At 45.2% G+C, this 139,304-nt stretch overlaps 2 protein-coding genes and 1 non-coding gene across 3 annotated transcripts; all 3 read left to right on the forward strand.

The window, feature by feature from the left end:
* Positions 1-29,813: 29,813 nt before the first annotated feature.
* Positions 29,814-45,719, forward strand: Epcam (epithelial cell adhesion molecule). The gene is made up of 9 exons (XM_075955519.1): positions 29,814-30,003; positions 33,331-33,438; positions 33,928-34,168; positions 35,872-35,937; positions 36,996-37,059; positions 38,634-38,735; positions 40,287-40,490; positions 44,943-44,987; positions 45,283-45,719. Exons 1-9 carry the CDS (start codon positions 29,928-29,930, stop codon positions 45,322-45,324), a joined length of 948 nt encoding a protein of 315 aa, XP_075811634.1. The 5' UTR covers positions 29,814-29,927; the 3' UTR covers positions 45,325-45,719.
* Positions 45,720-51,149: 5,430 nt separating this feature from the next.
* Msh2 (mutS homolog 2) lies at positions 51,150-108,340 on the forward strand. Its single transcript, XM_075955100.1, has 16 exons — positions 51,150-51,433; positions 57,405-57,559; positions 59,943-60,221; positions 63,485-63,631; positions 68,567-68,716; positions 69,697-69,830; positions 74,011-74,210; positions 83,130-83,239; positions 93,436-93,559; positions 94,574-94,724; positions 95,922-96,019; positions 99,359-99,604; positions 100,718-100,922; positions 101,758-102,005; positions 103,276-103,451; positions 107,948-108,340. The coding sequence occupies exons 1-16, from the start codon at positions 51,223-51,225 to the stop codon at positions 108,113-108,115; spliced, it is 2,802 nt and encodes a 933-aa protein (XP_075811215.1). The 5' UTR covers positions 51,150-51,222; the 3' UTR covers positions 108,116-108,340.
* Positions 86,826-86,932, forward strand: LOC142839614 (U6 spliceosomal RNA). Its single transcript, XR_012908788.1, has one exon. It is a non-coding gene; the product is annotated as a U6 spliceosomal RNA (small nuclear RNA).
* Positions 108,341-139,304: the final 30,964 nt, after the last annotated feature.

The following is a 139,304-nucleotide window of genomic DNA, read 5'->3' on the forward strand; positions in this document are numbered from 1 at the left end:
CTGTACCCAGAGAACAACAACACACCTGGCCAGGTTTGGTAGGCAGGCCTCTGCCAACCACTGTTTCTGTCTAGCTCACTCGCGGTGACCTCACTCTAGTGTCCGGTCCCAGACTCCCACGAAGCCTTCGCTTCACCTCAGCAGCGCCGAGTGTACACTGGGCTGACCTCCATGGAGTTTACCTCAGCTCTGTTTCAGGTTTTTTCTTTCCACAGGCGTGGGGCCCAAGGCCATGATACCTCACTTTGCTGGTGTAGATCATACCCTTGACCTAGAACCTTCTGGTTCCACCCACTCCTTCCAGCCTCTCCCCGTGTTTTTCTCAGGGACTTGAATGGGCTCCATTGAGCTGCACTGCATGCTGGGAAGGCTCACGTCAGACTTTATTGTGTGTCCCTGCTGTAAACTTCTCAGTGTGATATTTATGTGAGCACAGACTCTCAACAGGAACTCCAAGCCATTTATGGACGTCTCTGTCTCTTTTAGCTTCCACGGGAACCCTGAAGGTAGACGAGGTTTATCATCCTGTAAAAGAGCAAGCTGAAGGGAACTTCCAGGCCTTCTCTGTAGAAGAAATAACCCGTCCCATCCGGTTTTTCCTTGTGGCCATTTACCTGTGTTGATGTGGGCCATTTTAGTTTGACAATCCTGAGACCCTTACAAGGAAACTGCACTCTGCAGTTAAGACAATCCTGAGTCAGACAGTGAGTGTGAGGCCAGCCTGGTCTACATTGAGACCCTGTTCCACATCACCAAGAGAGAGAGGTTTTGAATGTTCAGACCACAAAGGATTATCTGAGATGGGAGTTATGCTAAATGGCCTGATTTGATCAATACCTGATTTCAGTTTGTTTGCTTGTTTGTTTTAGTGTTGTTTGTTTGTTTGTTTAAATACTGTTTCCTGTAGACCAGGCTGACCTTGAACTCACCAAGGAATTGAAGTTGGTCCTTGAACTCCTGATTCTCCTGTCTGTGGCTTATGCCACTGTCACCTGACTACCGTTGTACACAAGAACTAAAATGTCACGATGTGCTCCGTTCTGTGTCAGGCTTTGAAGAACAGCTGCACTGAGTTCTGTTCCCAGCACCCAGGTGGGGCAATTCACAACCACCTGTAACTCTAACTCCAGGGGATCCAGTTCCTTTGTTAGCTACCGATACTCATGTAAGCAAACACGCCTGCGTGTACAGTAAGTAAAATTATTATAAGTATAATATATAAGTAAAAGGTAGCGGTATCTTACACCTTGCACTCAGGAGGCAGAGACAGAGATAAGAGGATCTCTGTGAGTTTGAGGCCAGTCTGGTCTACAAATCAAGTTCTAGGACAGCCAGAGCTGTTACACAGAGAAACCCTGTCTTAAGAAACAAAGTAAGGAGCTGGAAGGATGGCTCAGGAGTTCAAAGCCCTGGCTGCTCTTCCGGAGGCTCTGAGTTCAATGCCCAGCAACAACGTGGTGGCTCACAACCATCTATAGTGTGTGTGTGTGTGTGTGTGTGTGGTGTGTGTGGTGTGGTGTGCTGACCAGGTGTGGTGTGCTGACCAGGTGTGGTGGCACACACAAGGAAGACAAATCTCTGTTTGAGGCCAGCCTGGCAGCCTGGTCTACACATTGAGTTCCAGGATAGCCAGGACTGTTACACAGAGAAAACGTGTCTGGAAAAACAAAACCAAACCAAAAGAAGTAACCTCCTTTCACAGGAGGTAGCCATACTGCAGACTCATGACTGGTCAAGGTGCTGAGACCAAGTGACTATCGAGTAGGAAGTCCTATATTAGCCCTCCAAGGCTCAGGGAACAGGACAAAGGAGTGAAGGGAAAGAATTGGGGAGCTGAAGCCCGAGGTGGAGCATGGTAGACCGCTGTCTTCCCCTGCCACCTGGCCACTCTCCAACTCAGAGCCTGTGATTGGTTACTTGCTCCAGACCAACGGGAAACAGAGCCCCGCAGGCATCCTGCTGCGGGGCGGGGCAGGGAGGGGCGCTGAGACTACCACTCATCCTGAGGATCTGGGGGAGGGAGAGATATTTTCTTCAGTGATGAGGTCATGGGTAAAGTGACCATGCTCAGATAAATAAACTGTCCTCATCCATGCTCCTATGAGTCACCCTGATGAAACTCATTGAGCTTTGGGACACACACACATCAAAGAGTGATTAGCTAGGAGGGTGGGAAGAGGGCTTCATGGAGGGAGAATATGATCAAAATTTTATATGTCTATAAAAATGTCAATGAAATTGTCATTATAAAAATATAAAATAAACAGATAAAAATATTTTAAAAATCTTCCTTTTTCCAGATGTCCCCAGTCTTTACCAGGTTGAAGAAATGTCACGGTCACTGAAGTGAGGGGCTGGCAGGCATCATGTTGACAGAATGGATCCGCTCAGGATCTGGCCAAGGAGAAAGCAGAGGACACAGCTGACCGCACTGGCTTTCTCACAGATCTCAGTAACTTAGTCAAAGGACTGAATTTTAAAGGCATTGATCCAGCCCCATGTGAGGCTAGCCTTGCTCTCCGGGGAAGCCAGAGATGAGTCAGCTGCCCTCTGCCTGGGAGGAACCCTTTCGATGGAGATTCACCTGTGCCAGGTGTAATCGGTCAGAAATTAGCCAAGATGGGAGCAGCAGGCTGTGAGGGTTCAGAATCAGGAGGGTGATTCATTCCACCTGGGGAAAGCATCTCCTCCAGTCACTTCCCTGCGGAGGCGACATCTCACTAAGCAATGTCTGGCCAGAGTCCTTGCCTGAGAGGGCAGCATTATGTGTCATGTCATGGAGAGACAAACAGAGAAGACACCTACCTACCCAGGAGTGGTGGGGACGAGGGGTTCAAAGAGTGTTCTGCTGGCAGTGAGTTAGTGCTGTCTCCTAGGGAGGTCGTGGTGGCACAGGCCTTTAATCCCAGCACTCTGGAGGCAGGGGCTGGTGGATCTCTGAGAGTTTGAGGCCAGCAGTCTACAAAGCGAGTTTCAGGTTGTTACACAGAGAAACTCTGTCTCAAAAGAAAAAAAATTATTTTTATTTTATGTATATTGGTATAATGCCTGTATTTAGTCTATGTAGTACATGTGAAATATTCTCAGAGGCCAGAGGAGGGTGTGGGGTTTCCTGGAACTGGAACCACAGATGGCTGTTAGCTACTATGTGGGTGCTGGGAATGGAATCTGGGTCCTCTGGAAGAACAGCCAGTGGCCTTAATGGTTGAATCATCTCTCCAGCGCCCTCAACTACATTTTGTTAAATGGCTGGGGGAAGGCCTTTGTCTAACACTTTCAAAATATTGCTAGCATATCTAAGCTGTACCTACATCACTAAAAGCATCAACGACAACCACTAAACACAAAACACACCTATTGGCCCCATTTGGGCCTTTCTGAGGCGTGGCCCACAGTAAAGAGAAGTGACCCCAGGAGGAGGCCTTGTAAATCTTGAGAGTAGAGTTGACTCACGCAGGGAACTTTTGTGTCCAGAATGTGGTATAGGGGAAGAGCACTGGCTGCGGTGGGCACAGTCCTGTTGACTCTTCCCGGGAGAAGGAACATGGCTACAGCAAGTATAACGCAGACTCAGTGAGGCCTGGGGCCTCAAAGGAGACCTCATCTCCCCAGTTCCAAGAACTACAAGGAAACAGGGCTAAACTCCATAGAAACTGACATCACTTCCTCATTTTGTCCTGGTCACTAGACTAACGCCAATCAGCGCCACTACCCAGTGTGGAGAAATTCCTGGAGCAAACTTCTCTGGGGAAGAACTTCTCAATCGAGGGACATTTGGAGACATTTTCTATTGTGCCTGAGTCCAAGGATCCCCAAGAACCTGACCACAGAGCCACACTTCCAAATGCAAAAGCAAGGTTTCGTTTATTAAGTACGGGCTAGCACGGGTCCTCTGCCTCCCAGTCTGACACAGCAGACGAAGGGAAAAGGACCCTATCTACTATTGTAAGGGGTTATACAAAACAAAAAAACACAAAGTAGTCACAAGGTTACAGTCTCAAAATACAAAATTACTTATCCTATATCACCATTGTCTAAAAGTGACGTAAAGCTCGGCTGTTAGTCCTGATAGGCTATTAGTATCTAAGAAGGATAGCATAGCCCCCCTGGTTATGTCCTGTGCTCCAGACATCTGCTAACCCTGTGCTAACTGCAGGGGCAAATGTGGTTAATCAGGTACCTACAAGGACGTTTGAAGCAAGCAGATATAAACAGATGTTGTTTGAGTACCCTGGTGGGTCACTTTGACCAGGGCAAGCACAGTTTCTTGGGAATGTTTATGACTTTGCTGGACCGCATTCTGCCCCCTAGTTATTCCCTGTCTAAAATGGAGTTCTTTTTCAAAATGGAGTTTGTTGTGCTCCTTCATTTCCCACCACACATAAGCCAGAAGGCTGGCAGCATGGCTCAGAAGGTCAAAGCATGTATTGCGCTGCCTGATGTGATCTAAATTCAAGGCAAGAAATGACTCCCACTGGCCTCTGGCCTCACACACGCCGTGGCATGTGTGTACACACCCACAAACAGACATAAGTAAATAAACAAACAAAAAATAAATTTATACTTTAAAAAAAGCATAGGGCTGGAAATATGGCTCAGTAGTTAAGAACACTGGCTGCTCTTCCAGAGGACTTGGGTTTGATTCCTAGCACCCACATGCAGCTCACAACTGTCTGTAGCCCCAGTTCCAGGGACTCTAACTCCAAAGCACGTAAAATTAAGTTAAATAATAATAATAGTAATAATAATAATAATAAAAGATGTAGTGGGTGATAGTCAAGAATCTTAAAAATATCCTACAATACTCTCCTAAAGAAAGTCAGGCTGGGGCTGGTGAGATGGCTCAGGGGTTAAGAGCACTGACTGCTCCTCCAGAGAACCCAGGTTCAATTCCCAGCACCCACATGGCAGCTCTTCTGTCTGTAATTCCAGTTCTAGAGAATCTGACATCGGCATGAAATAAAGTTAAAAAAAAAAAAAAAGTCAGGCTGGAGAGTTGACTCGGTGGTTAGGAGCACTGGCTGCTCTTCCAGAAGTCCTGAGTTCAATTCCCAGCAACCACATGGTGGCTCACAATTATCTGTAATGAGATGATCTGGTGCCCTCTTCTAGCCTGCATGTTTACCTGTAGGCAGAACACTGTATACATAATAAATAAATAAAATCTTAAAAAAAGAAGTCCCCAGAGTTTGCTCCTGGGAACGCACCCATGTGAAGGTGGAAGAAGACAATGGGAGGTCTACAAGGAACACATGAGAGTAACAGGCAGGTGTCGTGGGCCTAAGATCCAGCACTTGGCGGGGCAGAGGACAAGGAGTTCACGGTTGTCAGCTGTAGTTTGAGCTCCAGACCAACCTGGATTATGTGAAAACCGACCTCAAGAAAAAAAGAAGAAGCAATAAAACAATTTGATGGTGAACTTGGGACTGCACTATCAGACTAGGGGGCCAGCCGTCGGCTGTTCCAAGCTCCAGTCTAGATTTTTCCATCCCCTTTCTCATACAGCTTTGCCACCCACCACACCTCCCTGCACATTCCCTGCACAGAGACTGCTCTCCATGGGACCAAACCCCAAATGATTGATTGATTTGACTTCTGCAGGTGGGGAGGAACCCACACCCTCACACAGGCCAGGCCAGTGCTCTGCCACCAGGCTATACTCCCGGGGGTGGGGGTGGGGGGGTGGGATTCAATGAAGCAGAGTTGGAAGAGGTTTTTTTTTGTTTTGTTTTTTTGAGACAGGGTTTCTCTGTGGCTTTGGAGCCTGTCCTGGAACTCGCTCAGTAGACCAGGCTGGTCTTGAACTCACAGAGATCCGCCTGCCTCTGCCTCCCAAGTGCTGGGATTAAAGGCGTGCGCCAACACCGCCGGGCTCACAGCCTACTTTAGAGAACGTTGTTTGAAGCGCTTTGGCCTGCATGTATAACCAACACACTACCTGGCATGACCGGTACCTGCTGAGGCTAGAAGAGGGGTCAGATGCCCTGGAACCAGAGTTACAGACAGTTATGGGCTGCCATGTGGGTAGTGGAAACTGAACCCAGGTCCTTTGGAAGAGCGGCCAGTGCTCTGAATCGCGGAGCCATCTCTCCAGCCCTGCACCGTCTTTCTCAGGTTGTTCTATGTAGGGGAGAATTTAGTCTTAGGCTGCCTGACCTCACCGGTCATGTTCAGGGTCTGAGATGTATATTTTGAATATTTTACCAAGTGTTTCGGCCTCCCTCCGGCCTACGCAGAAGATGGTTTTCTAAGTCTCAACCCTCCCTACCTCATCCCCAGACCCACGACTTTAGAAACAGCATATTACAGCCACTTACTTCTTCCAGACAAAAAATAACCCATAACTGTGGTCCACTCTGAGCCTGGGCCACATCACCAGTGTGGAGGTCACAGGACATCAGGACATCCTACGGGAGCCAGTTCTTACCTTCCACCGTGTATGTGTCTTCCAGGGATCTAACACTGAGCTGTCAGACTCAGCAGCAACTACCTCAACCCTCTGGGCCTTGTCACCACCCGCCCTACCGAGACAGTCGGCCTGCAATTTCACCGGAGGCAAACATCTCAGGAAAAACAAAAAAAAAACAAACAAAAAAAAAAAAAAAAACACTTTTGTTTCAGCAGGGAGACGGTGGCACAGGCCTTTAATCACAGCACTCGGGACAGAGGAAGGTGAATCTCAGTGAGTTCGATGCAGAAGGAAGGGGATGCTACCAGCGCTGGCTTGAGGCTTTTCCTACCAACACTAAGCGGTGTGCGCTCTTTCAACATCTGGGGCCCATACTATAAGAGTGCGAGCTTTAGAAAGAACTGGACAAAAATCGCTTTCCCGAGTCAAACCTTCGTAGCTTAGCGCTGCTTTTTAAAAAAGTTTTCACTGACCTTAAAGCCACAGAGAGCTAAGAAACTGGTGTCTGGAGATAGAGGGAAGAAAATTCCAGGGCTGCGATTACGCAGCCACATTAGCAACCAAAACAAAGGGGAATTCCTGGTCCCCAACACCCAGGAACCGCCGCACCCCCACCCCCGCGTGTCACGTGATCATCCCGGAGCCTTCCTCCCAGACAAAGACTAGTGAGGAGACTTGGGAACAAAGAGCGAGCGAGGGCTGTAGAAACTAGACCTGGCAAGGAAGTTGTCACCCTATCTGAGTTGTCTTCGTGTTTTACCTTACCCAAAGAATATTAAAAATTAACTCGAGCTGAAAAAAGGCTGAGCCGCTGCACCTGCCCACCAGCCCTCTTAGAGGAGGGGGCTTCCCCGCCCGCCCAAGCCCCGCGACCAGAGCCTCCTTTGGGGTGTCGCCTCCCGTCTCTGGAGCGGTCTGGACTAAATTCCTCTCCGCCTCTGTCTTCAACATTAATATATTTGGAGAACTACATTGCCCTATGACAAATGGTTGTCACCAACGGAAACCTTGGAAAAGATATTTGATGTTGTTTAGGAAAATGCGAGATTTGAAAACTGGACGAGAATCAGGGCCCGCCCCCAGCAGAGACACACAGGGAGGCAGGCAGTGAGTGAATAGTAATGAATCAGGACCTGCTTTCCTTACTGAGACCCGTGTCCTCCATTACCTCTAACTTCACATCTACGATTTCCATATCTAGAATATCTGTGGCTGTCATAATACAGTTCTGTACTTCGAAATGGATGCAATTTATGAATACAATCTGTTGAGCAGACTGTGAATTTAAATTTTTCAGAAAGGAATAAAAACTCATTTCTACAATTCAGTGTTGTGTTTAATCTGCCTTGTCATTTCTTTTCTTTCTTTCTCTCTCCTCTCTCTCTCTCTCTCTCTCTCTCTCTCTCTCTCTCTCTTTCTTTCTTTCTCTTGGCTTTTCAAGGCAGAGTTACCGGGCTGGCCTTGAACTCACAGAGATCCACCTGCCTCTGGCTCTGCTGGGATTAAAGAAAGGCTTGCACCACCACCGCCCAGCTTATTGTTGTTATTTATTTATTTATTTAAGATTTCTGTCTCTTCCCCTCCACCGCCTCCCATTTCCCTCCCCCTTATTGTTGTTTTCTTTTGCGATGGGATCTTACTGTGCAGCTCTGGCTGTCCTGGAACTCACTTTGCAACCAGCCTGGCTTTGGACTCATAGAGGTCCTCCGGCCTTGGCACCCCAGTGTTGATATTAAAACCATGCACCATCACACCCACACCTACCCTAGACAGAGTTTCCTTGTGTAGCACTGGAACTTGCTCTGTAGACCAGGCTGGCCTCGAACTCACAGAGCTCCTCCTGCCTCTGCCTCCTGAGTGCTGGGATAAAAGGTGTGCGCCATCACCCAGTCCCATAGGCAGTCTTCCTAGGGTGCTAGCCCATATGCAACACCAGGCCCACAGCTCCTCTACCTCCTAACAGAATTCCTCAAGTTTCCAAGGTCTGGGCCACACACCCACCAGGTAAAGGAGGTCAGCATCTACTACAAGGTACCCACAGAGTCAGGCTCTGAGGGAACCAGAGTCAGGCCTGGCCTAGAATCAGTCCTCCTGGCTTCCCGTACGTCCTTGCTTCCATGAGTCAGGCTGTCTTTCCTGGCTGCCAGTGTGATGATCTACAGTGACCAGGCTAAACAGAAGCAACACCTGCTGCTTTCCACGAATTCCCCCAATGTTGTGATTCTACACAGTCCCGACAAGTTCGACAATCTCTGCTCACCATAGCCCCTCTTCTCCACTAATATTGCAGAAGCCAGAAGCCCGCAGCCATGTGGGCAATGCATAGCTCTGTAAGTGGGAACCCCAGCAGGCCGTTGCTTCCCCGCACGCCCCACGTGCTAAAACATTCAGGACTGAGATACCTCAGCTTCTCCCACACAGAATCCTGTTCCTCCTGTTTCCTTCCTCCCTGGACCACATCTGGCCACTTCTCCTTTTACCTCACTTCACGAACTTCCTTGGGCTTCCCTTCTCATCTTGGGCTTACACCCCTAGAGCGTTACCCTGCCCATCCGCTTCCCTGGAGGCAGCCTTGGTGCTGGAGAGAACCCCAGACCTGAAGACGAAGCCAATGACCGCATGCCTCCTCAGTGTTGGTTGGCCTGGTTGGACAGGCTCACCAAGGGTTATTCGGTATCTAGAACAAAGAATCCACTGTGACTTTGCTATTTCCTGTGATTATAGCCCAGATACCTGAAGTTACATGGTAATTTGCAGGTCGTCAACCAATGAAAAAAGTTTTGTTTTGTTTTAAGATGGCCTCACTCTGTAGCTGAGAATTTACTATGCTGACAACCCTACTTCAGCCTGCTTGAGCAGACTAGCGTGTGCTGCTATGTTCAGCAAGACACAAATAATTACTATCTGGTGGAAATAGAAGCTATGTTTCTACTGTTCTATAGGACACTGGCCATTTTTGTAACTATTTTTATTTTTTGGTTTTTCGAGACAGGTTTTCTCTGTGTAACAACCGTAGCTGTCCTGGAATTAGCTTTATAGACCAGGCTGGCCTTGAATTCACTGAGATCCACCTGTCTCTGCCTCCCAAGTATTGGAATTAAAGGCATACGCCACCACCACCTGGCCATATTTAACATTTTTGTTTGTTTAGGTTTTTGGTTTTTGTTTTTTGAGACAGGGTTTCTCTGGAGCTTGTCCTGGAACTCATTTAGTAGATCAGGCTGGCCTTGAACTCATGGAGATCCACCTGTCTCTGCCTCCTGAGTACTGGGACTAAAGGCTCACCTGCCAATTTTCATTGCACAGAGTCTGAATGTTGAAGAAGTCAGATCGTTGCTTTCTGGCAACACCAAATGAGAGCAAGGGTAAATTAGAACCGAAATGTGAGGAGCGCTGCAGGACTCCCTGAGAGTAGCACGCACCCCTGTGTCCAACAGACACCTTAGCATCCCAAATGCAATGTCATGTGCCTCCCTAGGCTTGTGCTGGCGTTTCTTATACTTTTGTTTGTTTGTGAAAAGTTTTTACATCTCAATAAACCACTCCGCCAACGCAATAATCCAAATCAGACCAAATCAAACCAAATTAGAAGAGTCCCGGGTTTAATGGATACTTGAGCTTCCAGGTGGCATTCCAGACCTCAGAGAAGAGACAGGAAGGAAGACCAGAAAAACCACGTGTTTGTTCTCTGGGGGCAGTTTAAATACCCTGTGGGAGTGGTCTTGAGCTTCTCTGGGAAGGGGTCATCATTTGGCGGGCTTTCTCAGAGGTGGAGTCTGGACTGAGGCAACTCTCAGGGCTAAGGGCTTGGAATGGAACTTCCCACCTAAACATTCCAGACTCTTTGTTATAAGGATGTTAGGGGCTGAGGTGATACTTCCAACCAAACAGTTTGTTTTTGGCTTTTCGAGACAGGCTTTCTCTGTAGCTTTGGAGCCTGTACTGGAATTAGCTCTTGTAGACCAGGCTGGCCTTGAACTCACAGAGATCTGCCTGCCTCTGCCCCGAGCGCAGGGATTAAAGGCCTGCACCACCACTGCCTAGCGAGCAGTGAGCTTTCATTACTCAGGTGTACTGAGTGATTACAAACTTGGGAATCAGTTAAAATAATTTAAAAGACTGTTATTGAATAAGGGGGCTGCATAATTAGAGTTTTTTGGGAGGAGAGATTTATTTAATGTGTGTGCGTGTGCATGTGTGCACTTGCGCATGGTCAGAGGACATCCTGTGGGAGTCGGCTCTCTCATTTCACCACATGGGTTCCAGGAATCAAGCTCAGGATGACAGCCTTGACAATGAGCACCTCTGCCCTCTGAGCATCTCACCAGCCCCATAATTATGATTATTAGGTAAGGAAATTTTGCTTACTTGTAGTAGCAGATATCATACAAATTACACACTAACACCACCACCATCCCCAGTCAGCTTTCCTCAGTGTTTGTGTATTTAATGTGGTCCAAGATAATCCTGCCTTGTCCAGTGTGGCCAGAGAAGCTAACATCCTGGGTGTTGAGAAGTAGGGCTTCCCCGTTGGAGCGCTGGGAAGCCACTGCTTTGGGAAGGGAGCCAGCACATTCCCCTCTGGTCACCGTGCCAAGCGTGAGGTGCTCTGCCCATGAGGAAGAGTAGGGTAGGGCCCAGTGAGGTGTCCTAGACACCTGACCAAATATGACTTTGTCTTGCACCCATCACTCCCCTATCGTCCCTCTGCTCCACCTTCATGGTGTCCAAACCCCGCTTCTGCCTCTTCCCAGCCCTCATTTCAGTGTGTCATTGTTCATCGTATCTGCTGAGCTGGCAAGAGCAGAGCTTTGTGTGGGGTTGTTTTGCTTTGTTCTTTGTTTACTGTATCTGTGGGGCTTGTGGAGGGGTTCCTTTGGGATTTATTGATTATTAAATTTTATGTGTACGAGTGTTTTGCGCGTGCATGTAGAGGGGGGAAAGCACACACTGCACTAATGCCTGGTGTCTGTGGAGGCCACAATAGGCATTAGATCCTCTGAAACTGAATTCCTGGTGCTTGTGAGCCTCCGTTTGGAACTGGGGACTGAATACAGGCCCTCTACAAGAATAACAAAGAAGCTGGGCGGTGGTGGCGCACGCCTTTAATCCCAGCACTCGAGAGGCAGAGGCAGGCGGATCTCTGTGAGTTCGAGACCAGCCTGGTCTACAGAGCTAGTTCCAGGACAGGCTCCAAAGCCACAGAGAAACCCTGTCTCGAAAAAACCAAAAAAAAAAAAAAAAAACAAAACAAAACAACAACAACAACAAAAAACCTCTTAATCCATGAGCCATCTTTTCAGCTCCTGTTTTCTGTTTCTGTTGTCGAGACAAGACCTAAATAGTTCATCCCGCCCTCTAACTCACTGTGTAACTCCTTCCTCTTCTTGCCTCAGCCTCCAAAGTACTGGGATTTATTGGCATGTGCCACACCCAGGTAAGAAGTACTCCTCCTCCTCCCTGCTCTCCTCCTCCCCAACCCCCACCCTCACGCCCCTCCCACCTGAGACAAGGTTTCTTTTTCTCTGTGTAGCAGAGTCTTGACTGTCCTGGAACTCACTCTGTAGACCAGGCTGGCCTCAAATTCTTAGAGATCCACCTGCCTCTACCTCCCAAGTGCTGGGATTGAAGGTGTGTACCACCACCTGACTAAGGCTACAGGCTTTTCCACCATATCTTGCCTGATTATTTGTGGGAGGTTTTTTTCCCCCTACATTTATTTTTATTTCTGTGTATGAGTGTGTGTCTGAAGGAGTGTATACTACATGTGGGGGGCTCATGGGTCCTAGAAGAGGATATCAACTTTCTTCTCTTTTAAGGTACATACATGCTTGAAACATCAGCCACAAATCTATTCTACTGTATCTAGCTATCTAGTTATATTTAAGATTTTTTTTTTGGAGTCTGTCCTGGAACTCATAGAGATCCACCTGTCCAGGCTGGCCTCGAACTCACAGGCCGCCATGCCTGGCTCAGATAGAATGTCTTTCATGCCAGTATCTGTGTCTCTGTGTAGTTCAAGGGCCTCAGACTCACTCTCATCTCCAAGCCACGCTCCTCCCGTCCTTACTCCCTGTCCTCCTGAGTGGGACAATTGACAGTGTCAGCAGATCAGGGAAGTGGGAGTCATCCCAAATCTCCTCTCTAAGCTCCTAACAACTCTCAAACCTGGTCCCTGTTTCCATGGCCATCTCCACACCGTGTTAGCTCAGGTCCAGTGAGCTTTCTCTTCCCCTAAGTCAGTCTTCCATATTAATACCGAAGGAATTTCTCCACACATCTGAATGAATACCCGTCTCTCCCCAGGTGAGTCATCAGGAGATAACAGCCAAGCTCCTGATCATCTGCCCTTTACCCTGGGCCACATCTCCCTTCTTCGGACACTGTAATAATCTAGCCATGTTTAGCCACTTTCAGTTTCCCGAACTTGTCATAGAGTTTACCTATCGTCTGGTTTTTGTTTGTTTGTTTTTGTTTTTTCTTTTTTGAGACAGAATATTGCTGTATGGTGGAGTCTGGTTTCTAACTTGAGATCTGTGGTGAATTGCTTGTGACTAGCTCCATGGTTGATCTTAGGAGTGATTGGGCCAAGGCTGGTGGGTCACACCCGTAATTAACAGTGAAGCCGAAGGAAACAGGCCAGCCCGGGTTACCTAGCGAGACCTTGCTTAAAAAGCAAACAAACAATAAAGAGATGACTTGGATAAGTCAAAAAGCTTGATCAAGAAATGTAGCTTTTGTGCCTGGCACAATGGTGCATTCCTTTAATCCCAGCACTCTGAGACAGAGGCAGGAGGATCTCTGTGAGTTCAAGGCCAGCTTGTTCTACACAGTGTGTTCCAGGACAACCAAAGATGTGTAGAGACCCTGTCTCAACTTCCCTGCATGTATAAACCCAAAAATTATGTTTTGTTTTGTTTAAGACAAGGTCTTTTGCTGTGCCTGATGTGCCTGTTGCCTGCTGTGCCTGAGCCTGTGCCTGCTGTGCCTGCTGTGCCTGTGCCTGACTGCTCTTCCAGAGGACACTGCTTCAGGTCCCATCACCCACATGGCGGCTCATAGCTTTCTGTAGCTCCAGTTTGAGGGATCTGATACCTCACCTGGCCTCACCTGGCCTCTCCTGTCAGGCACACAAGTGGTGCACCGACAAACCCCCAGGAAAATACCCATATGTATAAAAAATAAAAAACAAATCTTTTTTTCTAGCTTTTAAAATATATAGAATGAATCTATAAACGCAGCAATTCAGAGTTTGGGAACGGTTTTTGCATTGTTAAAGTTAAAACCTTTGCCGGGCAGTGGTGGCACACATCTTTAATCCCAGCACTTGGGAGGCAGAGGCAGGCCGATCTCTGTGAGTTCGAGGCTAGCCTGGTCTACAGAGCAAGTTCCAGAACAGGCTTCAAAGCTACATAGAGAAGCCCTGTCTTGAAAACAAAACAAACAAACAACAAAAATTAAAACCTTTGCTTTTTTTTTAAAAAAAAAAAGATTATTTATTATATATACAATGTTCTGCCTGTATGTCAGACCAGACCTCATTACAGATGGTTGTGAGCCAAACGTGGTTGCTGGGAATTGAACTCAGGACCTCTAGAAGAGCAGCCAGTGTTCTTAACCTCTAAGCCTTTCCTCCAGTCCCCCGAATATTTCTTTTTTTTTAAATATTTATTTATTTATTACACACACAATATTCTGTCTGTGTGTATGCCTGCAGGCCAGAAGAGGGCATCAGACCTCATTACAGATGGCTGTGAGCCACCATGTGGTTGCTGGGAATTGAACTCAGGACCTTTGGAAGAGTAGGCAATTCTCTTAACCACTGAGCCATCTCTCCAGCCCCCCCCCCCCGGATATTTCTTTACAGTGTGTGAAAATATGTCGCTGTGACTCACTTAATAAAAAGCTGAATGGCTAACAGCTAGTCAGGATTTCTGGGTCAGAGAGAATGCTGGGAAGAAGGTAGAGAAGTCAGGAAACACAAAGCAAGCAGGATGGGCACTATGGAGATGAGGTAGTAGAGCCACAAGGCAGAAGTGGGTTAATGTAAATTATAAGAGCGCCTGGTGGTGGAGTGCACACCTTTAATCCCAGCACTCAGGAGGGAGGTGAAGGCAGGAGGATCTCTGTCAGTTCAAGGCCAGCCTGGTCTCTAGTTCCAGGACAGGCTACAAAGCTACAGAGAAACCCTGTCTCAAGAAACAAATAAATAGGGTTGGAGAGATGGCTCAGTGGTTAAGAGCATTGCCTGCTCTTCCAAAGGTCCTGAGTTCAATTCCCAGCAACCACATGGTGGCTCACAACCATCTGTAATGAAGCCTGCAGGAAGAATACTGTATGCATAATAAACAAATAAATATTAAAAAATTCCTATAAAAAAAAAGAAACAAATAAATAGTTCGAGGCCAGCCTGGTCTACAAGAGCTAGTTCCAGGACAGGCACCAAAGCTACAGAGATACCCTGTCTCGAAAAACCAAAAAAAACAAAAAAACAAATAAATAAACAAACAAAAAAGAGCTAGTTAAAACTAGACTAAGCTATCAGTTGAGCTTTCAAAATTAACAGTAAGTCTTTGTGTGACTTTTTGAGAACTGGTGGCCCAGAGTTTGGAACATGAAGGCAGGAGGAATCAAGGTCAGCCCCAACAGCACAGTAGTTTTAGACTCTATCTTTTTTTTTAAAAAAATGGGGACTGGGAGTTTTTGAGAGATGACTCGGTGATTTAAAGCCCTTGTTGCTCTGCAGAGGACCTGGGCTCAGTTCCCAGCACCCGCATGTTGGATGGCAACCATTTGTAATTCCAGTCTGAGAGGATCCAACCTGATTTGTAAAGCACATACATACAAGGCAGCAAAGCATGCATTACATAAAGCAAAATACATAAACCTAAAATTAGCACATTCTCATTATATGTAATTACGCTATTGTATAATAAAACATCAGAACTTGGGTAATTTTATTTTAGCATTATTTTTGCTGCCTCTGGGGATGGATCCCAAGGTCATTAGCACACTAAGTGGACACTCTACTACCTCTGGGGATAGATCCCAAGGTCATTAGCACACTAAGTGGACACTCTACTATAGTGAGCTGGACAGAATTGCCATTACAAGATGGCGCCGACATCCTGTCTTGTTGGAAATAAACAACTCCATATTTGGCTATGCCTTTGAGAGCTGCATGTCCCCCACTTCCCGCATGCGTGGTGGGTGAGGATCCTTGAGCCTATCCCAATGCGGTCTGATGTCAGCTGTTGGTGGCAGCCAATCACAGGGCGACCCATGTGCCAATTCCCTATTTAAGCAGCTGCCTCAGTGCCCTTCTCCCCTTCGCTTCATGCTCTCCCTGCCCTTCCCTTCCTGCCCTTAGCTTCCTGCCCTTCCCTTCCTGCCCCTCGTTTCCTGCCCCTCTCGCTTCCTGCTTCCCATCAATCAAGGGCACTCCAGTAAAGCGTGATCTGAGTAGAATCCTGGTGTGGTGGTTGTTCTTTCTCGCCGGTCGAGAAGTCCGCTGCACTCTACTACCTCTGGGGAGTGCATTTCTCAAACCTTTAAATGATTTTTTTACGTTTATTTATTTGTGTGTGTGTCTGTGTGTGCGTGTGTGCTCACCTGTGTGTGATTCACAAATACACACATTTATTTGTGAATACCTTCAGAAGCCAGAAAAGGCTATTGGTCCCTCTGGAGTTACAGGCGGTTGTGAGCCATCCAACCTAAGTGCTGGGAAACCGAATCCGTTCCTCTGCAAGAGCAGCAAGCCCTCCTAATCTCTGACCCATCTCTCCAGTTCTATTTTAGATTATATTATATTTAATTTACAGATTTCCTATTTTGAATACCCAGTTAGTTACACCTATCAGACTGCATTACTTTTATATTTAGTAGAAATTTCTCATCCAGAAAGCAAATAACTTTCTGTCTCTCTTTTCCAGCACTGGAGATTGACATTAGGGTTTGGCAGAAGCTGGGCAAGGCTCTTACCACTGAGCTATGTTCCTAGTCCGTGTCTAGATTTTCTGGAAAATGATTTTGTCAATTGAGGTGGAGTTAGTATCAGAACATAGCATGATATCAATGACTTTTTAATGTAACCCTGCTGTGTGTGGTGGAGCATACCTGCAATCCCAGCATTTGGGAGGCTGAGGCAGGACTGGGAGTTTGAGCCCCACTGGGACTGCATAGTGACACCATAGCGAAACCAAAATAAATAAGATAAAAATAACCCTCTGGGGGATGTATGTGTCACTCAGTGAGAACACTCACCTAGCATGCGCACACCCCGGGTTCCATCTCCAACACCACAAAAATAAAGAAATAAATCAGCAAATATACAGTCCGTGTTTTCTAACACAATGACATGAATTATCTCTCTCTTTCCGGCAGTATGAAGGTCCCTTTATCAAGACAAACAACCAGTCACAAAGTCCTGCTGGGATCGATCTTCTTATTTAATTTACAAACATTTTCCAAGCCTTGACTACTGAGACATCAATATAGGGTTGACAAGAGTATTAACTTAGTCAACACACACACGCCGGCCATGACTGCACAAGTTACTGAAGTGCTGTGCTCCTAGGCACAGATCGCTAGAAGTTACTAAACAGATGAATAGAAACTTAGAACAGTAACGATGATGTTTAATCATTAGCCAAAGTACTTTTCCAGCTGAAATGTTTGTTCATTGGCCGGTTGTGGACACTTTCAAAAAATAATTATTCTCTTTGGTGCTCAGAGGTGATGTGTAGTCAGCCGAACTTTGGAGCTCTGAAAGAACCGTTGTTAACTTCCTCTGAACGCTCCTCTGGGAATTGGTTCACAGACTGGTGTCTTCTGAAAGAACTCTGAGTTGGGCCATCGTATTATTGCTCTTAATAGATACATAGCTCTTTCTCTTCTTTTTGACATTGTCTCACGTATTGTATCCCAGGCTGGCCTTGACTTTCTGAGCCTCCTGCTGTCGTCTCTTCAATCTGGGGTTACAGACAGGTAATCCTACTCCACACCGTTTGTGGTCATTTCTTTTAAACCCTCTTGAGGGAAGGAGGGAAGAGTGCTGGCTCAACGGCTAAAGTGCTCACTGCCAAGTCTGATGGCTTAAGTTTGATTCCTGGAACTCACACGGTAGAGGGACAGAACTGTCTCTCAGAAGATGCCCTCTGATTGTGCTGTGGTGTGTGTACACGCGCGTGTGCGCACACACAGAGAGAGGCATGCACACACAATAAAAAGTGTAAACATTTGGGGGGCTTTTGTTTGTTTGTTTTGTTTCTTTTGAGACAGGGTTTCTCTGTAGCTTTGGAACTCACTCTGTAGACCAGGCTGGCCTCAAACTCACAGAGAACTCAAACTTCCTGAGTGTTGGTATTAAAGGCGTGTGCCACCACTGCCCAGCTTAATTTTGTGACAAATTTCTATCAGGGATTTCAGGACAAGGATTGTGTCCAGGGAAAGAGTCAGACAAAGTTGACCCCACTTCAGGGACGGTGACCACTTCCAGTATCTATGTCAGGTGATTCACAATTGCTTGTCTGAAGAAAGAAGATGAATCGTGTGGGAACTGATTGAAAAGGCCACTGAGTGCTGGGGCCCATACACAGACACACCCATGTCTGTCTGTTCCAGGAGGAGAGCAGCCATGTTAACAACAGGCCTTGTGTTTTTCTGAGAAGGCAAAAGTCAGCAGCATAATCCCAGCACTCGGGAGGCAGAGGCAGGCGGATCTCTGGGAGTTCGAGGCCAGCCTGGTCTACAAGAGCCAGGACAGGCTCCAAAGCTACAGAGAAACCCTGTCTCGAAAAACTAAAAAAAAAAAAAGTCAGCAGCAACAACGGAAGGGAGTGAGCTGGTGACAGCCACCAGGCAGAATCCTGTGTCCTCCCACAACACTTAGCAGGAAGCAGACAGGGAAGGTTCCTATGGTTACAAGGTTTATTATTCTTTATTGCTTTCATTCTGACTTTTTTTTTATAAGAGGTAAGCAAAGTCCAACTGTTTTATAGCCAGGAAGTCAGAGAGGCTGATACTGATGGGTGGTTAGGAAGAGTAAAGGCTCTAGAGAAAGCTGAGCGCTGATCCACAAGCTCGTAGATTCTGCTGTAGGTTAGGGGCTGGTGCGGATCAGACGCACAAATGTGTCTCTCTCTCTCTCTCTAACAGCTGACTACCAAGACACAGGTTTCTGGATTGGCAGCAGCGAGGTCACATGGGCTTGTGCCTGTAGGCTTTAGAGTCCACAGACCTAGGACCAGGCCTTGTCCCCATACCAAATAAAATAGCTTTGAAACCAGTTTTCTTACGTCATTGGGAATAAGTGGTGAGTGTTCACATTCTGAAGACCGAGGTAGGGAGGGAAGGAGAACGCCATGAGAACATACCGAACACCTTCTCCTCCCGATTTAGGAATACTCCTCTGAGTGGATTTAGGAATACTCCTCTGAGTGGATTTAGGAATACTCCTCTGAGTGGATTTAGGAATACTCCTATGAGTGGATTTAGGAATACTCCTCTGAGTGGATTTAGGAATACTCCTCTGAGTGGATTTAGGAATACTCCTCTGAGTGGATTTAGGAATACTCCTATGAGAAGATACCGAACACTTTCTCCTCCCGATTTAGGAATACTCCTCTGAGTGGATTTAGGAATACTCCTCTGAGTGGATTTAGGAATACTCCTATGAGAACATACCTAACACTTTCTCCTCCCGATTTAGGAATACTCCTCTGAGTGGATTTAGGAATACTCCTCTGAGTGGATTTAGGAATACTCCTCTGAGTGGATTTAGGAATACTCCTATGAGAACATACCTAACACTTTCTCCTCCCGATTTAGGAATACTCCTCTGAGTGGATTTAGGAATACTCCTATGAGAACATACCTAACACTTTCTCCTCCCGATTTAGGAATACTCCTCTGAGTGGATTTAGGAATACTCCTCTGAGTGGATTTAGGAATACTCCTCTGAGTGGATTTAGGAATACTCCTATGAGAACATACCTAACACTTTCTCCTCCCGATTTAGGAATACTCCTCTGAGTGGATTTAGGAATACTCCTCTGAGTGGATTTAGGAATACTCCTCTGAGTGGATTTAGGAATACTCCTATGAGTGGATTTAGGAATACTCCTCTGAGTGGATTTAGGAATACTCCTCTGAGTGGATTTAGGAATACTCCTCTGAGTGGATTTAGGAATACTCCTCTGAGTGGATTTAGGAATACTCCTATGAGTGGATTTAGGAATACTCCTCTGAGTGGATTTAGGAATACTCCTCTGAGTGGATTTAGGAATACTCCTCTGAGTGGATTTAGGAATACTCCTATGAGAACATACCTAACACTTTCTCCTCCCGATTTAGGAACACTCCTCTGAGTGGACCCGCTGCTTAGAAAGATTTCTGACCAGTAGCCAATGAGGCCCTGAAAATCCAGGGTCAGGGGATCTTTTTATTTTATTTATTTACTTTCATGCAGTGTCCTGGAACTGGAGCTACAGGCCATTGTGGGGTGCTCAACGTCAGAGCTGCTTAGCATGGGTGGCCATGTGGGTAACAGGTCCTCAGGAGGAACAGTGCATGCTCTCAACTGCTGAAACATCTCTCCCACTCTGGGAAACTTTTTTTCCTTTTAATTAACTTTTAGCACATTTATTTTAATTATTGGTGTGTGTGTGTGTGTGTGCACGCGCTCGCGCGCGGCTGTGCTATTGTGTGTGCCTATGGAGGTCAGAGTGCAGCTTGTGAGATCAGTTCTCTCTTCTACCAGAAGGGTCCCAGAAATTGAACTCATGTCTCAAGCTTGGTGGCAATGGCCTTCACCTGCTAAGTCATCTCATTGCTCCCAAGGGCATGAGAATCTTTGAGAAAATCTGTAATAAAGGAAAGGAGTATGTCTCACTAAGAATTGTAATTATTTGGGATTGGAGAGATGGCTCAGTAGTTAAGAGCACTGGCTGCTCTTCCAGAGGACCCAGGTTCAGTTCCCAGCACCCACCTACAAATCATCTGTAACTCCAGTTCCAGGGGATCCAACATTCTCTTCTGTACACTCACGGTACTCAGACTTACAGACCCGCAAAACACCCATGCACATAAAATAAAAATAAAAAAATTTTAGTAAAAAGAAGAATTATAATGGTCTAGAACTAGATAGCGGCCTGACTGATACCAGTTCTGTCTGTTTTGTGCACTGGGGTCTGGCCACTGAAGCAACAAACTCCTTAAGAAATGTTTAAAGACAAGAATACCATCTTATTGAACCCCAGTCCCCACAGAACTGCCTAATTGCCATTAAAATGGAAGCATTTCAAATAAAGGCACAGATCTATAATCCCAGAACTCAAGCAGCAGAGGTAGGAGGTGTAAGACAGAGAGGTCAGTACTGCCAAAAAAAAATTCGGCAGGGCCTGGTGGTTCATACTTATAATGTGGTGATACACGGCAGTATGGGGAAGGAACGTAGAACCTGGTAGGGTCACTTCAAGGTTGAGACCAACCTGGCCTATATAGCTAGTCCCTAGCCAGGCTGAACTCTTTAGAGTAAGACCCTCTCAGAAATCAAACAAGACTTCTCTCCAGACTCCCAGAAGTCCTTTCTTCTAACAAGCACACCTGCACTCTTGGTGTCTTTCTCCTCTTCTCTCTCTAATTCTCTCTATTCTTTCCTTTCCTAAGGACTACCCATCAGGAGCCAGGGTAGTGACAGACAGGCAGACTCCCAGGGACATGCCAAGTGCACATATTCTGAAAGAGTGATGTTTGTATGTGGTTATCGGGACTATGACATACAACTCTGGCCTCCTGAGGAACACTGCAAACTCAGTTTGTGATGTTTATACTTTTTCTTAACTTATTTACTTTTGTTTTATGTGCATTGGTATTTTGCTTACATGTATGTTTGTGTGAGGAGTTACAGACAGTTGGGAGCTGCCATGTGGGCTTGGGAATTGAACCCGCATCCTCTGGGAGAACAGCCTGTGCTCTTAACCACTGAGCCATCTCTCCAGCCCTGTAATGTTTATGCTTAACAAACATCTTGGTTTATAGGGACAGCTCAAGAATTGGGGCAGATTATTCTAGAAAGGACAGTCATCTAATCATGCGTTTTATTTCTCGTCTCCTTATTATGGCTTGCAAACAGGCAATGCATTAGCTCTCAACCAGCTTCATGAGAAACCACAGAGGCACAGTTCTTTGCTGCTATGTGGCTACTGAGAGGGGCAACTTCCTTGTAGTTCCCTGTAAATGCATGGCAGCGATGCCATTAAACATGAAAACTACCCAGTCTGAAGAGTGTCAGGTTCCCTCAGGGCGTGCGCTGTAAATGACCCTTCATAAAGACCCACCCTCTCCAATCCTGATAAGCCAAAGGTGAAGGTCCAGTTCTGTTCCGCACTCTCATTTCCTTCTGTCTAAGTCAGAGCGCTCTCTGGAACCAACTGTGTGACTTGGTGCCCACGGAGGTGGGAAACGGTTGTCAGGTCTCCTAGGCCCAGAGTTAGGCATGGTTGCGATCCACCATGTGGGCCTTAGGAAGTTGGGTCCTCTGGAAGAGCAAGGGCCCTTAGCTGGTTATGCAGCCTCTCCCTTTCTGTCCCCGCGCCCGTCCTCCACTCTTTTTTTTTTTTTGACAGTCTTATTATGTAGCTCAGAGAAGCCTCAGACTCCATCCTTCTCACTCAGCCTCGATCTGCCAGGCTGACAGCAAATCCTTTTTACAGTGTTGAAGAGTTAAATTTTACACCAAGTAGATAATTCTTTGTTTTGTTATTTTGAAACAGGATCTTACTATGTAGCCTAGGCTGGCCCAAAACTCACAGCGGTTCACCTGTCTCTGCCTCCTGAAGTGCTTGCTCTGCCACATCTAGTTTCAAAAAATCATTCCCTTTTTATTTGTTTGATTTTTTTTTTGTTTGTTTGTTTGAGACAGGGTTCATTATGTAGCTCTGGCTGTCCTAGGACTCTATGTAGACCAGGCTGATCTTGAACTCACAGAGATCCTGCCTTGGCCTTCTGAGTGAATGCTGGGATTAAAGGTGTGCGCAACCACGCCCAGCTCTAATCATTCTTAATGATCACGTGTGACTCAACCTTTCTAGCTCACTAAGGTGAGCCATCACCAGCTGCCTTCCCAGTACCAGATGCTCTCAGCAGGCTTGCCTGACTCTCCGTAGGTAGAAGCCACCATCCCAGTATTCTGCAGCAGAGATTCCAACCTTCAAAATTCCCCCAGTTGAAGTAGATTTCCCATCCCCCTCCAACAACCCTGCATGCTAGTCCCACGGTGCCATATTCCCTCTTGCTCTAGCTATTCCCTGAAGGGTCTTCTAGTTATCCAATACCAGTTCTGCATACTTAATCTGTTTCTTCCTCTAAACCCATAGAAGTCCTTTCTGTTCCTCTCCCAGACTCCCTCTGAGGCCTTGGTAACTCCAGATCTGTCACCACCACCCTTGCACAGCCTACTGCTTGTTGCTCTGACACCACAGGCACCACAATCCAGAGGCTTGCTTTTTCTTCCCCACGCTCCTCTGTCTTTTCTTCCTCCTTTTTGAGATATGCTCTAGCCGCGGATCCTAAACTGGCCTTGAACTCACAATCCTCCTGCCTCAGTCTCCTAAATGTGGATTATAATTGTGTCACCATTTCCAGCTACAGAAGAATGCCTGCTTGTCACCTCTACCAATGCTCATGCCGAAGGGGCGCCCTGTCTCTAAGAGGTCTCAGATTGCTGCTGTCTCTACAAAACCTCAGACTGTATGCTCAGACTGTGTGCTCAGGCTGTGTGCTCAGACTGTATGCTCAGACTGTGTGCTCAGGCTGTGTGCTCAGACTGTATGCTCAGACTGTGTGCTCAGGCTGTGTGCTCAGACTGTATGCTCAGACTGTATGCTCAGGTTGAATTCTCAGACTGTATGCTCAGACTGTGTGTTAAGACTGTATGCTCAGACTGTGTAATCAGACTGAATTCTCAGACTGTATACTCAGACTGAATGCTTAGACTGAATTCTCAGACTGTATACTCAGGCTGAATTCTCAGACTGTATGCTCAGACTGTGTGCTCAGACTGTATGCTCAGACTGAATTCTCAGACTGTATGCTCAGACTGAATTCTCAGATTGTATGCTCAGACGGAATTCTCAGACTGTATGCTCAGACTGAATTCTCAGACTGATTGCTCAGACTGTGTGCTCAGACTGTATGCTCAGACTGTGTGCTCAGACTGTATGCTCAGACTGAATTCTCAGACTGTATGCTCAGACTGAATTCTCAGACTGTATGCTCAGACGGAATTCTCAGAATGTATGCTCAGACTGAATTCTCAGACTGATTGCTCAGACTGAATTCTCAGACTGATTGCTCAGACTGCATCTGAGCTCCTGTCTCCTCCATTTTATACTCCTTTCTCGTTCAGCCATTTCCCTCCTGTCTCCATCTCCCTAGAGCTGGGATTAAAGGCGTGGGATCCCAAGTGCTTGGATCACCTTTGTGTAAACTCTGTTTCTCTTTTATACAGATTGAACCTCATGTAGCCCAGGGTGGTCTTAAACTCACAAAGATCCACGTGCCTTTTTCTCCCAGCATCTGCCTTTTTCTCCCAAGTGCTGAGATTAAAGGTGTTTGCCACCACTACCTGGCCTCTATGGCTAACTAGTAGCTTAGCTCTCCATTCTGATCTTCAGGCTAGTTTTATTTGTTAGATTACAAACAAAATATTATGATCCATTATTACATCAATCCACTCATGAGAAAACATGAGATAGACCCTAGTTGAGAAATAGTATTTCAAACACCTGACCAGCACCCATGTGGGATTCCCCCCTTTATGCTATGAATATGTTTTATTACCATTGGTTAATAAAGAAGCTACTTTGGCCTATAGCAGGGCAGAATATAGCCAGGCTGGAAGAGACATATATAGAGAGTAGGCAGAGTCAGAGAGATGCCATGTAGCTGCTGAAGGAGACAGATGCCAGACCCTTACCAATAAGCTACAGCCTCATGCTAATACACAGATAAATAGGAATGGGTTAATTTAAGATATAAAAGTTAGTTAATAAGAAGCCTGAGCTAATAGGCCAAGCAGTGCTGTAATTAATATAGTTTCCGTGTGATTATTCAGGTCTGAGCAGTTGGAAAATGAGAGAGCAGCTGCCAACTACACAGCACTGTTCAAAAACAAAAGCTCAGGAAGGGATGGAAAAAGACCGAGAGCTAGACATCCATGGACTGGAGGAGATTACGGTGATATACACGCTAATACACGATGCCTGTAAAGAGCTTGCCTAGCATGTGCCAAGCCCTGGGTTCCCTCTCTAGCAGTCCCGAGTCACAGTAGGAGGCAAGGTGGTTCATGCTTCTAATGCCAACAATTAGGAGGCTGAGGTAGGAAGGTTGCCAGGAGTTGAGTTCAACCTGGTACAGTGAGACCCCTCATTAAAACAAAACTAAACGAATGCCTTTAATCCCAGCACTCCAGAGGTAGCGGCAGGCAGATTTCTGTGAGTTCAAGGCCAGCCTAGTCTACAAAGTGAGTTTCAGGACAGTCAGAGAAACACTGTTTTGAAAAAAAATCCACCAACCAACCAACTCCCCCAAAATTACCGAGGTCAGGTGCAGTGATATTTTGTTTGTGTTCTAACAAATAAAGTTTGCCTGAAGATCAGAGTGCAGAGCTAAGACACTAGAGGCCAGGCAGTGGTGGCACTCGGGAGAAAAAGTCAGACATATCTCTATTAGTTCAACACCACCCTGCGCTACACAAAATCGATTCAGTCTCAAAGAGAAATGGAGCCAGGTGGTAGTGGCTCACATCTTTAATGCCAGTACTTGGGAAGTGAATTCAAGCAGAAGCTCAAGGACACTTTTATTAGAGTTTAAAAGAAAAAATACCCCAGGGCAGGCAAGCTATAAATCTTGGCAGCTTTCCGTGGAGGAGTTGGAGGAGAGAAATGGAAAAAGCCAGCATAGGGGTCAGCTGCATGGAAGTTGGCAGCACAAGGTGTGGAAAATAAGGAAGTCCCAGGTCTCATGAAAAGCATACTTAGGCTCAGACCAGCAACAGAAAGAGAAAAAGAAAAAATTACACCGTTGACCCAGCAGAACCTCATGGCGACTTGGCTAGTAAGGACTGGACTAGGGAAAGGGAATTCTGGGAAGTAAAATACAATATCTCATCAAAGGACTAAATATTCCACCTCTCTATTTAGCCATACTTAAGGTGAACCCCCGCTTCCTAAAGGTGATCTCTTGGCCAGGCAATTGGCCCAGCACAATTGGAACGGTAGGTCTCTACCCAGATCACTGATTCTCTTGACCAGAAGTTCCCCTAAAAAGGCCTTTATTGTTACTTTAATGTGGGGAAAGGGGGAAAAAATAGTTTAAAAAAAAAGTTGGGGAAGTCTAAATAAAATCTATAGTTTAGTAAGTAACACTGCACCAACACTAACGTCTTAGTTTCGATAAAGCTGCATGGTTTTGTAAGATGTCAACAATGAGAAATGAAGGGGGCTGGAGAGATGGCTCAGTGGTTAAGAGCATTGCCTGCTCTTCCAAAGGTACTGAGTTCAATTCCCAGCAACCACATGGTGGCTCACAACCATCTGTAATGAGGTCTGGTGCCCTCTTCTGGCCTGCAGACATACACACAGACAGAATATTGTATACATAATAAATTAATAAATAAATATTTTTAAAAAAAAACAATGAGAAATGAAAACTTTCAGTTGTCTGTCTGTATCACTTCTGGTTATGGAAACAACTTCATCCCTCCTCATGCCCACACTGTTTCCTCTGCTGCTAAATACTTTAGTAGAAAGGGAATCATGCAAGGCACTGTGACACATGCTTGTATCCCAGTACCCGGGAGGAAGGGGAGGAGGGCTACATAGTGAATTTGAGTGCAGTCCCCATACATAAGACACTTCCTTGGGGCTGGGCAGATGGCTCAGCGCTTAAGAGCACAGAAGACCCAGGTTCAGTTCCCAGCACCCACAACTGTCTGTAACTCTAGTTCCAGAGGATCTGATGCTCTCTTTTGGCCTTTGTGGGCATTGCATACATGTGGTGTACAGACATGCATGCAGGAAAAACACCCATACACATAAAAATAAAAATAAATAAAATAGTAAAAAAAAAAGTAAGATATTGTTTCACAAAACAAACAGCAACAACAAAAAGCAAGCTGTCACCCGTTCAATCCTTTCTCATACATCAGTGGCAAAGTGGAGGACTCACCACATAACCCTTCATGGGAAGTGGATGTCTCTGCCTTTTGCTTGTTTGTTTTTGAGACAGGGTCCCCCCGGGTAGTCCAGGTTGTCCTGGAGCTTAATGTGTAGATCAGGCTGGCCACAAATTCAGAGACTCACCGGCCTCTGCCTCCTGGGTGCTGGGATTAAAGACCTGTGCCATCTTGCCCAGTTTTGTTTTCTCTTTTGAGTCTCAGATAGCCCAGGCTGGGCTCCAACATCATAACTAGGGTTTGCAGACCTGTGCCACCAAGCCCAGGCTGTGAAACGCTGGAGGCCAAACCCAGGGTTTCAAATGCAGAGCTTCAAGCACGCTAGACCAGTTACCTTCCTAAGTGATGCTCATCCCCAGAGGGCTAGGAATGTGTTCAGCTTCTTCTGAGTTGTGAGTTGAAATTCTCCTTGAAATGCTATAAAGAATATTGCATACAAAATTTTATCCGTGCTCTATGTAGAGATATCTAGTCTAATACTTTCCGTAAAACCTTTTTTTTTCCTCCCCATTTTAGTGGGGAGAACCACTGTACTGGTGAAGCTTCACCCCAACCCCAAGTATTCATATACCCAGAGTCTGGAATGTTCTCCTGGAAGCTCCACCCCAAGCCTCCTCCCCATCTCTCTGCAAACCCTGTTGCACCTCAGAAAGCCCGCCAAATGATGAACCCTCCCGCAGAGATGCTCAAGACCACGCCCACAGTGTATTTAAACTGTACTCCAAAAAACAGACAGGTCTTCCGTTTTTGACTCCTCTCTGGAGGATTGTCAAATCATCCCGGAGTGTTGTATCCATTAAACCTGGGCTCTTTCTAATTCGGTTTGATTTGATCTGATTTGGATTGTTGCGTCGGTGGAGAGGCTTATCGGGGTACAGAAACTTTTCAGTACATGGATCAAAGGGATTATCTGTGTCCTACCTGGTGGTCTCAGGGCCTGAATTTAGGTCATCAGGTCTCAGTGAGGAACTAGGAGTTAGAAGATCTTTGAAACACAGACATTTAGGGAGGGGCCACAAATAGAGGTAAAGATGGCAAACTTCCGGCTTTTTCCTCACTTTCCTGATCTGAGACAAAAGCCAGGCAGCCAGCCGAGGCCTGGCCTCCTTTTCGTCCCGCCAGTAGGCCCCCCTGCTGGCGGACCGGTTTGACGAGTTCTAGACAGGGCTCTGGACAGTTTGCCCCAAAGTTGTGAGCCTATCAACCTCACCGTCTTTGTTCAAACTGACCAACCCCAAATTAGGGGACGAGGACCTCCCCCAAAGACCCTTACAACCCAGCCCCGGAGAAGTAGGACTTTGGACTTTCCAGTTTCCCTCGACTTTGCGGATGCTCTTTCTTTCTGTGTTCTCTCTCTCTCTCTCTCTCTCTCTCTCTCTCTCTCTCTCTCTCTCTCTCTCTCTCTCTCTCCTCTTCCCTGTGGTGTCTCTCTCGAGATATTTTCTGCCTTTAAAATCTTTAATTGGCAGAGAAAAATGAAGCCGATCAAGACACCTAGGAGCAAGTTTTTAATCCACTGAGCCATCCTGCCTGCCCCCAAGGCATTCTCATTCTGGAAGAGATTGCTCACAGGAGGCTAAGGATGGTGTACACCTGTGCTCCCAGCACTTGAGAAGTGGATGCAGGAGCATCAAAAGCTGAGGTTATCCTTAGCCGCATAGTAAGCTGCCTCAGGACTATATATACTCCTGTCACGAAAACAACAGCCTTTACTCCTAGCAGAGGCAAACGGATTGCCGGCCGAGGAAGGACAGCCAGGGCTGGCCACAAAGAGACCCTATCTCAAAAAAAATGAGGTGGGGCGGGGTGGGGCTGAGAGAGATGGTTGCACTCAGTTTCACAGCCATCTGTAACTCCAGTTCCAGAGGATCTCTGATGTGTTCTGACCCCTGTGGGCACTGGGCACACAGGTGATGCACATAGATCCTTGCAGGAAAATCACTCATACACACACAAAAAGTTAATAAATCTACACATTTCCAATTCTATTTTATTAGAAAAGAAATTTGAATTTTGAGAATGATTTTAGGACTATATTTGGGTATGAAATCCCACAAATATATTCGTGTTTTAAAAGTTATGTATTTTGGTATGCCTATGTGCTTGCCTGAGGGTAACTGCGTGCAGTGCCAGCCCAGCAGAGGTCAGAAAAGGGCAGCCAGTCCCCTGGAAAGAGGATACAGATGGCTGTGAGCCATTATATGGGCACTGAGTAGCACACTCGGGTCTTGTGCAAGATTCTAGGCATTCACTCTCCCAAATGAGACACATCTTCAGTTCACATATTAGCACTTCAATAGTTAATAAACGCGTCAGGTCATCACAATTATTTTAAGGCTGTAAAAAAGAGTCTTAAAATGTTTTTGACTTCATTTCCAATTAAATAAACTGTCCTTTGTTTCTAAGACGTCCCCTAAATTTTCGAAAAAAAAAATGGTTTTATCAGCACTGTTCTTTTTCATATGTATAGGAGACCATGACTCTGAAAAAGAGCAAGGAGGGTTATATGGTAGGGCTCGAGGGAGGGACAAGAAGGGGGAAATGACGTAATCCTACCATAATTTCAAACCATAAAAGAAATAATTTTAAATGTATAATAATAAAAACTGAAGCACTTTGGTTTCAAGAACGTATCGGGCTGAAGAGAGATGGCTGGAGAGATGGCTAGGCGGTTAAGAGCACTTTTGCTCTAGCAGATGACCCCGTTCTACTCCAGGTACTCCCAAGGTGGCTCGCAGCCACCCTTAACTCCAGTTCCTGGAGATGCTGAGCCCTCATCTGACTTCCGCGGGCACCAGGTAAGCACGTGGTGAGCATACGTGTGGACAAAACACTCGTACACATAACATAAACTTTGAAAGAGTTTGAATAAGTCCTGGAAAGTAAACTTCCAGGCGTAGCACAAGGACAAGGCGGTGTTCGTTGTTACTGTCTTTCGGTCCGGGAAGCTCTCGGTTTGACTTGCTATCTCTTTCGGCTTCACGTCCAGTCTCGTCATCCCGTCCGCGACATCCGGTCCTTCCAGGGTATCCAGGCTTGTCCCCGCCTCGCGTCCCACGCTGCAGCGCCGGGGCGGCTCACACCTGGGGAGGGGGGCGGGGAGTGGGGAGGGTGACTCACCGCGGGGCGGGGCCCGGGGGCAGCAAGGCCGCAGGTGGCTCCCCGCCCCGCCGCGCGCCCAGAGCGCTCAGTCCCTCGGCCGCTGCGCAGCGCGTCTGTCCGTCCCCGGAGCCGCTCCGTGCCGCAGCCCCCGCGAGTCCCCGCCGCTCCGCGCGCAGCATGGCGCCCCCCCAGGCCCGAGCCTTCGGGCTCCTGCTCGCGGTGGTCACGGCGACGCTGGCCGCGGCTCAGCAAGGTAATTGTGAGGCGGGGAGCTGCAGCGGAGGTGTGGGGGTCCTGTCGGGCCGGGGATGGGGAGGGGACCTCCGGGTGGCCCCGACACCCGACGGCGCGGGCCCGACCTACGCTCGGAGGAGGCAGAGCTGCGGGGTACCAGGTGGGGACATGGGACCTGGGGTCAGGATGACGGAGCGGCCACCGGTGGCCCGGGGTCTAGCGGCTCCAACTTGGGGTTCCAGGTCCCAAAGCGCGGGCCTTTGTCGCTGCGACCCGCCGATTCTCCCTCCTTCCTCCCGTACCTGCGGCGGTGCCCGGATGTGGGCCCCGGGAGGGGACAGGTAGCTCCCCAGAGGCCGCTATGCACCTGCGCGTCGGAGGCGGGCCTGCTGGGACTTACCTGCCGGAGGTGTGTTTTTCCTTTTCTAAGAACCATGACTAATGTTTATTGTAGGAAGGATAGATATAAACTGTAAGGATCTTTTTAAAAATCCAAAATCTTTCCACTCTTAAGAATTCCCTCGTTAAAAATTGTGCATATTCGTGGTTTCGGAATACAAGTAGATTTATATCGTGATCCAGCATTCATAAAGGAAGTTTTCCACTTCCTTTTGTCTTTTATTTTGTGTGTGTGTGTGTGTGCGTGTATGCGCGCATGGAGTCAGACAACTTGGGAGCCAGTTCCTTCCACCACGTCGGTCCTAGGGCCCAAATTCAGTTGGTCATGGGCCTTTATCTCCTGAGCTTCCGCGTTGCCCTCGCTTTCTTTATTCCTTATGAACTGTACTTAAACTGTGAGTGGACGTTCTGTAGAGAGAAGGACATGGCGTTTGATCCTAGTTGTTCTTACTATAGAGCTGACCGTGACTTATGATTTATTTCTAAAATGGTGTCTGGAAACGGAGACAATTGAACAAAGCGCGCTGGAAAGAATTCTTCCTTTGGTTTCTTCCTAGTTTTTAAATTAAATATAGTTTAGCTTTGTTTCCTGAAAAGGCTTTCGTTCTCTACCAACAGAGGTGGCCTATATTCACTAATTACACTTTAAGTAACACAGTTTGATCAATTTATATTTTTCTAACTTCAATCTGGGACTAAATTGTAGATTGAGGACTGGACTGTAGAGTACTGGCTTGGCAGACCCTGGGCTTGATCCCTAACACCCCACAAGCCAGGTGTGTGTGTACCTGTAACCCCCTAGCACTTGAGAAGGGGGAACAGGAGGGTCAGCAAGTTCAAGGTCATCTTTAGCCTGGCAAGGTGATGGGGTCTAGCCTGGGCTATAGGAGACCCTGTTTAATAAAGAAAAAGATTGAATAGAAACCTATTGGGCCCCAAGGCAGGCTTTCCTTAAGAAAACTGGGTAAGAGAGAAATAAGAGGGGAGGGTCCATAGATCTCAGACTTGGAACTGAAAAGTTAAAGGAACGACCCGGGTGTAAGGAAAGGAAGCTTGGCGGTGGTGGTGCACGCCTTTAATCCCCAGCACTCAGGAGGCAGAGGCAGGCGGATCTCTGTGAGTTTGAGACCAGCCTGGTCTACAAGAGCTAGTTCCAGGACAGGCTCCAAAACCACAGAGAAACCCTGTCTCGAAAAACCAAAAAAAAAAAAAAAAAAAAAAAAAGGAAAGGACGTTTCAGTCCTAAACCCAGCACTTGGGAAGCTGAGGAGGCCAGAGGGCAGTAGTGAGCCTGGGCGGTAGAATTAGACTCTTCCAGAACGGGAGGGTATTGCTGAAAGAGGAAGGAAAAAAAATTTTTTTTTTTTTTAGACGACAGAGCCATTAAAATGACTCAGTGAGTAAAGTTACTCCTGAGTTAAATCCCCAGGACCCACAGGTAGAAGGGGAGAACAGACTCCCCACGTCAGCCTGACTTCCACATTGAACTGTGGCGTGTGTGTGTATGTGTGTGTGTGTGTGCGTGTGTGTGCGCACACAAAATATATAGCTAAATGCATAAAGCAAATAGGTAAACGTTAGCTTTAAAAAAAAAACAAAAGCCTTGGATTGCAAAGGCAAAGCTGATAAGATCTTTAGAGCGCTGTATTTAAAGCTTTGTTTATGGCTTATGGCTGGGCCAGTGGTAAAGGCAAGCCTAGCAAGGGTTGAAGAAGGCCAGCCAGGACTGCATAGTCAGGAACAAATGACCAGCTGTAGTGGTACATGGGTGTGATGTGATCCCAGTCCTTAGGAGGCTGAAGCAGGATGCTTGTGAACTTGAGGCTAGCCTGGGTTTCCTAAGCAAGACTCTGCCTCAGAAATAAAATAATTAAAAAATAAAAAGAAATCCAACAACAACAAACTTGTCCATGGGTAGTAACCTCTCTTCCTAGCACTCAGGAGTCCGAGGGTATTATAGTTTGGGGACAGTGAATGAAGGTGCGTGGATCAGCCTGCAGACCAGACTTGGATCCCCAGAACCCTAGAGTTCTTCTCTAGAAGTTTATCCTTTGACCTCTGTAATATACCACAGGATGCCCCTGTTCCAAAGTTAATAATTGTAATACATTTAAAGGAGAGAATCTTGGGTTTGACCTGGGCTATCTCAACAAAAATGAAATACAGGCCAAGGGTGTAGTTCATTGGGAGGGGTTAAGTTAGTATGAATGGGGCCCCGGGCTTTATCCTCCGTACCGCCCCAAATTATTCCTCCCTTGGGGCTCCTCCCAGTCTGGGGAGTTCTTGGTCATATTTCCTTAATATATTTTTGTTTGTTTGTTTGTTTCTCAAGACAGGCTTTCTCTGTGTAGCCCAGGCTGCCCTGGAATTTGCTCTGTAGACCATGCTGACCTCGAACTCAAAGAGATCTGCCTGCCTCTGCCTCCCAAGTACTGGAATTAAAGGCGTGCAAGCCCCCCCTTAATAAACCTTAATTCATGCTGCTCCCCCCAAAAAACCCAACATACAGAAAAAGTGGAAGTGGGAATACGCAGGTTAGACGTTCTAGCGGCACAGACTGGGAAGCGTAGACACGCAAGCACTAAGAGTTTAACTGTCGTCTCCACCACGTGGGCTTAGAGGTTGATCTTGGCTCATCAGGCTTGGTGGCAGGCACTGTTAACAGAGAGCCATCTCCTCACCACCCCCAGGCCAGCCTCTTCCTCCTCCTCTTGTCCGTTTGCTTGTTTGGAGATGGGGTTTCTCTGTGTAGCCCTGGCTGTCCTGAAACTTGTTCTGTAGACCAGGTTGGCCTCAAACTCAGAGATCCTCCTGCCTCTGCCTCCCGAGTGCTGAACTGAAGGTGTGCTCACACCTGGCCCAGACCCACTTCCTAGAGCCATGATTGATTGACTGAATGAGTTGAGGGCTGTAGCTACATTTTAAACTAAATTTTTACATTTTCTAGAATGTGTCTGTGACAACTACAAGCTGGGGACAGGCTGCGTTTTGAATGAAAGAGGGGAATGCCAGTGTAAGTCCCTTGGCACATCGAATACTGTCCTGTGCTCCACATGTGAGTAAAAGATTCTTATTGCCTGGACATTTAATCTTGATAATACTTTCTAAATTGAGGCACCTTAAAGTTTTTTGTTTTGTTTTGTTTTTAAACATTTATTTATTATGTATACAGTGTTCTGCCTGCATATGTCCCTGCAGGCCAGAAGAGGGCACCAGGTCTCATTACAGGTGGTTGAGCCATCATGTGTTTGCTGGGAATTGAACTCAGGACCTCTAGAAGAGCACTCATGTGCTTTTCACTGCTAAGCTTTCTCTCCAGCCCTTGAGTTGAGTTTTACTGGCTCTGATCCAGCTGTGTTATTTTGTAGAAATTATCCAACTCACGGTTCTTATTTCCAGCAAGTAAATTTGAGTGTGGGAAAGTGGAAGGGATCGTGAAGTAATCTTTGGCCTGGGATTATGACATTAAATTAAAATGTTTTCCCCATGTGCATACGAAATCGTAGTTACTTTTCAGTTCAATGTTGTTACGTTTTCTTTTCAGTGGCATCCAAATGTTTGGTGATGAAGGCGGAAATGGCTCACAGCAAGTCTGGGAGGAGGCTGAAACCTGAGGGGGCGATCCAGAACAACGACGGCATCTACGATCCCGACTGTGACGAGCAGGGGCTTTTTAAAGCCAAGCAGTGCAATGGCACCTCCACGTGCTGGTGCGTGAACACTGCAGGGGTCCGGAGAACCGACAAAGACACGGAAATAACGTGTTCCGAGCGAGTGAGGACCTAGTGAGTGTTCCTTCTTGTTGCTGTTTTCATGCTGTTCACATTTGCTTGCTTAAATCTAGGTTTGAATATGAAATAAGATTGTGTGGTTTGGAATTTTAAAAAAAAGCTAGGAAAAGCTGGCATGGTCACAAACACCTGTAAGCCCTGCGCTCTGGAGGTGGGGCAGGAGAATGAAGAATTCAGGGCTAGCCTTGTCTACACAGTGAGTTTGCGGCTAATCTGGGCGAGCTGAGATCCTCTCTAAAACATAACAAGAAAGGGGGAAAGGGTATCAAGGGATAAGTGTGACTATCCTGTCCCATTCCTCCTAAAACTGGTGCCACCAGTTTTGAGTTGAGTTTTATTGGCCCTAATCCAATTGTGCTAATTTTATTGGCGCTAGACCAACCGTGTTATTTTGTGGAAATCACCTGGTGCCTGAAGCTTATCTTGGGCAGTAATTAAGTGTGAGAAAATGGAAGGACGCATGAAATAATCTTTGGAGTGATGTGACTTTAAGGTTTTCCCTAATGCACATGAAACGGCAGCTGTCTTCAGTCTGACGTTGTTTCCAGAACCGGTTTATGAATTCCCTCTGTATAGGTGGCTCTAGGTTTATGAATTCCCTCTGTATAGGTGGCTCTAGGTTTATGAATTCCCTCTGTATAGGTGGCTCTAGGTTTATGAATTCCCTCTGTATAGGTGGCTCTAGGTTCATGAATTCCCTCTGTATAGGTGGCTCTAGGTTTTACAGAGATGGTAACGTACTGATGCCGTTTGCCATTCAACCTCTGTCCCGCATTTTGAAGTTGAATTAGTGTTAAGTGAATATAAATGACTTAAACTGTATTTACTCATTTATTGTGTTTTAAAAATGAGCTGTTTGGGCGGGAGACAGAAGTGGTAGAAAAGCTGGAGGTCAACCCCTAGCGTGGTGAGGGGATAGGAGAGAGGCCAATGAAAACAAACGGAACCCACTCAAGCTTGCTTAAGCAAAAAAGATTACTGGAAGGGACAAGCAACTGGAAAGGCAGCAGGCCCAAAGTCTGCACTTTGTCTCTTCCGACTTCTGAAACCTTGTGTTCAATTGTTTCTCTCTGTCTGTTTCTGTGCTCTCTCTTTCTCTCCTCCCCATCCCCCACCACCCTCCTTCATCTCTTTCTGATATGGTTTCATGTTAGAATCTTGGCTTGCCTCGAATCTGGATCATTTCTTGCCTCTGCCTCCACAGTGCCGGCTGGCACCACCATGCCCATCCGTTTTGTCTTTTCTCTGGAACAGGGCCAGCATGGCCAGCTTAGCCTTGACTTCAGTTGACCTCACATCTAGTCATTGTCACCAGCAGGTCAATATTAGAAAAGGTGTTACTTGCTGGATGGTGGTGGCACACACCTTTAATCCCCCCATTTGTGAGGCAGAGGCAGGCAGATCTCTGTGAGCTCGAGGCCAGCCTGGTCCACAGAGCGAGTTCCAGGACAGGCCTCAAAGCTACAGAGAAAGAAACCGTATCTTGAAACCAGCCTTCCCTCGCCCCTGCACCCCCCCCCCCCCCCAAAGAAAAGAAAAGAAAGGGTGGTTCCTTCTGGGTGTGTTTTCTGTAAAGAGTGTGTGAAGTATATTTACCACACTTTATTTGTTCTGTTAGCTTTAATTCTATTTTGGGATTTAAATATTTGCCTCTTTGGAAAACAGCATAAAAGACTGTCAACCATTTTGTCTTACAGCTGGATCATCATTGAACTAAAACACAAAGAAAGAGAAAACCCTTATAACCTTCAGAGTCTGAAGACGTAAGTACTTACATATACACGAGTGTATTTATGCACCTGGGCGGTAATTACATACATAGTGCATATGATGCCCCTTGACAGAAAACCACGTAAGTGACATTGTGTCTTTCTCAGTACTCATATCAGGAAATCATGATGTCCTTTGTTCTTTTACAAGCCGTGTCTGCCAGATTTCTCCATTGTGAAGTTCAGACTGACACTCAGCAAGCAGCTCTAGCAACGGCTGGTGCTGGCGCAAACCACTTACCACTATGATAGTTGGAAAATGATATTAAAATTATACAGCCTAGCCACTGTTGCTCACCTTTCATCCCAGAGGCAGGGACAATCAGTTTAAAGCCAGCCTGGTCTATATAGCAAGTTCCAGGTCAGCCAGGAATACACAGTGAGATCATCTCTTTTTTTTTTTTTTTAAATATTTTTATGGTTTATTTAACTTTTATTTTATGTGCATTGGTATGAAGTGTTAGATCTTCTGGAACTGGATCTTTAGACAGTTGTGAGCTGCCATGTGGGTGCTGGGAATTGAACCCAGGTCCTCTGGAAGAGCAGTCAGTGCTCTTAACCACTGAGCCATCTCTCCAGCCCCGTGAGATCATCTCTTAAAAAAAATAATAGTAATAATAACAGTCCTTTGATGTGGGATGTCCTTCTGTATATGTGTTGCTAATATTGTTGAGGAATAAAGCTATTTGGGCCAACGGCTTAGCAGAGTAAAGCCAGGAGAGAAAACTGAACAGAGATGTATAGAGAGAGTAGGCAGAGTCAGGGAGACACCATGTAGCTGCCCAAGAAGCAAGAGGTAACAAACTGCAAGTCTTGTGGTAAAATACAACAGAGTAGACATGGGTTAATTTAAGGTGTAAGAGCTAGTTAGAAATATGTATGAACCATTGGCCAAACAGTGTTGGAATTAATGTGTGATTATTCCGGTATGGGCGGCCAAGAAACCAAAGCAAAGTCTCCCTTTACAGTTCTTGTCTATCTGCCTAAAAAGTAGAGGTTCTATTATGTGTTACAATTTCTTTTCCCCAAAGAAACTTTTAAATTATTTGCAGTGCACTTCAGGATACGTTCTCATCTCGATACAAACTGCATCCAACATTTATCAAGAATATTCTGGTAAGTTTGTTTGGTTGGTTTTGTTTCTTGGTTAATAAGTTAGCTTTAGCAGCAAGTTGGTAGGTATGGGTATAAACAGCAGCCACGGATCCCCCCTCCCAACAGCCTTTTGCTATCCTGGAAATCAGAGATCCTCCTGCCTGTGCCTCTGAGTGCTGTTGAAGGCGTGCGCCACCCCCTGAGACAGCCAGTGATTTTCAGTGGTAGCTAAATGGATTTTAGCAACAGTTTAAATCCTGGGCACTTAATATGGAACCCAAGTTGCCTTCCTTCCATAGACTTTGATCTTCCTAAAGGTCCTGAGTTCAATTCCCAGCAACCACATGATGGCTCACAACCATCTGGAATGAGGTCTGGTGCCCTCTTCTGGCCTGCAGACACACACACAGACAGAATATTGTATACATAATAAATAAATGAATATAAAAAAAAAATCCTTGATTACATAGACTTTGAAAGCCTCAACTGCCCCTGAGAACCTGTACTGTCTCAACTATGCCTGACGTATACTGTCCTTATCCCGGAGGGCCTCTCTGTGACTGACTGCCTCAGCACATACTGCCATGGACTGTCCTTACCCAGTGTCTTGCTTTCCTGTTGCTCTGATAAAATGTCCTGAACAAAGCAAGTTAGGGAGAAAAGGTTTATTTTACATGTGTGCATGTTTTGCCTGTATGTGTGTATGTATGTGTACCACGTGCGCCATGTGTTTGCCCAGTATCCCAGGAGTTCAGAAAAGGAGGTGGTGTTATACAGATGGTTAGTAGCTAGGAAGAACAACAAGTGCTATTAGCTGCTGAGCCATGTCTCCAGCCCCCAAAGAGTTTATTTCAGCGGGGAAGTCAGTGCAGGAGGAACGTAAGCAGCCAGCCCTGTCCACAGTCAAGAGCAGAGAGAATGAATACATACACGCCTTGACCACCTCTTTCCCTTTCTTTTCATTCAGTCCAGGCTGCAGCCCATGCCATGATGCAGCCCACGGTCAGTGTGGGCTACACCACCTCAGTTGACATAATGAAGATAATCCCCACAGACTAGCCTACAGTCAACCCGATCTAGACAGTCCCTCATTGAGATGGTCTTCTCAAGTGCCTCAATGTTTGTTCTAGTTGACAATGACAGCTAACCACCCTACCAGTTAGCCCTTTCCTTAACTCTTAAAAAAAAATGTTTGTGGGCTGGAGAGATGGCTCAGAGATTGAGAGAGCATTGCCTGTTCTTCCAAACGTCCTGAGTTCAATTCCCAGCAACCACATGGTGGCTCACAACCATCTGTAATGAGGTCTGGTGCCCTCTTTTGGCCTGCAGGCATACACACAGACAGAATATTGTATACATAGTAAATAAATATATTTTTTTAAATTGTTTGTATTGCTATTTTAGTCTCTTAAGATAGATTGGAACACCTCTCAAAGATTTTTTTTAAATTTCCAGTGATACATTTAATTATTCACCAATGAAAAGAGCTCCTGTGGGAATAGATTATGGAAGATCAAATTCTAAATATTCTGACTGTTGACCAAAATTTTCATATATTTTAATTATATTAATTTATATTTTTTTACTCCTCCCAGTATGAGAATAATGTTATCACTATCGATCTGATGCAAAACTCTTCTCAGAAAACTCAAGATGATGTGGACATAGCTGATGTGGCTTACTATTTTGAAAAAGATGTAAGTATAAACTATGTTTATGACTGATTGTTGCTGCTTTTTAATATTTATTATTTTTTTATTATACATACAGTGTTCTGTCTGCATGTGTGCCTGCAGGCCAGAAGAGGGCACCAGATCTCTTTACAGATGGTTGTGAGTCACACCATGTGGTTGCTGGGAATTGAACTCAGGATCTCTGGAAGAGCAGCCAGTGCTCTTAATCGCTGAGCCATCTCTCCAGTATTTGTTTGTTTGTTTTGAGACAGGCCTCTCTCTATAGCCCTGGGTGTCCTGAAACTAAAGGTATATATAGACTAGGCTATCCTTTGTAGTCACAGAGATCTGCTGGCCTCTGCCTCCCGAGTGTTGGGGTTAAAGACATACACACCATGTCTGGTGTTTGTTCCTTTTTGAGACAGGCTCTCATACAGTCCAGGCTGCTGAGCTCTGTGTAGCTGGCTTTGGACTCTTTATCCTCCTGCTTCCGTGTCCTAAGTACTGGGCCCTATTAAAGAATAAAGAGAAGTAGCCATTCGTGAAAGGAGGTGATGTGAAATTTGCTTTCCAGAAATGAGCTTTGCAAGGCGAGGGGCCATGCAGTCATGGGGCTGTGACTGGGCTATGAGGTGGGAGTGTTAGGAGGGACAGGGCATGATTCCGGAATCCACTTTGTAGAAACGTTTGGTGTTAGGTGGGGCTGGAGAGATGGCTTGGCAGTTAGGAGCATGCACTGCTCTCCAGAGGACCTGCGTTTGATCCCCAGCAAGCATATCAGGCAGCTGTCAACTGAAACTAAATTAAAAATAAAAATAAACCTAAAGCAAATGTAAAATAAAAGAATAGAGATCTACCCTGGATGGCATGGCATGGGGAGCAGGCCGACTCAAGAGCCAGAGAGAACCCTTTTATAACTCTCCTAGGGACTGGGGAGTCCAGTCTGGGAGGGTGGCATCTGAGTGGTTTGTTAGGAACAGCAGTGATACGGAAGATGTCAGTCACCGGTTTAAAAACATTTATGTAAAAGCCAGAGGTGACAGTGCACACTATATCCTGGCACTTAGGATCCTAGCACTCTGGAGGTTGAGGCAGAAGGACTAAGGTCAAGGCCAACTATTTATAAGCATATGTTTTTATTTATTGTGGGTTTTCTTATTGTTCCTTTTAGTGTGTGTGAGACAGAATCTTACAGCAGCCCGGGTTGACCTAGAATTCATGGCAGAGGGTAGACCTCCTGCTTCAGCCTCCCAAGACAAATGAAGGACATAATACCGTAGTGGGAGTCATTACAGTCAGATGTTTCTTTGAGGTTTACTTTAGAATGGGTGGGCCTGGGAGGTGAAGCCACAGAAGAAGGAACGTTGTTGCTATGGGTGGGACCAGGCTTCGTTTGCACTTTAGTGCATGACACTCCTGCAGCAAAGAAATAAGTGCTTCAACATTTCACTGGCTCCGGGGTCTCCTCAACTGGAAAGCTTCTTAGCGGTTTTCCTCTGGCACATAACTGGCATGTGATCATTGGTGCCCACGGCTGCTTCTTGTAAACATTTTCCATTGTTTCCTCTGTTGTAGGTGAAAGGGGAATCCTTGTTCCAATCTTCTAAGAAAATGGACCTGAGAGTCAATGGAGAACAGCTTGATCTGGACCCTGGCCAGACCCAGATTTACTATGTTGATGAGAAGGCCCCCGAGTTTTCAATGCAGGGTCTCACGGCCGGCATCATCGCTGTCATTGTGGTGGTGGCGTTAGCAATCATCGCGGGGGTGGTTGTGCTGGTGAGTACAGAACCAGTCAGGGCTCGCTGAAGGGTTGTTCTTACGGGTGAGCGCCAAGGACTACAGCCATGTCTGCTGGGCAGCGCCATTCACGCCTTTAATCCCAGCACTAGGGAGGAGAGACAGGCGGATCTCTGTGATCTACAGAGATCTACAGCCTGGTCTATAGAGCGAGTTCTAGGACAGGCAGAACAGAGAAACCCTGTCTCGGAAAACCAAAAAAGGAAAAAAAAAACTATCCACGTTTGAAAATGTTAGTGAAGGACTGTACTGCATCTCTGGTTCTTTTTTTACACAATAGCCAGTTTCTATAGTCAGAAAGGGTTACTCATAAGAATAAACCACCTCATGGCCTGGTTCCAGGGCCTTCAAGCAGCAGGTAGCCTTGAGTCCTCTGCAAGGAATTGGGCGCTCCTGCCAGAACACAGTAGAGAACTCCCAAATGTTCAGAGCCGGTCAACACAACACTTGATTTTGGTTTTGGTGGTGTTGGAGCGCTGAGCTCAGGCTGCAAGTATTCCGGGCTATCACTATACCACTGAGCTATGCCTGACCCCAAAACAACACAAAAATCAAGAGTAGTACATGTAGCAGTGATTCTAAATAAATAGCAAATCTGCACTGGGTACGTGGCCATAATCCCAGCATTGGGAGGTGGAAGCAGGAGTATTAGGGGTCCAAAGAAGGAGCTCTATCCCAGGGCTTTAAGGGTGTTTGGCATCAATATATCAGAATTCAGAAATCAATCTGAGTGGGGTATGATGACATAGTTGTGTGTTACAAGCTCTTGAGAAGCTGAGGCAGGAGGACCAAGACTTTAAGGCCAGGGCCTGGAGAGATGATGGATCAGTGGTTAAGAACACTTGTTCTTGAAGACGACCTGGATTTAGTTCCCAGAACCCAAGTTCACAACCATCTGTAACTCATTTTCAAAGGATCTGACTGATGCCTTCTGGCCTTTGTAGGTACCAGGTACTAAAGGTACTAGGTACCACGCACACAAGTACATAGAATAAAATAAGTAAAAATCCCAGGTGGGGGAGAGCATTAAGGCCAGCCACAGTTGCATAGCAAGATCTTATCTTAAAAATCTCTACTGCCTCTGGGCAGTGGTAGAGCACACCTTTAATTCCAGCACTTGGGAGGCAGAGGCAGGTGGATCTCTGTGAGTTTGAGGCTAGCCTGCTCTACAAATAAGTTTCAGGACAGCCAGGTGTGTTACACAGAGAACCCCTGTCTCGAAGCTCCACTGCCCCCAGATAAAGAAAAAGAGGGGGCTGGAGAGATGACTCCATGCTTAAGAGCACTCACTGGCTATGAGAGATCGTCCTGAGTTCGCGGTGACTCACAGTCATTCGCAATGAGATCTGGCTCTCTCTTCTAGCCTGCAGGCAAACATGCAGGCAGAAGACTGCATACATAATAAATAAATAAATAAATCTTTTTTTTTTTCTAAGAAAAAGCAAGATTTGAAGGTGAATGACATTTTGATTTTAATTTTTTTTTTTTTTTTTTTTTTTTTTTGGTTTTTCGAGACAGGGTTTCTCTGTGGCTTTGGAGCCTGTCCTGGCACTAGCTCTTGTAGACCAGGCTGGTCTCGAACTCACAGAGATCCGCCTGCCTCTGCCTCCCAAGTGCTGGGATTAAAGGCGTGCGCCACCACCGCCCGGCGACATTTTGATTTTAGTTCAGTATTGTTACCACACTTGTTCCCATCTGATAAAAAGAAACATTGAATTTCTCTTTTACCCTCTGGGGGCTGCCTATGTTACCCACATGTATGGACAGGCATGTGAGGGCATGGGAACATGAAAAGAGTTGGGCAATGCACTTCTGTTCAAACGTGAATTCCAGATGAATTACCGGATAGAATGGAAAAGATAACATTAAATTAGTAGAAGGAATGTTGATATTTTGCAGTAAAAGAAACCATGTAATGCAAGAAACTTAAAATCCATAAAAGGATATACTAATACTTATTTGAGAATTAGATTTTAGGGCCTCATATGGTAGGCAAGTGCTTTACCACTGAGCTCTCTCAGCACCTCCAGTTGTCTTTTTTCCTTTTCTGTCGACGGGACAAAACACACGACCAAGGCAACTCACAAAATGAAGAGTATATTGGGTGCTCCTGCTCAGAGTTCCAGAGACCATCAGGTGGGGAGCGTGGCGGCAGGCAGGCAGGCAAACAGGTAGGCGTAGCTGAGAACTTACGTCTGCTCCACAATCACAAGGCAGAGAGACGGTGTGGACACACCTAATCCTTCCCAGCCAGCCAGCTCCACCAACTTTGGACCACACATTCAAGCATGAGCCTCTAGGAGCTGTCCTCATTCAAACCTCGCATCCGCCTTTTCTTTTTCAAACTCTAGCCCTGGTCAGCCTCAAACTCTAATCTTAAGCCTCAGCCTTCCAAGAGCTGGAATTACAGGTATGAGTCATAACACACCTAGCTTTTTCTTTGTGTATTTTTATTTCAGGGTTTGTTTGTTTTCTAGCAGTGCAAACAGATTTAACAAAAAGGGTTCCAGGGGGAGAAATACCTTTATTTATGTGTTTGCTTATTTATGTTATTTTTTTATATGTATGTGTGTGGTATGCTTGGGTGTATGTGTTCACATGTGTGGTGTGACATTTGTGTGCAAATGCCTATGCCCTGGTGTGTGAGTGCATATGGAGGCCCAGATTAATGCTGGGAATCTAGGTTGGCGTTGAATTCCTAGGTTTGGTTGATCATCCCACTTTCCTGGGACTGTAGGAATGTTCCTCTATGCTCAACTAAAATTAAATATTTTAACATCTTGGGCTGGGCTTAGTGGCTCATGCCTAAAGTCCTGATCCTCAGGAGGCTGAGGTAGGAGGATTTGAGAGTGAAGTTGGTTTAGGCATCTACCAAAAGGAAAAAAAAAATCACATTTTCCAGGACAGGCTCCAAAGCCACAGAGAAACCCTGTCTAGAAAAAACCAAGAAAAAAAAATCACATTTTCATGGTAAAGATATTGAAAAGTAAAAAAGTAGAAATAGCTGGCCATGGTGGCACTCTGGAGACCGAGGCAGGTGGATCTCTGAACGCCAGGACAGTCAGAGCTACACAAGAAACCCTGTCTCGAAAAATCCACAACAAAAATAGAAATAAGCCAGGAAAATATTTATGACACATAAAATAAAATGGATATATGCTTAACAAGTAAAGAATTCTTACAAGTTGATGAGGAAACCTACAAAAATGGCAACCGGGCTGGCAGTGGTAGAGCATTCGTGCTCAGGCCTGGGGACAGTTTAATCCTGATCTCACAAGGTGGCCAATGAGAACTGACTCCTGAGGGTTGTTCTTGTGCCTCCACACACAGAATGGAAATAAATGCAACAAAGCTAGACATGGTGGCATATACCTATTCCAGCAAGGGGGCTGAGGCAGGAGAATTATGAAGTCAAGGTTCTAGGCTATGTCTTAGAGCCTTGTCTTAAAACAACAACCTCCTCCCTTTCATTAAAAATTGGTAATAGTTAGGGATAGTTTAAAGACGAGGAACTCAGTTGGCAAATAAACACACAGAACAGACAGAAATGGAAACCAAAGTAGAAGTTCAATAAAGAAGCTTCACTGAGCGTGGTAGCACACACTTTCAGTCTCAGCGCTCGCTCGAGGAGGCATCAGAGTTTGAGGTCATCCTGGTCTCCATAGTGAGTTCTAGGCCAGCCAGGGCTACATAATGAGACCCTGTTTCAGAAGAACCAAGCAGCCAACCAAAAACCAAGAAGCACATTCAGGGTTATATATTATGTTATCTGTAACAATCTAGAAGCAACCTGAGCTTATTATCTGGAGAATGGTTAGGTAAATGCATACATGAGACATTTTATATGCGCTCAGTTAAAAGCTTTTGCTCCAGAAGGGTACTTATGTTATTGATATAGCTCTTCAAAGAATTGGTTCTGAGCCGGGCGATGGTGGCGCACGCCTTTAATCCCAGCACTCGGGAGGCAAAGGCAGGCGGATCTCTGTGAGTTCGAGACCAGCCTGGTCTATAGAGCTAGTTCCAGGACAGGCTCCAAAGCCACAGAGAAACCCTGTCTCGAAAAACAAAAACAGGGCTGGAGAGATGGCTCAGTGGTTAAGAGCATTGCCTGCTCTTCCAAAGGTTCTGAGTTCAATTCCCAGCCACCACATGGTGGCTCACAACCATCTGTAATGAGGTCTGGTGCCCTCTTCTGGCCTGCAGACATACACACAGACAGAATATTGTACACATAATAAATAAATAAATATTTAAAAAAAGAAAAACAAAAACAAAAAACAAAAAAAAAGAATTGGTTCTGTATGATCAGTTTTTAGACACCCTGCCCCAAACTTGTACACATGTGTTTATATGGGTTCAAAGCACAGAAGTTCATTTTGGCCACTTCTGTCTGAGTAGTAGTTTCTAAAGCACTAAATGTTTTTCTTTCAGATCATTACTACGAGGAAGAAATCAGCAAAATATGAGAAGGCTGAGGTAAGCGGAGAACGGGATGTGCTGAATGTCTGTCTTGCAGTAGTCACCACCTCTTCCTAATACTTTAAAAAAAAATGGACGGTGGTGTCCCACACTTTTAATCCTAGTATTTGGGAGGCAGAGGCAAGTGGATGTCTGAGTTCGAGGCCAGCCTGGTCTACACAGCAAGTTCCCAGACAGCCAGGTCTAGGTCTACAGAGGGAAACCCTCGAGGGAGCGGGGTGATGAGCAGAACTTTTCTGAATGGAGAATTGGAAGTTACATTTTCTTGCATGCTCCTCCCTTTCTGTTGCAGATAAAGGAGATGGGTGAGATCCATAGAGAACTCAATGCCTAACTGCTCTGCTCTGAGACTGGAACTACCAGAAGGAGAACTGGCAAAAGAACTCAGACGTGGGACAAGACGAAGACCTTTAAAGGGTTACTGTCCTGTTAGTTAACACCACGTCTTTGTAATAGTGAAATTTATACTCACAAACACAAGCAGCTTGACATTGGCATTACCAATCTTGAAATTAGACAGATGTCTTATACATGCAGGCCAGTGTGGAGCTCAGAACTTAGCCTGCATAGTTAAAATAATTTATGCTTAATATTGAGCGTGTGTGTCACAGACATTCCACGGGAGAATATGATGACCAGTCTCATTTTCTGATTTAAGCTGCCTTTCTATATACCTGAGTCTTGTACATAATAAACTTTTTTTAATGAAATAAAACATTTTAAAACTGAGTTCTAAGTTTTGAGTCAAATTTCCTAGCATATGCATATATTAGATAATAAAATTTAAAATTCTCTGTGCTAAGTGGCACAAACCTCTAATTCTTGCTCTTGGGAGGTAGATCCTAGAGGATTAGGGTTTGCGGGGTATCCTTCGCTACATATCCAGTTAGGGACTGACTGGCCTTGGCTATCTGAGACCCTATCTGAAAGAAATAAAAATCAAAACATGAACTCTGATGATGTGTTGTGGCTCATGCCTAAATCTCAATACTTGGGAGACTAAGGCATGATTGTGGTTTTGAGGCCAGCTCAGGCTATGCAGACATACAGAGTTCCAGGCTACACAGTGAGACCCTGACCGTCAGTAACATTCCTAGAGCTGAGGTATCGGGTTCAGTGATGGTAGATGCTTAGCACGTGAGAGGCCCTGGGTTCGATCTGCTCTTGAATGTGTGCACACAGAAAATGAGCCAGGCTGCAGCAGTGATCACTGCTGACCACTCTGGTTACCATCACCGTGATGGACTTGAGCCAAATTGGACCTTTCCTTCTGTAAGATGTTTTGTTGGGTCTTTTTGTTATAGCAATGGGAAGGGTGACTAAGACTCGTGCTTTTCAGTGCTTCGGAGAAAAAGATCAGAATACTGCTACTTAGCATGTGAAAATGATAGAAAACATAAGCAAAGCTTTTTGGAACACGACTGCAGCGGTTCAGCAACAGCCACAGAGCCAGTGGTACCCGCTGAAGTACTGGGAGAAAGCTACAGGAAGTGTCCCACTTTGAAAGCCACAGGCAGCCTTCAGGCATGGTCCTGCTTTGATGCCAGCTCTGGGAAACAGAAACATGCATCCCTGAAAGTGTGAGGCCAGCCCGGCCGTGAGAGAGCTACCTTTCTCCATCGATCCTTTCTAAAATAATAATAATTAGTTAATTAATTAAATGGCATTCTATAAAATTGCACTAGCAGGTGTATTGGAGAAGCTGCTGGCTGTGAGAGCTAGAAAAGCCACACACCAGTAGGAGCTGGATGATGGACCTGCAGCAGGGCATCTGTCTGAACAAGGAACAACCCTTTTTCCCTTGCTGAGCCTCTCTAGTGCCCTCTGTTGACATAGCTCCATGTTTACCTGCACAAACCTGGCCAAAAGGGCGAATTTGGAATTGGTACATTATTTAACAATATGGCTCTTCCTGAGTTAATTCCCAGCAACCACATGCTGGCTCACAACCGTCTGTAACAAGATCTGGCGCCCTCTTGAGGAAGAGACCTGATCAGCTGTCCTCATCAACTTAGACCATGAAACCCAATAAGAACAGGTGTGGGCCATTTGCTCTTGGCTGGTTGGTTTTTCTTTGTTTTCTTTTTCTTTTGGTAAATATTTATTTATTTATTATGTATACAATATTTTGTCTGCATGTATGCCTGCTGTCCAGAAGAGGGCACCAGACCTCATTACAGATGGCTGTGAGCCACCATGTGGTTGCTGGGAATTGAACTCAGGACCTTTGGAAGAGCAGGCAATGGTCTTAACCTCTGAGCCATTTTTCCAGCCCGCTGGTTGGTTTTTCTTTCTGAGTAGCCCAGACTGTCCTCGAACTAACACCCCTGCCTCAGCCTCTAGAGTGCTGCACATTTAGGGTGCTCTTAACCCGCATCTGTAACCTCCCAGCCCCCAGTTGTTTGAGAAGGTGGTTTGAGAGTTTTCTCCTGCTCCATTCTTGGGTTCTCCATTCTTGGGTTCAGCTGAATGCCATTCATTCAAGTTTAGGAAAATCCTTATAAACCTAGCTGCTGCACAATGGAATTCCCCCCAGGCAGGTGGGAAATTGCCACACCCAAGGTGGAGTAAACAATGGCCCTATAGCTAACCACCAGGTGAGGCAGAGGGAGCACTGGAACAAACAGGATGTTTAGCTGGCTGGCCAGAAACTGTCCTCAAGATGAACCCCGGGAGCAGGGGTAGACCCATGGGCCCTACAGGCTGGGATTCAAGGTTAGCTTAGGCTATACCTATATATTGAGTCTGAGGCTAGCCAAGTTCTTCATTTTATATCTACTAACATCTATCAGAAATGGTAATAAGTCCCTGAACAAACAGCAACTTTAATCTCAATACACGGGAGGCAGAGACAGGCAGACTCTGTGAGTTCGAGGCCAGCCTGATCTACAGAGCAAGCTCCATGACAGGCTGCAAAGCTACACAGAGAAACCCTGTCCTAAAAAATTTTTTTTAAAAAAAGAAAAAAGAAGGAAAGAAGACTAGAAGACTAATTACTTGTAGGGAAACGGAGTAGGCCTTCCTGTGAAGGCATTTGGACTGAGGATTCATGGATGACCAGAAGCTTCCATAAGAAAGGCCAGGAGAGGACAGCTCTAGAGCTTGTCAAGTGGCAGGGGAAGCTAAGCTCATGGCCTCGGATGGGGGTTGGGGAAAGAGGCAAGCTTATTGTCAAGCTCCAGGAAATGTGGCTGGGGAGGGAGTCTGCAGTTAGATCATCTTCGCTTCTGTGTTTTCCAATGTATATGGAGCCTAGTAGTGCCTAAATTCAGCCGGCTGTCAGAAACACACTGGGAAAGGGTCAGGCGCGGCGGCTCATGCCTGTAATCCCACTGCTAGGACGGTGGAGGCAGAAGGATCAAAACTCTACCATCATTCTCAGCTATACACTGAGCTTGAGGTCATCCTTGTAAGGAGTCAGGCCATAGAGTTCAGCAGGTAGACCGTACCACCTGCAAAAACAAAAACAAAGACCTAATCCATCCAAGTCTGGAGTTCTGGGAAAATCTGTAAATGTACTAACCTTGCTTTTTGACTTCTGTAGTTCCACCTCTTCCTAACTGCTCTTGTTAACTGAAGCATGTCAAGCCAGGACACGGTTTTTGTGCTTAAAAGCACACCCTGAGAAAGGCTCAGCTACACTGGGATCCTGAACACCCAGTGTAGTCAACAGTTAGCTAATAAAGACTTTCTATTGGCTTAAACCCATGTCAAGTAGTCTTCTCTGGTGGCTACCCCATACCAGGAATTCAGGTTGTCAGGCTTGGTGCAAGAAACTTTACCCAGAGCTGTTTCAATGGCCCTCAGGAAGTTTGACAGTAACAGAACAAAGCAAGTTATAAATCAAAGCATTTTTCCAATGTATTGGTTAAACATCAAATAGGCAAGTTACAGCAGGGGGCGGCGGGCCTTAGATCTTCTCGGATGACAGTTTTAGTCTTGAGTCAGTAGAAACTAAGGGGTCTGTACATTTTACAAAGACTTTACCTGACAGTCATAAGGCTGTAAACACAGAGGTGGGCATTAAACAGTTCTCTAGGGGACCAAAATTAGTCCAGGATGATTAGGCTGGACCTGCAACAGTTCAGCCCTCTGCAATCACTTACGTCTTAGTCGGCTGATTAGCCCTGTAGAAGATTTATAACACTGCAGGGTTTCCCCCTCTATGCGATAATAATTTACAGTCTCACGGAGCTCAGACAGTGTAGCCACAGATGATACTGAGTTAAGGTTCTCATTTTGCATTTTAGTTCCTCCCACTCCCACCTCCTCAGAGCTGGGCTTTCCGGCATCGGTCACTACACTTGTTTCCAAAGTAGAATTTTTCCTTTAAATTAGAAAAAATTAAAAATTATTGCTTATGTAACACCCCCTCCTCCTGAGAATCTGGAGTGAGCTGCATTGCGTGCTGGGGACTGAACTCTGGGAGGCAACTGTAAGAGCGCTATGAAGTTGAGAAACTGCTCAGCCATCTCTCCAGTGCCCAAAAGTGTCATTTTGTTGTTGTTGTTGTTTGTTCTCAAGTCAGGGTTTTTCTGCGTAGATCAGGCTAGCTTCGAACTCAGAGATCCGCCTGCCTCTGCTTCCTGAGTTCTGGGATTAAGGGTTTGTGCCACCTCACCTGGCTTCCAAAGTGTCTTTTGAATCAATTAGTCAACGGGACGTATGAAGTGAGAAACTGAGTTAGTGGGAGGTTGTGGAGGATAACCCTGAAATATTATTTATTTATCCCCGAGATAGTGTTTCTTTTTTTTTCCCCATTTTTTTTATTGATAAAAGGAGGATAAAGAAAAGAAAAAAATAACAAATTTCCACCTCCTCCCACCAGCCTCCCATTTCCCTCCCCCTCCTCCCACTCTTCTCCCCTTCCTCCCACTCTTCTCTCCCTCCTCCCACCCCTCTCCCCTTCCCCCCACTCCTCTCCCCCTCCCTTTCCAGTCCAAAGAGCTGTCAGGGTTCCCTGCCCTGTGGTAAGTCCTAGGTCCTCCCCCCTCCATCCATATCTAGGAAGGTGAACATCCAAACTGGCTAGACTCCCACCAAGCCAGCACATTGCGTAGGATCAAAACTGCGTGCCAATGTCCTTGGCGTCTCATCAGCCCTCATTGTTCGCCATGTTCCGAGAGTCCAGTTTTATCCCATGCTTTTTCTGGTAACAGTCCAGCTGGCCTTGGTGAGCTCCCAGTAGATCATCTCCACTGTCTCAGTGGGTGGGTGCACTCCTCGTGGTCCCGACATCTTTGCTCATGTTCTCACTCTTTCTGCTCCTCATTGGGACCTTGGGAGCTCAGTCCAGTGCTCCAGTGTGGGTCTCTGTCTCTATCTCCATCCATCGCCAGATGCGAGTTCTAGGATGATATGCAATATATTCGTCAGTATTGCTCTAGGGTAGGGTCATTTCAGGTTCCCTATCCTCAGTTGCCCAGGGAACTAACTGGGGACCTCAGCTTGGGCACCTGGGAGCCCCTCTAGAGTCAAGTCTCCTGCCCCCCCTAAAGTGGGTCCCTTGACTAAGAATTGTGGTTCCGTGCTCCCCTATCCAACCTTCCTTTATCCCGCTCCTCCTGTTTCCCAAAGTCCCCCCTCCTTCCCTTCTACCTTTTCTCTCCCCATCTCCCCTAAGTGTTTCTTTTGTGTAACAACAGCTCTAGCTGTTTTTGAACTGGCTCTTTAGAACAGGCTGGTCTCGAACTCATAAAAATCTACCTGCCTCTGGATCCTGGGTGCTGAGATTAAAGCCGTGCGCCACTACTGCCTGGTCACCCTGAAATCTTAAGGTAGGCAGCTTGCGGAAAAAGGAAAAGTACTGTGTCTTGTTATACATTCAAGACTGGGTTGAGGAGAAAGAGTAGCTGTTCTTTGTTTACAAGTTCTTTGTGTTTCCCTACCACGTTTCCGACCACCCAAGTCCCCCACCCACCCGGGCACCTGCTGTGCAGACATGAAAGCACCGCTGCAGGAGGATGTTTAAGGATGCCGGTCCCCGGTCTAGCGAGCATGCGCAGGAGCTAGAGCCCGAGAGAACGCGGGAAGCTGAGGCCTCGTTCGCTTATGATTGGCTACCGCGGTAGAGTCCCACCTACCTGGCCCTGTGCTGCATGTTGATTGGACGAATTTCACCGGGGGGTGGGGTGTCCGCCGTGGCCTTGCGGCGTGGGAGGGGAGGCGGGAATCGACCCAGCGGGCGCAGGGTCGCGCAGTCTCGGCTGGAGTTGTGTGCAGCGGTTCGGAAATGGCGGTGCAGCCAAAGGAGACGCTGCAGTTGGAGGGCGCGGCGGAGGTGGGCTTCGTGCGCTACTTCGAGGGCATGCCGGAGAAGCCGAGCACCACGGTGCGCCTCTTCGACCGCGGCGACTTCTACACGGCGCACGGCGAGGACGCGCTGCTGGCGGCCCGCGAGGTGTTCAAGACCCAGGGCGTGATCAAGTACATGGGTCCGGCAGGTGAGGGAGGGTAGCGGCGGCGACTCACCGGCTCGGGGCGGGAGCGCGGCGGGCACCTTTGCAGCGCCGAGACCTGGGGCCGGAAACCTGCGCGCATCCTGCAACCGGCGGGACAACAGCGGCGCTGCTCCCCCAGCGCGCGCGAGGTGGCTCCCGGGGCCTCTTGTTTACCTGTGTTGTTCCAGCCCATCCTCCCATAGCGGGTGGCAAACTTGGCTAGGCCCGGTCGAGCACACGATCAAAACACCGCCTGGTCCAGGCTGCCCTCGAACTCCCGACTCCTCGTGTTTCAGCCTCCAGAGTTGATAGGATTAAAGTCGTGTCCCTCCATGCTTAGCTTTTAATCTTTTACCACAGTCAGCGGCCTAGGATGGAGGAGTGGTGGGCTTTTTGGGAGATTCCTTTTCATTACCCTCATTTTGCCAACATAAGTTACTATTTTTTTTTTTATCGTCCCGCTTGAGACCATGCGAAGGACCATTGCTGAAGGGTTGTATTGCTAAGTGGTCAGTACCGGGGCGGGGCGGGGCGGGGCGGGGCGGGGATCTGTCTTGGAGCTGAACTGCCCCTATTTCAGTTGCAGCTCCCGCACACTACCACCGTTTGCTGTGTGCTGTTGGGCCTGTTGGAAAGCAACATCGCTCATTGTTTTCTTTCACCTGGCTCTGCCCCCTAGCATCCGTCTGTCTCTAAAATGTTGCAGACCTCATTTGCAGGCTAGGTAGATAATCTATCTACCCCCGCCCCCCATTGCTTTTTCTTTCAGTTGTAATGAAAGAGCGTTCTAGGACACTTTGGAATTGTGAGTTCTAATTCTTAAGCTGTCACTTGCAAACGACTTGACAGATAAAAGATAGCCTTCTACTTCTACCTGCCCAGCGCTGGGTGTGTAGTCTGGGGTCACCACACCCGGTTGTATTTGTTTTTTAGACAGCTGTTCCGTTCCTTACCTTGAGTTAAAGAGTGACACACGCCCTCCCCCACGCACAGGCAATCTTGTGTCCATTAGTTTCTGCCACAGTCTTCCTAGCCCTTGCCACTAGTTTATTCTGTCTAAATATGTTTATTCTGGGATGTAACATGGAAATGAAGTTATATCTTGTCTTTTTTTTCCCCCAAGGCTCTTCTGTGTTGTCAGTATTTCATTCCTTTTAGTGGCTAAATAATTGTGTGGATTTCCCACGTTTTATTTAGCTCTTTGTTCATGGGAATTTGTTTCATTTTGGCTTTTGTGAGACGCGGTCTCGCTATTTAGTCTTGGCTGGCCTGGAACCCAGTTGGTTTCTCAGGTTGTCTGTGAACTTCACACTGCCTCTGCTTCCCGGAGCACTGGGACTAAAGGCATCCACCACCACACTCAACTGTGCAAGCTTCTGGAACTTTTACTTTCATTTGCATGTGTACCCATTCTTCCCAGCAGTGCAGCAGAAAAGTAAGTCAGCTTTTTGCAGTGTTCTGGGTCCTATCCCATGGGCTCAGATAGGTTGCTGCTGGTTTTTCATATTCCTCTGGAGCCTGTATCTGGCATTTATTTATTGACATTTTACCTGCCTAATTGTCATTGTGTGATGATCCATTAGTATAAAACCCTGTGGTTGGGAGAGTCTCCTACTCCAGCCCTCGCAAGTTCAAATGCTGGAATTCCAGATGTGCATCATCACAATACCCGGTTTAACCCATTTCCTCTTTATCGAACTTCCTGGCACAATTGAATGCAAGTATGGGTTTCAAACTATTGTCAGGAGAATCTTGTACGAATTTGAGTGTATTCCTTCTGGGTAGAGCATGGGTAGTTTTCAATTCTGCTCCTTTGTTTACGGCAGAAAAATCAACCCTGTTCCCTATAGAGGTTGGCTCTTCAAGAACAGAATACACACAGGCAAGCCCTTCAGATGCTGGTCAGCGGGTGTGCCCTGCAGGTCAGGGGTGTGCACTGCAGGTCAGGGGTGTGCACTGCAGGTCAGGGGTGTGCACTGCAGGTCAGGGGTGTGTACTGCAGGTCAGCGGGTGTGCACTGCAGGTCAGGGGTGTGCACCGCAGGTCAGGGGTGTGCACCGCAGGTCAGGGGTGTGCACCGCAGGTCAGGGGTGTGCACCGCAGGTCAGGGGTGTGCACTGCAGGTCAGGGGTGTGCACCGCAGGTCAGGGGTGTGGACTGCAGGTCAGCGGGTGTGGACCGCAGGTCAGGGGTGTGCACTGCAGGTCAGGGGTGTGCACTGCAGGTCAGGGGTGTGCACTGCAGGTCAGGGGTGTGCACTGCAGGTCAGGGGTGTGCACTGCAGGTCAGGGGTGTGCACCGCAGGTCAGGGGTGTGCACTGCAGGTCAGGGGTGTGCACCGCAGGTCAGGGATGTGCACTGCAGGTCAGCAGGTGTGCACTGCAGGTCAGGGGTGTGCACTGCAGGTCAGGGGTGTGCACTGCAGGTCAGGGGTGTGCACTGCAGGTCAGGGGTGTGCACCGCAGGTCAGGGGTGTGCACCGCAGGTCAGCGGTGTGCACAGCTGGTCTGCGGGTGTGCACCGCAGGTCAGGGGTGTGCACTGCAGGTCAGGGGTGTGCACTGCAGGTCAGGGGTGTGCACTGCAGGTCAGAGGTGTGCACTGCAGGTCAGGGGTGTGCACCGCAGGTCAGGGGTGTGCACTGCAGGTCAGGGGTGTGCACCGCAGGTCAGGGGTGTGCACTGCAGGTCAGCAGGTGTGCACCGCAGGTCTGCAGGTCAGCGGGTGTGGACCGCAGGTCAGGGGTGTGCACCGCAGGTCAGGGGTGTGCACCGCAGGTCAGGGGTGTGCACCGCAGGTCAGGGATGTGCACTGCAGGTCAGCAGGTGTGCACTGCAGGTCAGGGGTGTGCACCGCAGGTCAGGGGTGTGCACCGCAGGTCAGGGGTGTGCACTGCAGGTCAGGGGTGTGCACTGCAGGTCAGGGGTGTGCACTGCAGGTCAGGGGTGTGCACCGCAGGTCAGGGGTGTGCACTGCAGGTCAGGGGTGTGCACTGCAGGTCAGGGGTGTGTACTGCAGGTCAGCGGGTGTGCACTGCAGGTCAGGGGTATGGACTGCAGGTCAGGGGTGTGCACCGCAGGTCAGGGGTGTGCACCGCAGGTCAGGGGTGTGCACCGCAGGTCAGGGGTGTGCACTGCAGGTCAGGGGTGTGCACCGCAGGTCAGGGGTGTGCACTACAAGTCAGTGTGTCACATGTATTTCACCTTCTAGAGAAATGGCGTCTTCAGTGGACAGCCAGCTAGCGTTTTTTGAGATATGGTTTCTAGCATAGCGCGGGATGGTCTCTGACTTCAGCCTGCTGTCCTAGCGTCCTGGTGTGCAGCACCTTGCCTGGGAAGTCTGTGTATCTCTGTGATGCTAGGATTAGAAGAGAGGGTCACCCCATTTACCTCTTCACTCCCATTCATTAGAAATCAACGCACTTAACAGTGAGTTCAGCTCTTGTGAAAAGACGAAGAAACAATTCTCTGGGTTCTAGCTGGTGACTGGTAGATGCCAATTGCTGTGCACGTAGTTAGGCATAAAAGCAGAAGCTGGGCGAGGTAGCACACACTTTCAGTCCAGGCATGGGAGCAGTGGGTCTCTAGAGATCAAGGCCAGCCTGGTCTGTGTAGCCAGAACTACATAAAAGCAGAAGCTGGGCGAGGTAGCACACACTTTCAGTCCAGGCATGGGAGCAGGTGGATCTCTAGAGATCAAGGCCAGCCTGGTCTGTGTAGCCAGGACTACAAAAGAAACCCTGTCTCAAAAGAACAGAGGGGCTTGTACATCTGGAGAGAGCTTCATGAAGCGATGAGCCTTCATTGCAGGGTTTCAGGAGCCCTGACCATACTGGGCAGTGTGGCACAAACCTTTAATCACAGCACCTAGGAGGCAGAGGTACATGGATCTTGCTGTACAGAGCGAGTTCCAGGACTGCCAGGACTGTTACAGAGAAACCCTGTCTGGAAAAAACAAGAAACAAAAAGAGCCCTGATCAAGTTCTGGCACATGCTTGTAGATTGATTTCTCAGCCGTTCCAGAATTAAACCAACCATTTGTTTCTTGTAATATTTTTGCCAAGTTACACTCTGTATTTTATTGTCTAAATTGAAAACTGATAATTTAAATTTTTTGATTAATTAATTAATTAATTAATTTTGGCTTTTTGAGACAGGGTTTCTCTGTGGCTTTGGAGCCTGTCCTCGAACTAGCTCTGTAGCTCTGGCCTCGAACTCACAGAGATTCGCCTGTCTTTGCCTCCAAGTGCTGGGATTAAAGGCGTGCACCACCACCGCCCTGCTCCGCCTGGCAATTTTTAAATTTTTTTTATTTTTATTTTTTTGCTTTGCTTTTGAGAATTTGCTTTTGAGACAGTATGTAGCCCTGGCTGGTCTGGAACTTAGAGTGATCACACAGTGGTTCACCCGCCTGTTTCTCCAGGACTAAGATTATAGGATTCACTACCAGGCTGACCTCTTAAACATTGACTTAAAAAATTTACATGTATGGCTATTTTGTCTGCATGTATGTGCACCATCTGTGTGCCTGATACCTACAGAGGCCAGAAGAGGGTGTCTGATCCCCTAAGACCAGAGTTACAGATGGTTGGGAGCCACCATATGGGTGCTGGGAGTTGAATTTCTGTTCTCTGGAAGAACAGCCAGTGTTCTTAACCACCGCGCCAACTCTCCAGCCCCTGAAAACTCATGTTTGTTATTTTGAGACCGAGTCTTCACTGTGTAGCCCGGCCTGGATCTGAAACTATATAGACCAAGTTGGCTTTGCACTCACAGAGGTCTTGCCTGATTTTGCTTTGAGTGCTGAGATTAATGGTATATGTCACACCCAGCCCTCTGAGAATTCTGTGTTGATTGTAGGAAAATAGATTACTCATAACCAAAAGATGCGTGTAGCCTGGCAGTTTATTATAATAATAAATGTAATAAAATTGGATTTTAGAACTTTTATCCTATTTTATTTGATAAAAGTTTATCACATTTAACCCATGGGGAGCCTGAAGCATTTCCAGAGTTCTTATGAAGTATTTCAAGATGCTGAAAAGATTGGAAATCACTATACATATCTACCAGTACATAAAAGTCAGTTATGTATTGTTGGACCAGGCTCCACACATATTAAACTTAGTGATGCGGAACAGTGTGTGGACTGTGGTTATGTAAAAGGGAAGTACAGAAATTTACATTTCAGTATAGACTGAAGGTGTAGTCTGTAACCTGTAACTGCTGTGCGAAGGGGCAAAAGGGAACCCTTTGCTCCTGAGTTCTGTGAACAGGCGGTGAGTGACTGGGTTTTGTTTGTTTTGTGTTGCTGAGAATCTAACCCAGGAGTCACCCGTGTTGGGAAAATGCTGAGCCATAAACCCCAGCCCTGAGCAATTTCATTTTGTTCTAAAGATTTATTTATTGTACATAGTGTTTTGTCTGCGTGTTTGCCTGCAGTCCAGAAGAGGGCGCCAGGTCTCATTACAGATGGTTGTGAGCCACCACGTGGTTGCTGGGAATTGAACTCAGGACCTTTGGAAGAGCAGCCAGTGCTCTTAACGCTGAGTCATCTCTCCAGCCCTCGTAATTTCATTTTAAAGAACTCCAAAGTCCTTCATAAATTTATTTTTATTCGTTTATTTTGTGTGCTGTGTATGGGTTTAAACAGTGCAGTAGGTGTGCAGGAATTGGGTCTTCCTTCCACCGAGGGTACCAGGGATTAAAAGATCGCCTCGGTGGCAGGTGCCTTTAGCTCACTGAGTTATCTACAGATAGCTCCGTGTTTATTTGTTTTGAGATAGTTTTTGGCTGTTTAGTCCAGGCTGCCCTCCTGATCTGAAGGACTCCCTCAGCCTCAGACTTCAGGTAGCTAGTGCCCGGCTTGTAGTGTGTGTTTGTTCATTTAACAGTTTGTTGTGGAGCGCTCGAACGTGTGTTACCTCAGCGTCTCACCTTTAACATTGAATTGTATTTATTTATTGTCTGTTTTAGGGGCAAAGACACTGCAGAGTGTTGTGCTTAGTAAAATGAATTTTGAGTCTTTTGTAAAAGATCTTCTTCTGGTTCGTCAGTATAGAGTTGAAGTTTATAAGAATAAAGCTGGAAATAAGGCCTCCAAGGAGAACGATTGGTATTTGGCATTTAAGGTAATTATATTTCTTTTCAATGTTTGTTTTCGAAAATAAAAAAATCCAGTGCATGTGTTACTATATTAACTAGGCTATGATAACAAAATGCTTTGTGAAATTTTGGTATAGTGGGTTTTGTTTTTTGAGACAGTTTCTCTGTGTAACCCTGCCTGTCCTGGAACTTCCTCTGTAGACCAGGCTGGCCTCAGACTCACAGAGATCCGCCTGCCTCTGCCTCCTGAGTGCTGGGATCAAGGGTGTGCGCCACCATTCCTGGCTTAGTGTTGGTTTTTAGTTTAATCATAATTTAGAAGTTCAGTAGTCCTTATAAAATGTCTCTGAAAAAAAATGTCTCTGCACACTGAACCTTGTCTCTCACTGTTCCTAAAATAAAACATAACTGGATAATAAATTGAACATAAATATTATTAAATAAAGGATTGGTTTTACTTAATTTTTTAATGAAAAATAATTTTTTCAATGTGTGTTAGGTCTGTCTCTGCACCACTTTCGTGCTTGTTGCCCGGAGTCTAGAAGAGGGCGCTGGACCCTTGGGGCTGGAGTTAGAATCGTGGGCTGTCTGAGTCAGACACTCTGAACAGCCAGTGCTCTTGACCTCCAATGAGACTTCTTTCTTTCCAGCCTCCAGTTTTGTTTTTTTCTTTTGGAGTCAAGGCCTCACTGTGTAGCTCAGGGTGGCCTAGGGTTGGTCCATGGTGATTCTTGAAAAGTGCCTAACTCACCCTCCCGTGTTCAGGCATTAAAGGTTGCCACTTTTTTATTTTCTTAGAAAGGCAGTTTATCGCCAAACTTCTGGTTGTCCTGTCTCAGTTTCCTCTGTGCTGACGTGGTTATGGGCATGCTCTTCCCCATTTGGCTTAGATTTTACTATTTCTGAAGTGTGTCAGACTGTTTTCATTGTCCCTAACTTTTCTTTTTTTTTTTCTCAAGACAAGGTTTCTCTAGTTTTGGAGCCTGTCCTGGAACAGTAGACCAGGCTGGCCTCGAACTCACTGAGACACTGAGATCTTCCTGCCTCTGCCTCCCGAGTGCTGGAATTAAAGGCATGCACCACCACTACCACCTGGCCTAATCTTTCTTTTATAAATACTATATTTGTGTCTTTATATATATATATTTCTTATTAAAGGTGTAGATTCAAATAAGCCTGGAATGTTTTTTTTTTGTTTTGATTTTTTTCAAATTTACTATTTGTTTGTTTATTTATTTATTTATTTGAGATAGCCTCTTTCTTTTCTTTTCTTTTTTTTTTTCTTTTTTGGTTTTTTGAGATAGCCTCTTTCTATAGCCCAGGCTGGCCTTGTATTGAGCTCTGTCATCTGTTGCCTTAGACTCTCATGTGCTGGGAAGTTTGAAAATCACTTTTAACAAAATAATTTTTTAATTTTTTTGTTGTTGTTTTCTTTTTTGTTTTTTCGAGACAGGGTTTCTCTGTGTAACAGCCAAGGCTGGCCCTTGAACTCAGAAATTAACCTGCCCCTGTCTCCTGAGTGCTGGGTTTAAAGGCTTGGGCCACCAACACTTGGCCTTGGCAGAATGGTTTTTAGATTTGTCTAAGTTACAAAAGCAACTTGGAGCCAGGCATGGTGTTGTGTGTTCAAGGTAGGGCAGTTCATTATTTTCAGGCCAGGCTAAGCTTCAAGGGAAGCCCATCTAGAGAGAAAATGGTAACTTCAGCTGGGCATGGTGGCCTTTAATCCCAGCACTCAGGTGGCAGAGGCAGGTGGATCTCTGGGAGTTGGAAGCCAGCCTGGTCTGCAAAGTGAGTTCCAGCACAGCCAGGGCTGTTACCCAGAGAAACTTCCTCGAAAAACCACATACATGCGGGGGCTGGAGAAATGGCTCAGTGGTTGAGAGCACTGACTGCTCTTCCAGGGGACCCTGGTTCAATTCCCAGCACCTACATGGCAGCTCACAGCTGTCTCTAACTCCAAGATCCAACACCCTCACACAGACATGCATACAGGCAAAACACCAATAAAATAAAATTAAAAATTAAAAAAAACACATACATACACATGTGCGTATGCACGCACACAAAGAAATTGAAGATATACAGCATGTTTTTTATGTTATTTATTTGTTTATTTGTGTATTTATTATGTATATAGTATTTTGCCTGTATGCCTACCCGCAGGCCAGAAGAAGGCACCAGATCCCATTATAGATGGTTATAAGCCACCATATGGTTGCTGGAAATTGAACTCAGGACCTCTGGAAGAGCAGCCAATGCTCTTAACCGCTGAGCCATCTCTCCAGCCCCGACAAGCATTTTTTTTTTTTTAAGAGAACAAAATTCATCAAGTTTAGATATTTTATTCACTAGCAAAAAATTTAAATATGTTCAAAATTTCTTAAAAATTGCTTTGATTTTTCTTAGGCTTCTCCTGGCAATCTTTCTCAGTTTGAAGACATTCTTTTTGGTAACAATGACATGTCATCGTCCGTTGGCGTCGTGGGTGTTAAAATGTCCACAGTCGATGGTCAGAGACAGGTTGGAGTTGGGTATGTCGATTCCATCCAGAGGAAGCTGGGACTGTGTGAGTTCCCTGATAATGACCAGTTCTCCAACCTTGAGGCCCTTCTGATTCAGATTGGACCAAAGGAATGTGTTTTACCCGGAGGAGAGACTGCCGGCGACATGGGGAATCTGAGGCAGGTAAGGGAATCCAGTCTAGGAAAATCTTTAATATCCCTTACCCCATATTTACTGAAGCCAGGATCTCTAGAATGCTGGGTAAGTGCTCCGCTACTGAGCTGTGATTCTAGCTGATGAGGTTCATTTGTGGGGCAAGAAACTGTAAATTTTAATTTTGGAGAACCACATTTGATATTTAGCTTTGAGAGAAACTTGGAATTCTTAATGTCTTCAAGACCAGTGTTTGGATAAGACTTGCTCTGCCTTAAATCTCTTTCCCCTCTCCCTTTTTGTCTTCACTTTAAGAAAATAATTATTACAGTAACTATTACTGTATTTAGCGTGGTTTATAAAGAGCATATAGTTATTTAAGATATATTTATTTTGCATACTTCTGGGAAAACTTGGCCAGGAACATGCTAAGCAGGTACTTACTGTAGCACTGAGCTGTATCAACCCAGACCTAGAGTTTTATTTAAACAATTTTTTTAAAGATTTATTTATCATATATACAGTGTTCTGTCTATGTACGCCTGCAGGCCAAAAGAGGGCACCAGATCTCATTACAGATGGTTGTGAGCCGGCTTGTGGTTGCTGGGAATTGAACTCAAAACCTCTGGAAGAGCAGCTAGTGCTCATAACCTTTGAGCCATCTTTCCAGTCCCAATTTTTAAAGTTTTTTTGAGTCATGGTCTTAACGTGATAGTCCAGGTTATCCTAGAACTCAGCCACCTGCCTCAGTTTCCGGGTTCTGGGATTACAGGTAAAAGCCACCACATATGGCTTCTGATTTTTTTTTTTAAATCTTTATCAAAGTTTTGTTTGTGTCATTTGTGTGTGTGTGTGTGTGTGTGTGTGTGTGTAGGTGTGTGTGTGTAGGTGTGTGTGTGTGTGTGTGTGTGTGTGTGTGTAGGTGTGTGTGTGTAGGTGTGTGTGTGTGTGTGTGTGTGTAGGTGTGTGTGTGTGTGTGTAGGTGTGTGTGTGTAGGTGTGTGTGTGTGTGTAGGTGTGTGTGTGTAGGTGTGTGTGTGTGTGTGTGTGTGTAGGTGTGTGTGTGTGTGTGTAGGTGTGTGTGTGTGTGTGAGTGTGTGTGTGTGTGTAGGTGTGTGTGTGTGTGTGTGTAGGTGTGTGTGTGTGTGTGTGTGTGTAGGTGTGTGTGTGTGTGTGTAGGTGTGTGTGTGTGTGTGAGTGTGTGTGTGTGTGTAGGTGTGTGTGTGTGTGTGTGTAGGTGTGTGTGTGTGTGTGTGTAGGTGTGTGTGTGTGTGTGTAGGTGTGTGTGTAGGTGTGTGTGTGTGTGTGTAGGTGTGTGTGTGTGTGTGTAGGTGTGTGTGTGTGTGTGTAGGTGTGTATGTAGGTGTGTGTGTGTGTGTGTAGGTGTGTATGTAGGTGTGTATGTAGGTGTGTGTGTGTGTGTGTAGGTGTGTATGTAGGTGTGTGTGTAGGTGTGTGTGTAGGTGTGTGTAGGTGTGTATGTAGGTGTGTGTGTGTGTGTGTAGGTGTGTATGTAGGTGTGTATGTAGGTGTGTGTGTGTGTGTGTAGGTGTGTGTGTAGGTGTGTGTGTAGGTGTGTGTGTGTGTGTGTGTAGGTGTGTGTGTGTGTGTGTGTAGGTGTGTGTGTAGGTGTGTGTGTAGGTGTGTGTAGGTGTGTGTGTGTGTGTAGGTGTGTGTGTGTGTGTAGGTGTGTGTGTAGGTGTGTGTGTGTGTGTGTAGGTGTGTGTGTGTGTAGGTGTGTGTGTGTGTGTGTAGGTGTGTGTAGGTGTGTGTGTGTGTGTAGGTGTGTGTGTGTGTGTGTAGGTGTGTGTGTGTGTGTAGGTGTGTGTGTGTGTGTGTGTGTAGGTGTAGGTGTGTGTGTAGGTGTGTGTGTAGGTGTGTGTAGGTGTGTGTGTGTGTGTAGGTGTGTATGTAGGTGTGTGTGTAGTTTTTTTACTATTTAGATTTGCTTAGGATAGTGTCTTGTATAGCCAAACCTAACATTGAACTTAAAAAAAGTTAGATTTTTTTTTTTTGTTTAGTTTCGTTTTTTGAGACAGTGTCTTAGGGTTTCTATTGCTGTAAAGAGACCCCATGACTGTGGTAACTCTTACAAAGGAAAACACCAGAAGTTTAGTCCCTCGTCCTCATGGTGGGAGGCATGGCGGCACCCAGCAGGCATGGTACGGGAGAGGTAGCTATAGAGGCAGTAGGAAGAGAGACCCTGGGAGTGGCTTGTGCATTTGAAACCCCAAAACCCACTTCCAGTGATACACCTCTTCCAACAAGGCCAGTCCTCCCAATAGTGCCCTCCCTGGTGACCTAGCATTCACACCCATGAGTCTGTGGGAGCCATTCCTATTCAAACCACTGTATGGGGTCTCATTATGTAGTCCTGGCTGTCCTGGAACTTGCTGTGTAGATCAGACTGGCCTCAAGCTCACAGAGATCTAGCTGCTTCTGCCTCGTAAGTACAGGGATTAAAGCTGCACCACCATGCCCAGCTGAAAATTCATAGGTGCTTTACCTGAACACGTGCATATGCAGCACATGATGAACGCCTGATGCTCATGGACGTTAGAAGAAGGCTTTGGATTCTTGGGACTGGAGCTACAGGAGGTTCTGAACCACCATGTGGGTGCTGGAAATTAAATCTTGTTCCTCTGGGAGAGCACCCAGGGCTCTTAACCACTGAGCTATATCCCCAACCCTGGTAGGTATTTTTTTTAAGGGGATGTTCTATCTACTAACTGTATAGTCCAGCCTGGCCTGCCTCCCAAGGGCTGTAGGCGTGTACTGCCTTGCTGACCTGATAACACCCACTGCCCTTGGAATCCTGGGCATTGGTAAGGTTTCCAGCATACCAAGCAAGTTCTCTAGTACTGAGATTATCTCTAGCATCTCTCAAAAAGGGTCTCAATCTGTTACTTGGGTTGTCGTCCCATTTGCTATCCTGCTTCAGCCTTTTAATTGCTAGAATTAAAGGTGTGCATCACCATAACAAGCAAGGAACTTTTTTGAAAGTTTTTCTTATAACTTTAAAGCTGAATTAATAGTTCGTAGGTTTTTTTTGTTTTTGTTTTTTGCTTTTCTTTCTTTCTTTGTAGCTCTGGCTAACCTGGAACTCTTTGTGAAGACTAGACAGGAATCTACCTCTGCCTCCAGAGTTTGTTCATAGATTTAAAAGATGTTCATAGGGACTTGTAGGTTCATAGTCGTTACTTCCTATTTGGTGATGTTATAATTTCCCTTTGCTCATTGATTTTTCCTTGCTCATTGATTTGCTCAGTGATTTGAAGTGTTTTCCGTAATCAGGTTATTCAGAGAGGAGGGATTCTGATCACAGAAAGAAAGAGAGCCGACTTTTCCTCTAAAGACATATGCCAGGATCTCAACCGGTTATTAAAAGGCAAGAAAGGAGAACAGATAAATAGCGCTGTCTTACCAGAGATGGAGAATCAGGTATGTGGGTTGTAAGCATGAAGGTATTTGTAAATCGTAACAGTAACATTTTAAAAGACTAATTCCGTCACTTTAAAAAATGCCTTTATTTTACATGTGTGGTTGCATGTGTTGTTTTTAACAAATTCTCAGTCGTTCAATTTTACCAATAAAGGTCTGGGAGCCAGATGCTGGGTGAAATCCTGCTAGCTCAGAGAGGCAGAGAAAGCGCCCCGCTGACCTTCCTCCTCAGCCAGCGTCCCAGAAGCCTCCTGCCTTCTCCTAGGCAGTCTCAACAAGACCTCCTAACTCCACTTTACTCTTTTGTGTTTCTTTTTCTTGATAATTCTATGTTCACTTCCTGTCAACTGGTGCTTGCTCTGCGTCTTGACCTATGGTTGATTTTATTCCATCCTGGTTGCAGTATTCAAGCAGAAAGCTCTTGGATTAAAGGTGTGCGTTAAGGCTGAGCCACACCACAGTCTCGGGGTTCATGGTGTGACCACACATCCTGCAGCACGCGGGCTGGTGTATGTTCTCGTGCACACAACAGCGTGCAGGTGGCCTGCCGGGTTTGGCAGTGACTGCTTCTGCTGCTGAGCCGTCTTGTTGGCCCACGCTTGTGTAAACGGCACGTAGGTGATGCTCTTTATTTATGTACAATAAAGTTTGTGGGGAAACTCAAGAAAATGGCCAGGAAATTTTTTAGCATAACCTGATAGTCTTATATTTAAGGATTTATTTTTAATTTTTGTCTGTGTGGGGGTGTTGTGCTGCCCTTGGAGGATAGACACGGAGTTACAGTGGATGTGAACCATCTAATGTGGGTGCTGGGAACTGAACCTGGGTCCTCTGGAAGAGCAGCACCGGCTCTTACTGCTGAGCATCTCTCCAGCCCCCTGTGGTCATACATGGCTCATCTCTGTGGAGTTTCTGTATGGAAGGAGTCTACCATTGCATGTGCATGTGAGCCTGCTATGGAAGCCTGTGATCCCAGCAACTTGAAGGTGGGTCAGAAGTTTGTAGCAGATTTGAGGCAGGTCAGGTGATCTGAGACCGTGTTTCCAGAGAGAGAAGGGAAATTGCTGTTAAGAAGCTGATTACTTTCACTTGAGTAGGAGACGTAGCCTAGTATCGTGTGTCTCAGCTGTGCTGTGCACCAGTTCTGGGGGTCTTTCATAAATCCCTTAGTCTTTTTAAGAGACAGTTTAGTGTTCTGTTAAATGAGGATAAATATGTCTGCATTGAAGGATTGTTGTTGGAGGTGTTTTTTCTTTGTTGTTTTGGTGGATTTTTTTATTTTTTATTTTATTTTTTTACTTTTTTGTTGTTTTTTAAGTATTTATTTATTATGTATACAATATATGCCTGCAGGCCAGAAGAGGGCACCAGACCTCATTACAGATGGTTGTGAGCCACCATGTGGTTGTCGGGAATTGAACTCAGGACCTTTGAAAGAGCCAGCAATGCTCTTAACCGCCGAGCCGTTTCTCCAGCCCCCTTTTTTGTTGAGACAGGGTTTCTCTGTGTATCCCTCCCTGGCTGTCCTCCTAGACCACACTGGTGTCAAGCTTAGAGTTCTGCCTGCCTCCCGAGTGCTGGGACAGGACTAAAAGTATGTGCCAGCACCACCTGGCTGTTTACTTTTTTTTTCTTCTTAAAGATTTATTTTGTTATATATACAGTGTTCTGTCTGCTTGAATTCTTGCAGGCCAGAAGAGGGTACCAGATCTCATTATAAATGGTTGTGAGCCGTCATGTGTTAGTTGTGGTCAGGAGATGGAGGCAGTCTCAAATATAGACTGAGTTGAGTTGGAGGCCCTCGTTAGCTATAAGAAACTGCCTCAAAAAGGCAAAAAAAAAAAAAAAAACAAGGATGAGTGAAAATCTCAAGGGTTAGAAAACGGTCTTCCTTGCTGAGAATGAGAAACTTGTTGGGATTTTGGAGTTTTCTTTCCCTCCCTCTCCCTCCTCCCCTTTCTCCCTCCCTCCCTCCCTCCTTCCCTCCCTCCCTCCCTCCCTCCCTCCCTTCCTTCCTTTCACCAGTTCTTGCTATATAACCCTTCCTACAAAGGGCCAGGAACACACTTTGTAGACCAGGTTGGCCTGGAACACTCGGATTTATCTTCCTCCTGAGTGCTGGGACTAAAGGTCGTAATATTTTGCTTGTCAGTTTATATATATTTTGTTTGTTGTTTTTTGAAACAGGGTTTCTCTGTGTAGCCTTGGCTGTCCTGCACTCACTCCATAGACCAGACTGGCTTCAGATTCACAGAAATCTGCCTTCGTCTAGGCTGGGATTAAAGGCATGTATCACCACCGCCTTGCCCAGTCAATATTTTCCTCTTTTTATTTTTATTTATTCGTTTATTCACTCATGGATCTATTTATTTATCTAGTTAGTTTTTTGTTAATTTCTTTTGACTAGGTCCTAGTGCTTAGGAAGCTGAGGCAGGAAAGTTACTGATCATAACAAGCCTGGGCCACATAGTGTCCCTCTGTCTCATAACGAAAACAAAGACTGTTGATGTGTGCTTCCTGGTGACATAGGGAAGTTTCTTTGGACAGCCTTGTTTGTTAATTAGTTTGACACAGGCCATTATCAGTATATAAAATGAATCAGTGTTTTGAGACAGGGTTTCATACAGGCTGGCCTTGAATTGGCGATATAGACAAGGTGGACTTTGAACTTTGATCTTGTCTTCATAGCCTGAGTCGTGGGTTTGTAGGTAGGGGCCACCATGTCCGGCTTGTCGGATATAGTTTATGTATTATTTGTGTGTGGTTGCATGAGTGTGGAGGTCGGAAGGCAACTTTCTTACAGTCCACAGAGACCTCAGTTCAGTAGCCTTGTGCTCCAAGTGGAAACGCTTACCAGTGAAACAGCTCGCTAGCCTTCAAGGGCAGTTTGAATCACTGTTTGGCATGATTTGATGTCTTCAACTTACTACTGTTTTAATTTTTTATTGTGTACCAGTAACATAGAATATAAATAATTTAAACTTGTTTAGTTCTTTATTTTTGTATAGTCTTGCATATTACAAGGCCCATATGATAATTTGTAACTGAAATTCTTACAGCTTGTTACTAACTAGCATCTATGACTCAGTGTCATTAAGATTCTCTTATACTTCCCGTTAAGACTTCCTTACTGTCTTCATCTGCATTAGCGGTCTATCCTGGTTCTGACTTCTGACAGCATAGATTAGTTTGCCTTTATTTGTTTGTTTATATAAATGATTTATAGGGCTATATTTTTATATCTTTCTTCCCCTATTTTGATTTTAGAGATAGGGTTTCTACTTCTATGTATACTAAAAATACTAAAATAAACAATGGTGTGGTTTATTTATAAACGAGTGTAAAATAACTAGGAGCAGTATTTTAGAAGTGTAGAAAGGCAGCCCGGTGGTGGTGGTGGTGCATCCTTTGGGCCCATTTTAGGCTGGGGCATAGGTAGCTGTCTCTCTCTCTTTTATTTTTTTGGTTTTTCGAGACAGGGTTTCTCTGTGGTTTTGGAGCCTGTCCTGGAACTAGCTCTGTAGACCAGGCTGGTCTCGAACTCACAGACATCCGCCTGCCTCTGCCTCCCGAGTGCTGGGATTAAAGGCGTGTGCCACCACCACCCGGCAGTAGCTGTCTCTTGAGTTGGAAGCTAGCCTGAGCCACAGATTGAGTCCTAGGACAGCAGGGGCTACGCAGAGAAACACTTGTCGTGGAAAAAGAACAAAGAAGCAGCAAAAAGGCGACATTAACAGGACTGAATACATGCCTTTATTCCTTCCAGACCAGAGAATTGGCGTTAAATTATATAAAGAGTAAAAAATGTAAGTTTTGCAACCTGAAAATGTTTACTTAATAAAGCTATATTAATTCAGTAAACTATACAAAGAAGGTGGTAAGGGGACACACTTGTATGTTTATAGAATTGCATGCTAGCCAGTTCAGCTCCTCCAGCGGGAATTCCCAGCATGACCTCATCATCTGTGAGGAAGGACGCAGCAGTCCTTGTTTAGATAGACACCTTCGTCTTCTCCAGCTTGAGCTGTTCTCCACTTCTCGGTGCATGCCTAGTTGTCTGCGTCTCAGACATACGTTACCTTCCTCGTTCACCAGCTGTTGGAGGTGGGCAGGGGCCATGACAACGCCTGGTGCAGCTTATTCTATGTGGTTCTTGGTGGCCCTCTTCCATCAGACCTGGAGTCAGAGGAGCTCCCGTAGCCTCTTCTTTTTTACATCTTGCTGAAAGCAGAGATTTGCGGGGGGAAATAAAGGAAAAAAGAAAAAGAACAGCAAATTCTGCTATTCCCTAGAAGATCTGTTATGAAACAGTCTCTCTGGGGACGGATTCCTAACACTTGTCCATTGAAGATGGAAACCATCTTCCCTCTGGTTCCCCATTCCAAGAGACTGTGTTTTCCTACCTTTCTGAGACAGAGTATCACTGTGTATCTTTGCCTGGCCTGGAACTCACAGTGTAGTCTAGGCTGGCTTCGAACTCACAGATCCCCCTGCCATTGCCTTTCAACTGCTGGAAATAAAGGGAAATATTACCTGGCAAGTTTCACTTTAAACGTGCGCATACATGTAAATGTTAATTATTGGGTATGAATATGAGTGTATGGTCCTTAGGGTGCCCAGCCTGTGTGTGAAGCTCTGAGGACAACCTCAGGAGTCCTCTTTCTGCTGTGGGTTTAGGGATCAAGCTGTGACCATGAGACCCGTGGAGCCGTCTCTCCGGCATGAGAGACAAAGTTTCTCTTTGTATTCTAGATTTGCCCCAAATTCTCGATGTATTCCAGACTGGCCCCAAACTCTTGGTTTTCCTCTTTTGGTCTTTCGAGTACTAGAATTCCAGGCACATGTCTCCATGCCCAGTTAGTCTTACTTTTGTCTTGCCTTCCTAGTCTCTAGTCTTGGTGATGGAAGAATCTTTTATTTAATATTTATTTTTAGGTTGCAGTTTCATCATTATCTGCAGTAATCAAGTTTTTAGAACTCTTGTCAGATGATTCAAATTTTGGACAGTTTGAACTGACTACTTTTGACTTCAACCAATACATGAAATTGGACATGGCAGCAGTTAGAGCCCTCAATCTTTTCCAGGTAAAAAAGACAACATGGGTTAAAAATATTGAATAATTTAGCTGGGCGGTGGTGGCACAGGTCTTTAATCCCAGCACTCGGGAGGCAGAGGCAGGTTGTGAATTCTGTGAATTTGAGGCCAGCCTGGTCTACATAGCGAGTTCCAGCACAGTCAGAGATACACAGAAAAATCTTGTCTTAGGGAAGAAAAAAAACCAAGAAACTGAGTAATTTTTTAAAAAAGTTCCCTTTCACAAATAATGATCTATGTAAGGAATTTGTATTCTGTAGCATTATTATATAGTTAAACTAGATAGTTTTTTTTAAATATTTATTTATTATGTGTACAATATTCTGTCTGTGTATATGCTTGCAGGCTAGAAGAGGGCACCAGACCCCATTACAGATGGTTGTGAGCCACCATGTGGTTGCTGGGAATTGAACTCAGGACCTTTGGAAGAGCAGGCAATGCTCTTAACCTCTAAGCCATCTCTCCAGCCCCCAAACTAGATAGTTTTTTAAAAAAATATTTATTTATTATATATAGTGTTCTGCAGATCTCATTTACATGCACCAGATCTCATTATAGATAGTTATGAGCACCATGTGGTTGCTGGGAATTGAACTCAGGACCTTTGGAAGAGTGGCCAGTGCTTTTGACCTCTGAGCCATCTCTCCAGCCCCCATAAGTTGTTTGTAATTATTGTATTTTATTTTGCTAGTGTCAGACAATATGTGTAGACTGTCCTGGTTGTTCGGGTGACTCTGTGTTAACACAGGGCCTTGCAGTCCTGTTCTGAGTTCTTTAGACACTGCAGTCACTGTGAGTCAGCTGAGGGTGAAATGTGTGTCTGCAAATGCAGATGCACAGGTTTCGCCTTAGAGGAACTATTGTGGGCAGTTCCCAGTGTATATTTGGAGAGCAGTGCTCACTATTCCAGCTCTGTTTCATGGCAGGATAAAGTTTTTGCTGATGGTTTTTTCTTTTCGTGTGTTACTAGGGTTCTGTTGAAGATACCACTGGCTCTCAGTCTCTGGCTGCATTACTGAATAAATGCAAAACTGCTCAAGGGCAAAGATTGGTTAACCAGTGGATTAAACAGCCTCTCATGGACAAGAACAGAATAGAAGAGAGGTATAGCATTTAGTGTGTGCTTCTCCTGCCTTTGTGCAATTCACTGTTGACCCTGTATGATAATGCCACGTATTCTGATAGACAGTTTGCACTCAGTGTATTTCTTTTTTTAAAAAATGATTTATTTACTTATTATGTATACAATATTCTCAGTAGTCTGTCTGCATGTATGCCTACAGGCCAGAAGAGGGAACCAGATCTCATTACAGATGGTTGAGAGCCACCATGTGGTTGCTTGGAATTGAACTCAGGACCTTTGGAAGAACAGGCAATGTTCTTAACCACTGAGCTATCTCTCCAGCCCACACTCAGTGTATTTCTTGTTTTGTTGTGTTGTGGGTCCTGAACTGACCTTGAACTCATATTTAGTTGAGGATGAATTTTAACCTTTAAAAACATTTTAATTATATGTAGTGTGTGTGTGTGTGTGTGTGTGTGTGTGTGTGTGTGTTTGAGGGGTGCTTACAGGGTGTGGAACATACATCTGTAGAGTCCATTCTCCTTCCACCTTAATGTAGATTCCAGGGTTCTAACTCAGATACAGTCGGGTTTCTCAGTGAGCGTTGTCATCCCAGCCATCCTGGCCCCCGTCTATCAGGTACTGGTGTAGGTGGTGCTGGAGGTGGAAGCTGAACTGGAAACTCAATCCAGGGTGTTGTACTGAGCTCTATCCCTAGCCCAGCCAACCTTTCTTCGAGGAAGGTGAGATACCACTTAAGGCTCCCGAGTGGTCACTGATGGAGCAGGGCAGCAGGACAAGGACTCCGGAGCCTTGTTTCTCCCAGCAGGCCCCAAGCAGGTGCAGAGGTGGGGTTTATGAGCACAAAAGTCACAAACAGTGGTCAGAAGTTAACAACTGGGGACTTTCCTTGTGTTTTCCATTGTTGTCAGCTGACACACAGTGCAAGCCTTTCAGTCTGACCAGCCTTCTGTTGTTAGGAACAGCCATGATGTTTCTGAAAAACTAAGGACTGTTTCTATGGTCTGGGGAGGAGGTTGATCAGCTCTCCTACAGCTTGGGATCTTGAACTTGATTTCACCCTATAGATAGAATAGAATCTGAAGTCAAAACGATAGTACTTAGGCCAAGGTACTTTGGCCTGCTCTCTTCATCCTGAGAATTGACTTCAGGTCTTTTCTTCTGGATGAGCCTTCCACTGCCACAGACTTGCTGTGTTTAGATTTATCTAGTTTATGGGTATAAATGTTTTGTCTGTGTACCACATGTGTGCCTGGTGCCTGTGGAGGTCAGAAGAGGGCATCAGATCCTCTGGGACTGGAGTTACAGATGGTTTTGAGCTGCCATGTGGGTGCTGGGAATCCACCTGGGTTTTCTTTAAGAGCAGCCAAGTGCTTTTAACTGTTGATCTAACTCTCTAGCCTTTACTAGTTTAAAAGAAATGATAGAATACTGTTGATTTTTGAGACATTATGTAGGCCTAGCTGGACTGGAACTGGATGTGTAGACCAGGCTGGCCTTGAACTCCTTAGAGATTATCTTACCTCTGTCTCCAGAGAGCTGACATCAAAGGTGTGCCCTATCACAACCAACCTTGTTTTTTTTTCTTTTCTGTTTTTTATTTTTTTGCTTTTTTTTTTTTTTTTTTTTAAGACAGGCAGGGTTTCTCTGTGTAGCCCTGACTGTCCTGGAACTATGTAGATCAGGCTGATCTCAAACTTACAGAGATCTGCCTGCCTCTTGCCTCCCTAGTGCTGTGTTTAAAGCATGGGTCACCTACCTCCTGGTGATGACTCTACTTCTTAATAAGCTTATTTGACATAAACCATCGGCTTATACAAGACCTCCTGGTCCCTACTTTCCTAATTTTTTCCTATTTTTTTTTTATCACTGATGCTCCTCTGTGGGACCCTGTCACTGATCCAGGTTCTATCTGAGTGTATGCACATCATGTATGTGTGAGCTCCTGAGGCCATCAGAAGAGGGGTGTTGGATCCTGAAACAGGTTATACGCAGTTGGACTCCCGAAATAACCACACAGAAACTCTATTAATTAAATCACTGCTTGGCCCATTAGCTTTGGCTTCTTATTGGCTAACTCTTACATGTTACATTTCCATTAACCTGTGTATCACCATTGGCTGTGCCTTACCGGCAAGGTTCTATACATTGTCTGTCTCTGGCTGGGCTACATGGCTTCTCTTTGACTCCACCTCCTTTCTCCCAGCATTCAGTTTAGTGAGCTGGTACATGGGTACTAGGAATCAAAACTGCTTTCTCTGGAAGAGTAGCCAGGGCTCTTGCTGTTCTGTCATTTCTCCAGATTCCAGGAAATCATATGTTGAGTTGGTGAAAGGCTCAGGTGGTTGCTCCCAAGCCTGGTGACCTAGTTCATCCGAGGGAGAAAGCTGACTCTTGAACTTTGTCCTTTTGCCTCCATGTGTGTGCTGTACATGTATAAGTACACACACACAGATAAGTGTAATAATTTAAAAAAAAACATGTTTTATGATTAATTTCCAAAGAGTTCTGTTGGAATCTTAGGGATTAACTGACCCTAAAAATTTATTGTGCATTCCCTTTAAATTGTGATTTTAATATAATATCTAATTTTGTGCAGCTGAGAGATTGAATTCAATATGACTGATAGCTATACTCTGTTAATGCCCGTGGTAGCTTTGATATGTCTAAATTTGTGATTTTTAAAGTGACATTGTCAAGGAGACAGAAGTCTCTCCCTTTTTACTGTTATCTAGAAATGTAAACTGACACTGTAATTACTTCTGAAGTGGTTTACTGAGCAGCTTCTGAAACTAGCAATTCATCCTGGGGCAGACGGAAGGAGCTTTGCAATTGCTGTGTGCTAGTGCGCAGGTTTTGCTTTGAGGCAGGTGTCGTGTAACTCACTTTGTTAGGCAGGGATGGCCTTTACCTTCTAGGCATTTTGAGATGGCTTACCGTGCTTCTCTTAGGTTAGTTTTGTAGACACTCTCCCTCCTCCTCTTCTCCTCTTCTTCCCCACCCCATTCTCTCCTCTCCTGTCCGTTCCCCCACCCCCACAGGGTTTTTGTTGTTGTTTTTGTTTTTTTTTTGTTTTTTTTTGGTGTGTGTGTGTAGCCCTGGCTGTCCTGGAGCTCACACTTAGACCAGGATGGCCTTGAACTCGCAAGTGCTGACTCTACCTCCACAGTGCTGGGATTAAAGGCGTGTGTCACACCACCCAGCTTTCTTCATTTTTCAAAGCTACTTCTTTTCTTTTTTTCCTTTTTTAAGTTAGCCACAGTGAGACCCATATGTAGTGCTAGTGTGTTGATTTTTGCCTTGAGCCTTCCTCCCTCCCTCCCTCCCTCCCTCCCTCCCTCCCTCCCTCCCTCTCTTTGTTTTCTTTTTCTTTTCTTTTTTTTTCTTTTTTCTTTTTCTTTTTGGTTTTTCGAGACAGGATTTCTCTGTGGCTTTGGAGCCTGTCCTGGAACTAGCTCTGTAGACCAGGCTGGTCTGGTCTCGAACTCACAGAGATCCGCCTGCCTCTGCCTCCCGAGTGCTGGGATTAAAGGCGCTCTCTTTGTTTTCTTTTCTTTCTCTCTCTCTTTTTAAAATTATTATTTTTTAAATATTTATTTATTTATTTAGTATACAATGTTCTGTCTGTATGCCTACAGGCCAGAAGAGGGCGCCAGACCTCATTGCAGATGGTTGTGAGCCACCATGTGGTTGCTGGGAATTGAACTCAGGACCTTTGGAAGAGCAGGCAATGCTCTTAACCACTGAGCCATCTCTCCAGCCCCCTTTTTAAAATTATTTTAACTTTATGTGAGGGTGTCAGGTCCCCTGGAACTGGAGTTACAGATAGTTATGAGCTGCCATGTGGGTGCTGGGAATTGAACCTAAGTCCTCTGGAACAATAGCCAGTGCTCTTCTGATAACCACTGAACCATCTCTCTCCAACCCCATGGCTCGCTCTATCTATTTATCTATCTATTATATATCTTTATATATATTTAAAATGCATATATATGTGTGTGTTTTTTTTTTAATGAATGTGTGTGTGTGTGTGTGTGTGTGTGTTTGTTTGGCATACTCCTGGAAGTCAGAGAACAACTTGGGCGTCAGTTCCCTCCACCATGCGGATTCCCTGGTGTTTGAACTCAGGAACTCAAGCTTGATGGCAAGTGCCTACCTATTGAGCCATCTTACCTTTTACTCTAATATTTTTTTTTCCAGATTAAATTTAGTGGAAGCTTTTGTAGAAGATTCAGAACTGAGACAGACCTTACAGGAGGATTTACTTCGTCGATTTCCAGATCTTAACCGACTTGCCAAGAAATTTCAGAGACAAGCAGCAAACTTACAAGACTGTTACCGAATATATCAGGGTGTGAACCAGCTCCCCAGTGTCCTACAGGCTCTGAAGAAATACCAAGGTAATGACAACTTTGCTTTTCTTAGCTCTTGCTTTTTTTTTTTAATTATTTATTTTACTTTATGTGCATTGGTGTTTCACCTGCATGTGTGTCTGTGTGATGGTGTCAGGTCCTCTGGAACTGGATACAGATAGTTGTGAGCTGCCATGTGGATGCTGGGAATTGAACCCAGGTCCTCTGGAAGAGCAGTCAGTGCTCTTAACCGCTGAGCTATCTCTCTAGCCACAACTCTTGTTTTATTTATTTATTAGATTTTTTTTTCTTTTCCTCCACCCTGTTTTACTTCACTCTCACATGCTGGGTGGATGTACTGTTCTTTATGAAAGGCAGGTCTGGTGCCCGCTCTGATGATGAGCTTCTCATAGGTTTGCATTGAGCCGTACGTTATGGCAGAAGCCGGAAGTCTTGAGATAATTTGGAATGTGCGCTACTTAGCATTCTGTGTGTGTATATTGCAATACTGGGGGGTTAGACATGACACTGGCCTTTTTGAAATGAATGTTCACCAAGACTGGTGCTCAGTCCTGTATCGCAGCTACTGTGTAGCTTAGGCAGGAGAATAAATAGCAACTAGAAGACCTACCTAGTTACGGAGTAAGTTCAAAATCAGCCAGGGCATTTCAGTGAGATTCCTCCAGCTAAACAAACAGACAGTCCAGGACTCGGGAAGAGGAGGCAGGCACATCTCTGTAAGTTTGAGGCAAACCTGTTCTACATAGCAAGTTCTGGCCAGCCAGGGCTGTCCAGCGAGACCCTGTCTCATAAAAAACAACCACCTAAATAAGCAGAAAGTAGGCCAGACATGGTGTGCAAGCCTTTAGATCCAGCACTCAAGAGGTAGAGGCAGGTGGATTTCTGAGTTTGAGACCAGCCTGGACTAGCCACAGAAGAAGACCCTATCTCCAAGAAAAGGAGGTAAAATATAGCCTGGGATGTGGTTCAGTGGTCAAGCACTTGCCTAGCACACACAGTTTCTAGTACTTTGACCCAGTTAAAGAGCAATGTTATGTTACTGGATTTATTATTACTAATGGGTTAGTCTCATGGTAGCAGGCGGCTAGACAGTGCCATTGCTGGACTCATAGGACAGTGTGTACAGTTGTAGCTGGCTATAGGGGAAGGGAACAGCCCAGCAGGAACACGAGCTATCAGGGTGTATATCTTGCTCTTTGGAGCCACAGAGCACAAGGTGGAGTCCTATGCGGACTGTTAAGATGTTTTCTGGGGGCAAAGGAATGTGGCTCAATTGTAGAGTGCTCGCCTAGCTTGCACAAAACCTTGGGCTCAGTCCTCAGCAGTGCGGAAGGAGAGGTGTGGAGGCATACTCCCAGAAGTAAGCGAAGGCCACCTTCAGCTGCTGAGAGTTTGAGCCTAGTCTGGGCTAGAGTTCTTGTCTCAAAGCCAAACAAACATTTATTTGTTGTTCAGGGAGCATTTTCCTGTTTGATAACTAAACGTCACAACAGGGCTACTCTGAAATTCTACCACTTTGCATGTTTACGTTTGTGTGTTTATTATAGTTAGGCTTTAACAAGCACACTTGAGCCTTAACAAAAGGAACAGACAAATTGGGCTCTGCCAGAATCTGTGTTCCTAGTTCCTCCGAATGCTAGGTTGGAGGACTAACTTGGGTTTGAGACCAGCCTGGCCATTCAGCAAAACCCTATCTCAACAGCAAGCCAACAGGCTGATTTAAGACTTGGTAGAATTAACTCCCAGTGCATATCCCGTGACAGGACAAAGGGTCTTGGTATTCTCACAGTTGAGGTTAGAGTGAAGTTCTTAGCTAGATATGGTGGCGTAAGCTTATTAGCCAGTCCCCGAGAAGTAGAATCAGGAAGACCAGGAATTTTGTGTGATCCTTGACTATTAGTGAGTGAAGGGACCCGCGTACTTCGGGGTGCTCCTCATTGGACCCTGGGTTAGGCCCGGACTACACCCAAATATAAAGAGATCCTTTTTAAGCAAGGCAGAGAGACAAGGTGACCGAGTCAGAATAGCTTTGCAAGTGTTAATTTTAAGAGGGAAAGAGTGGAATGAGCTGAGATGGGCTGATAAGTCCTGATGGGGCATTTAAACTAGGGTAGTCAAATGGGGATCTTTGATTGGTGAACTTTGGTGATCCATCTTAGGAATGAGTCAGGCATAAGAAAGGGGCCAAATAAGGGGATAGACCTTGGTGACTAGCTTTAGGGATATATCTAAGGATTTAGCAAGGGAAAGGGGAGGGGGAAGGATAAGGCCTGTCCACAGGCCAGGACCTGCTGGAGCCCTTAATGTGAGTTCAAGGTCAGCGTAGAATGCACAGCATCCTATCTCAAAAAAAAAGTTACTAATGTAAACAAGTAGAATATTAGTGAGTAAAGTCAACTGACTTGACAAATGTGTGTGTGTTCGCGTAGTGTGGTTTATGGATGTAAACACAGTGTATGCACCCATGCATACATGTGGCCAGAGCAACATGTCAGGTGTTTTCTGTGCTCTCTGTCTTCCTGCCTGGGAACAGGGTTTCTCTCTGAGTCAGATACTTGCCTTTCTAATGGGGTGAGGTGAGCTCTGGGGACCTGCGCTACTGCTCAGTGAGGTCATAGGCAGGTGCAGGCATGCCTTACTCTTTATTTGGGTGCTAGCATTTGAGCTTAACTCCCATGAGTTAAATAGAACACGAGTCCTTACCTGTAGCTTTTTTTTTTTTTTTTTTTTTTTTTTTTTGGTTTTTTCGAGACAGGGTTTCTCTGTGGCTTTGGAGCCTGTCCTGGAACTAGCTCTGTAGACCAGGCTGGTCTCGAACTCACAGAGATCCACCTGCCTCTGCCTCCTGAGTGCTGGGATTAAAGGCGTGCGCCACCACCGCCCGGCTACCTGTAGCTTTTACCTTGAAATGAATGGAAGTTTCTTCAGCATCAATTTCAGTTTCTAGAGTGTTTTTAAGTCTCTAATATGTAAAGCATTTTAAGTTTCAACCAAACATCAACAGCTCTGAGAACTATTAAAACAAACCCCTCGGGGGCTCAGTAGTGGAGGGTTTGTGTGCCTGACTGGGTTTGAGTCCCAGTATTATGAAGTAGATCTTTAGTATTATGGAAAGATTTGGTTCTTTTCCAGATAGATTTAAATTCAGATTCATGATGACAAAATACACATTAAATTTTATCTTACCTTTAGAAACTTAAAATAGTTCTTGGGACCAGGCAGTAATGGCGCAAACCTTTAATCCCAGCACTCTGGAGACAGAGGCAGAGGCAGGTGGATCTCTGAGTTCGAGGCTAGCCTGGTCTACAGAGCGAGTTCCGGGACAAGCTCCAAGCCACAGAGAAATTCCGTCTCAAAAAATCAAAATCAACTAGATCATCAAACAATATAAGGTGATTGACAGGCATTAGGGATGCAATATGACTATGGAGAAAGGCTCTCTAAACAATAAAGTCAGCTATTTTTGACTCTGTTTTTTTATGTGTTTCTCACGTTATAAAGTAAACAAATATCCTTTTGTTTTCTGACAACTCAGCCCATACTTTTTAAACCATTCAGTTACCTAATTTATTTGTTTTGGTCTTTTTGAGACAGGGTCTCATGTACCCTGGCTGGCTTGGGACTTGCTGTGTAGATAAGGCTGACCTCAAACTCGCAGAGATGCCTGCCTCTGCCTCCTGAGTGCTGAGATAAAAGGCGTGTGCTGCTGTTCATCTCTCTGTGTGAACTAGCACTTTAAAAATTTCCCGTTTGCTGTTATTTTCTTTCTTTTTCTTTTTTTATTCTGAGACAGGGTTTCTCTACGTATCCCTGGCCCTTTTTGGAAATCAAGCTGTAGACCAGGCTGACCTCGAACTCAGAGATCCATTTTCCTCTGCTTCCTGAGTGCTGGTATTAAATGCCTGTACCACCACTGCCTGGCTACATTTGCCCTGTTTTCAAAAACAGATCCTAAGGCTGGGCGTGTGGCGCACACTTTTAGTTCCAGCACTTGGGAGGCAGAGGCAGGTGGATCTGAGTTTTAGGCCAGCCTGGTGTACAGAGTGAGTTCTAAGACAGCCGATACTATGTAGAGAGAGTCTCAAAAGATAAACAAAACCCAAGCTAAATCAATACAAAGTCTGTGTCTTTTTGATACCAGTCTCTCTTTCTCTTCCTGTTTGAGTTTCTGAAAGCCTGCACTGCTTTTCATCTTTTCTTCACCCATGTGCGTAATTCTGTCCTAGAACACGGGACCAGGCTGGCATTTGCTGAGTTAGATGTTTGCTGCTAAGTCTGGCAAGCAGATGCAGCCTCAGCTGGTAGACTCTCTGCTGCCGTCTTGTTCTGTGGGTAATTCTATCCCCGTTAGTTTTGAAAAGTTGAGCACAGTTTCTTAGTTTCACAGAGAAAACCAAACAGACTAATTTGTAATAAAAGAATAAAACAAGTGTAATATTTTTAGAGCAAAGTTACGATTTTAAAATATATTAGCATATATTATTTCTAGAAATTACATATAACTTGTCATCTTGTGATTCCAGTTTTGATTAATTCTAGGCTTAACTGTCAGGCTAGAAAAAAAGCCTTGAAAGTAATGTCTATTCCCAGACAGCAGGGGGCAGCAACGGTATGGAAAGTAGATTTGTGGGATTAAAGTTTTCTCTGTGAGAAATAGGCACTTGCTGACTTATTTGGAGGTTCTAGCAGGGTGATACAGCTGCTCAACACCCTTGACAAAAGAGCACCTCGCTCTTGGGGAAGGTGGCTGCATAGCTTTAGTTGGGGTCCCATGGAGCGGTAGGGAAGGAATGACACCTGTCTTCGTTACTGTCCTGTTTCTGTGAAGAGACCATGACCACAGCAACTCTTATAAAGGGGAGTGTTCAATTGGGGTTGACTCCCTTACAGTTCAGAGGTTTAATCCATTATCATCATGGTGGGGAGCATGATTACTTACAGGTAGATGTGGTACTGGCTACATCTTGATCATAGGCAACAGGAAGTGGACTGAGACACTTGGCAGTATCCTGAGCATAGGAAGCCTGCAAGCCCGCCTCCACAGTGACACACTTCCTCCACAAGGCCACACCCACTCCACCAAAGCCATAGCTTCTAATAGTGCTTCTCCCTATGTGATTATGGGGCCAGTCACATTCAAACCACCACAGCACCTGTCCCAACAGACCAGTTCTGTCAGCAGAGTGATGTGCTAAACGAGGTCACCCTCACAGTCATCTCAGAAATGCAGGAAACAGCTCACCAGCTAGGTGTACAGATTATTTCATGCCCAATTTAGCCTCGATTTTGTTTAAGATATTACAACTATCTTAAAAAGTCTCATTTTGTTTGTGTTTTGCTTACACATATGTTACATATACATGTGTCTGTATATGTACCGTGTTCGTGACTGGTGCTCACTGAGGTTAGAAACAGGTGGTCAGATCCCTTGGAACTGGAATCACAGACAGTGGGTGCTGGGGCTCGGACCCTGATCCTCTGGAAGAACAACCAGTGCTCCTAACCATTGACCCATCTCACCAGCCCCCTGCTGTTGCAATTTTGATGGAGATGCATTGAATCTTTAGGTTGTTTTTTTTTTTAAATTTTATTTATTATGTATACAATATTCTGTCTGTGTGCATATCTGCAGGCCAGAAGAGGGCACCAGACCTCTTTACAGATGGTTGTGAGTCACCATGTGGTTGCCAGGACTTGAACTCAGGACCTTTGGAAGAGCAGGCAATGCTCTTAACCACTGAAACATCTCTCCAGCCCCTCTTTAGGTTGCTTTTTTTTTTTTTAAAAAAATTATATATACACTTTCCAGGATACAGTGCCAGATCTCATTACAGATGGTTGTGAGCCACCATGTGGTTGCTGGGAATTGAACTCAGGACCTCCGGAAGAGCAGCCAGTGCTCCCAACCTCTGAGCCATCTCTCCAGCGCCCTCTTTAGGTTGCTTAATGCACCATTTTCACGATGTTCTGCCTGTCTGCAAGCATGGGTGTCTTCAGTTCCTCTCTCCACCCTGACACTTCACACTTCATTTAGGAAACTTACAGTTCCCAGCATGATCTCTGAAATCCACAATCCTTATTTGGTAACTGTAAGTGCCAAAGTTAATGGCCAGTGCTTGATTATTTCATGTTTCCTGTGCTTGTACCCTCTTAGCAGGTGACTACCAACTGTCTGCTTTGTGCTTATGGTACCACAAGACTGAGTAACAGTGACAGCTGGTCCTTTCTCTTATGGAGAGTCCTTGAGAGTGGAAGGGTAGAAGAGATAATAAGGAAATAAATAAGTGAGACTTTCAAATGCATAGTAAAATATGATAAAGAAAACTAGGGAAATGCTAGGTGCAGTCAAAGGCATCTATGATTTTTATTTATTTATTTATTTTTTTTGGTGGGGGGTGCGGTGGGTTTCAGCAGCCCTAGCTGTCCTGGAACTAGTTCAGTAGACCAGGCTGGCCTTGAACTCACAGAGATCCACTGCCTCTGCCTTCTAAGTGCTGGGATTAGAGGCGTGCACTTACTGTCTGGCGTCTCTATCAGGACTGGAGAGACAGCTCAGCACTTAAGAGCACTGGCTGCTCCTCTAGAGGTCCCAGGTTTGATTCCCAGCACCTACTTGGTGGCTGATAGCCATCTATAAATCCAGTTCCAGGGCATCTGACGCCCTCTTCTGGCTTCCTGGGGTACCACATAGAAAACCCATATACTTAAAGTTTTAAACTTTGAAGAAAGGAATTGTTGTTGTTATATATGTAGTGCCTGACAGCTGTAATCCCAACTTGATAAACTGAGGCAGGAGGGAGGAATGCCATGAATTCAGAGCAGTCAGGACAGAGTGAGCAAAAAGAGATTACTTTCTGACATCGAACTTGGATGATGAAACAGCCAGCTTCTAAGACGGGAGCGGCTGGGAACTACTGTATTGGCCAAGGAAGCATTTAAGGCTGACAGGGTTAGATGTGTGTAAGGAGTGAACTAAGGGAAGTGGTTAGTTACCAGACACTGACCAAGAGTGGTAGGAATCTAGCGTGGTTCTCTCTCCTTAAGATAAAAACAAAAGGCACTTACTTTAAAAAACAACCCCCCCCCAAAAAAAAAAAACAGATTCTTTTTTCTTTTCTTTTTTTGTTTTGTTATTGTTTTTTTTAAGATATGGTTTCTCTTTGTAACAGCCCTGGTGGCTGGCCTGGAACTCATTCTATAGACTGGGTTGGCCTTGAATTCACAGTGATTTACCTGCCTCTGCCTCCTGAGTATTGAGATTAAAGGCACGTGCCACCCTACCCGATGGCAGGGTGTTTGCTTTTTCTAGAGTCCAGTTTCAGTAAATTATACATTTGCATTAAGGGTCAGAATTCCGCCCATGTGTTCGTTGCTAGGCTTTCTTTTCTTTCAGGCATTGGCAGACCTTTTGTACCCTTTGTCTGCACATCTTAACATAGCAGAAAGCAACGTGGACATTAAACTAACGCGCGAGATCTTTGTTGCTAAGGTTCCTTCTTGATGGGAGTAGTTTTTGTTCTTTTAGTGTAGTCTGGGCATCCTCAAAGCTTGTGATTCTCCCACCTCGGTCTAAAGTGCTGGGTTGCAGGGTCACACATTAATGAAGCAGGGGAGAAAATCATTCTCTGATCCAGGATCACTGTTTTGCTTGGCTGCCATTCATCCTTTTACCAGTAGTTTCTAAGCCAAGGGGATAAAGAGCCAGGCATTGTAACACAACAGACACTATGTAGGCAAAGTGTTGTTTACAGTCTGTCTAAATGTTTCACACGTATGTGCTATTTTCTCAGTGTGTCAGAGGCTGTTGTGATTAATAATGAAACATGACTCCATGATAGCTTTTCATAATTCTCATTCAAGAGCTACTGAAATTGAAACTTATTACTTCGGTGATAAATTCAGTGTGCCAGGGATCACTTGCAGAATTCCTGTAAGAATTTATTGGCGATGAGGAGGGAAAAAAAATCTTTGTGTCCCAAGTAGTAATTGTAGATAGGGTTTTCCTGCCCTGGCCGCCGGCTCCCAGATAGCCGACACAGAGGCTTAGTGCTATTTATAAATGCTCGACCGATAGCTCAGGCTTGTTACTAGCTCTCACACTTAGATTAACCCACATTTCTTTCCTGTGCTTTGCCATGTTGTTCATGGCTTGTTACCTCATTTTCCGTATGTCCTGCTTCCTTGGCAGTTGGCTGGCGTCCTTTCTGATCCGCTCTTCTTCATCCCATCCTTCTGAGTTTGGCTTTCCCGCTAAGGTGTTCAGCTGTTATCCTGTCCAGCTATTGGCCAGTCAGCTTGTTTATTATACCAATCATAGTGACATATTTACACCGTGTACAGAAGGATTACTCCACACCAACCTATTCCTAGTGGTCATGTACAGTGACTGTTCAGCCACTGGCTGGTCGTCATTGTACCAATAGGGAAAGAAGGCTTGGGACACCAAGTTGCAGATGAGAAAGCCAAAGGGCAGAAAGCTTGGGGCTGGCATCCAGCTCGGTTGATCCTGTTCCCCTCCTCTCTTAATTCTCCAGCGTGACTCTTACACATCCAAGTTCAGTTTAAATGCTTGGCTTGATTTAGCCCCTGTTAACTGGAACACCGTGTTGTTAAAGGAAATTAGAAATGGAAATTAGAGGTCTTATTTTAATGGCTTTGACTTTGTCTTATTAGATCTGCAAGAAACAGTGTTCATTTAGTCGTAATTAATGTTTCTGCATCACTTATGAAGGAGACGACAGACACGCAGGAAGGGTGCATTCGTAGGAGGCGTGGGCGCTGCGCAGTATTTCCGCGTCTGTAGAATGAATGCGGTGTTCATCTTGATTAAAACATAAAAAGCAGAATGACGTTTGGAGACCTGCACAGTTTGTGCTTTGTGGTTCAAATGGTGTTCATTATTTTAGTTTTGTTGTGGGCTAAAATTTTTGTTTTTCTTTGTTTTAGGAAGACACCAGGCATTGTTGTCGGCAGTTTTTGTGACTCCTCTTACTGATCTTCGCTCTGATTTTTCAAAATTTCAAGAAATGATAGAAACAACTTTGGATATGGATCAGGTATGCAGTTTACATTTAATCCCACAGCAAAATATTTTTGGAAAAGAAAATAAGCATAAACAAAGCTAAAAAGAGCAAATCAGAAAAAAATGTCTAATTTCTCTTGAGTTTTTTTTTTTTTGAGGTTTTTTTTTATTTTTTATTTATTTATTTATTTTTTTGCTTTTAAGTGTGGCACCTTTGGAAGCCAGTCGATGTAAATTTAAATGGTAGACAAGGAAGAAATGGATTCCATAGGCGGTCCTGGGGCTCAAACCCAAGGCCTTGAATGTGGCGGGCAAGTGTCTTATCCCTGTGCTCCATCCAGCCCAGTCCAGTAATCACTTCAGTGAAGAGAAAGGCTGCGGCAGTGGTTGTTGTTGTTGTTGTTGTGTGTGTACTGGTGCACGAGTCGGGTGTGTGTGGGCAGGCACGGGGGTGACTCAGTGTCCCCTGCCTCGGCTCAGAGTGCAGGATTAAAGGGTGCACCACTGAAAGAAGTGACCCCGAATGTTCAGTGAATTATATTTTAATTCTAAGATAGAAGGGATTTTAGTTGCTGGAGAAGTTGGCCATGGTGTTTGAGTTTAGGCGCAGTGTGAACTATAATGTAAGATTGTCTCAAAAAGTAGAAGTTAGGGGTAAACGAAAACGTTTCTGTTTTTCCTGTAGAGAAGTTGTTTTTGGGAGGTGAGTTAATTTGTGCTTAAAATGTGCATAAGTGTTTTTTTTTTAGACTTATTATGTGTGTGTGTGTGTTTGCCAGCATGCACGTCTACACTATATGTTCTGGCCCCCACAGAAGCCAGAGAGGCCATCTGATTGCCTGGACTAGATGTAGATGATTGTGAGTTGCTGGGAACTGAGCCTGGATCCTCTGCAAGAGTGTCAGGTGCTCTTAACCACTGATCATCTCTCCAGCCCTTCTTTGGGTGTTTGGAGATAGAGTCTTATGTTCCCTCTGGCCAAGGCTGGTCTCCAACTCAAGGCAGTTCTCCTGGCCTTCCATTTTAAGTGCTGGGAGTACAGGCATGCAACGCACTGTCCACCTTGAAACTTTTCTAAACTTAAAAACAAAAACCTCAAACACAAAATAAAAGAACCTGGGCAGTGCTGGCTCACGTCTTTAATCCCAGCACTGGGGAGGCAGAGGCAGGTGGATCTCTGTGAGTTCAAGGCCAGCCTGATCTACAGAATGAGTTCCAGAATAGGCTCCAAAGCTACAGAACCCCTGCCCCCAAAGACCTAAGCTAAATTTCCAGTTAATTGACCATGCAAGAAATTTGTACTCAAATTATTGATATTCAGGTAATGCGGGTAATAATTTGGTTGGCTAAATTGTTAGTCTATGGTTCTTAGTACTTGTAGATTTATTTGAGTTAATAATTTGCTCTATGATGTTGATTTATTTTGGTCGTATTAGGTTATGTTTGTTGTTTGTATTTATGTGTGTATGCAGGTATGAGGGCATATTCTAAAAAGAGTAAAGTAGCAATTATAGTTTTAAAAGGCTAAGATAGGATAGATTTTAATTAGAATTGCTAGATCCAGGGAGACCCTGGTTTCTTGAACTCTATGATTTTAATTTAATCAAAGCCAGTTTTCTTTTTGGTGAGCCAGCGTCCCGAGCCCTGCCACGCACCATGATGGGGCTGTTTGAAGCAGTGGTTGTGGGAGTAATGGTGATGATTGCCTGAGCTAAGCACAGTTGCTTACAGTGTTGGCTTCCTCCAGACGGGCGGAGGACTGCTGTAACTGGAGGATCTCACCGTTTGCACTCGGGAACTTACTGTGTCCATGTCCCACGCCTCTAACCTTATCCCAGGTTATAAGGCAAATTCAAGCTTTCACCGTTAACACAGATATTTGTGATGATTTTAGGCATTTAAATTACATTTTTAGAACCACTTTGAGAAATCCTCTCGGGACTCTTCAACTTCCCTATCTAATCTTTGAAAGCCTCACTGTTTTCCAGCTGTGCTCCTAGGAGTTCATGCGATAAAGGAGCCTTCATTTACTCAGTGTGCTGTGTGCTCCTCCCCGCCAGCTTTCTAAGTGTTTCTGTGGCTGCTTTCCATAAGTCCTCTTTTTTTTCCTACTTTTGAAATAAATGTAGATCAAAATTATCCTAAGCCAAGATTTCAAGAAGGCATTGATTTTTTCACAGAACTAAACACTTTTCCTTTATTGGTATTTTAGTGAATTATATCAATTCTTAAGATTTTTTTTTGACAATTTTGACCATGTATACTATTTATCTTAAACATAATCCAATCCAAGTCTTTCCACTTGCCCTGGCTCTCCACCCCATGTCTTTGCTATCTAGTTAGTCCTGCCTACATGCTCGCGAGTGTGGCGCCATCCAGTGGCGACCTACCAAAAGCCACACCAGAAGACAAATGGCTTTCCCTTTCCTCTTGAGTAGCTGTGATTGTCGGTAGTGCTTCATTTATTGGGGAGCTTCATGCACCCCTTGTATCCGTGCTGGAATGTTTACTGGCTTGACCTTATTATTTAGCTAATTATACATTCTATATATTGTGTGTGCGTGCAGGTGTAGAGATCAGAGGACAATTTGAGGGAATTAGTTTTCATGTGTGTCCTGCAACTCAAACTCAGGGCGTCAGGCTCGGCAACAAGCACCTTGATTTCTGAGCTGTCTTCCCGACCCCGGAGATTATTTTTAAAGATGCTTCTGTACTTGTTGAAGATATGTTCTCTGATTAAATGTTCATGCCTCCCCCAGCATTTCCCTCTCCCTGGAGTTCAGCTGTTTGGAGAACTTAAGACTTAAAAAAAAATTCTTCTAAGTTGTCTTTCTCTTTCATTATTTTCGAACATTACCAATTTTGCACCCTCTTATTGTTGTTTTTACTTTGAGTGTATTGTGTGCAGGTGTCCAGGAAAGTCAGAAGAGGACATGGATCCCTTGGAGCTAGAGTTACAGGTGGTTGTGAGCCACCTGCTGTGGTTACTGGGAGCTCTGGAAGACAGCGAGTACTCTTAGCCACCGAGCCATTTCTCCAGTCCCCTTTTATTTGTGTGGTGGGGGAGTGGGCATGGCGTGTCTGGAGGTTTATTGAGTGTTTAACATTTTACTTCCCTTCAATGTTTCTCTTTAAATGAATGCATTCCCCAGGTTTAAGAAGGAATGATTTACTCGATTTGGTTGATTTCCATTATCATTTATTTAGAAGAATGTTGATCTGCTCGATCTGTGCCCGTTTTCAAACGTTCTTCACCCACTCGAGATCGAGCATGTTTTCTAGCTTTGGGGAAAGTAATGTGGGTTTCTTTTTCTTTCCCTTTTTTTTGGGGGGGGTGTTTCAAGACAGGGTTTCTCTGTAGCTTTGGAGCCTGTCCTGGAGCTAGCTCTTGTAGACCAGGCTGCCCTCGAACTCACAGAGATCTGCCTGCCTCTGCCTCCCAAGTGCTGGGATTAAAGGCGTGGATCACTACGGCCCGGCTAATGTGGGTTTCTTACCAGTTGAACTTTCATCATTATTTAGGTATGGCATCTTGAGTGATAATTTTTGTCTTGGATTTGATTTTGTCTAGTAGAAAAGATAGTAGCTTGGTCTATGGCATGATAAAGAATTTCCCCTATATGGTCACTTTGACAACACATATACTAAAATTGAAACAATACAGAGAAGATTAGAGTGGCCCCTGTGCAAGGATGGCGTGCAAATTCATGAAGCGTTCCATATTATAAGCTTGGAAACAAAACCCAAAGGATTTCCCCGCCTTTGTGAGTCTTTAGGGTTTAAGTTACAAAGCTTCTGCCTAGATATTGTTTCTGGAGTTAGCATGCTCTTTTGTTTGCCAGCGCTGGCTGCTGCATCCAGGGTCCTGTGTAAACAAATACACACTAGACAAACTCCACCACTGAGATGGGGCTGTAGCCCCACCGCGCCCCTTCGGTAGCATTTTGGCCTATTGACATATTTTGTGCTTTCCCTAATCTTTGAATTTGCATCAAATTGTTGGTTCTTCCTTGCCCGTTGTCTCCCTGGAACAGTCCCGCAAGGCAGCTCAGGCTGACTTTAGGCTTCTGCTTTAGCCCACAGTGTGGGTTACCGGTGTACGCAGCCCCGGTCTTACTTTTGCGTTGATTGGGATTTCTGAGTTTGAGGCTGGGAGCTGGTGTTACAGACCCATCGGTTTGTTGCTTGAAAATCTGCTTTTCATTCCTGACATTTAAGGTTCCCCTAGGTGCGTGGTCCCAGGTTTGTAGTTCTCCCTTAGTTGCCGTAAGTATACTGTGCTGTGATTTGTCTTACTGATGTTAGGTTTTGTTCCAGATGTTATTTCTGTACACCCAGAGGTTTATTCTCTCTCTCTCTCTCTCTCTCTCTCTCTCTCTCTCTCTCTCTCTCTCTCTCTCTCTCTCTCTCTCGCACACACGCGCACAAAAAGCATGCCATAGTATGCATGTGGAAATTAGAGGACAATTTGTACAATTATTATTATTATTTTGATTTTTTGAGACAGGGTTTCTCTGTAGCTTTGAAGCCTGTCCTGGAACTAGCTCTTGTAGACCAGGCTGGCCTTGAATTTACAGAGATCCACCTGCCTCTGCCACCTGAGGGCTGGGATTAAAGGTGTGTTCCACCACCACCCACCTTTTTTTGGGGGGGGTGTACAAATCTTATTTTAAAAATTTATGTATTTATTTAATTTAGGTGTACATATGTGTCTGAATTTTATGTGACATGTGCATGCAGGTGCTTGAGGAGGCCAGAAGAGGGCTTTCCATCCCCTAGAAATGAAGTTAGAAGTAGGTGGCTGTGCCTTATCCGATGGGGTGCTCCAGACTAAACCAGGCTCACCTACAGGCCAGTCCTGAGGGGTCTTTTCTCATCACGGTTCCATCTTCAGATGCAAGGGGACTCACGGTCTTTCCAGCTCGTCAATGTGCCGTTTATTTTGGAAATGGTATTCATGGCTTTTGCTCACATTCTCTTGGCCTGGATTGATTCAGAACCCCACACCTGGTTCTGAGGGAAGCTAGGAAAGATTATTTTTGATCTCAGTTATATGTTTTACTAAAAAAAGATCATTTCGACCACAATAGAAGCAGGGACAGTAAAAAAGCCAGCAGCTAACATGGTTTTGTTTGCCGGCATAAATTGTAGGCAGTTGTTATCCAGACCCCATTATTGGTAGAGGGGGTTCTGCCTTCACTCTCCTCATTGTTGAGTATTAGTCAGGGCTGCTATCACTGTATGAAACACCATGACCAAAGCAGCTTGGGGAGCTTCGTCATCAAAGGAAGGCAGGACAGGAACTCAAGTAGGGCAGCATCTTGGAGGGAGGCAGGAGCTGATGCCATGGAGGGGGGCTGCTTACTGGCTTGCTAGCTATGACTTGCCCAGCCCATCTTTTTATAGAACCCAGGACCACCTGGCCACCACAGTGGGCCGGGCCCTCCCACATCAATCACTAATTCCCTACAGCTGGGTCTTAAAGAGGCTTTTCTCAGTTGAGGTTTCCTCTTTAGAGGACTCTAGCTTGTGTCAAATTGATGGGAACCTAGTTAGTAGTCAGGACTTACTATTATTATTTTGGTTTTTTTGAGAAAGGGTTTCTCTGTAGTCCTGGCTGCCCTGGAACTAACTTTGTATACCAGGCTGTTCTCGAACTCACTGAGATCCACCTCCCTCTGCCTCTCAAGTTCTAGGATTAAAGGCATGCACCATTGCTGGACTGTATTTTAAGACACCCTGGCTGCTCCGGAACTGGCTATGTATAGAAGACCAGACTAGCCTTAAATGCACAGAGATTTACCTGCCTTTGTCTCCAGACTGCTAGAATTAAAGGCTCGTGCCCCGTGGCATGAAGTAGATTTTGAAATAACCTCCGATTGTGTGTTGGAGAGTCTTCCCTTGACCGCAGTTAGACTGGAATATTCTCCAACTGCTCATTTATTTGGAAAAGAATGCTTATATAATCTTTCATCTAATACTTGTGGGGTAGTGGAGCTTTTAAAGTTAGCACTTAGCATTGGCTCAGCAGTTAAGGGTACATGCTTTTCCAGAGTGTAGTGGGGAGCTGCGGGCTGTGTTCCGCTGCCCGGCTCTTGGCCACTGGCTAGCTTTATACCTGAAAGAACAACACACAAATTGTATTCATTTAAACACTGCTCGGCCCATTTCTATTAATGTGTGTAGCACCACGAGGTGCACTTACCAGGAAGATTCGAGCCTACGTCCATCCTGGGTCGGAGCTTCATTGCGTCTGCCCTGGAGAGGAGCGGCATGGCGTCTTAGCTCTCTTCCTCCCAGCATTCTGTTCTGCTTACTCCACCCACCTATGTTCTAACCTATCAGGTCAAGCAGTTTCTTTATTAATTAACCAATGACCTTCCTCCATCAGCAGAGGACCCAGATTTGATTTCAGCCCCCACATGGAGTGGCAGTTTACAACTACCTGTAACTCCAGTCCCAGGGGATTCCATACCCTCTTCAGGTTTCCAAGGTCACCAGGCACCTGTGGTATACACAGACATACAAGCAAGCAAATCACTCATATATACAAAACATTAAAATATATAAAACTTAAAAGTATTGTAAGATACTGAATATCTTTTATATTTATTAGTTTTATTATTCCTTCATCTTTTGATATGCATCCTCTATAGAGTCTTTCTATTCTTTCAATACTGGTAATTTGATTTCAGCAAAATCTATGTTGTATTGAGTTCTCTAATGATTTCGTGAAGGGCTAGCTTTCTTGTTCTCTCCCCACCCCCCGAGACAGGGTTTCTCTGTGTATCTCGGTCTGTCCTGGAACTCACTCTTTAGACCAGGCTGGCCTCAAACTCACAAATGAGATGGAAACTGAACTTGGGTCCCCTTCAAGAGCAATTAGCTGCCCAACCATCTCTCCAGTTTCCCAGCAGCTTTCAGAACTGTATGTTTTGTTTTGTTTTGTTTTGTGATTTGAGAGAGAGAGATGATGCCTATAATGTCTTGAGATTGGTCTTGGGGAAAGTTTAAAAAGGAGTTAAAAATATGGGGAAAAAAAGTTCTTCTACATAGATTACAAAAAAATATATATATATAAAAACTATCGACTGCTTGCCCACAGCTCAAAATGCCATAAACTCATGACCTAAATAAAGATTTATATCAAAACTAATGCCAAGCCATGTCTAGCATGACCAATCACAGACTCACACTGGGGACATCTGTCTGATGAAATTCTATTCTCATGTATCTGATATAATGTTTCTAAAAGTAATCTGTATCATGCAGTTAAACAATTTTTTTCTATAAAAAGGATAAGTGGTGTGGGAGGGTCATCTGTCTATGTGTTACTTTCATTGGTTAATAAAGAAGCTGCCTTGGCCTTTTGATAGGCCAGCCCTTAGGTGGGTAGAGTAGACAGAACGGAATTCGGGGAGCAAGAAAGCAGAGTCAGACAGACGCCATGCTTCTCCTACCCAAGACGGACAGTGATCAGACTTGTGCCGGTAAGCCACAGTCAAGTGGCGATACATATTAATAGAAATGGGTTAATCAGGATGTGAGAGTTAGCCAGTAAGAGGCTAGAGCTAATGGGCCAGGCAGTGTTCAAATGAATTCAATTTGTGTGTTGTTATTTCGGGGTATAAGCTAGCCAGCCAGGCGTCTGGGAGCTGGACTGTTGGAAGCGGCCTGCCGCTCCTTATACAACAGATAACTCTCATGCCTAATAAAGATGCATTCAGATGCAATTCCTTTGAGTCTTGTGTCTGTCATTCACCGACTCCATACCCACCTATTCCTGAGACCCTGTCCCATACGTCCCAGTATCCCCCAATACCCTGGCTGAGCTGCTCCCTCACAATTTCTCCTTGTAGCCCTGGCTGCCCTAGAACTTGCTCTGTATGTAGACCAGGTTGGCCTCAAACTCAGTGATCTGCCTGCTTCTGTCTCCTGAGAATTAAAGTATGCGCACCACCTGTCCCTTCCCCCTTTGAAAGCCATCTTCCAGTGTCCACTCTCACCAGAGTGTGGTTTCAGTGAAGCCTTGCTAGTGTCTGCTGCTGTTTCTTGTTCTTGGGGGGGAGCGGGGGAGGGCAGGAGGTGGGAAAAAAGCTGTGGCGGAACGCTGCGCAGCGAGAGTTTAAACACTCACACCCCATTACAGCGCTTCCCTCTCCCTTGCTTTGCTGCTCATTTTAGGTACTTATGCATGTTCATTTAATGACCTTAATGCATGATATGCAAAGAACTGCCTTGACAAAAAGGAATCTTATTCTTTATGTTTTTATATTTTTAGTAAAACTATAGTATATCTTTCATCTTTAAAAATATTCAGAATTTTAGCTTTTAGTATTTTATATAGTTGAAACATTTTGTTTTAAATGTTTTATCCATTTTCTGCTAGCTTTCTGTAATTTGATTTTTATTTCTTATGTAGTTCACTTTAGGAATGTGCAGATGTGCTCTGATTAAGTGGATAATAATTAGGAGCAATTTGTTTCAGTCTTATTTAGTGAATATGTTTTTGTCATCTTGTTTTAGAAAATTGACTCACTCTCCTATTAAGCTTTTATGTATAATCGTCTATTTAATAATTTTAATTCCTGGTGCAGATAGACTGCTTTTTAAAATGTTCCTTTGTAATTTTATTTGTTGAAATTTTAGTCATTTGTTTTTTAAAAAAGAACAGTCATTAGGGTTGACGAGCTCTCAGCATCTGATTTAAGTGCCCGTTTCCATGGGGCCCATCACTTGAAACCAGTTCTACTTAATCTTCAAACAAATTGCCTTTATAAAGGTCTCTCACAATAAAGATTTGACAGTTTCATGTAGGTCTTTGCTCTTATAAATGATAGTCATTTTTCATTACAGTTTCTTGTTAGTTAATAATAGGTGCAAAATCCAGGCATGGTGGTGCACACCTTTCATCCCAGTCCTCTGGAGCAGAGGCAGGCAGAGCTCCACAGTGAGACTCAGTCTCCAAAGAAGTAATGTAGGAGCCAGCTTACAACAACGGCATTTAAGAATGCCGTGACTGGGTTTGACCCAGCATTCACTCTCTCCCCACCCCAAAAATGTGTTTTTAAATAATGAAATCTGGATGAACTTTGGGTCTCGTTTGGCCAGACTGCCCCCCATCTCGGGTGTGCACGGCCATGTCCAGCTGCACCGCATCTTACTGATCTGGTGTGTATGGTGTGGTGTATGTTGATGAGCTCCAGGGCTGCTTCTGGCCCGCCCTCAGGTTATAGGCACACGCGGGGACTGGGGACTCAGATGTGTTCTTATAACTGAGTCATCCCTCTAGTGCCTCAGCGGAACTTCAATCTGAAGAAAACCAGTTTTTAATTTTTTTTTTTTGTTCTTTTGTTTTTTTGGTTTTTTGAGACAGGGTTTCTCTGAGGTTTTGGAGCCTGTCCTGGAACTAGCTCTTGTAGACCAGGCTGGTCTCGAACTCACGGAGATCCACCTGCCTCTGCCTCCCAAGTGCTGGGATTAAAGGCGTGCGCCACCACCGCCCAGCCAGGTTTTTAATTTTTTGAGGTAAGAGTCTCACTGTGAAACTTTGTCTGGCCTGGAGCTCACTGTGTAGACCAAGCTGGCTTTGAACTCACAGAGAGATCTTCCTGTCTCTGCCTTCTGAGTGTTAGGAATAAAGACCAGCGCCACCACACCTGGCAGTTGTAAAGGTTGTGGGGAGGGGGGAGAGAGTATTCATCTGTGGGAGGGCAGCACCAACGTGCTGATCAGAGGTCAGCTTTTGAGTGGAATCCAGGAGTGGAGCTCAGGTCTCCAGCCTTGGCCTGTAACTTGTAGCAGTTCTTTTACCCACCCAGCCATCTCGCCGGCACTCGCTAGATACGGTTTTCTAAGCGTGGTTGTTGTGGGTGATTGGAAATGGGGTGCTGTGCCGAGTTAGAACTGTTAGTTGAGATTCTTCAGATCTTTGGTTTGGGAAAAGCTGCAATTTGATGATGGTTCTGAAATTGAGCATCCTTTAGTAGTAAGGGGGGGAGCATTGGATGTGTGTCATCTTGTTATGTAGCTGTTCATATGGGTAATTCCTGTGTTTCTAGAACTCTTAGGCTATTAAAATGTTAATGAGTAGAAGGTTCTCAGTGTTGTCTGAGTGACTCAGGGGTGGCCAGTCGCACCTTTACGTAGGTGGAAGAAATGACATACCTCCTAAAATCTGTCCTCATCCATTTGTTTGTATGACTTGGTGACTCCTTGTTCTGTTTGTAGGTGGAAAACCATGAGTTTCTTGTAAAGCCCTCATTTGATCCTAACCTGAGTGAACTAAGGGAAGTGATGGACGGCCTGGAGAAGAAGATGCAGTCCACATTAATAAGCGCAGCCCGGGGGCTTGGTAAGAATGATTCTTAAAGTGTTCACACTGGTGCCTGAGTCTTTGGCGTTGTCACCCCGAGAGCCCTTGCTGATGGCAGCTGGTGACTGTTGGACATTGGAACATTAATGCTGTTATTGACCTTATTTTTACTTACGCACGGCTGTCTGCTGTCCTTTCTCTGCAGATGAGATCTGTTCATCGTTGTTGCTATTAAATTCAGTTGCTGTTCTTCAGCCAACAAATTTCTGTATAGTATTTTTGGTTTTTAGTGTGGTTTAATAATCACTTTGAGTAAAATTGTGAGCAGAGGCCATGATAGAAAATTTCACAAATCTTACAATACATAATGTTTGCTTGCTCTGTGAAATTTGCTCTGCTTAACAAGAATAAAGCCTGGTTCTAGACTTTCACTGTCCAGTTGCAGTTTTGTTTAGAAATTGCGTTTGGCCACTTTCAGTTCTACCCCAATTTTCAAACATTCTTTGGTTAGAGAAGCCTGGCCTAGGACGGTAGCTTAGTGGTTAAAGGCACTAAACCACCAAGCAGCCTGGTGGCTGTCCTGGGACCCGCATGATGGAAAGAAAAACTGACTTCCATAGTTTGTCCACTGACCTTAGCACATGAACTGTGTGACACAGTTCCACACACACGCACGTGAAAATAAGTCAGTGCGAAAAAGAGCCCTGTGCGAAACTCCTTAAGTACGGACTATACCATAGCCATTTCCATCGGCATCTGACATCTGGAGCTGTGTGCTGCCCACGACTGGTCCTCTGCCCCCTTGGGCGGGTTTACCCATATAAAGAGCATCTTCTTTCATGTTAGAGGCCAGCATTCGTAAGAGGTTAGAATTCCATAGGTATATTTTGCATGGTTTGCCAGGGAAGTGGGACTCGCATCTTTCCCAGTCAGATGATAATTTGCGGTATGTTGCCCTGTCATGAGTGTGTTGCATTCAGATGCAGTGATTTTGACCATCTACACTGGAAAGAGTATGTATTGATGACCTAATTGTTCTTTCTGATCATAAAGGATTGGACCCTGGCAAACAGATTAAGTTGGATTCCAGCGCACAGTTTGGATATTATTTTCGTGTAACCTGCAAGGAAGAAAAAGTCCTTCGCAACAATAAGAACTTCAGTACAGTGGATATTCAGAAGAACGGGGTTAAGTTCACCAACAGGTCCGAGAACATGATGCTCTTTCAAGCTTTTGGTAGTTGATGGGTTCTGATAAAATTGAATGCCTTCGACAAAGAGTTTTTACTTTTATTGTTCACTGTTTTTTAAACAAGAACTAAGAGTCAAGCTTTGCTTTTTTCCAAGAAGCTTATCATATATTCAGCTCTGTTAGCTGGGAGGCATGCTTGTGTCTGGAGTCCCAGTTCCACAACGGCTGGGGGATCGCAGTGAGTTCGAGTGATCTGATTCAGAATGAGATCCCACCCAAAGCAACAAAAACAGAAAGACTGTTCTCCCCAGGTGTCTCATTGTCTTCTAAAAAAATCCAGATAGGTTGAATAATTAATTAATGTTTCTGTGTTCTTTGAGCTAGTTCCTCTTGTTCTGCTTTATTTTTGTCTTTTTTTTTTTTTTAAAAAAAAGTTTATATCTGTTTTTAAAGTTATATTTAGGTATGTGTGATTGCAAATGGGTATGTATATAAGGATCCAGAGGCCTTGGATCCTCTGGAGCTGGGGTGTTAGGTGGCTGTGAGCTGCCTGATGTAGGTGCCAAGAGTTAACTCTGGTCCTGGTGGAGCAGCAAGCGCTCTTAAATGCTGAGCCATTCTCTGGCCCCTCATCTGTCTATTTTTCTAGGAAAGTCTCAGTATCATTTACCAAGTAGAAAGAAAAAAATCCTGGTATTTCAGCTGAATGTATACATTAGTGAAGGGAGATATTTAACTGTATTACTGGGGCTATTCACTATGTATTATAGCTATTTTATGTTTGCTGCTGAAAAAAACTTAATTTTTTTTCTTTTAACTGATCTTAGGAAGTTTTGGATAGACTTATTCATAGGTAAAAAGTTTCTTGCTTTTTTTTTTTTTTAATTTTTTTATTGGCTATTCCAGACAGGGTTTCTTTGTGCAGCCTGTTCAGGAAGGAGCTTACTGTGTAGATCAAGCTGGTCTGACACTCACAGAGATCTCCCGTCCGTGCATCCCATGTGTAGACCAAGCTGGTCTGAAACTCACAGAGATCTCCCGTCCGTGCATCCCAACACCCTGCTTGGTTGCCCATTTTTCTACTTGTATTTCCATTTTTAATTTTCATTGTTCAGATGCTTCGTAAGACAAATATGAATGTTTTGCGTAATGCACATTACTTCTGTCAAACATTTTGATATTTTTAATAATGCCATGTTTTGATTTGCAGTGAGCTGTCTTCTTTAAATGAAGAATATACTAAAAATAAAGGCGAATATGAGGAGGCCCAGAATGCCATTGTTAAAGAAATTGTCAATATTTCTTCAGGTAAATTTAAAAGAGCATTGAATGCTTTTTCTTGTTTAATAGAAAAGCATCAGGACGTTTGAAGATAGTTTTGCTTCTGTTTTAATTTTTTATTGTTATATTTATTTAATCTGTATTGTGGAGGCCAGAGGACAACTTGCAAGAGTTGGTTCTCTTTTCTGCTATGTGGAGCCAGGGATTGAGCCACAGTGATCAGGTGGTCAGGCATTTTCTGCTCGGCCGTCTCACTGGCTCTCACAGTATCGCCTGTCACAGCTCGTCTCCTCACTCCTTAGCTGAAGTGTCCTTTTGCTGTACCTTCCGAATGCTGCGATTGAAGGTGTGAGCCACTATTCAATGTTTGTGTTAAATCTAGCTGTAGGTTCACACCGTAGGGTATGGAAATGAATATCACTGAAAAGTGAATACAGGTTAAACAAGACCAGCTGTTGGGAATTCTGTGCACTGCTTCATAGATTTTCATAGTCCTGTTATGCCATTGGGGGTGGTATTTTTTTATTTGAAGGGGCAACGTGACTCACTATGTGTTACCAGCCTGGGTTTAGTGTTTGGTGGGCAGTGATGTGTGTTAGTCTGAAGGCGACATGAAAAGGCTCTGTTCAAGATTAAGGGAGACCTGAAAGGACAGTCTAACTAAGTCAAAGGCCCAGAGGGGCAGTTGAGAATATCTGGGCGGTGGGAACACTCCTGTAAGATGCTGTGACACCATCGTGGTCAAGAGCTCACTCACGGCAGGATGGAAAAACAGGAGGATGTGTTTTCTGAGGGCTGTGTACTGAATTGTTTAGGAATGATGAATCTTGAAAGACTGTATACATGTTTAATTCTCTAAGTTGTTTTACTTTTTGAGTGTTCATAATAAAGCAAAAGAAACAACTTAAGGTTTATTTTAATATGCTGCATGTATTGGTGCAGAAATGAATGGGGTGGTTTATGAAGATTATATTCTTGCCTTATGATATCAGGTAACAGAAGCACAGTAATTAAGTTGATTTGTGTTCTTGAATCTAATTTACATTTTGAAGAGCACTATAGATACTGTTTATTTCAACCGTGAGTCTTCCTCCAAAACAAAACAGAAGCTGTTCTTCACCCGGCTGGTAGAGGTCTGGTTTTAGTCTCTGAATCTGGGGCTTCGTATCATTCGCCATCAGCCTGAACTAATGTGACTTCTTTAAAATGCGGTGGACATAGAAATTCCTTTCCTGTCCCTTTCTATGGGTTCAGTTTTTGACCCAGGCTAGCCTCAAAGTCGAGAAAAGATGCTTTTACAAAAATTATAGGGCTTTTGGAATGGCTTAGAGGATGAAGGTGGTTGCTTTAGGCTGCTGGACCTGGGTTTGGCCCCTAGGCCCCACACGGTGGGAGGAAAGCCAGAAGTTGTCCCCTGATGTCCAGATTTGTGCAGTGGAGCATGTGCACATGCTCACACAATAATAAATGCCTAGTTTTTAATTATAAAAATTTTATTTTGTTTTAAGATAGTTTAAAGATTAGTTTAAAGATAGTTTTAAGATAGTTTAAAGTTTGAGATAGTTTATACATTGCAGGCTAGCCTTGAGTAGTTCATCACCCTCTTGCCTCCCAAGTGTTGAGATTACAGCCCTGTTCAACCATGCATGCAGGTGCTACCCAGTGTGAGTGCTGGGCACTGAGCTCAGGTCCTCTGCCGGAGTGGCCGTTGTTCTCAACCACAAAGTCCCCTCCCCAGCCCCAGTGTGGTTGACATCTTAACACGTTTAAAATGCTAAGAAGGTGTGGGAGTGTGGTACAGCTATAAAGAGCAGCTCGTCTAACACGCACAAAGCCCCGGCTTTTTTCCTACCATTTCAAATTAAGTATATTTTAGTAAGTTCTACATTAATGGTTAATTAATTTCTAGAGGTTCTTACTGCTTTCTGATAATACAGTGTGATGCTTTCATTTCCTTGCTTTTCCTTCCAAACAGCAAAACAGGACTGTAATTTTATAATACGAGATGATTATTTTATTTGGCCATTTTTAAGTTAATTATCACCAAAACATTACTTTTATGTAGAACAAGATAATGAAAAATGTAATGTTGGGGCATGGTGGCAATGCTCTTTTTTGTTGTTTTTTTGTTTTTCCAAGACAGGATTTCTTTGTTTAACAGCCCTGACTGTCCTGAAACTCGCTCTGTAGACCAGGTTGCCCTTGAACTTGCAGAGATTCTCCTGCCTCTGCCTTCCGATTACCGGGATTAAAGGTTTGTGCCACTACAGACCAGTTGGCACACACTCTTAACTTCATAACTCGGGAGACAGAAGCAGGCAGGTCTCCGAGTTCAAAGCCAGCCAGCCTGGCCTAATACAGCAAGAGCATATCTAAGAAAACCAAAATTTTGAAGCAAATCTCCAGCCATTTAAACAGAAAATCTTATGTATTCTTAAAGTTGAACTTTTTCCTGGACTCTCCAGAAGCACTGTCATTGGTAATCACATGATAGGTCATGAGACATGTGGATTGAATCACATGATAGGTCATGAGACATGTGGATTGAATCACATGATAGGTCATGAGACATGTGGATTGAATCACATGATAGGTCATGAGACATGTGGATTGAATCACATGATAGGTCATGAGGCATGTGGATTGAATCACATGATAGGTCATGAGACAGGTGGATTTGCTCTGTCAGGCACTCCGCTCCATTAGCATTTAGAATCCATTCTGAAATTTTGGCCATTGCTGTCTTCACGTCTTTTTTCTAGCCCGTGTTAAGGAGTTGTCGTGATGGCTTTTAGTTCTAGTGCTATGGCAGAGTGGGAACTTAAATGTGTGCTAATGGCTGTTGGGTCAAATTACGGAGAAATCCTCTGCGTGTACCAGTTGAACAATTGAAACTCAGCTAATATTCTTACAGTGGCTGGCACATTTCTTGTGATCCTAACTTTGTCATCGTGGCTTTCCTAAGTTCCCCAGCATTTAGGGGAACATAAGGCTAGAAAAACATTTAACACCACATTGAGTTTCAGACTTTTTTTTTTTTTTTTAGAAAAGATTTATTTATTTATTTCATGTGCATTGGTGTTTCGCCTGTATGTTTGTCTGTGTGAAGGTGTTGGGTTCCCTGGAACTGGAGTTGCAGGCAGTTGTGAGCTGCCATGTGGGTACTGGGAATTGAACCTGAGTCCTCTGGAAGAGCAGCTGGTGGTCTTCACTGCTGAGCCAATTTTCTAGCCCCAAGTTTCAGGCTCATTTCATTATAGCAAACTTGTCAATTTTTTTAAATGGTCTTGAGCTAAACTTTGATTCTAAGGTGTATCTTTGCTGTCTGATAGTCCTGTGTACATGTCCTGCTTCATGTTTTCACAGGCTACGTAGAGCCGATGCAGACGCTCAATGATGTGCTAGCTCAGTTAGACGCCGTCGTCAGCTTCGCGCACGTCTCAAATGCAGCACCCATTCCTTACGTCCGGCCCGTTATCTTGGAGAAAGGAAAAGGAAGAATTACTCTGAAAGCCTCCAGGCATGCTTGTGTTGAAGTCCAAGATGAAGTCGCATTTATCCCGAACGATGTGCACTTTGAAAAGGGCGCCCAGATGTTTCACATCATCACCGGTAAGGTTTTTGTTACTGTTTTTGCCTTTCAAGGAAAGGTTTCTTTGTGTAACCTGGCTGTCCAGGAACACAGTTCTATGGCTTCGAACTCACAAGAAATCCACCTTCCTCTGCCGCCTGAGTGCTGGGATTAAAGGCGTGAATCAACAATACCCTGCTGGTAAAATTTCTTTAAGGAGAGGGGAAAAGTCACAAACCAAAAACCTATATTTTGGGCTTTGTGTGAAGAGTTAACACTTCTTTAAAGCCCCGGAATGGAACTAAATGTGTTGTAAATGATGAAGGAAGTCTCTGTTTCTGACGTTAGAGAAAGAGTGCATTCTCGGGTTGGTAATGCTTTCAGATCCTGATTAGAAGGAAAACTTTGGGGTGACTAAAGTTTAGGAGACAATATTGTTCCAATAGAAACCCTCAGTTTCAGTTGTTCGGAGCATTTAAAAGAAAGGTTGTTTCACCCACAAAGCTCACCAGAGTCAGTGTGTTGAAGATTGGACCTGTTTGCTGGAAAAGCTTGTGGTAGCTCCATCTAGAATGGAGCTGAGCTGTCTGGAGAGAGAGTAACTAGATCCGGAGTCTAGAAAGCAGTAGGGAAGTTAGAGTGCCACAGGTACTGGGCACGTGATGACTGCATTCTATCGCCTCCCTCAGTGGGTATTTAAATTGTGTAACCTAACCCAAACAAGGAAACCATACATTTGCCAAAAGAAGGCTTGTGTAGCATGGCGTTTAAGTGATATGAGGATAATCAGCCCACTTATTAATGACTGATACTATTGACTATCGGTTGGGTCTACTCTTGACATCATTAAATTAGTCTGCCGGTATCTTTAGCCGGGTTAATACATGTAGATTTGCCGCAGTTAGACTCCAGGTTAGCTGTATATTTCACGAGCTCTCTCCTGTTAAAGGGCTCAGTGTAGGCTTGTTGGTAGAAACGGTAGAAGCGTTTGGAGGCTGTGGACAGCGACTTTGTGCATGTGTTCTTGATGGCTTTTGTGTCTGCTTTGGGTATCATTGTGACTTAAACAATCTTCAGTTATAGTTTTGAACTACCAGTGTCTTGTTAGTGAAAGAAATCAAAAGTCTTGCTTTTTGATATATTTTATTTTATAGGTCCCAACATGGGCGGTAAATCCACATACATTCGTCAGACAGGGGTGATTGTACTCATGGCCCAAATCGGGTGTTTTGTGCCATGCGAGTCAGCAGAGGTGTCCATTTTGGATTGCATCCTGGCTCGAGTTGGGGCTGGTGACAGTCAGCTAAAAGGTGTCTCCACGTTCATGGCTGAAATGCTGGAGACTGCGTCTATCCTCAGGTATGTGTGTGACGCGCGGCCCCATTCTGCGTGAACTACATTGATGGATTCATCTGTAAACGAGATAGGCTTTCTTAGTTTGGCGATTGTTTGCCTGTGAGCTGTATGTACTTTATATGATCTTAAAAGGGTGGCTGGAGCTGGGGCGCCTGCTGTCCCGGCTAATCTGGAGACAAGGAGTGACTCAATCTTGGGCTCCGTAGCAAGTGTCCAAAAACAGAACCGGGGAAGCAGCTTGTAATCTTTTAAAAACAAAGTTCTTGGACCAGAGACGGCTCACCAGTTAGGAGTACTTACTGCTCTTGCAAAGGAGCTGGTTTGGTTCCCAGCACCCACATGGTGGTTTCCAGCTGTCTATAACTCTGGTTGCAGAGGTAGTACCTCTGAAGCCTCTGGCCAGCGTGTGTTCCTGTGTGCCCGTGGGGCACATAATCCACTCAAGCACATACAGATACACCACCTAAAATAAATACTAAGTTCTTACTGTTCCTAGTGGTCGCCTCTGCTTTCACCTCCACTGTTCACAACACCTAGAACCTTCTTGTCCTCTACTCAAATCCTTTCTCTTCTTTAAAGTTCTTCTATGTGCATGTTGTTTTGCCATGGGTGTCCGGTGGTAGGAACTGAACCCAGGTCGTCTGGAAAGAGCAGTCAGTGCTCTCAACCACCGAGCCACCTCTCCAACAGCTCTGACTGTCCTGGAACTCTGTAGACCAAGCTGGCCTTGAACTCACAGGGATCTGCCTGTCTCTGCCTCCAAAGTCTGGGATTAAAGACGTGTGCCACCACACCAGGCTTCAAACTGCATTTTATATCCTGTAATTGTGCGTTTCAGATCAGCAACCGAAGATTCCTTAATAATCATCGATGAGCTGGGAAGAGGAACGTCGACTTACGACGGCTTTGGATTGGCGTGGGCTATATCGGAGTACATTGCAACCAAGATTGGCGCCTTCTGCATGTTTGCAACCCATTTTCATGAACTTACTGCTTTGGCCAGCCAGATACCAACCGTGAACAATTTGCACGTCACTGCACTAACGAGTGAAGAAACCTTAACTATGCTTTACCAAGTTAAAAAAGGTGGGCACGCGCAACTCGAGGCGGGAACTTACTGCCTGAAGTGGTATCTGTCTGTCACATTATTTATTCTCGGTGGTTATTGTTGTTTTTTAAGGACACACTTACTGCTGGATGTCTAGAGAAAAGAGTAGTATACATTATCTGCATTACTGCATCAGAATGATAAAGGGGGAGAGGGTTTGGTTTATTCCAGTTACAGATTTAGGTTGGTGCTGTGTTTTGAAGTATGTGTGTGGAGGAAACTGTTGACATGGTTTGTTTTCAAAGGATCTACGTTCTTTTGAACTGTGTGTGTATGCGCCTTGTCCGTGTATGGGTTAGTGCACATGAATACAGGCAGAGTCCGGCAGGAGACTTGTGCTGGGAACTGAATTCATGTCCTCTGGAGGGGCTGTCCGTGGTTTTAACCACTGAGCCATCTCTGGCTCTTCATGTTTTTAAGGTTGTGTTCTGGAAACACGCTCATTTGAACGTGGTGAGTCAGATTCACTGACAGTGTTAATAGTGGCTCTGTGGTACTCTGTCTGCTGTTGTGGCAGAGGTTTAGAAGAGCTGGTGGGTGTGGTCCCCCTCCATGGTGCTGACCAGGAGGCTTCTTTATCGTAGTGGATGGTTATTTCACTAGTCACCACAATAAGGTTTTTCACAGGTCTGACTTGACTTCCCATGAACATGTTTTTGTTCTCGTTACTGCTCACATAGTTTGATGTCCTCTTTGTTGTTTTTGCTGAATAGGAATTACTTTGAGTTACTGTGTTTGCATTATTGATATTTGTTAGAGAAGACAGTATTTGTAGTAGATGTAGCATTCAGCACGAAACTCTGGTTCTGCTTTTGTTATCTGTGTGCTGTGCACTACAGAAGTGGCTTCAGAAAGAAAAGTAAGTTCACCCTTGTTGTGGGTGTGCAAGCAGATCTTGTTTACGTCCAACTGAGCAGTCCGGCTTTAGGTAGTGTGTGAGATAAATAAGTAGACCTAGTTTTTTCAAACAGTTGGTGCATAATTGAGGCGCTTCAGCTTTGTACTGGTAGCCTCACTTGTCCTTAGTGCAGACGCACAGCCTCTGAGCTCACTGTTCCTCAGGTCGAGTGCGCTTAGCGCCACAGTGAGAGTGAGGATGTGAGTCACATCATTGAAAGTTTCCTCAGAGTGTCCTGAACTGCTTGGCTATTGCATTTAAAATAATCTAAAATACATTTTCTAACAGAACAATAAAAAGGACACTCCATTAGCATAACTGCTGTATCTTTCCACCCTGATTTCCTGCAGGTGTCTGTGATCAGAGTTTTGGGATTCATGTGGCTGAGCTTGCTGATTTCCCGCGGCATGTAATAGAGTGCGCCAGACAGAAAGCTCTCGAACTTGAGGAGTTTCAGAACATTGGAACCTCACAGGGACGCGATGAGATGGAGCCAGCCGCCAAGAGACGGTGCCTGGACAGAGAGGTTGGTCCTCTGGAGGGGCTGTCACTCTGGGCTTTAGTCACTGCACTTCTGTTGTAGATAATGGGACCACAGTGAGCTGGGCTTTCCCCCAATGGGATTTCAGTTCTTGCTCTTTGATCCGTCTTAACTGACTCTCATTTTTTAGCATAACCAAAAATATCCCGAGTTGGTTGTTGTTTGGGTTGTTTTGGTTTTTGACATAGGGTCTCACCATATAGCTAGAATTCCCCGTTTAGACTGGGCTGACCCAGAACTCACAAAGATCCACCTGCCTCTGCCTCCAGAGCGCTGGGATTAAACATGCGAACAACCATATCTGGCTCACAGCTTTTCTCTTTATTTTCTGTGCCGTCTTCCTTTGTATGGATGGACGTACAGGAGCTGGAGAAGGAGTCTCTGGAGCCAGCCCCTGTCACCGCACTGCCCCCAGCCCCTGTCACCCCACACTGCTCCCCCAGCCCCTGTCACCGCAATGCCCCCAGCTCCTGTCACCCCACACTGCTCCCCCAGCCCGTCACCCCACACTGCTCCCCCAGCCCCTGTCACCGCACTGCTCCCCCAGCTCCTGTCACCCCACACTGTCCCAGCTCCTGTCACCCCACACTGCTCCCCCAGCCCCTGTCACCCCACACTGCCCCCAGCCCCTGTCACCCCACACTGCCCCCAGCCCCTGTCACCCCACACTGTCCCAGCTCCTGTCACCCCACACTGCTCCCCCAGCCCCTGTCACCCCACACTGCCCCCAGCCCCTGTCACCCCACACTGTCCCAGCTCCTGTCACCCCACACTGCTCCCCCAGCCCCTGTCACCCCACACTGCTCCCCCAGCCCCTGTCACCCCACACTGCTCCCCCAGCCCCTGTCACCCCACACTGCTCCCCCAGCCCCTGTCACCCCACACTGCTCCCCCAGCCCCTGTCACCCCACACTGCTCCCCCAGCCCCTGTCACCCCACACTGTCCCAGCTCCTGTCACCCCACACTGCCCCCAGCCCCTGTCACCCCACACTGCTCCCCCAGCCCCTGTCACCCCACACTGCCCCCCCAGCCCCTGTCACCCCACACTGCTCCCCCAGCTCCTGTCACCCCACACTGCCCCCAGCCCGTCACCCCACACTGCCCCCCCAGCCCGTCACCCCACACTGCCCCCAGCCCGTCACCCCACACTGCTCCCCCAGCCCCTGTCACCGCACTGCCCCCAGCCCCTGTCACCCCACACTGTCCCAGCCCGTCACCCCACACTGCTCCCCCAGCCCCTGTCACCCCACACTGCCCCCAGCCCCTGTCACCCCACACTGCTCCCCCAGCCCCTGTCACCCCACACTGCTCCCCCAGCCCCTGTCACCGCAATGCCCCCAGCCCCTGTCACCCCACACTGCTCCCCCAGCCCCTGTCACCCCACACTGCTCCCCCAGCCCCTGTCACCGCACTGCTCCCCCAGCCCCTGTCACCCCACACTGTCCCAGCTCCTGTCACCCCACACTGCCCCCAGCCCCTGTCACCCCACACTGCTCCCCCAGCCCCTGTCACCCCACACTGCTCCCCCAGCCCCTGTCACCCCACACTGCTCCCCCAGCCCCTGTCACCCCACACTGCTCCCCCAGCCCCTGTCACCCCACACTGCTTCCCCAGCCCCTGTCACCCCACACTGCTCCCCCAGCCCCTGTCACCGCACTGCTCCCCCAGCTCCTGTCACCCCACACTGCTCCCCCAGCCCGTCACCCCACACTGCTCCCCCAGCCCCTGTCACCGCACTGCTCCCCCAGCTCCTGTCACCCCACACTGCCCCCCCAGCCCGTCACCCCACACTTCCCCCCCAGCCCGTCACCCCACACTGCTCCCCCAGCCCCTGTCACCCCACACTGCTCCCCCAGCCCCTGTCTCCCACACTGCTCCCCCAGCCCCTGTCACCGCACTGCCCCCAGCCCCTGTCACCCCACACTGCCCCCCCAGCCCGTCACCCCACACTTCCCCCCCAGCCCGTCACCCCACACTGCTCCCCCAGCCCGTCACCCCACCCTGCTCCCCCAGCCCCTGTCACCGCACATTGTCCCAGCCCCTGTCACCCCACACTGCCCCCCCAGCCCCTGTCACCCCACACTGCCCCCAGCCCGTCACCCCACACTGCCCCCCCAGCCCGTCACCCCACACTGCTCCCCCAGCCCCTGTCTCCCACACTGCTCCCCCAGCCCCTGTCACCGCACATTGTCCCAGCCCCTGTCACCCCACACTGTCCCAGCCCCTGTCACCCCACACTGCCCCCCCAGCCCCTGTCACCCCACACTGCCCCCCCAGCCCCTGTCACTACACACTGCTCCCCCAGCCCCTGTCACTACACACTGCTCCCCCAGCCCCTGTCACCCCACACTGCCCCCCCAGCCCCTGTCACTACACACTGCTCCCCCAGCCCCTGTCACCCCACACTGCCCCCAGCTCCTGTCTCACTATACCGCTCCCCAGTATCATTTAAAGTACTAGATTTGATTGTAGAAATAAGGAATATAAAGAATTTGAATATATGTTAGTCTAGATTAAGTTTTACAGCCATAGATGTCCAGCTAAACTGAATAAGTAAAACAACAGAAACAGTTCCTGCCCTTCATTTTGTTTAGAATATATTTAAGCAAGTAAGAGAAATGGCTGTGTCTCCGACTTATTGAGGAGCCGTTTGTGGGCAGAATGTTTGTTCCCAGAGCGGCTCTTGGTTGAGGCTTCTGAGTTGGTGGTCAGATTCAGATGCTCACGCAGTGCTGCGGCAGATGTCTGACTTGGCGTGTCTTTAGTTTTACCCAGCGCATTTTTTTAGGGGTAGATGGTTGCTATACAAAAAGGACAGCCATAACTTGCTCATTATTTTAGATGTGGAAAGCTGCCACCCTGAGCATGGAGTGGTTTTGAATCCTCCTTCTCCTTGATGTATCAAACTCAGAGATTCTGGTGGTTGGAACCAGGCAGTCTGCTCCGTGTAATTCCTGGTTTCCAAGAAAACCGAAACCATGTACCTCTGTTAATAAGATATGCTTTGAAAAGTTTTAAAGCTAAAGGAGACAACATTCTTACTGCTGTTAGTATAGGGTTTGTCTTTGTGTTTTAGAAAGTACTTGCAGGAGTCTGAATTCCCCTGGGGCGGGGGTGGGCAGTGGTAGGAGGACAGAGAGAGATTGTGTGTGCCCTGGTGCACATGTGCGGGTCAGGGGACAGCTGACAGGGTTGGCTCTCAGTTTCCACCATGTAGGTCCCAGAGATCTAAAAACTCAGGTGGCCAGGCTTACCTTTGCCCTCTGTGTCATCTTGCCAGCTCTGTCTACGTGATTTTTAGTGGAAAAGTGTTTCTTTCTTACTAGTTAGACGTCTGCCGCTTACCTATAGATGCTTGCTGGTGCCTGTCTGATAAAGGCCACTGTGTGCCTCTCCACTAAATGACACAGTGCCTCGCCTGCCTTCAGACCTGCTGTCAGTCACGTGGCTCCTCAGGACAGATGTCTGAAGTTGATAATAGCCGCGTTTTAGAGATGGAGAGTGTGACTCAAGGAGCTTGCCCGCTAAGTAACAACCATGTCCTTTGTACAACACAGAGCAGTAAATAGAAATGGAAACATCCTGTGTACACACATGTGTGCACGTGTGCGTGGAAGAGAGAATTTCAGGTTTATACTAAAGTGTGCCTTAGAATCCTTAAATTCTTTTTCCCTGAGATTAAATTCCATGTCAATTAAAGCAGAGGACTTTAAGAACTACTAAATCTCAATTCCTTATCATCTGAGAATAAAATATAAATATCACTAGGCCTTTAATCCCAGCATTCAGGAGGCAGAGGCGGGCGAATCTTTGAGAGGTCAAGGCCAGCCTGGTCTTCACAGCAAGTTCCAGGACTTCCAGGGCTACACAAAGAAACCCTGTTTTGAAAAACAAAAATCAAAAAGTAGAAATGTCTTACTAATGACTTGCTCTGGAGACATTCATAGCAGCCAAGGGTTTTGTGAGTAAGAGTTGCTTGCACACTTAATATGATAAAAATGTTTGCTAAACATTGAGTAGCTCATTTAGATCAAAGTTAGAGTTCATTGTTCTGGCTGGCTGGAGGAAGAGTGCTTGCTGCTTTTCCAGAGGCCCCAGTTCGGTTCACAGCACTCACATGGGTCATGATCTATAACCCAACACCATCTTCTGGTCTCTAAGGGCACTCATGGGCATATGTCATACAGACACATGAATAAGAAGAAAGTTCATTACTGCTGAAAGCGACTTTATTTATTTATTTTTAAATATTTATTTATTATATTATGTGTATAGCATTCCTTCCACGTGTGCCTGCAAGCCAGAAGGGGGCGCCAGGTCTCATTATAGATGGCTGTAAGCCACCATGTGGTTGCTGGGAATTGAACTCAGGACCTCTGGAAGAGCAGTCAGTGCTCTTAACCTCTGAGCCATCTCTCCAGCCCCTGAAAGCGACTTTAAACAGACGTTTTAATGATGGCGGGACATGGGTGTTTTTCAGCAAGGTGAGAAGATTATTGTGGAGTTCCTGTCCAAGGTGAAGCAAGTGCCCTTTACTGACATGTCGGAGGAGAGCGTCATGCTGAAGCTGAAGCAGCTGAAAGCCGAGGTGGTTGCAAAGAATAATAGCTTCGTGAATGAAATCATTTCACGGATAAAGGTCACATGAGAAAGCGCCAGTGGCACGGAGAGGGCGAGGATGAGCTCGCCGTGTGTTGCTCTGCCGTGCTCACCCTCGGGACTGGGAGAGCGGTGTACCCAAGCTTTTAATGATGCTTTACCTGAAAACGTCTTAAAATATTCTCAAGTTGAGATCTGTAACTGGGTCTAACGGGCATGGGCAACTTTAAGCAATATGGCGAATTTTATAAATAAAGTCATATAGTTTGTAGAATTGGTGGTGCCTTGTGTTTCTTTGCAATATGACTTGTATACATTTACTCCACTGATACTACCTATAGGCTTTGTACAAAAACATCTCAAAAAAAGGCCACGAATATCTGCACACATACATAATAATTAAAAAAAAATTAAGCCAGGCGGTGGTGGTGCACGCCTTTAATCCCAGCACTCCGGGAGTTTGAGCCAGCCTGGTCTACACAGCGAGTTCCAGGACAGCCAGGGCTACACAGAGAAACCTTGTCTTGAAAAAAAAAATAATTTTAAGCCTAGCATGGTGGTGCACACCTTTAATTCCAGTATGGGGGGGGGGGGGGGACAGAGGCAGAAGGCTCTCTAGAATTGGAGGCTAGCCTGGTCTGCATAATGAAACCCTGCCTCAGAAAATCCCTATATAACTGATTGACAATGAAATAGGCAAGAGACCTGCATAACTGTCTTTCCTGAGAAATGAGATGGATGATAAGCTAGTGAGAAGAGACAGATCTGAGACATAGAGGGAAAACCACCCGAATCGTCTGGACAGTCTGTGGGGCCACTGGCAGTGGGACCAGGATTTATCCCCTAGTCCTTGAACTGGCATCTTGGAGCATATTCTCTTTGTAGGGATACCTTGCTCAGCCTAGATATGGGGGAGGGCCTTGGTCCTGCCTCAAAGTGAAGTGTCAGACTTCGTTGACTCCCATGGGAATCCTTACCCTTTCTGAAGAGTAGGATGGGTAGGTAGGTGGGGAGGGGGGAAGGTGGAGGAAGCGGGAGGAGGGGAGGGAGTGGGAAGGGGATAGCTATATAAAATGAGACAAGATTGTATTATTAAAAATTCTTAATTGAAAAAAAAAACATGACCCACTTGACTATGAGTTGGGATGGTTAGAGTCAGGTGAGTATTGGCAAGGGCATGGGGAGACGTAATTCTTGTACACCTGTGGGAGTCTGGTAGGGTCCCCCAAGCAGTAAAAAGCTGGTTCCTGTCCTGGGTGTCTAAGAGAAAGAAAAACATCACAACAAAAATTGGCACACAAGCATCAAGATTTTCATTTCTCATTGTAACCAAAAGTGGAAGCCGTCCCAGTGTCCTGGCAGTGGGTGAGTGTGTTAATAAAATGTGGTCTGGCTATTTGATGTTACTCTGTGTTAAGAGAAACAGTGATACATGGGTAAGATTGGGCGAGTCCTAAAAATGCCGAGTGCGAAGCCAGTCACAGGGGTTCACACTTGGCCTGTTTGTTCATTGAGTCACCTGCCAGAAATAACTTGATAAGCAGTGGTCTGGGGCTGAGGTTTGGGCTCAGCATTTGTGAGGTGCAAGTTTAGGCCGGGGTGTACACACTTGTGAACACACTGGAACCACTGGGTTGTAGACATGAAATGGATAATCATGGTATTTGAGCAATATGAATAAAGGTCACTTCGCCCAAAAGACAAGGTAAGTAGACGGCTGTAAACATAGAAAGGTTTTCAGCTGGTCGTGGTGGCACATGGGGACAGGCAAGTGGATCTGAGTTCACAGCCCGTCCCACATAGTGAGGCCAGAGCTACGAGATCAGACTCCCTCCCTCAGTGTTATAATTACCAGACACAATTCCATGCCAAGTTAACTCCTGCATCCTCCTCCAGACATGACTAGTTCCAAGTGGCAGTGCCCACTGTTGGTCAGGATATGAGGGGACACTGTTGCTGGGCATAAGCTTTGTAAAATGCAAATCATGCCCCAGCTTTCTCTCTAAAATGTCCTGTTCCCGGGGGACATTAGAATGTTTGTGCTACCTGAAAGAGGGTGATTAGCTACAGCCCACAAAGGAGCAACCACAGACCTTGAAACAGGAAAGAGTACTTGCCCTGACTTAAATGCAATGTATCATTTGTTTATTTTGTGTGTGTGGTGTTTCTACTGCATGGATGTCTGTATCACTTCATGCCTGGTGCCCATGGGGTCCTGACAAGGGTGTTGGAGCCTCTGACTCAGGCTCTAGACGGGAACCACTACGTGGGTGGGAACTGGGTCCTCTGGAAGAGCAAGTGCTTCTAACCATTGCACCATCCTCTCTAGACCAGTGTAGAATGCCTGAGTGAAGTGTGGAAGTGTGCCCACTGCAGGGTACGACGAAAGAAACAAACGGTCAAGTGAGCCCCGGGAGAGCCACGCTGGCAGAGTGGGCCTTTCCCCAGGGCGTCTGGAGAGAGCGTTCCCTCAAGTGTGACTTCGCAGGTCTTTTTTCATCACTGTTCAGTCGTGCAGTTTTGTTTCAGACATGTAAACTTTAGTGTGAAGAGAAATTGAAAATGAAGCCTAACCTTTAAAATAGTTTACTGTGCTCTTTTTCTTCATCGTTGACGGATGCTGCCTTTTCCTTTTTTGAATACCAAAAGCTCGGGAAGAAGGCCAACTTGGACAAAATACGTGTGTGGTTTGTATTTTGAGACGGGAGCTTCCAGGCTGGCCTGAAACTCTAGATCTCCCTGCCTCAACCTCCCGAGTATTACGCCATGACCAACTGTAGGGCTTGTTTTGTTTTGTTTTTACAACAGTCTCACTACAGTAACCCTGGCTGTCCTTGAACTCATAGAGATCCATCCACCTCTTGAATGCTGGGATTAAAGGCATGCGCCACCATGCCTGGCTCAGCCAGAAATTTTTACATAATTCGAAAAGCAATTTTTAAACTGAGCTGAAATATTTTCATCCCTTGGATGGCTGCGAAAGGGTGTTTTTAGATTGCTGTACGGAAGCATGTTGAAAATGGAAATCAGCTATGATGGTTTTAGTTGTTAGGACTACAAGAGACGGAGGAGCTGGTACTGAGTCCAAGAAAACATTTAGTCTGTCAAGCTCTAACAGCCAGGCTCCTTCCATTTATCTAAAAGAAGCTTCGTTTTTAGTTTTAAGATATTTTTGAAAAATGATTAGGATGCCAGGGACTGGGGCTGGACTCCTACACATGCTAACAAAACAACCTGGCCTTTGCTTAGAGGTCCCTTCCTTTTGGGACCTAAAACAACCCGAGTTCTCACCTGTCAAAGACTGCATTGCGCTGGAGAGATGGCTCAGTGGTTAAGGGTGCTGGCTGCTCTTCCAGAGGATCTGAGTTCGACTCCCCACACCCACATGGAGGCTCACCACTGCCAGTAATTCCAGTTCTAGGAGTTCCTAGGCCTCTGGCCTCCTAGGGTACTGCACTCATGTCTGCATACTCTTACAGATAACGTACACATGCACAATTAAAAAAATCATAAAAGTAAATCTGTATTTTAAAAAGGTAATTCATATACATCTTTAGCTGTAATTTAGTGAGTTCCCCCCACACAGCTGAAATATTAACCGGAAGAAAGCAAATTTATTAATGTCTAAGATTACAAACCCAATGTTAGTTAGCTGGAAATCTGTTAGCGTATAACCATGCCTCAGAGAAAACACAGTAAAATTCCTTCCTAAGAGCTGGGTGGTGGTGGCACACTCCTTAAATCCCAGCATTTAGGAGGCAGAGGCAGGTGGATCTCTGACTTTGAGGCCAGCTTGGTCTACAAAGCAGTTCTAGGACCACCACGGCTACACAGAGAAACCCTGTCTCGAATGCCCCACCAAATCCATCTAAGATGTAATTTATGTAATTGATTATACTTTTCCTCAAAAAAATATTTTGGGGGGTTAAATATAATGAAATGGATTGTGGAAGGTGGTGTGTGTGTGTGTGTGTGTGTGTGTGTGTGTGTGTGTATTTAGATACATTAAGTTGCCAGCTGTACCAACTTAGCTGGCGGGGTGACAAGGGTAGGTATATTTAAAGAATAACTTGTTCCCCTCCAAGTCTCCGTGTTCCACATACTAAGCACATCCTGTGATACTTCTTGAGTATTAAATACATCTTCTATCCTTGGTCTTTCTGCATTTAGCTCTTTTGGGGAAGTGTGTTTTTACCCTTAGCATATGGTAGGAGCTGCTGATTCAGTATTGAATGGATCTGGAAGCTTGTTAGTTACATTCTGTTGATTAAAATGGTGTGCAGAATAGTCAGGAAAAGCCTGTCCCTGGTCTGAAATAAACATTGTTAATTAGCTGTGGAGAACAAATGAGTAAAGAGACTTTTCACACAGATTCTGTATGTTTGGGTTAAGGGAGGGGGTGTGTGTGGTCAGGCAAGAGAACGGAAATGCCCAGAATGGCAGAGCCTTAGCGTGAAGCTGGCGTGCAGCCCAGCCTGAAAGAGCAGCTCCTACCCGATGCCCCTTCTCTGTGTCTAACAGAGCTTCTATTGCTCCACTTTAGAACATATACCTAGGCTGTCACCACCTGTGATCCCAGTATTGAGAAGGACCCTGAGTTTGAGGCCAGTCTGGACTTATATAGGAAGATTAGGCTAGCCTGGTTTATATAGGAAGATTTAGGCCAGCCTGGATTTATATAGGAAGATTAGGCTAGCCTGGATTATATAGGAAGATTGAGGCCAGCCTGGATTTATATAGGAAGATTAGGCTAGCCTGGTTTATATAGGAAGACTGAGGCCAGCTTGGATTTATATAGGAAGATTAGGCTAGCCTGGATTATATAGGAAGATTGAGGCCAGCCTGGATTTATATAGGAAGATTAGGCTAGCCTGGATTATATAGGAAGACTGAGGCCAGCTTGGATTTATATAGGAAGATTAGGCTAGCCTGGATTATATAGGAAGATTGAGGCCAGCCTGGATTTATATAGGAAGATTAGGCTAGCCTGGATTTATATAGGAAGATTGAGGCCAGCCTGGATTTATATAGGAAGATTGAGGCCAACCTGTGCTTATACAGGAAGTTTGAGGCCTGTTGAAGACCAGCTTTGACAAAACTCACATGCTCCAGGGTAGGAGCATGTGGATTAGAATTATTAAGCAAAAGGAACAGAGATATAAGAGAAATAAGAGACAGAAACACAGAACAGCGTCAAGAGGAACAATGACTACTGAATCCTACTTGTTTATTTTCCACACGCTCCATACTTCACTCCAAAAGAGGAAGAGGCGGGGAGGCAACACGCTTCGTTAATGTGATGAAAGGAATAGACTTGGATTCTCCGACCTTTGGTCCAGGTGGATGGATCGGTCTCTAACACCCAAAATACCAATTAATCACACCCCAGGTCAGAACCTCTCCTTTGTAGCCACACCTGCTGCCAACAACTTTGAGAGAGCAAAAATAAGCCCAAACTCTCCTCCAGTCAAGATGGAACATCTGTGGGCCCTCACAGAGGCCAGCCAGAGCTACATGGTGAGACTGTTTCAAAAGACTAAAACCAGCCGGGCGGTGCTGGCACACGCTTTTAATCTCACCACTCGGAAGGCAGAGGCAGGCAGATCTCTGTGGGTTCAAGGCCAGCCTGGTCTACAGAGCGAGTTTTAGGACAGGCTCCAAAGCTACAGAGACACCCTCCGAAAGCCTCTCATCATGCACAGCCCATAAAGAATGTAGGGGTGGTAGCTCCTTTTACACAGCCACTGTGGGGAGTCCATCTTCCTGTTTGCTCAGGAGGGAAGTAGCCTTGCCTTGCACTGGCCACAGCATTTCCTTCCATCCCTACGGTTTACGAAAATGTTCGAACATAATCAGATTCCAGTCAGCACTTTACTTTAGGATGTGGGTTGACCAGCCTGAAGTGCCCCCCTGCACCTAAACAGTCATATGGGACAGTCAGGAGAGGGAGAGAGAGCCTTATGATGGTGGTGGAATGTTACCTAGCTTCATATGGACGGTCCTAACTTATTTTCTTGAGCCCAGACTGGCCTCTGACTTGAGACCCCCTTCTGCTTCAGTTTCCCTAGTTCTGGGATTATAGGTGTGAAACATGTCTTTCCCTACCCAACTCACTCATTGTCTAGACTCGGTGACCAGGACACTATGTTCTAGTCCTTGATTCATCTTGATGAGGCAAAGAAAGAAAGAAAGAAAGAAAGAAAGAAAGAAAGAAAGAAAGAAAGAAGGAAGGAAGGAAGGAAGGAAAGAAAGAGAAAGAAAGACAGACAAAAATTCCCGTAAGTGGTTAAATTCAGAAGGAAAAAAAACTATCTGTAAATAGTTCTGATTCTAAAGAGGATCACAGTAACAGATTTGATTGTCCAGAATCTACTGGTAAATACAGCCCTAATAAAATTTACAAATTATCTTGGATGGAGGTGTATCAATCGCACAACTGAGAATAATTAAATTTAAGACAGTTTAACTTTTCAGTTAAGTCACTGCCCTTCAGGTTTAAAATATACCGCCAGGACCCTTTTATTCATTCATTTATTATTGACCTAGAGCTTCATGTAACCCAGGCTAGCCTCAAACTTGCTGTGTAACTGAGGATTGATAGGTTTTGAATTCCCTGTTATTCCACTGCCACTGATGTAGTAAGCTGATTAAACCAAACTAATGCACCCAGGCTTAATGAACAGAGCAAAGCACTCCTCGGTGACCCTCAGGAGTGCAGGAGGAATCACATGGCAAATATAGCATCTTATAAAGCCTCTAGGTGTGGTCTTGAGTAGCCCCAAGGAGGGACTGACTTTTGGCAGGTTTTCTCAGGGGTAGAGTTTGAGGAGGGCAGCTCCATGGGAGATGCTGCTCGGGGTGTTGAGGGTGGGGTCTTGATGTGGGATGCTGTAAATATGTTTTATTACCATTGGTTAATAAAGAAGCTCCTTTGGCCTATGGCAGGGCAGAATATAGCAAGGCAGGAAATCCATGCAGAGATAGAGGAGAAAAGAAGATGGAGCCAGAGAGACACCATGTAGCTGCAGAAGGAGAAAGACCCAGAACCAGTAAAGCACAGCCTTGTGGTGATACAGAGATTAATAGAAATGAGTTAATTTAAGATATAAGAGATATCTATGTAGAAATATAGTTTCTGTGTTATTATTCAGATCTGGGTGGCCAGAAAATGAAGGCACGGTCTCTGCTTACAGGGTCTGGTATGGGGTTCTGAGTTGGAGGGTCCAAACATCCCAAAGCTTTTAGGTATATATGGATGTCAGTAGGGCTTCCACCTAAACAAGGATGACCTTGAACTTTTTCTGCCAAACCCCTTCCAAACGATGGGGTTATAGGGTTATGCCACCATGCCCAGCTTATGTGGTGCTGGGGACTGCACATTTTGTGTGTGCTGGGCAGGAACTCTACAACTGAGCAATATGGCCAGCCTCCATTTTTTACATAATGGTTAGGTTTAGGTTTTAATATTTACTATCAAGCATACTGGGATGTTTTATTGTAGAACATTGTCTAGCTCAGTCATATTTATCAAGAAAATGACTCTCCATGCTGAGTCCTTAATGTCATAACATGGATTCACAATTTGTAGAAATTGTTCATAGTAAATACTTCCTGAGGGTCTGAGAAGGACTTTAGCTGTTTAGGGGGTTCCTCTAAAGACTCCTTAAGCAATAGTCTTAGTTACTATTGTCATGACAAGACACCATGTCCAAGGCAACTTATAAAATGAAATGCTTAATTTGGGGACTCACAGTTCCTGAGGATCAGAGTTCATGACTATCATGATGGGAAGCTTGGCAGCAGGCAGGCAGGCATGGTGCTGAGCAGTAGCTGAGAGTACATTTTTTTTTTTTAGACAGAGTCTTAGTATGTAGTTCTAGGACTCAACTATGTAGACTAGCCTGGCCTCATACTCAGAGATCCACCTGCCTCTGCCTCTTGAGTGCTAGAATTAAAGATTTGCACCACCATACTCAGCTGAGAGCTCACATCTTGATCCACACGCATGAGGCAGAAAGAGGTGTGAATGGTGTGGAATTTTGAATGACACACTTCCTCCAACAAGGCCACACCTTCTAATCCTTCCCAAACAATTCTGTGCCTATTGAGCCATTCTCATTCAAACCACCACATTCAATCCCCTGGTCCCCATAGGCTTGTGGCTATATCATAATACAATATACATCTAGTCCAATTTCAAAACTCCCTAGTCTTCCACAGTCTTTTTAAAAAAATGTTTATTTATTTATTATGCATACAGTATTCTGTGTTTATGCCTGCATGCCAGAAGAGGGCACCAGACCACATTACAGATGGTTGTGAGCCACCATGTGGTTGCTGGGAATTGAACTCAGAACCTTTGGAAGAGCAGACAATGCTCTTAACCTCTGAGCCATCTCTCCAGCCCTGTCTTCCACAGTCTTAACACAGTTTAAGAAGTCTAAAGTCTCTTCTGAGACCCAAGGCAATCTCTTAATTATAACCCTCTGTCAAATCCAAGAAGCAAGTTACATACTTCTAACATGCAGTGGCACAGAATACATGTTACCATTCCAAGCAGGAGGAATAGAGACATGGTAAAGAAATACTGGACTGAAGCAAGCACCAAACCCAGCAGGGGTGTCCAGCGCAACTCAGGCTTCACTTTCACAGATTCATGTGTAGTGATATTTCATTTGTATTTTAATCAATAAAGTTTGCCTGAAGATCAGAATGCAAAGCAGCCACACTAGTCAGCCATACACGCCGGCAGTGGTGACACACACCTTTAATTCCAGCAGCCACACTAGTTAGCCATAGAAGCCAGGAGGTGGTGGTGCACATCTTTAATCCCAGCACTAGGGAGGAATATAAGGTGGGATGAATCAGGAACTCGCTCCTTTTCAGTCTGAAGATTTCACAGAGGTTAGAACTCTAGTGACTTGGCTGCTTTGCTTCTCTGATCTTCATGCTGAACCCCAATATCTGTCTCTGGGTTTTTATTATTTGTGCTACATTAGCGAAATGATCTCGCAGAGCCTTCATGTAGGGGCTCTCTTGCCACATGCCTGGCCTTAGCGACTCCCCTTAGCTGGAGAGGACGATTCCACAGCCCCCTTTACTTGTGCATCCTATATGACTCTAAAGCTAGAACCTCATGGCTCATGTTGTCAAATTTGGCTGCCTGGTTGGGATGGAGCCTGGCCTCTCCTTGAGTCACATTTGCATAGGTTTTCCATCACTTCCTTAGGCATTTTCTTTTTAGGACTTTGATGCTTATGGGTGGGGTCTTGCCCTGGGGCAACATTTCCATTATTCTATTTCATGGCAGGCCTCTCAACATTAAATTTCCTGGTGCTCCTCAAACTGCACACTTTATTTCTTTTTGCCCCACTTGCTCATTTCCATTATAGACCCGCATCAGCGTGACCACCGATTATTAGGCTGTCTTGAAATCTCCTCTGCCAACAGAATTAGTCCAAACCTTTTTCATTTAGCCTCAGGCAGATTCTTAGGACAAGGGCAGAAAGTAGCCACACTCTTTGCTAAAACATCACATGACCAGACATTGTTTCCCTCTGAGACCTCTTGAGCCAGGCCTCCATAGTCCAGACTGTTCTCAGCACTGCTGTCTTCCAAATTCCTATTAGAAGCCGGGCGGTGGTGGCACACGCCTTTAATCACAGCACTCGGGAGGCAGAGGCAGGCGGATCTCTGTGAGTTCGAGACCAGCCTGGTCTATAGAGCTAGTTCCAGGACAGGCTCCAAAACCACAGAGAAACCCTGACTCGAAAAAAAAAAAACAAAAAACAAAAAACAAAATCAAATTCCTATTAGAATGGCCTGTTAAATTTCACTTACTCTCAATTTCTTTTCTAGTCCAAAGTCCCAAAGTTGTCCACATCCCTCCAAAAAAAAATATCTCTGCCAGGTCTATCACAGCAATAGCCCAATTCCTGATACCAACTTCAGTCTTACTTACATTTCCATTGTTGTGACAAGACATCATGACCAAGACACCTTATATGTGAAAATATTTAATTTGGGGATCTTGGTCCCAGAGGGTTAGAGTTTCTGACCACCATGGCAGCAGGCAGGCATGATATTGAGAGCTCACATCTCAATCCACATGCTTGTAGAATAAAATCCAATTGATTTGAATAATAAAAACTCAGAGTCAGCTATTAGGGGGTGAAAGATAAAGGATCAGAGAAGCAAAGCAGCCAGCTACTAGAGTTCTTACCTCTACCAGTGCTCAGACCGTAGGGGTAGTCCTGTCCCTACAAATCCTCAGACTAAATCTCTCTATGAAACCGCAGAGTGTGTTAGTCTCTATGAATCTTTAGACTGCCCTGAGCTCTGTCTCCTTCTGCCTTATATTCCTCTCAGCCCAGCCATATCAACCCTGTCTCTGCCTCCCTAGTGCTGGGATTAAAGGCATGTGATCCCAAGTGCTGGAATTACCTTTGTGTGAGCTCTGTTTCTCTTTTAGACAGATTCAATCTTGTATAGCCCAGGATGGCTTTGAACTCTGAAGTGCTGGGATTAAAGGTGTGTGCCACACCACTGCTTGGCCTCTATGGCTAACTAGTGACTTAGCTTTGCACTCTAATCTTCAGGCAAGCTTTATTTGCATAGCATAAACAAAATATCACCACACATATATGAGGCAGAAAGAACTAACTGGGAATTGGCAGCAATTTGAAACCTCAAAGCTAGAAGCATGGACAATGATAGAGAGTGTAATGGTTTAAGTAAAATGTTGCAGGTCCCTGAGTGGTGGCAGGCAGTGGGTCTCAAGACCACGGCAGGCCATGAAGGCAGCTGTGTCCCAGGCAGGAAGCCATGTGGCAGGTGAGAGACTGAGATAGATAGGCACATCATGCAGAGTGAAGTTGGATATTTATTTAGTGGTTATGGAGGGGAAGGAGAGAAGGGAGAAGAGCAGAGAGAGAGAGAGAGAGAGAGAGAAAGGAAGGGACTCAGACTGAAAGCTGAAGATCAGCTTGCCTTGGTAAATGGGGGGAGAAAGGAAGTGGGCATGACTTGTCTCTTAAAGGGACAGGACAGATCATTATAGCAAAAATACAAATGTTAGCAGTGTTTGGAGCAAGACAAGGGGTGTCCTCGAATCTTGGGAGGCCATGTATGATCTTCCTCAAGCTTAAGAAAGCTTCAACCAGCCTGGAGGGAGTTGCCCTGGCCTTTTTTATAATTATTCTGCTTTGAATATGTGCAACTGATGTCTGAGCCACATGAGCCAGGGCACAGCAGCACTAAAGAGAGCAGTAGTGGAACCTGTTCTGAAGACTGCCTTGGTCTGCAGTCCCTGCTTGTCTGGGTGACTTTTAAACTTGTCTCCACCCCCTTGGTTTTCTTCCCTCTTCTGTAACCTAAGACTAGATGATTAGGGTTCACAAATGCCATTCTTTCAGGGCTGAGTGAGTAAGGGACAGAAAGCGCCCAAACCTAACAGCAATTCAGAAATGTAAAACAACACTAGCCAGGTGTGATGGCTGTTCTTGGTTGTCAGCTTGCTTACATCTAGAATAAATTACAATTCAGAACTGGAGGGCACATTTGGGAGAGATATTCTGCCTGGTTTGAGATGGATGAATCCACTCCTAGTCTGAACCTTTGAGGTAGGAAGACACAACTCTGATTTGGATCTTGAGGTGGGAAGACACACCTTTAATCTTGGCCACACCTTCTGCTGGCAGCCTATGGAAGGACATGGAGGAAAGTTTTGCTCCTTCCTTGCTGCCCTTGCCTTGCTTGCACATCCATCCCTTCACTGGCATTAGAGCCCATTCCTTTGAGATTCTAGCATCTGATGAAGACCAGCTGAGACACCCAGCCTCATGGGACTGAGCAACTACTAGATTCTTGGGCTTTCTGTTCACAGCTAGCTATTGTTGGCTTAGTTGGACTGCAGCTTGTAAGTCATTCCAATAAATTCCATATGTATGTACACACACACACATATATATATATATATTCATTTCATAAGGTCTGTGATTCTAGAGCAGCCTGATTAATACATTAGGGTTGAACTATAGGTTCTGGAATACAGCCTTACATGAGATTTTTAGTTCATTCCCCAGCTTCATAAAATAAAACAAAATAAAAGCCCATTAGCCAAGAAAATGGACCTTCTGTCCTTAGTTTGATACCTGGGAACCACAAGGTGAAAGAGAAGAGACTCCAGCAAGTATTCGTCTCATTTTAATGTGTATGTGTACACACACACACACACAAACTAAAAGGAAACCTGGACCCTAAATAATAATAAAACATATAAAGGATATGTTAGAGCAGAAGGTGATCTTTTCATGCATGTATGTGTGGGTTATTGTAAATGATATTAAACATGGGTGCCCATAAAATTTTTCTGGTCATCAGACCCAGGAAAGCATTCCTCCTCCGAACTACATCCCAAGTACTTATCTTTTCTCTGTGATGAAACCACTCAAAATCATTTCTTCCAGCTTTTTGAGAAACAATTGCTTCTGAGAGATGCGGCCCACAATTGCTATGTTCAGTCCCTGTGCTGTTGAGGGGTGCAGTAAGCTCTGGCCTATCAACTCTGTCAACCTCCCCCAGCTCTTTCCTCCCTCGCGCCTCCAAGCCGCTGGTCACCACATCCACTTCCGTGAATCAGCTCTGTTGTTGGCTGGGAGTGAAGCCACCGGAGACTTTCTCTTTCTGTGCCTCCATTGTTTCCTTTATAACAATGGCGTCTGGTTTGTGGTGAGCCTGGGTCACGGTAGCGTACTCCGCACGGCACGTGTCTGCTGTGAGTTCTATTAATTTGCTCACACAAATGTAAATATCAGCAAGTGTTAAGATAACAACTACACTGGACTGGGGGAAGGGTGTGAGCATGCAAACCTGCTACTCTTTGTAAGAGAATGTCTAAAATTGGAAAACAGCCACATATGCACGCTACTGAAAACTAGAGATGAAAAGCTAGAGGGCTCTAGGGAGAAGGTTGGAAGTGGCTCCCTTGGGGACAATGAAGAAGGAGGCAGCATTGGGAAGGGGCTGTGCTTTCCACTGTGTGCTTCCCCAGCATGCTATTTGTGTGTGTGCATGTGTGCATGCATAAGTGCAAGTGAGTGTTTGTTGTTTGAGTGTTTGTGCATATGTAGACAGGCATGCAACACAGGCTAAGGTCCAAAGGAAGGGCTTTACATGTGCTAAATATGTGCTCATCCACTGAGCTGCCTGTCTTCAAACTCAGACATAATAAGGATTCAAGAGACCTGATGGCTCCGTGGTTAAAGGCTTTTATTGCCAAGCCTGACAACCCAAGTTCTATTCCTGACACCCACATGGTAGAAGAAGTAGGACTTCCAAAGGTTGTCCTTTGGCCTCCACATATCCCCGACTTCTGCTAAGGCTCAGGAAACATTCTGGATGAGGGAGGCAGAAAGACTTAAGAACTAGAGGACAGGAAGAGGGCTGTGAAATGCTGCTTCCTGGACACGACATGGCCACTGCCTCGAAAATGCACAGCAGTTATAGTGATCGGCACAAGACCACGCCAGAGAGTCAGGCAGCACCCGTTGGACTCAGAGGGTTATAAGCAAACAAACAGAAAAGGCATGATGTAGGGAGGGGCAGGCTGGAAGTGCCTGCAGGGAGTGGAAGTGAGAAGCTGGGGATGGATTTGATCACGATGCATCCCTTACACGTTTGGAAGTCACCTCGTGGACAAGACAACTTCAGGAAGTCCATCCAATGCTTCCACATCTTAGACCTTTTCTGTTTTAGGCAGGGACTCCTTATATAACTCTGTTGTCTTGGAACTCACTGTGTAGATAGACCAGGCCGACCTGGAAACTGCAGGGATCTGGCTGCCTCTGCCTTCAAATTCTGGGATTTAAGGCAGGTGCCACCACTTCTGGTCCTACCCACATTTTAGAACACAGGAGGCAGGCCACACAAAGATGTCCTTCCTCCTGTCACAGGCACAAAGTTGACCCCAGTGTTCTCACTTGCCTCTTCTCTGGCCGGAAATACTGAAGCATGGGTCTGCCCTGGTAGAGTGATTGTTGCCAGACAGAATGCTGGCCCAGGTGATGGGCCTTGGGCTGGCTAGCAGGCCAGCTTCCGGTGCCTGGGCACCTGGCTCCACCATAAAGCTTCTCAAACCCCAATTTCAGGCATATCCTCGTCAGACAGGGCCTGTCACCTTCCCATCGACTCCATGTCCAGCAGTCCTCTCCTAGGGAACCTATTAGAAGAGTCTGGAATAGTATTCAGGCTCAACAATCCTGCTCGCCCAAGTGTACTCATGCATTGTCAACCAGCTGATGCTGGGAGGCAGTCAACCTACCCTGGAAAAGCAGTGCTGGGGGCCTCCTCCTGCCTGCTCACAAGAGCCTGGAGGAAATGGAATTCTTAGCCCTTTCTCCTCAAGACCAGCTACAGTGATGGTGACATGCCACTCCAAATCTAATATTTCGGCAGGTTTGACCATAGATGCTGGCTGCTGCTATGCCCTTCCTATTGGATGTTTGCCTAATTGCCTTGAAGTTAAAATTTCCTCCAAGTTTATATGGGCCTTGGTATGCTGGGTTAAATTTCATGGTGATAATGATGGCTTCTGCAATATACTAACAGCAGATTGTAAAGCCAAGCCAGCAGCATCAGAAATAGAAGATATACCTATTGTGGTAGACTGAGCAGAGATAGCCCCGAGGCTCCTTTGATGTGCGTTCTCCAGAGCTTGAAGAGATGCTGTGCAGGTGTGGGGTGTTCTTACTGCCCTGTCCTGAGACCTCTCGCCACAGGAGTGGTTATCTCTGAGCAGATTCCAATGGGTCTGTTGTTTTGCATTACAGCCTGGGAAGGAGTTTTTCCCCACAGATGAAAAAGGCGATATTATCACCAGTAAATACACATTCTTGGATGCTTGGGAGGTAGGTTCTGGTTTCTTTAAAATGTACTCAAAGAGATAAGTTTGTCAGATAGATACCCATTGACTCCACCCTGGTATACAGGCCATGTGCCTTGTATGGGATCTTATCACTGAATTCTCCAATTCTCTCAGTACATCTTACTCACCACCAGATGGATTGGGATTCCCTTTGACCCTATTTACACTGAAATCTAAGTGAGGCAGGAAACACAAATTGCATCACAATTTGATATAAACACGCCATCCTGGAAACAGAGGGATGCCCTGGGGGCTCATAATAATTGGGCAACTTCGAGTAAAAAGTTAACTCCCATAAGCCTCACTGTCCTCATCATTAAAAAAAACATAATATATAATAATAATGCATATTGTTAGGGTGTGGCAAGGATTAAAATAGCTAAAATATAGAAATTTAATCAAAGAGCCCATTGGTTGTTAGCTTCTCCATGTATGGAATATAAAATCCTCACCTAGAAGACTTGTAAGTCATCAGGTCATATAGAAAACACGTGACACAGTCTGGACTGGATCCAGGTCTGTGTGACTCAGCAGCTACCGAGGCGTTGAGTGTCCTGCTTGGCAGTAAATACACATGGACACCAGAGAACACAAGTGTCATGCTTTTTAGACCAGTTGAGGCCTTGACTTGCATAATCATGCAAAAATGAATTAAAGTTTGATTGTTTGTCTCTAATAACTTTCACCACTGTATGAGTTAGGGTTATTATTGCTGCAATGAAACATTAATATGGGGAAGAAAGGGGTGCATTCATTTTATACTTCCACATCACTGTTCATCAGCAAAAGAAGTCAAGACAAGAACTCAAACAGGGCAGGAACCTGGAGTCAGGACCTGATACAAAAGCCATGGAAACATACTGCTTACTGGCTTACTCCTCATGGCTTGCTCAGTCTGTTTTCTTATAGAGATCAGAACCACCAGGAATGGCACCACCCACAGTGGGATGGACCCTCCCCTACCAATCACTAATTAAGAAAATACCCTACAGGCTTGCCTACAGCCTGATCTTATGGAGGCCTTTTTTCAACTGAGGTTCCCTCCTCTCTGATGACTGTAGCCTGTACCAAGTTGACATAGAACTAGCCCGCATAACCACTATCCTCTTGCAAATAAATGCTAAAAGGTGGGACAAAGTGAAAGAACAAGTCATAAATGATTAGAAAAGACAGACTCCAAGAATTAGCGTATTGTTTGTCAGGCTGTCCCGAATGGCACTGCGTTTCTGCCTCTAGGAAACTTGCCTTCTCTGGAGAGAATGGAATTGATGAAATGTTACTTTTCCATGGTTCGTCCCAAAGTGCTCATCTACTAGCACAGTGCTCTCGTCACTTTGAGCTTTAGCTGGTCTTGGTAAGAAAATGGAGAGCACAAAACCCATGTGACAAATGAGGGTGAAAGCAGAAAAGCAGGGCAGCCTTTGGAAACCCCGGGTGCTGAAGTATGCTGTCCTGGGGGCAAGGCCTGCCGCTATTGGTTTTGAAGTTACAGAGGCTGTGATTACCTTCACAGGACGCTCACACACTGCTGAGGGATGTCCTTTCTTTGTGGGTATGGTCACTCCTAAGTTAGCCCAGTTAAACTCACTGTTTCAAGAACTAGACTTGGGTAAAATTCTTCTTTGGTCTGCTTGTTGTTGGTACTCCATCTGGTGTGAATAGATGTTTGTTCATTTATTTCATCTTCCCCAGGAAACCTGGAAATGCATTTAAAGGAATTATCCTCGACAAATGAATAATTAAATTTGCCCACTAGTAGCAGAAGATTTGTTACAAGGAATTTGGAAGGATGAGAAACTGGAGGTTGGAGATTTAGCTCTGGCAGAATACTTGTAGAGCAAGCACGAGGTCCGGTTTAACCAAATAGAAACAGATACAACGTGGGTACATACGGTTGGGTCTTTAAGACTGGATGAGGCATTAGATGTGAAAGGAAAAATATTAACCCCCAAAACTACAACCATAAGGAGGCTCTATAGTATGATCCCACTTGATTGATGCTTAACAAACAACAGGACTTATGTACACAGAATCAGCGATGCTGCAGTGTGTGTACCAAGACTCACAGACAGCCTGGTTTCGTTGCTCGTTTAGCAGTGAGTTGAGGGTACTAATTAGAGACTTCATAGTATTTTACTATGTGATGTGAACACTAGTGTGTCTGAAGTTTGTTCCATAACATTTTCACCATAGCTCTTAAATGATGTCATATTAAGATGACAATTCTGCTGCAGTATCTCATACTGGGGCTGATTTGCTGTCTCATGAATAAATCCAACAATGATTCCTAAATAAAAGCTTTACAGACATAAAAAGATATTATACTGCTCTGGTTTGATCTTGGCAGAATGGAATATGTCTGGATGGGGTAGTTTTATGGATCCACAACCAATCCAATAGAAAGTTCATCGGCCACAATCTATAATAGGGGAAGAGAATCAAGTGTAAGGAAGGACAGATAGATCATACACCCATAGCAAATCCGACCCAGGTCACAGAGTAGCACTTGGTTTCCTCCCCACTGGGAAGATGCTGGGAACTTCAGATCTCATCAATGTTAAACTGTCTTGCCAAGTAAAGTCTTCTTTACTCCTTACTCACCCTAGAGCTTCTCATCCTGGTACATTAAAAATCGGCAGAGGGCATTTTGAACATCCTAATATCCATGCTGCATCCCAAAGGAAGTCAGTAAGAAGTCCTGGGAGTGGAGTCTAGACACCTGTTTTTTTATAGCCTTCAGAGATGCATCCACGATTGAGAAACAGTAGACAGTGTCAGCTGAACACACCCTGCTCATCCCTACCTCTAAGCCCTTGCTCCTCCTTCTTCACAATCTGTTCAGGAGTTTACTGCCTTTCCTCATGGCATTTTTCTATGCCCAGTTTGAACTCTACTTCTAATGTCTCCTCTGGGACCCAGTGGATTCTTTCCTTCCATCCTTGATTCTTGAGGCTGTGTCAACTGTCAATGAAGCTGAGGTAGCCTCAGCACTAAGGCACAGCTGGCTCACTGAGGGGCCCCCTAGAACTTTAAACTGCTAGAATCTTAAGCTGGCTGGGTGTGGTGGCACACTCCTTTAAGCCCAGGACTCAGGAGGTAGAATTCTATAAATTCAAAGCCAACCTGGTCTACATACTAAGCTTCTGGGGGAAAAAAAGAAGACTCTCAAGTAGAAAGTATATTGCTTACTTTTTTTTTTACATTCCAGAAACTCCCCAAAGGAATGTACAATAAACAAAATATAAATGTGTGTTTGATTTGTGGTTGCCACAGGCTCTTTACAGGCAAAAAATATAAATAAATAAAAAATAAAATAAACCCTAGGTCTTTGAGGTTGAAGGATGTTTGCAGGACAAGCAGTCAATGGGACCAATTTCAGGCCCACTTCAGTTCTAGGCCAGGTTCTCCTACCAGGGCCAGGATATCTGAATGGCCTTCCCCACTACATGCCAACCTGTGGTTGTAAAGGAAGAAAGATCTTAGACCCTAGAATCACAGCTGGTCCTGATGATTCAGGACTATAACCCTAGCCAAGCTGGAAACAGAGGCAGGAGGACCACAAGTTCAAACCCTGGCTGGACTGCAGAGTAAGTTGGCTTATGGTTTCTGTTGATGAGCATTTACATCTCGTATTCTACTGCAGAGGGAAGTCAGGGCAGGAACCTGGAGGCAGGAACTGAAGCACAGGCCACGGAGTCACGCTCTTACTGGCCTGGTCAACCTGCCTTCTTATGCGCCCTAGGACTACCTGCCCAGGTCTCACAACACCAACAATAGGTTGGGCCCTCCCACATCAATTACTAGTTAAGAAAATGCCCTAAAGACTTATCCATAAGCAAATCTTATGAAGGTGATTTTTAAATTAAGTTCATTTTCTCAAATAACCCTAGATTGTGTTAAGTTGACATAAAATGAGTTATCCAAAGGTCAAGGCTAGTTTGGGTAGAGATATTATCCCTGAAAGGACAAGTGTTGGCTCAGGACCCCCAAAACCAGGTTCTCAGACCAAGTTCTCAGCACAAAGGAGATTTATTTGCCCCAGAGGGACAAAGGGTAGAAAATAAGAGAAAAAGACAGGAACTAGAGGTTGAGGGAAAAGGGGAAGGGAGTAAGAGAATGGGGCAGGGGTGTTGTCAGGAGAGGGAGGAAGGATACACATGTGTGTGTGCACACACAAGGACTGCTCTGCATAGAGAGGAGACAGATGTGTGTGCACACACAAGGACTGCTCTGCATAGAGAGGAGACAGATGTGTGTGCACACACAAGGACTGCTCTGCATAGAGAGGAGACAGATGTGCATGCACACACAAGGACTGCTCTGCATAGAGAGGAGACAGATGTGTGTGCACACACAAGGACTGCTCTGCATAGAGAGGAGACAGATGTGCATGCACACACACAAGGACTGCTCTGCACAGAGAGGAGATAGATGTGCATGCACACACACAAGGACTGCTCTGCACAGAGAGGAAACAGATGTGTGTGCACACACAAGGACTGCTCTGCATAGAGAGGAGACAGATGTGCATGCACACACAAGGACTGCTCTGCATAGAGAGGAGATAGATGTGCATGCACACACACAAGGACTGCTCTGCACAGAGAGGAAACAGATGTGTGTGCACACACAAGGACTGCCTCTGCACAGAGAGGAGACATGTGTGTGCACACACAAGGACTGCTCTGCACAGAGAGGAGACAGATGTGCATGCACACACACAAGGACTGCTCTGCATAGAGAGGAGACAGATGTGGCATACAGGAAAATGGCAGTTTATAAAGGCACAAGGAGAAACCCAATGTTAGGATGAAGTGTTTAATTTTAATTGGGCATGCTAATTAGCCAAAGGGTACTTTTGATTGCTGGACTTCAATCTTTGATAGCTGGACCTTGGTAGTCAGCCTCAGGAGGAGGAAGTGGCCAAATAAGGGAGACAGACCTTGATGGCTAGCTTCAGGATTGTAATCTAATGACTTTTAGCAAGAGAGAGATAAAGGGGGGAAAGGCAGGGCTTGCCAGAGCACTGGTGACGCTCCAGCTGGTCAGGGTCCCTTCAATCACAAGTTTTTAAAATGGGCCATAATAAAGCTCAGTGGTAGAGTGTCTATTTCCTATACGAGAGGCCCTAGGTTTAATAATCCTCAATAGCAGAAAACAACCAATATTAAAATACATCCCACAGAAGTGATGCCATTCCACAGACTAGAGCCTCCTTGGTGGATGACCCAGGTTTGGATGAATAGAGAGCAGAAAGAGTGCAAAACCTTCACATATTTCTCATTTCACATTATTTGAACTTGGGTAATGGGGCTTGAAACACCCAGAGGGCACCAACGGTCTGGACTGAGACTTGCTTTTCGTGCTTTAGTTAAACTTGTAATGGTGGATTCATTGCAAATTTACCAGCATCCTGTATCATTGTAAAGCTGAGCCAGCATCCCTGTATCCTCCCGCAGCCATCTAAACTGCATTCCTTCCTGTAATAGGTCATGGAGGAACTGGTGGACCAGGGGCTCCTGAGCAAGCCTGGACTGAAAAATAAGCCAGTGAACAACCAGGTAAGTTCCCTTTGGTGAAATGATGTAGGTGAGTCTTCTTTCTATGTGTTGCTTTCATTAATTAATTAATAAAGAAACTGCTTCGCCTGATAGGTCAGAACATGGGTGGGTGGAGTAGACAGATCAGAATGCTGGGAGGAACAAGGCAGTGAGTGAGTTGCCATGCCTCCCCTCTCTGAGATGGATGCAGGTTAAGATCTTCCTGGTAAGCTACCACCTCATGGTACTACACACATTAATAGAAATGGGTTAATCAAGATGTGAGAGTTAGCCAGTAAGGGGCTAGAGCTAATGGGCCAAGCAGTGTTTAAAAGAATACACTTTTTGTGTTGTTATTTGGGTGCAAAGCTAGCTGTGTGGGAGCCAGGTGGAACGCAGCCTGCCGCTCCCTTCTACAGAGTGGCGCCCAATGTGGCCAATTAAATCCACTTAAAAACCTGAGATAGCTTAATTTTAAATACAAAAAAAACCTCCAGAGTTTAACACAGCTTTGTGCTGTTTGCTAGGGCGTCCTGTAGAGAAATTTCCCTGACTCAGCAACAGCAACAGCAACAGGAAAAAAGCTGCAGTTTTAAAACGCCATTTCCTGGGCTGTGCTGCCATGGCTATCTCTGTCTGGCTCCTGCAGGAAACAGAGCTTTTGAATGGAGAATTTGGAGTAAAGTGCTATGGCTTGCTTGATGACAATGTGAACTGCTGTGTGCCTGGAACTGTGCGCGGCTCAGGGGCACCAAATGGCTCTGAGGCAGGAGCTGCTCACTTCCAATGCTGAACTGTGCTGATCTCAGGCAGGATCTAACATAATTACCATAATAACAGCGCAGTTAAGGTTTAGACTGGGCAGGACACAGGCACTACCGTATTACCTCTACATGGTGCAACTTAACTTTTTAAGAACTGCTTAGCATTTTAAGAAATGTTCCTGTACAGTAAAAAATTACAGATTCACAATAGGACAGATTCAGACATAAAAGACCTGTAAATGGGTCACAGTGATGGATGAATGTACGTAGGCTTGGGAGAGAGAAGAAAAAGGATATAGAGAATAAAGTTAATGCCTTTAAAAAAGGGTAAAGTCTTTAAAGAGACAGAGTACAGATAGTTATAGATTAAAAGAAATAAAGAAAAATAAGCCACGTAAAAATGGACAATTCTCAGAGAGCCTGGATTCTGTGTATTACTGTGTTTTCTTTAAAGTTTTTGACTGTAAAGGAGTAAGTACAGAGAGACATTTCATTATATGGGCTGTCAAGCTAAACCAGAATGGATATCATAAGGGTATGACTTCAGAATTTGGATCTAAGAACATGATGCTTTGGAAAAGAGTTTCTTCTTTTGTTTTCACAGAGGATGAGACCCTGTGGATTGCTTTTATCCCAATATGGTATGATAGACCACGCCCTTCTGAAAGGTTGCTGTGAACACCCTCAAAAATTACTTCACTCAACTGCCAACTGAGATGAACCTGGCACACAGGTTACACCATGAAAGATCTGATTAACAGCACCCCCATTCAGCACGAAACAGTTTGGAGAGAAAAAACTGCGTCCATATTCCCAAATATTGTTTATAAATGTTCTTTTACATTTAAAGGGGGATATAATATAGGTATGAATCATTTGCATTGGTATGGATTTTAAGGTCAATTTTGTTATATGTATATGTATTTCTGATATTGAGTAAGGTATTGTGATTGTGTAGTTCTTTTAAAGATGTAATATATAATTAATATAGGTTGTTAATGGATAATCATTTGATAATAGTCAATCTTGTAGTTATGTTAGTTAGATTTTCTAGATATGTAGAGATATATTTCAGTTAGATAGACATTCTTCATATCCATCAATATGGCATTTAATGTTTTAATAACTTAGGGCTTTTCATGACAATGAGACATGCCTGCTCCTGGCAGCACCAATCTACTTCAAGAGGAAGATGGGCATCGAAGAGGCTCCTTATAGAGTTTGATAGCCATTTGGGCAAGAAACTGCTCTTGCCTGGACTGTTGCATAAATTGGACAGAGATAACCCGCAAAGAGAGGACTGCTGAACTTGCTTAAAGGTTAGATGATCTTTTGGGGTTCCTGATTCATGAAAGAGTCTGTGAGACATTCTGCAGGACACAAAAGATAGTGACTAAACTGCCTTTGAAATTTCCTGCTTCGTGGAAATGTCTGCTGGATACTATGGGCCTGTAGGCTGAGGATGAATGCCCCAACGGTACAAAAGAACTTTGGGTGACTGTCCAGGCAGTGAGATGCCTCTGTCATTTCTAGAGTTTGGAAGTTGCTTATTTCTTGTTTACTTAGGTAATATTATATACTTCTGGAGTCTTTGATGGAATTAAAGAATAAATAGTTATATTTCCTTAGTTATGATCAAAGATAAAATAGATATAAATATTGTAACTGTAATTCTTGCTTGATAACTGTTTTGTTATATGTAATTTTACTATGCTAAAGTTAAAGCCTTTCTTTTTTGTTTAAACAGAAAAAGGGGAAATGATGGAGGAGGGTCATCTGTCTATGTGTTACTCTCATTGGTTAACAAAGAAACTGCCTTGGCCCTTTGATAGGACAGAAAATTAGGTAGGCAAAGTAGACAGAACAGAATGCTGGGAGAAAGAAGCAGATTCAGGCAGATGCCATAGCTCTCCTCTCCAAGATGGATGCAGGTTAAGATCCTTCCCGGTAAGCCACCACCTCGTGGTGCTACACTCATTAATAGAAATGGGTTAATCAAGATGTGAGTGTTAGCCAGTAAGAGGCTAGATCTAATGGGCCAAGCAGTGTTTAAAAGAATACAGTTTCCGTGTAATTATTTCAGGTGTAAAGCTAGCTGGGTGGCAGCATGCAGCCCGCCACTCCTACCACAGGACAGTACAAACTGAATATGATGAGTCATTTTTGTAAAAAAGAGGACACAATTTTAGGGGGATAGGAAGATGAGATAGATCTGGGAGGAACTCATAACATAAAAAATAGATGTCTGAAATTTTTAAGGATAATAGAATATTTTAAAAGAAAATGTCATTATGTGAAATTATAGCCTACTAATTAAGCATTCTTGATAATTAAAAACTAATCATTAAAACTAAGGTAGATTCTAGTTCTACACAGAAAATTGAAGTCTATGGAGCAAGACTGATCTCTTCCCCCTACTATTCTCTGCTGTTACTGAAGAAAAGATCTGCTGTCACTCACATTGATGGCCTGCTGTCACTCACACTGATGGCCTGCTGTCACTCACATTGATGGTCTGCTGTCACTCACATTGATGGCCTGCTGTCACTCACATTGATGGCCTGCTGTCACTCACATTGATGGCCTGCTGTCACTCACATTGATGGTCTGCTGTCACCCACATTGATGGCCTGCTGTCACTCACATTGATGGACTGCTGTCACTCACATTGATGGTCTGCTGTCACTCACATTGATGGACTGCTGTCACTCACATTGATGGCCTGCTGTCACTCACACTGATGGACTGCTGTGACTCACATTGATGGCCTGCTGTCACTCACAATGATGGCCTGCTGTCACTCACATTGATGGACTGCTGTCACTCACATTGATGGCCTGCTGTCACTCACATTGATGACCTGCTGTCACTCACACTGATGGACTGCTGTCACCCACATTGATGGCCTGCTGTCACTCACATTGATGACCCACTGTCACTCACACTGATGGCCTGCCGTCACTCACACTGATGGACTGCTGTCACTCACATTGATGGTCTGCTGTCGCTCACATTGATGACCTGCTGTCACTCACATTGATGGACTGCTGTCACTCACATTGATGGCCTGCTGTCACTCACATTGATGGTCTGCTGTCGCTCACATTGATGGCCTGCTGTCACTCACATTGATGGTCTGCTGTCGCTCACATTGATGGCCTGCTGTCACTCACATTGATGGTCTGCTGTCACTCACACTGATGGACTGCTGTCACCCACATTGATGGTCTGCTGTCACCCATATTTACATTCTACTCACTATATTTTGTAGCTATTTAAAATGCCCCCTTAAAATTTTACTTGTGTAAATAGGACCCATTTTTGCAAACCAAGAAGGACTGGATTCTCTCATCTTTTATCGTCAGAAAATGAGGTGTGCAATAGTAGAAAGTGATGTAGGTGGGTCTTCTATCTATCTGTTGCTTTCATTGGTTAATTAATAAAGAAAACTGCTTGGCCTGATAGGTCAGAACATAGGTGGGTGGAGTAGACAGAACAGAATGCTGGGAAGAAGGGAAGTGAGGCAGATGCTATAGCTCTCCTCTCCAAGATGGACGCAGGTTAAGATCTTTCCCGGTAAGCCACCACTGCGCGGTGCTTCACAGATTACTAAATATGGGTTAAAGCAAGATGTGAGAATTAGCCAATAAGAAGCTACAGACAATGGGCCAAGCAGTATTTATAAGAATACAGTTTCCGTGTAATTATTTTGGGTAAAGCTAGCCAGTGGCTGGGAGCTGGGAGGCAGGAAGCAGCCCACAGCTCCCAACTCCAGAGTGGCGCTCCAACATGGTAAACTGGATCCATGTAAAACCTGAGAGAGCTTAATTTTAAACACACAAAAACAGAGTTTAACATAGCTTTTTGCTGTTTGCTAGGACGTGCTGTAGAGAGATTTCCTGTTTCAGCAATAGCGGCAGGAAAAAAAGCTGCGGTCATTTTAAAACACGGCTTCCTGGAGCTGTGCTGCCAGCACAAACTCCGGCTATAAAGCATTTCAGTGGCTTTTATGGGACTGGATGTTGTGTTCCCACACCTCCAGTTTTGGATTTTCTGTGGTCTAAGCACTTTTCTTCTGATTCCCCTGAGAAGAAATAGTCATTAGCTTATTACAATGTTTTTTTTACTTCTTCCTGGCTGTGTCTTCTGCATAGGTTGCCCAGTTTGTCATTTCTGCTCTTCACTAACTTACATTATATGGTTATTTGCTTATTCTTGCTCAGTGAGTTGATTACATCCAATCTTGGAAAGAGCTTTCATTTCTTCTCTTATTCATATATCTGTGACTGGCAGATTCCTCTTCCAAGAATCGTTTCTGTTCACAAGTCCTTAATAATCTCGTCTGGTCCTAATTTTGCTTTCTTTTAATATCCAGTATATTGAACGCTAGGACCATATCATGTAGGTACTAGATGTGTATTGGCTGAACAAACATGCAAAATGGCAACATTGAAAAACCCAGGTTATATCTGAAAGACTCTGTGAGTTTAGTTGTAGAAACAGATTCTCATTTTAAAACTTTTTTTTGTGGCTTTTATAAAATTTAGCCTTTGACTTAAAACAGTAAAACAATAATTAGTGGAGTAATATAGAAAAGACCATGATCTCTGTGGTAAGTTATTCCAATTTCGTTTTAAATTTTTTCTTTTATGTGCAATGGTGTTTTGCCTGCATGTGTGTCTTTGTGAATGTGTTGTATCCTCTAGAACTGGAGTTATAGGCAACTGTGAGCTGCCATATGGATGCTGGGAACTGAACTGGGGTCCTCTGGAAGAACAGCCAGTGCTCTTAACCTCTGAGTCATCTCTCCAGCCCAAAGTTATTCTAATTTCTAAGAACTGCCTCACCTTGAAGCCAGTCCTGTAAGTCAGACAAATGTTAGAGCTTTTAGATGTTACAGTTTCTGTTTCTTCCTATTTCAACCATTGAGTAAACTTCCCTGTGCATTTACCTACTCTGGGGGAAATGGCATTAAGTGAGACATGGCTTACAAGTTGCAAAACTCAAAATTCAGCAGAAAGAATTGTTCTTCTGCTCCAACACTGCAGCCTGTAGTGACAAGAGCCAAGAATGAAAGTGCAAGGGAAAATAAAAAAGACAGAGAGATCCGTTTCCTCTGCAGGGGATTCTGAGCACACCCAATAGAGAAAGCGTTGACTGAAGACTGTGTAGGAATTCAATAGTGGGAAATGAAGGCAGAGTATTGAAAAGCTCAGGGGACAGCATGGGGAAGTGTGGAGTCAGGGAATTGTAGGAAATGTTGTGATGTAGTGGGATGCTGTTCAGGAGCTCCTTCTGCTCCTTCAGCCAATAACCGCTGAGATACCAGTCCATTGGTCTCTCTCTCTTTAAAAAAGTGGCCACTTCCCTCTGCTCGCTCTCTTGCTCCTGGTTCCTCTTCTGGCGACTAGGCTCCTTTCCTGATTGTGCAGAGGGCTGTTGTCTGGGATGGTGATCTGTAAGTTTTTCCCCTTTAAATAATTAACCATTCTATTAATCATAATTCCAAACTGGTGTGGGATTGTTTGTGACTTACGCCTTCATCTGGCACCCAAACGTTTGGTTTTAGAACCCCTCCTTCCCCCCCCCCATGGGCTGCCTGCTGCCAGCTCAGTTTAGCACAAGCCCTTCCTCAGCCATGGCCTGTGCCCTGCCTCCCCATGTGGATTTAAACTCCACAGGCCCACACAGTCTCTGCCTGCCTGGTTTGCTCTTTTCTGAGTCATTTTTTAAATCCCCTGGCAAGCACAGCGCTTAAGTGGCGTGAACCAAGCCGGGCGGTGGTGGCGCACACCTTTAATCCCAGCACTCAGGAGGCAGAGGCAGGCGGATCTCTGTGAGTTTGAGGCCAGCCTGGTCTAGAAAAGCTAGTTCCAGGACAGGAACCAAAAAGCTACAGAGAAACCCTGTCTCGAAAAATCCAAAAAAAAAAAAAAGTGGCGCAAACCAGAGCGCAAGCGGTTGCGGAAGCTACAACCACTCGGGGTGACTCTGTCACATGGAGGCATACACCGCTTCCAGATTGCTCTTCTCTAACCCTGGATTCTGTGTTTCTGGTTCCGTGTATGGAATTGATTAAATTACATTTACTTTGTTGAGCAACTCGTATTTCTCAGTTTTTAACAAATACTAAGGCAGACACTGAAACAGGACCCAGTTTTTATCACCTTTGCAGCGGTTCTAGTCATGATTCGGCAACAGCGTCACCTGCTGGATAATAGGTAATATGGCAGTTTTTGTTTCCAACGCAAGTTTACTGCTTTGTTTACTAATAGAATGGATTATATCATGCAAGGTTTATATGACTATGGGGATAACTTAATCTACTGGTTACTAGGTTTCAGTTTTCTTTTCAATACTCTATTGATGTGGGAGTGTCATATCAATCTGTTGATTTCATTGGTTAAGCAATAAAGAAACTGCTTGGCTCATTGGTTAGGAGATAGGTGGGAGGAGTAAACAGAACAAAACGCTGGGAGGAAGAGGAAGTGAGGTCAGACTCCACAGCTCTGCTCTCCGGAGCAGACTCTTCAGAGAGACGCCATGCCCAGCTCCCAGGCAGACGCACGTGATGAAGCTCCAACCCAGGATGGACTTATGCTAGAATCTTCCCGGTAAGCGCACCTAGGGGCGCTACACAGATGATTAGAAATGGGCTAAATTAATATGTGAGAATTAGCCTAGAAGAGGCTAGATAGAGATGGGTCAAGCAGTGTTTAAAAGAATACAGTGTCCGTGTAATTATTTCGGGGCATAAGCTAAGCTAGCCGAGCCAGGCGGCTGGGGATTTGGGGACTCAGCCCCGCTGCCGCTCATATTACTACAGATGGCGCCCCACGTGATGGACTAAACCCACTTAAAAAACCTGAGAAGGCTTAAAAATAATGGAGAGAGAGTTTAACACAGATTTTTGCTGTTTGTTCGTGGCGTGCCGTAGAGAGATTTCCTGATTCAGCAACAGCAGCAGAAAAAAAGCTGTGTTATCTTAAAGCGCTGCTTCCTGGGGCTGTGCCACCAGTGCAAACTCTGGCTTTATGTTTGTGTTCCCACTTGGGATCGGAAGGAGAGTGCTCTGAGACCGTGCGATGACTCAGAGCTCCCCGCCTGCTCCTGGGAAGAAGGCAGAATCAGGCTTAGGCAGGCGGAAGAGCATGGCGGATTCCTGCCGCCATACAGAGACGTGTTTTCAGACTGCACAGTGCTCTGCGTGTCAGATTTGGATGTAACTTGGATGAAAAGAATTTCTGTGCTACACGCTCAGTCTCAGAATTAAAGTGCTGAGTGCCGCTCCTACCTGGTAGCCCCAAGAGGCTTCCTGACTCAGCTTTAGCTGCAAAGCCTGCAGCTCATTAAGAGGTCCTGCCACGAAACACTTAAACGGTGTTGACGAAAAGCTGAACACATGCTTTTCGGTTTTCAGCCGTAGCAGGAAAAAAGCTGCACCGTTTAAAAATGCCGGCTTTCTGGGCCATCCTGCCAGGGCAAACTCTGACTGTTTGAGGCAGGAGGGCCGGCTACAGAGAGAGGACTTGAGTGTTGTCTGTTGTAGCTCGCTGGCTGGCAGGGACCTTGCAGCCAGTACCTCAGCCATGAGGCTGGAAAGCTAAGGAATGGGCTGGATCCAGCCGTCAAAGCCACGCCTTTAGTCCTACTGATATTGCTCAGTAATTTAAAGGCTCATGTGGTCAGAAAAAGAGAGATATACAGTAAAGAGAGCGTCAAAGACAGAGAAAATTTCTGAATGGTTTAAAGTGTGTTAAAAATATATGCAAGCTGAAAGTTGAAGTTCTTAAAGCGAAAAACAAAAAAAAGGAAGAGAGTTGTTGTGTGTACACACCTTTAATCCCAACACTTGGGAGGCAGAGGGAGATAGACCTCTGTGACTTCAAGGTGTGGTAGCACACGCCTTTAATCCCAGTGCCTAGAAGGCAGAGACAGGCGGATCTCTGAGAGTTCAAAGACAGCCTGGTCTACAGGGTTATTCCAGGTCAAAGATATGTGCTCAAAAAGCAAAAAGTTAATCTAGGAATGTCACAGCTTGGGTTCTTAAGCGCCTAGTGATTTAAAGGCGCAAATCAAAAGTGCTCCTGGATAGTAAAAAATTGCAGATTCACAATAGGACAGATTCAGACCACTGAATGAGTCACACTGTTGGATGAATGTACGTAGGCTTGGGACAGAGAAGAAAAAGAATATAGAGAATAAAGTTAATGGTTTAAAAAAAATAAAGGTAAAGTCTTTAAAGAGACAGAATAAAGTAAAGTGATAGAGTAAAAATAAGCCGCGTAAAGATGAAAAATTCACAGAGAGTCTGGATTCTTTGCATTATTGTGTTTTCTTTAAAATTTTTGACTGTGAAGGAGCTAAGTACAGAGAGACATTTCATTACATGGGCTGCCAAGCTAAACCAGAATGGATATAAGAGTATTACGATTTCAGAATTTGGGTCTAAGGATATGATGCTTTGGAGAGAGTCTTCTTTTGTTTTCACAGAGGATGAGACCCTATGGATTTCTTCTATTCCGATTTGGTATGATGGACCACGTCCTCCTGAAGGGTTGCTGTGAACATCTTCAGAAAATTGCTTTGCTCAACTGACAACTGAGATAAACCTGGCACACAGGTTACACCCTAAATAATCTGATTAACGACGCCCCCATTCAGCAGGAAGCAGTTTGGAGAGAAAAAACTGCGCCCATGTTCCCAAATATGGTTTATAAGTTCTTTTACATTTACAGGGGGAAATGATATAGGTATGAATAATTTGCATTAGTATAGATTTTGCTTTATTGATAGAGATTTAAGGTCAATTTTGCTATATGTATAAATGTTTCTGATATAACTTTACTTGATAACTGTTTTGTTATATGTAATTTTGCTATGTTAAAGTTAAAGCCTTTCTTTTTTGTTTAAACAGAAAAAGGGGAAGTGATGTGGGAGTGTCATATCAATCTGTTGATTTCATTGGTTAAGCAATAAAGAAACTGTTTGGCTCATTGGTTAGGAGATAGGTGGGAGGAGTAAACAGAACAAAACGCTGGGAGGAAGAGGAAGTGAGGTCAGACTCCACAGCTCTGCTCTCCGGAGCAGACTCTTCAGAGAGACGCCATGCCCAGCTCCCAGGCAGACGCACGTGATGAAGCTCCAACCCAGGATGGACTTATGCTAGAATCTTCCCGGTAAGCGCACCTAGGGGCGCTACACAGATGATTAGAAATGGGCTAAATTAATATGTGAGAATTAGCCTAGAAGAGGCTAGATAGAGATGGGTCAAGCAGTGTTTAAAAGAATACAGTGTCCGTGTAATTATTTCGGGGCATAAGCTAAGCGAGCCGGGCAGGCGGCTGGGGTGTTTGGGGATGCAACCCTGCCGCCGTCCATATTACTACACTCTATCATTAAGGAAGAATATGGTACTCCTAAGAACCATACAATCTTAACTAGAAACTCATGCAGGTCAGGAGATTCAGGATTTAAGAGAGACAATGATAAAAAGATTTGAAAAGATTGAAGAAATTATTGGAGCTAGTGAACAAAGTCAGGAGGCACAAGGACAGGATACAATGCCACCACCAGCTATTAGAACTGGCTTACCCAGGGTTTTAGCGACATACCCTGTACTTTATTCTGACAAAGCATCAACTTCTAAAGGCTCAAAGGGAGTCAAAGAAGCTAGATGGATGCCAATAGGAATGAATGATCTAAAAGAAATTAAGCAAGCTATTGTTAATTATGGCTTGCACTCTGCATATGTTAAGGAAATGATAAGGACTTAGGCTTCTAATGTCAGAGCTACCCCCCATGATTTCTATCAGTTAGTGTCTGCAGTTTTAGATGATGGACCTTCCTTGATGTTTGGAATTTATTTCAGATAAGAATTCAAGCATATGGAACAGCAAGGAAGAGAAAAAGGTGTGGAGGTTTCCCAAGATCAAATTCTTGGTGTAGGAACGTATGCTGATCCACAGGTCGAAGCTCTTTATGATGAAGAAGTATTGTCATTATGTCACA

Source organism: Microtus pennsylvanicus, chromosome 21, assembly GCF_037038515.1.
Source record: "Microtus pennsylvanicus isolate mMicPen1 chromosome 21, mMicPen1.hap1, whole genome shotgun sequence".
Classification (NCBI taxonomy): Eukaryota; Metazoa; Chordata; class Mammalia; order Rodentia; family Cricetidae; genus Microtus; species Microtus pennsylvanicus.

Excerpts from the sequence above, each read along its gene's own strand:
- Epcam (XM_075955519.1), top strand. The coding sequence starts at position 29,928 with ATGGCGCCCCCCCAGGCCCGAGCCTTCGGGCTCCTGCTCGCGGTGGTC. Across the intron at positions 30,004-33,330 it reads GCTGGCCGCGGCTCAGCAAG|AATGTGTCTGTGACAACTAC; the intron begins GTAATTGTGAGG and ends TACATTTTCTAG. Across the intron at positions 38,736-40,286 it reads CTTACTATTTTGAAAAAGAT|GTGAAAGGGGAATCCTTGTT; the intron begins GTAAGTATAAAC and ends CCTCTGTTGTAG.
- Msh2 (XM_075955100.1), top strand. The coding sequence starts at position 51,223 with ATGGCGGTGCAGCCAAAGGAGACGCTGCAGTTGGAGGGCGCGGCGGAG. Across the intron at positions 63,632-68,566 it reads TACCAGAGATGGAGAATCAG|GTTGCAGTTTCATCATTATC; the intron begins GTATGTGGGTTG and ends ATTTATTTTTAG. Across the intron at positions 103,452-107,947 it reads GACGGTGCCTGGACAGAGAG|CAAGGTGAGAAGATTATTGT; the intron begins GTTGGTCCTCTG and ends GGTGTTTTTCAG.